Raw genomic sequence first — 144,179 nt, 5'->3', positions numbered from 1 at the left:
GGCATGCTTCACTGCTGGTCTGGCTATGATTGCTGAAAAGAGATGCTCAAAGGTGTAACCCTTAAGTGCACTCAGCTGCTTGGCTGTGTCTGAGACGAGCTCTGGTAAAGGAGAGAACAGCAATTATATTTATTACCAAAGCACCATACGAGGACTGACCATCTCCTAATAAGCAGAAAAAATTAATTGTAAAGCATTTTGGTTTCATCTCCTGGCCAAATAATCCAGATTTTACCAGCTGTCTAGTCATGGTGTGAACCACCTCAGTCCAAGTGATGGTGATGCACTTGCTGCTTGAGGATATCTTTTGTTTAAGGATGTACATGTAGATTTAATTACACCTGAAAGGCTGCTCCTGTCTGGCTGAGCACTCAACCCCACAGAGGATCAGCCAAGCTCGATATGTGACAGGTAGTATACACGTGAAGCACGATCTGATGATTTATTTAAGCCATGGTGTGGTTTAATTCTGAATGGTGTTATGCCGATTTGAAGAATAGCTCTGAAAGACCCATTCACTTTGTTTTAGATGTTTGAAACCCATTCCCCAAGGCCCTGCATTTATAATGAGTTAATCCTTCTGCTGGACTAATAACAGCATCAAATGGCAAAGGGGAGGGCAGGGAAATAGAGCAAACCAGAAAAAATGATACTCACATTCTTATTGCAGACATGTGTCTCTGACATTCCACTGCAGCTATTGAGAGCTGTTCTTCTGGGTGCTGGAGAAGCAGTTGGAGATGTGCTGTAGCACTGGATCACATTTTGGGTGGTAAAAGGGCATTATTATCACTGGTGACAACGCTGAGCTTCAGCAACAGTGAGTACAAGAGGCTGGTGTGCCTGGGAGCTCTGCTGCCCTTGGTGAAGATGTTCCCCAGCAGAGAAAGGAGAGGAATGACCCAGAATGTTTTTCCAACAACTTCGACCCAAGACGAGCCAAAGTCTTTGCTCATCCTGGCTTTTTGGGTAAAATTTCAATGAGGTCACCCCAGGAAGGTTTAAGACAGAGGTGCCTGGAATTGGCAGTGGGTTAATGCATGGGGTGGTCTAAGATGGCATTCAATGGGCTGTTAAGCAAAACACCTGCCAGCATCTTTAAACCTTCTTGCTTTGAGTGACCATCTCTAAACTGCTAGTTTTGAGCCTCAGAAATAATGTAATTCCTGGAAGAAAGCACCGGAGGAGTTTCCCTGAACAGTGGAGCTTTTCAAAGAACTGTTCTCAGCACAGGCATGGTAATGTCTTAAAAAGCACAATACTTTGAAAAGGCCCAAAATTTGATGTTTTGTGTCCAACCCATTCCCAGCTGCTGTTGTCACAAAGTGAGTCAAAGCTGTGTCTCACCTTTCCCCTTCTCCTCAAGCTACTGAAACCACCCCTTTGCCCCTTCTCCTTCATCAAACCACATGATTACAGTGATGTATTATTATAATCTTGCTGTAAATCAGTGTTGAGATCAGTGGAGTGGCTTGAACAGTCCTCCGCGCAATGCTGCTCAAGAGTCGCTGGTGGAAATTCAGAGCCATCAGCAGAGATCTGCTCAGCTGCAGGAGTTACTGGAGCTGAGGGAGGTGGCAGGATATTAATCTGAGGTACTTTTATTGCTGTGTAGCTTTCACCTTCTCTCCAGAGCTGACCAGGGAAAGGTTGCTCACTGGATAACTGTAATTCTCCCCTAGGACCAAGTTCAGGACTTGGAAGCTGTGGACCTAGGTGGGTGAGAAACAGCTTTTCTGTCTCCTTCAGCTCTTGTCCACCTGCAACAGGAGAGAGGGAGAGTCCGATGGCTGTTGGGTAAATCACTGCAATGCGTTTGAACAGTTCTCAGTGCTACCTGGCACCCATGAGGAATTAAATACCTGCCACCCATGAGCAAGCTGGGAATTAAATCCCCATAAGGATGAGAGGGTTAATAACGGAAATGACTGGAGGGAAAAATTTCATGTTTCAAATCCAATGTAGGAAGTGAAAGTTTGGGGTATTGATGGGAAATAGAGTGATGCCAGAACAGTGTTTGCATCTTGGGCTGTGCCTGTGGTGGAGGAATAGCCCCTCTGGAAGTAGAGGGGGGGGTCTGAGCGAGGCCCGGCATGGTCACATTGACATGATACTTGATGTGTGCTGGGGCAGTGTATTTCTCCATCACTGTCAGCTGGCACAGCTTCGTGTTCTGCATGCAACAGGAGAAATCAGAGCCTCAGGAAGTGCATGTTTTATAAAGAAATAACTGACTTCAGTAGTGCTGCAGCTCAGAAAATGAAACTCTTATTCCAGCATCTCTAATTTGGTATTACAAAATATCACTTAAATATCACTTTTAAAAGAAAAATAAAGCAATTTTAACAGTCTAAACTCTACAGTGCAGCTCAGAACAGGCATACAGGTGGCTTGGAGGGGGTTACGGTTTATTTTTGCTTTGTGCTGGTAGCAAAGGCAGCGTTGAAGTTTTCAATGTCACTTGGAATAGTTTAAATACAATTAATCAATACGTTAACAACAAATGCCCATGATGCTGCTGAGGTAATTAGGTTTGAATTCTCCAGCTGCCTGGCACAGATGTTGCTAATGGAGCCTGGCTGAATGGCAGCCACTGGTGTTGGCCCAAGGTGGGGCTGGTGCAAAGCAGAAGAGTGATGCTCAGCTGGTGTTTTCCCAGAGTGTGGGAGCTTATTCCAACATATTGATGTAAAATATATTTGCATTTGCTTGTGTTTTTTATTGCACCTTGGTAAACTTGAACCCTGTTGTTTGTATTTGGTTCCTATTGAATTTCCAATCTCCAACGTTTCTCAGCTGGTTTGGTCACCCAGGAACAGCGGACTCCAGGGATGAATGAATACCCAGGGCAGGCAGGAACCTCCATGGCACCTTGGGGATCTCACCAACAGCCTTCCCTCCGAATGCCTGTTTCCTCCCCAGGGCTTCGTACTCAGCACCCCAAGGACTCTCTGATAACAATATGGCAAGTCGATGCATAATTCTACCTTCAAGATTATTTTTAAGGGTATTGTCTCAAGTGTTGCTGCCTATTTACCACGTGTGTAACACTATAAAATAGATCTCTGTGCTAATTTAAGGGACATGCATTCTGTATTTCCAGAATTCTGCATTTCACAGATGATGTGAAATGATGATTTCGATAATGTGAAAACTGCTTTTGAAATGTTGGTGTGAGAAAGGTCTTCCTGAGGACTCACTGATGGAGGACTCCTCTCTTCTTGCTGTTTTCCTTTTCACCACGGCAGTGAGAAGCAGGAGCGTGGGAAGCGATGACAGGCTGTAAAACACTGATCCCTCTGGCTGTGCCCACTTACTGCTCCTGCGGCTCTCGCTGCAAAGCCTCAGCAGACAGATGATTGCTCTAATCACAGAATCCCAGACTGGTTTGGGTTGGAAGGGACCTTTAAAACTCATCCTGTTCCAAGCCCCTGCCATGGGCAGGGACACCTTCCACTAGAGCAGGTTGCTCAATCCCTGCACCTGCAGGTCTGGACAAATTCAGGCGCAACAGGTATGTGGATCTCTATATTTTTGTTTTAAAGAGTGAACTATCAAAGTGCATATATTATGCACTACTATGCACTATTGTGCACAACTATGTTATGGTTATGGTTGGAAACATCAAATTCAGCCATCTTCAGAGCTGGGATCAAGCAAAGGAACAGTAAATCTGTTCATAACTGTGTAAATGCTCAGCTAAACCCCTGCACTCTGCTGCTGCTGTCTCCCCTTGAAGCACCCTGGCAGTGTTCAAAGCCAGGTTGGATGGGGCTTGGAGCAACCTGCTCTAGTGGAAGGTGTCCCTGCCCGTGGCAGGGGGTTGGAACTGGATGAGCTTTAAGGTCCCTTCAACATAAACCAGGCTGGGATTATATGATAGTGCCACACAGAATTGCACAATCTCTGCTACGAGTAGCAGGGGAGCCCCTCCCTCCCATTTCATGGGGCTGTGCAGTGACAGCAGGGCCAGGAGCTCCACAGCCACTGAGGGAAGAGTTATTTGATGGAGAGTTAACTCCTCCCTACCTTCTTTATGTGCCTCATAAAGACTGAGCTCAATAATCTGTGTGGCTTTAATTTTATATCCACCCACTTCTGGCTGCACTGATCGATACTGGTGATGCCTGTACATAGGGAGATTTTAACATTTCCTTACAGAAATATGAGGATGTGTGACCCTCAGCTGCAAACTAGTGGTGCAATTTTGTGTGGGGATTATATTTAGACTCGAGCTACATAATATTTTGAGAAGCACAGCTCTTCATAGAATTGCTTTTCACTTCGTATTGATTATTATTATGATCTGCAGTCCTGGGGATTGATGTGTACTGGAAATTCCACATCCTTGAGCCAAACTCCTTCTAGAATCCTAGAATGAAAGGGGCCTAAAGCTCATCCAGTCCCAACCCCTGCCATGGGCAGGGCAGGGACACCTTCCACTAGAGCAGGTTGCTCCAAGCCCCTGTGTCCAACCTGGCCTTGAACACTGCCAGGGATGGGGCAGCCACAGCTTCTCTGGGCACCCTGTGCCAGCGCCTCAGCACCCTCACAGGGAAGAGCTGCTGCCTCAGAGCTCATCTAAATTTGTGGAAATAATAAGGATTAGTTCTTATAGCAAGCCTATGTCGTACAATCTCTATAGTACATATAAGTTGGATAATGTTAGAGAAGCTGGTTCAGTAGTTGTTAAATCACAGAACAGAACTGCCTCTTATAAAAGCTGCAGCTATCTCAGAAAAGCACATAGAATCACAATTCAGTTTTAGTCAAAGGAAAACTCTGTCAAATAATGCTTCTATGCTAATGACACAGTGGGAGTGTGGCTGGCCAGCCTGGATCGTACACTGGATCCTAGAGATATAGAAACTGTGCCACTTGCTAAGTGTCTGTCCCAGCCTCTTTATGCTAAAAGTTCACCAAATTTTCTTACATACAAATGACAGCAATTATTACATATATCCACATGTCATCCGGCTGCAGCCATCCAAGCTAATGCCATTAAAATTCAAATGACTGTAAATTAAAATTGCTGTTACAACATGTGGTAAATAGAAATAACGCTTGTGTTAAGTGGCAGCCTCTGCTGGGTTTTAATGGATTTTACAATTACCGAGATGGATGATTTTATAATGGAGGGGTTGGTCTAAAGGCCCATGAAATAACACCACTGATGATAGATGCTGACTGACTAGCTTGCTGGCTCCTTATTGCATCAGCCATCACACCCGTTCCCTGCAAAACTCTTGGCTCTTCCTTCCTTCAGGTACCAGAATGATGGGGAGACAGAGCTCTTTCTTGCTGAACTGGGATTTCTTTCTTTGGCTTGGCCCAGCACACGTTGTGTCAGCCAGCGTTTTGCACCCATGGGCAGCCCCCGGCTCCCCATCCCTGGTTACACCCCTCCCTCACACTGAAAACTCACTTAAAGAGAGTAAACTCCCTGTTGGAGAGAGCTTTCTATAACTAATATATTGTAGAGCTTGAGGATCTCACCCATATAATTTAAGGCTGGGGAATACATTTAAAAGATGAATTTGTTAATATTAACACACACCCCCACACACCCTGTAAACAGGAATAGTGGATAATGTATAGCACAAGGAGAAGGCGCTGTCTTCACCTCCAGCCAGAATTGCCACTATTTATTTATCACCAATATTATCAGCAACGTCTCGAGACTGTGTGAAGCTGCTGCTTGAGAACCACCTAAATGTTTTTAGGTGAAATATAAGATGGATAAAAAGGATCTTTATTCTGTCAGATTGATGAATAACTACAGTATGGTAGCAACTAAAAAGCTGTGCTTGTAACAGGTTTCATGATCAGAGCCTGGTTGAAAAAGAAATGGCTGATTTTTACTATATTAACCAAAGCTGTATTTACAATCAGAGAATTGATTGGATAGCTCCAGTCCCTTATAGCTGGATTAATACATGTTTAATTCAAATATATGGCATTGATTTTGGTAGTGCTGAGTACAATGGTGTTTCCAGCAAGATGAACCTCTCTTAAAGCCTCAGATTCCATTTATGTTCCCAATTCTGCTTTTACAGTAAGTATGTTCTTTGCAATTAATGAAAATAGATGAACTTCAGTGTGAGGTTTGCTAACTAGAAACCACAGTCTGCAATGAAACTGTCACACACCAAGAAAGGTTCCCTTTGAGACTCCATTTTCAGCCTTGTGCCTGTGTTTTTATGTACCTGTGTGGTTGAACACTGCCATAGTAATGATGTGAGAAACGTGCAGAACTTGATTCGCATGCCCAGAGATCATGGTTGCAAACGCAGTCTCAGAAATCAGAGTCTGCTTGCCCATAGTTCAGTTGTGTAAACCAGGGCTCTGGCTTATTCCCATGTGGGGAGTGAAAACTCCACTGTGAGTTATCCCTGTAGCACAGGATGGCATGTAGGGAATAGAAAGATCCAAACCAAGCTTCTGTTGTTGATGTCAGGAATAAAACAAACTGTGTTCCATGGAAATTTAAATGATAAACCCTCTCTATTATTTCACTTATCACGCTGGTAATGTATCAATGTTTGGGCAGTAAATTAATCCCTGCAATATTTTGGCAAACACAAGAAATAAGATTTCAAAATGACAGTGTTGGTATTTTCGATGTAATAGTTGAGTCACAGAATGGTTTGTGTTTGGAAAGGACCTTAAAGCTCATCCAGTTCAAACCCCTGCCACGGGTAGGAACACCTTCCACTAGAGCAGGTTGCTCCAAGCCCCTGTGTCCAACCTGGCCTTGAACACTGCCAGGGATGGGGCAGCCACAGCTTCTCCATTCAGCCCCTTCTAGGGGGAAGAACTTCTAAATCTAGATCTCCAGTTTTGGTGTCTGAGGACCTCACTGTGCTCCTCATTGCTGAGGAACCTGCAAATAACTGGACCTTCACGAATCTTCTAGAAACAGTGAAGTTTGGGGCAGAAAGGAATCTCAATTTAAACCACCTCCAAAAGATTTGCACCAGAAGAGCCAACCCTGGACCAGGCTTTGTTTTCACGAACCAGTAATGCTTTAACAGAACAATGTTTGCTCTTTGCTGAGCTCAGGACTTTGCCCTCAGGGTGCAAAATAATCCATAGTCAGACTGGAAAGAATATGGGTAAAATGGTGTCACCAAAGCCTTCAGAATGAGGTGAACTTAATGTGCCTAATGACAGTGAACACTAAAATATGCTAATGTGCCATGCTAAGTGCTTCCTCACTTTTTGGAGAACATTTAGTTTGGAATTTAGCCCAGAAACTGCATCTGCCCCTGCAATTTACACCTCGTTGGCTGGGGCTGAAGAGGGAGGAAATGAAGATGATTAATTAAGGAAAAGCAAATTGGTCTTACTCTGCATGCAGCAACTGTGGACGATTTCCCTTGTTCAGAGCAGCTATTTGGGAGCTGGCTTGTTTGGCCTTTGCTTCTGCAATAATGATGTTTGTGCCTGTGATGACCTGCCAGGTCTCAGCTCGGGTTAGTCGATCAAGATTTTGCTAAGGAAAGAAGATTTTCAGTGTATCTCAGAAGTGCTTTTTCCCTGTTGTTTCATTTCTGCTTTTCCATGAGGTTTTGTTCTTTGAGCAACCTGCTCTAATGGAAGGTGTCCCTGCCCATGGCAGGGAGTTGGAACTGGATGAGCTTTAAGGTCCCTTCCAACACAAACCAGTCTATGATTCATTCTATGCTAAGGATGACGCTAATATTGATGGGTTTTAAGACATATGATTCTAAATGAAAGTTGCTCCTGAGAGTAGATAACACTTTCTTGAAAATATGTTTATTTGGTAAAAAGCCCTCTGGTGATGTAAAGGCTCCAGATGTGATTCTTTCTTGATGCTGGTATAAATCAAAGGAAGGTCTGGTCCACTCTTGGGAGCTACTGAGGATGATGTTCCTGGAGTGTTTTGTATGAAACCCACTGTTGCTGACTGGGAAATGTACTGGTTTCACCAGAAGGGTGAAATTCAGATCCTGAAGAAGGGTAGCATCCATAGCCAGCCAGGCTGGCTGCTCCAAAAAGGATGGGGAGGAGCTGTAAAACTGATATCTTTCTGGCCTGATGCAGACCTCTGTGCCCTTGAGGGTGCACATTCCTTGCAGCCCCAAAAGAGGGACCAAGGGCTCAGTCAGGAGTGGGGACTTTGGACAACTTGGCTGCTCCCACAGCCCCAGAGTCATGAGTTAAGGTGCACCCACAGCCTTGTCTACGAGCTAGCCAGGGAGCTGTGTGACGCTGAGAATACATGCTCTGGAGTGTAGGAAATGAAGCAGAATAAATGCAGACACAGTAAAAGTTAGATTAAAGTAGGAATAGCACCAGTTCCTTTATTAAATGTAGCAGCTGCAGAATAATGCTCTCGTCGAGTGGGAAATGATAGGCTTGGTTGGGTTTTTATGCTGGCATTGTGATTTTGCTGCTGTTTTGGAGAAGAAATGATTGAAAATTTCTTCTTCTCTGCATGTGAACTCTGTTACCCTGAACAGCGCCTGCGGGGTCTGACTTCAGGGGAAAAGCTGGTGTACCCCAAACCTGAGCCACCACACAGGTCCCTACCCCCATCCCTGTGCAACCAGGCACCTCGCCCTGGGCACCCTGCAGCAGGGTCCTCATCCCGTGGAGTCCTATCTTCCAGGTCCTAGAGAATTTAGGGAATGCAGGGACCTCCAGCTGTCTGGCCAGAACAAGCTTTGATTGAAAAGGGACACAAGTCATGAGGCTATGATATAAAATAAACACTACACCAAGAAGACCCCCTCCAAGATGTCTTGACTGCTACTGAGGTCATAAACTCTCTGTGGTACCTTTACATGTATGAACTTAGATACCAAGACCTCCAAGGCACATCTAAGGGTTGTATGTAGGATGCACTATGCTTATCTGAGGAGGTTCCTGTGTAACTTCTGATTTCCTTTGGCTGTCAGTCAGTGCCTGACTATCCTGAGGCACCAGTCATGATGCTTTATAGGTGAAAGATATATTGATCTTAAGAAAGGACTCACAGTTTTCATTTCTTCTTTTAGTTTTTAACGTAGTTTGATTCTGCTCATGGTTGGTTATTCTCTGCTTCTCATTACAGAGAAAGGGCTTTTCACAGACGCTCCTTTGTGGGCCAGCAAAGGTTTGGGTTCATTTTGATTCATCATAGCTAGACATATGACTGTTTCCTTTGGACTTTGCTCTCTCTTCAGCAGCAGCAGCATCTTGACTGGCTCTAATGGTAGGAGAAAAAAAATTCTCTGAGATAACGAGACTGACAACTTATATCTAAATATTGTGACTTTTGCTTGGAGCGGAGCAGAGAGAACCTCGTGTAAGTGTTGGCAGTTTTCATTGCCTGAACTTCAAATAGCTGACTGTCATAAAAGATGGTCTTCTGTGTGGCTTTCAAGGTCACCCTTAGGCGAGAGAGGGAAGAATGGCCATGTGTGAGAGATGTCCTGAGATGAAGAGGATGAGCAAACTTCAGGCAGATCAAGCTTTCTGAAACGAGTTTTGCTCTAGACCAAAACTTGTTTAAAACTCAGTCAATTAAGTAAGAGGCAGCACATTCCTGTTCTGAGAAAAAAGGACATAAATGAGCAGCACAAAAAATAGTATTTTCTTCCACAAGCCCACAGGCACTTGGATTAAATGGATCAATAATCCACCTGTATCATGGTAAGAACAGGCATAAATCACTCCAGGATTCTGTTTTTGAACAAGTCTTTGGGTATATGGGCAAACACAGAGCTGCTAAGTGCTGTTTCTGGAAGCCATCCTCGCATATTGCAGGTTTAATGATTCTGTCTGCTGTCATTGGCAAGTGAAGGATGGGAGGAAAAACTGGGGCAACAGTGATAAAGCCTTAAGGTAACACGGAATAAATGAAGTAAGTACTTTAAATTATCTGCTGTGTGACGTATTTAAATCCCAGCATTGATTCTGAGTGTGAGCAAAGGCAGAGATTTGTTAAACACCATAAGGGAAGGAAAACTTGTGTTTTCAGGTTTTCTAACGAGCTGCCGCCTACACAGACACTGGGAATCTAGGAATTTTAAGGGCTTCTTTTTTTTGCCCAGAGAAGCTGTGGCTGCCCCATCCCTGGCAGTGTTCAAGGCCAGGCTGGACACAGGGGCTTGGAGCAACCTGCTCTAGTGGAAGGTGTCCCTGCCCATGGCAGGGGATTGGAACTGGATGAGCTTTAAGCTCCCTTCCGACTCAAACCAGTCTGGAATTCTAGGATTTTTCTCCTGATTGCCAGTTTATTGCTATGACTCTGGTGACAGCATTCCAGTGCCTTTGCAGAGTGGGAGCTGCAGGACAGACCAGGAGCCCCTGACCAGCGCTTGCCCTTGGTAAGGCCATCTCCAAGGGAAAGTTAGTGGGTTCCTGCCATTCTTTTCGAGCTTTAAAACTCAGCTAATGATAATTTAAAGCCTTACACTTGGCCCTTCCTCCCAGTGCCAGTTTTTGTGGTTTTATAAGCACATGCTGACAGTTAAAAGTGTTTTCCCCTTTTTGCTGCATTACCCGCTCTGGGGAAATGAACAGGTACAGAGAGGAAACATGATGCTACACAAAATGCTGTTGAAAGCACATGGTGGAAACAGAGATGGGCTTTTTGTCTCTGTTCTCCAGTTCTTGTCACGAAAACGAGAGCTGGTGTTTGCAAAGCAGATAGAAGTGCATGTGCAGATGTGTCCCCTCAGCAGCAAATGGAGACAGACCACTCACTGAATTACCAGTCACCAAGGTCTATCCATCAATCTGAGCGCTTCAGCTCCTGGTTTGGGCTCCCTTTGGAGCTGACAGGGAGCAGCAGCTCTGCTGGGAGTGACTCTTCCCACCCTGAGGTCCCTGGAACAATGAGTGCATGGGGCAGCAGCCAGCCAGCATGGATGCAGGAGCTGATGCTATGGGGCATACAAGGCACAATGAATCCCACTGCTGCAAAGGGTTCTGGCTCCTCGTAGGCCAGCAGCAAGTCCTTCCCTGTGATGCTGCTGAGTGGCAGCCTTCTGGGTCTCTTTTGCTCCCTAAATACCAGGTGAGGAGCCTGAAACATCCCATCCCTGTTCCTGAAGATGATCATTCATTCTACTCTTCAAGCTTGCTTGAGGAGATACAGATATTTTTTTCCCTCTGACTCCTGCTAAATTAAATTTTATGGCAATCCTGCATCAGTAATCTTGGAGAATTTCTGCTGAAGATGCTCTGCAGTGCTGAATGATTCCTTTGGGGGATTGCTCTGCAGTTTGCAGCCCTCTCCATGAATCTCTCCCATGACTCTAAAGGGAGAAGGGGTGAAGGGAAGGGTGGGATTCACCTATCAATGACTTTATCTGCTGCTTCCAAAGTCATATCAACAAAATGTTTCTTAGCCGGCTGTGGTATCTGCTAGTCCATCTTCATATTACATAACATTTCTTAAGAGGATATTTTAATACCACTTTGTCTTTTCTTACCAGAAGATCTCATACCAGGCAAACATGACACATGGCTCATAGCTGCATGCGAGAGTTTATCTGTGGCTCAGAAATGAAGTATAATATCATCCCTTTAATAACGCAGGGCAGGGCTGATCCTTCAGTGTTTAATGCTCTCTCTACACGAACATCACAGGAACGATAGGGCAAGGAGATGCAAAGTTAAAAGAGAGTCACCATTTGTTTCAGCCTGGCTGAGTGTAAATCTGTCTTCCTGTGTCATGGATCTGAGATTTGCTTATGGGCCAAGCAGAACTTCCAGACATAAAATGAAAACAAGTGCTACGAGAAAGAAAACCATTAACAGATGGAGAGCGGGCAGGAAAGTCTGTGCAAAGCAGGTCTGGGTCTATAGAATGTCTGCTCTCTGTGGAGCTGAGTGCCAAGTAGCTTCTCTTGTCCATCCTCCTAAACATTGTCCAGTTTTCATCTCGACATGTGAGAACTTGGTGCCAGTGATTGGGCATTAATGCCAGGATGCCTGGCTGGGACAGGAAAAGACATTTGGGTCTTCTGTGCCTTGTTGGTCTGGACCAAGACCAGCCTTTACAGTCTGTTCACTGTTTGACCCCATCCCAAAATGCTGCCTGTGGCTTCCACCCTGGAAGTTAACCCTCTGGGGTCACAGATTGTGTAAGGGGAGACTTTGAGTATGCAGAGATTTGCTCATGGACCTTCCAAATTAAAACTGGAGGTTTCTTTGAGGGGGGGGGGAAGATGCTTTGGACTAGCTGTAGCCTGGTCCTGTAGGCCAAACCCTGTTAGTAACTGGAGAGCATTAAGTGGCCTGTGGGCTCCAGCCCAAAAGCTCCTGTGACTCGAACAGAGATGCTAAAGTAGACTTGTCCCCAGGTACCATAAAGAGATCTTCCCATCTCTCACTGCTGCTGCCCACCCCAGTCCTACCTCACTCCATCCCCACCATCTATAGGTACAATTTCTCAGTACAATTTTACAGAGCCTGAATCTTCAAAATGTGAGCAGCCAGCTGGGCTTCCATCACTGGATAATATATCATTACAGTGACACTGCTACTAACTAACTCATAACAACTCCAGATGGCAAGGATGCGTTATGGGAGCTCCTGAGCATGAAGTGGCAGTCTTGAAAAATCTTAAATATTATCTTTGAATGTGCCACATTCAGTCTCGTTCAAAAGAAGCAGGTCTAAGTAAGGGGTGAATGGATTAAATGCGATGCGAAGCTTGAGGTTCTCAGGATCTTGGGCTTTGCTGGTTTCCATCTGGAGGGGAAGGAAAGCTGCTATTAGAGATCCATGACAAAGCAGTGGCTGTCTCAGGATTTTCCTCTAATAGTTTTTGAACCACCTTGTGTTATGTTAGGCCCCTTGTACTAGGTAATGAAGGAGGATGTTTGCCAATGTCTTCAGTCTCTGCTGCTGTCAGGATGAGAATCCAACTGTTACAGCCAACAAAAGCACAGCAGGAGATGGCTGAAAACTCTGAACTTTTCAGGGAAAAGAAAGAAATGAAGACATTTTCTATAAATTCCCTTAAAATACATATTATTAATGTTCCCAGAGCTGTTAAGAAGGAGGAGGTTCTTTCCCTTCACTGGAGTGGAAAGGAGCATTGCTGGTAGCTGAATTCACTGATGGGAGGGCAAACAGACCTGTTAAACAGACTGGGAAGGGAACTCTTCACCTGCCTGTTTTCTTTCTTCAGATGAACAAATGGGAAAGAAAACCCATGTTACGGTTTCTTGGTCCATTATTCTCCCTTCATTGTCAAAGCAGATGCTTGTTCAGTTAGAAAAGAAGGAAAGGTCTGTCCTTCGTGCAAAGGGCGTGTTTCCATTGGAGCTTCCACTTTATAAATGATAAGGAAAATTATCTGTTTTTTCCTTGCTGATATCTGTTTATCCTTGTTGCTGTGTCTCTGCTCTGAACTATTGTAATATGGTGGGAGGATTTCTTATCTCTCATCACGGGGTTGTTGCACAACTAAATCACAGCAGAAGGCAGACGGTTCTATCGCAGCCTCTTCCATCTCATGTGTGCCTGTACTCAAAAAGCCTGTGAGGGTCCTGTGGAGGAAACCTCACAGCTGAGCCTCAAATTTGGTTCCTGATCTTCTTTCACAAGTCCTTGGTGGTGGCTCTGCCAGCATTTCCTTCAGCTCACGCCTGCTCCTCTCCCACCTCTCCCTTTCCCAGCCCCAGCCCTCTCTTCTGGTGTCTTTAACACTGGTTTTATGGTGCTTGGTGGGTGTCAGCAGGAGGGGTAATTCTCTTTGCTATGTTGGATTTTACTTTAAATATATGGTTGAGAGTTTTAATCTCTGCAAGCAGGTGCCACTGCAGGTGAACACTGTTTAAAGCATATGTTTACTTATGCTGTCGAAACCCAAAAAAGCTGTTATTTTACAAAACTTCCTTCAATAGTCTGGGCGAGCATTGGCAGCCAAGTATTCTCAGCTGCAGATGTAATCATGTTTTTATTTAACAACAAACTTCAGGCTGGAGAAGGGATTCATTTAAAGCAGTTTCAGTACAAATTAAGAAGTACAGATATGTCATTTAGGGAGCTGGTGTCCGGCCCCTGAGCGCAGCCCCCAATTCCTGGGTGGTTTTTGTGCTAAATTTCTATTGTGTGGGGGCTCACACCAAACACTTCTGTGGCTGAACTAGGATGTTTTGGGGCAGGGAGGACCTGCAGCGCTGCTGCTCCTTGCTCAGTGGTTGCTGGGAGGAGGATTTGGCTCAGAGCCCTTGTGGGGATGACTGGCTGGAAAATGGGTGACAGCACAGGGCCCTGGTGCACTGTCGGGGCAGGAGGCTGGGCAAGCAGCCTCTCCTGAGAGGTATTTGTTGTGAATTGGAAGAGAAACTGTGACGCAAATTCATGGGGAAAGATATCTGCCTTCTCCAGACCAAGTTCCAAAGCTGCCTAGGGCTGGAGCTGCATGCAGGACATGGAAGTGAGAAGGTAAGAATGAAAGGTACTTTCATCATGAAAGAAGCACAAGTGTGTAAGTGGGGGGCAGAGCCATGGAACATCTCAGATTATAGGGGCTCTGGGTACCAGAAAAAGATGTGAGGATTAAGGATGCAAAGCACAAAGGCTGGGCATGTCGGGAGGCAATGGGAGCAGGGTGGTCAGGACATCCCTCTCCAAAATAGAAAGTTCTTATTGTTTTATTGGAAATAACAAGTCACAACAAGTTCTGCACAGTTGGTTCAGTGAAATGCCTCTAGTGCCTCTCCAGGAGCACCCACAGGACCAGGCAACCATCCCACTTGTGAGAATGCTTCTGTGGAATTGCATTTCGGCTGCAGGGAAAGCAGTAATGTGTGGCCATTGTAGACTCCATGACTACAGTGTAATTTTATTTATGGGTAAAAAAAAATACCTACACCGAGCTCCCAAGTGTTCATTTTAAAGTGAGGGCTTTACTTCTACATTTCCTCCTATTGTAAAATTAATAGCAGGTAAGAGGCACTGGTGAATTTAAAGGGCTGTTACACTCAGTGCTTTGGGAAGCATCTGGGTTTGCTTGTTTACACACACAGCTGCATTCCCAGACCTCTCCAGAGGCACATTTCCTGAGAACCTTGGCTACCTCTGAGTTCAAGCAGTAACAGCCAGGTGCAAATCCAAGGTGGTGTTTCAAATGTTTCCTCCTCCACTGAAATAGAGCTCTCTAATGATACAGCACTGAATCTATTCCGGAGGATTCCAGGGAACAGAGTTTCACTGGGAAGTGTTGAATCATTGCACCAGAAAAGTTTTGCTGAACAAAAAAGGTGATTTGCCAACACGGATTTGCCTCTCAGAGTCAGTGATCCTGTTGCTGCCGATGCACATGGCTCAAAATGAATGCTGCCTGCCTGCATGTGAATTCCCTTCCTGCTCCCTTCCTATCCTCATTTCTCATGAGAAAGTGTCTCTTAAAAGGCTTTCGTAGGAGTGAATGTCTCCATTCACCCTCTTCTTGCTCTTGACTTTATGGCTTCTCCTTGACTGCAAAGCCCTCCTTTGATATGCCCTCTTGCAAATGGTACACTTTCATTTCAAAATCCTTATTCATAAATGTCAACACTCTCAGAGATAAGAAAGCAAATGTGGGCTCTCAATCTTTATTTAAACTCACAATGACATCTCCTGATTTCTAAAGTGCCCGGTGTTAAGCAGTTCCCATTGGATTCTCAGCCTAAATCAGCAGTAATAGGATGCCTCCAACCTTATAATGCAGTCTTTCAACCTACCAGTCATGAAAAGTTTGCAACTCATACTTACCCGGGGTTTGCAGCTCTAAGACCTCCCGACCCATATTTCGAGATTTATTGGGCATTAACTCATCTTTAAATGTCTTTTACCTATAAATTTACTCATTTACTTTCGTGATGTGATGTGTCAAGGTAGTGTCGGCATTTGCTTGATGCTGGTGAAATAAGGAAGTCTTTCAAAGATGAATTGAGGGAGTGCTAAATTATTCATATGCAGTGTCTAGAAATCTTTACATTGGTTTACTAAATCAGAGCAACTAGAAAAATTGGAGACCTCAGCTAATACCCTTGTAATAATGTGTCATTCTGAAAGGAATTAGAACTAATACTTTGTCACTTTTCAGCACTTTCTGTGACCGCTGCTACGTATAAATGCTTTGTGCTCTTTGACAGAAAGCTGTGGATGGCATATTTGGACCATTATCGAGATTGCAATCCCAGGGATATTGCAGGCTTGCATCCTAGTGACAATAATGGGAAACGATTACTCAAAGTGCATCTTCATTGTTGGCGTGGTGGGAAAATGAGGCGCTTGTAAGCAGAGAGCGTGAGGTGTTTTGTGAGGTGAATGGAGGCAGTGCTGGAGCAGAGTGTGTGGGGATGCTCTGGCTGCTGGGCGGCTGCTCTGGGTCAGGATGATGGAAAGCCCACACCAAATGAGAGCTGCTGTGTTACCCACTGAAATGAGGTCATTTAGATACAGCTCCTACAGGACGTTACCTGGGGAAGTGGTTTTGACGTTGCTGTTACAAACACAGGGTGAGCTGTAGGCAGCCGCATATTGATATTAAACTGTGATTTTTGCTTTGATGTTCTCTTGCACTGTTTTCTTTTCTTTTAACCTTTCTGGAGACATTAAGAGGATTAAGTCACCCCATTGAGGATATTCTTCAGGGCATGGGGGCACACTGCTTTACCAAGGGTGCAGAATGTAGCTTTAATACTTTGATCTTTCCCCTTGCTCTGTTTTCCTTCAGGCACAGGATTCAGAATGAGTGTATTGGTGTGATTGCCAAAAGCACATTGTACTCAAGGGGTTGAAATATAAGGCTCCACACTTGCTGTACATACCTCTTAATCTTATGTTTTTACAGGAAGCATCTGCATTTACATTAACACACATAAAGTATATTCAACCTGTAGAACTTTTAAGTGATTCAGGCATTTCTCTCAGCTAGCTCTTGTGTGTGTATGTGTGCTATCAGCTGCCTCACACATTATTAATCCTCCCACTATAAAAGCATCTTTGATGTTTAACTCATTTGGATGAACATCAAAGTTCTTTTCTCCTGAACAAAGGTGCTCCCGTGGTCTCAGAATGAAAAAATCCTCATGTGAGATCCCAGCAATGACCTGGGATCAGGCAAGGTTTAGTTTTAAGGGCAGCTGGTGTCCTTAGGCTGTTACCAGCAACAATGTCTTTAGAAGTCCAGCCTCTTACTCCAAACAGGGGTTATTCAGAATAGCCTAAACCAGATAGAATCTACCGAGGTAAACATGAAAATGAAAAGCTCAGAAATGTCTTTAATGTTTACTTTGAAGTAAAGTTATTTTAATGAATTCCAATTAATGGTAAAAAGTATGAAAAAAAAATCACTTCTGCTCAGTGGTCCCTATGGTTAACAAGAGATGCAGATGTTTTTGCACTAATTGTTCTAATTTAAGTGTTTCTCTGCTTTGCATTCAGAGTGCACCAGCTCCCATTGCCCCATGGTATTTCAATCAGAAAAGCTGGTTCCATGATGTTTTATTTTGCCAAAATGGAGAAATAAAACCTGTAATACTTTGCATTTCAAAGTTACCTGACAAATTTTATAAACTTCTGAATTTAAAAAAGAGGAAATGTTTCAAACATCTTTTGCAGCACAGAAATGAAGTCATTCTCATTCATAATTCTGTTTATCATATAGAAAATTTCATTTCACCAAACTTTCACACTGCCCCCCAAAACTGCTCACCTGAATATCTTGTTAAGTAACATAAAATACATTTGAAGAACAGATAAACTCAAGGCCTGTATCTCTTAGTTGTTGAATAGTCAGTGGAAATGGTGAAAATGAGTCAGAAATTAAACTACTGCGCTGCAGAAGAAATATTCTGAGCTTCACTTGACATCTTTAGTTTGCTTTTGACAGGAAAATGTTCCTGGGGAAATGTTTCTCTAGTTAAAAGAAAATTATAACTCTGCAAGAAACACTGAACTTGTCAGAAACTTTGCAGAGATGCTCTTGGAAAAGGAAACAGAGACTGCGGTTTTCTCGTGTTTTTCAGATGCCTGTCAGAAAGGACTACTTCATGGTGGTGAGTCTGCCTTGAAGCCATGCTCTGCTCAGGTCCCCTCAGGCTCCGCGTTCTTCAGCCCATGGCTTTTATTTTAGTTGAGGTACAAAAGGCATTGCTATGGTTCATCTGAATGCAGCGGGACCCTCTTTTAAAGTGTTCACTTACTTAATATCATCAAGCCAGTGTTTCCTCTGGTTCTACTTCCAGTTGTCCATGTAAGCCTGGTAAACTCTAACCTTAACCTTAAATCTGCCCTCTAACAGAGAGTCATACTGTAATGTGCTGCTGGTAATCACAATATCTAACGAAGAGCTCTCTAATCTCAGTCAGACAGACCTTCATACATGCAGAGTTTATCTTAATGAAGCTATTAAAAACCTACTCATCTCTTGTCAAGAAAGCTTCTTAAGAACGGCAGAGTGAGGGCAAAGCTCCTGGGTGCAATGCCTTCAGACCTGGCCTCACTGGGCATCAAAGCCAGTCCTTGGTCCTGCTCTGCCCTCAGCACATGGACTTGCTTCTTGTAACTACCCTAGCTCAAAATACTCATTCCATAGGTATTTCTCAGGAAGCTGCCTCAAAAAAAAGTGAAGCACACACCAAATGGAGGCAGTATGTAAAGAGGATTCATTTAGGTAAGGTAATCTACTGTTGGTGGTTCAACTGCAATAGAAGCTCTGCAAATTAGAGGCTCCTGCAAATGTGTTGTTTGGGAAAAAACAAACCAATCAAAAAAACCCCATCACTCACAGTAAAACCTTCAATGTATGCACATATATATATACACATAAAATTGTAATTGCTGGTAAATAGTAAAAACTATTTTTATGTTAATTAGTTATGCTGGTCTCTACTGTTATATATGGTATAGTATCCTGAGCTAGTTAATAATTCATAGACTTATAGAATCCCACAGTGCTTTGTGTTGGAAGGGACCTTAAAGCTCATCCAGTTCCAACCCCCTGCCACGGGCAGCGACACCTTCCACTAGAGCAGGTTGCTCCAAGCCCCTGTGTCCAACCTGGCCTTGAACACTGCCAGCGATGGGGCAGCCACAGCTTCTCTGGGCACCCTGTGCCAGCGCCTCAGCACCCTCACAGGGAAGAGCTTCTGCCTCAGAGCTCATCTCAATCTCCCCTCTGGCAGGTTAAAGCCATTCCCCCTTGTCTTTGGACAAGGATCAAAAACTGTATGCAATTCCATGCCTTTGATCTGCCACTGACCTTGTGGGGTTACTGCCACATCCAGCATCCTCTCACCTCCTGCAAATGACATTTCAAGGGCAGCAAATGGGATTTTGACACAGAGCACTTAAATATGTCAACCAAGGTCAGTGTAAATTATGTCTATGCTTAATCAGGGGCAATAGGCTATTGATAGTCACCTCAGTGGGACTTAGCAGAAACTTGGGGAAATATGGGGGGAATACCAAGAGACTTTCAGGCACTGAGATGCTTATGCCATGATGAAACAGACATGTAGTACTACAGATAACATTTACAGTAGGGAATGTACATGAAACCAACACACATTCCTGCTTTTCCTACTTGGAAACATACTACAGGTGCATGGAATGTTGCTTGAAGTCAACAGAAAGCTAAAAACATTTTAGACCTCTGCTTGTAAACAGCAAGATTCCTTCTAAGAGATTTTGGCAGGCAAGATGCCAAGCCTGAAACTGCAGCCACTGAGAGAGATCTCGTTTTGCTCCGGCTCATTAGCAAGAGGCAGCTGTTGGTTCATTCAGTATTAATGTCAGCCCTAATGAAAGACACCCACTTGCAGGAAGAGGTGAATTTGGAGAGAACTATAAAGAAGGACTCTGTGCCAAATTGCACGGCACCAGTCAGGGCGGTTGAGTTATAACAAGACTCAATTTCTGTGAAGCCATAAAGGAATAATGATAAAAAGTAGAGAAAATGTACATGCTCCTGACTCAGCAGACTTGAGCCATAATGCACGCACTCATCTCCAAATTAATGCAACATACAAAATTAAGAGGACTTTTGCTGGGATGATTTAAAATGTCAAAACCTGATATATACAGGTATAAATAGAGATACAGAGATAGAGACGTAGAGATATAGAGATATAGATACAGATACAGATATAGATAAATGTATGATACTGTTCATGCTTGATGCAACCTGACTCTGCTGCTGCTGCTTCAAAATTTTGCCCCAGGGAATATCTGACAAAAAAAAACCCAAACCTCTTTTGAAATGACTTTTTTCCACTTCTGAAAATAAAGGATGAGACTTTACAAATACTTAACTGTTTTCTTCCCTTATAAGAATGAAAAAGGAAACAGCAGGTCTGCAGTGAAGGTATTCATTGTGATATAAAACCAGAAAATATAAAGCCAAAGTATTTGACAGAGGAAATGTATTTTTATACAAATCACATGTCTTGCAGAAATGTACAGGGATGGGGCTACTAAACAAGGGGAGGGCAGGAAAGAAAATCATAGAATCACAGCCTGGTTTGGTTTAGAAGAGACCTTAAAGCTTATCCAGTTCCAACCCCCTGCCACGGGGAGGTAGATTCAAGGTTACCTGGATATCTGCTTGTTCCTGTGGCTTTAACAAACTACATATTCCTCTAAACCTGATAGAACTGAGAAGACCCTGTGAGGGAAAATATAATGTGAAGGAAAAACACCTTCCCACACTGCTGAGGTGGGTTTCATCAGTACTTTGCTTGTGAGCTCAATGCACGTCATGAGAGCTGAAGACTGCCTGGTTATTTCTCCCCCTCTGCAGCGGTGTTGATGGGCTCTGTAGCAACTCAGACTTCGTGTTTCCCTGTCTCCTCCATCTTTTCCTGTGCCTTTCAGGTGGGTGGAAGATGGAGTTAAAGGCAGGAGCATGAATGCCACCAGAGCAGCACAACTCAGGCTTTGGCTTTCATGCGCAACAAGCACATCCCAGTGGATGAGAGGCTTTTTACAAGGCAGGTAGGGATGGGACAAGGGGAATGGCTTTAACCTGCCAGAGGGGAGATTGAGATGAGCTCTGAGGCAGAAGCTCTTCCCTGTGAAGGTGCTGAGGCGCTGGCACAGGGTGCCCAGAGAAGCTGTGGCTGCCCCATCCCTGGCAGTGTTCAAGGCCAGGTTGGACACAGGGGCTTGGAGCAACCTGCTCTAGTGGAAGGTGTCCCTGCCCGTGGCAGGGGCTTGGAACTGGATGAGCTTTAAGGTCCAACACAAACCAGTCTGGAATTCTATGAAACCTCATCTCTTTCCCTGCCCTCCCCGCCCTCCCAACCTGCTTTCTTCCCACCTAAATGCATCTTTCTCAAAGGAAACCCTTTTTCTAGGTGGCACCAATCTCATTTGTAAATCATGGGACCAAAGAGGCAGGTTTCTGCAAACATCTTATTCACGGTCTTGCTCTCAGCTATCCCTTCTCTCTGGATGCTTTCAGCAAAACCATGCTGTCATTCAGTCTCTTGCTCTTTTTGTTGCTGTTAAGCCCTGCCTTTGTTAGGTTTTGGAGCGTGGGGAATTTGAGAAGCAGCCCAGGGCAAAGGAGAAAATCTCTGTAGTGATGGGGATTGAGAAGGGGGGAGATGAGAGCAGCATCTCAGAAGGCTTGGTGTGCTGGCACAGGCTCAGGGGGAGGTTGGGTGTCCCTGGGGTCAACACTGTGACAGGGTAAATGTCTTCACTCAGTCCTGTAGAATGACTGTTTTGAGGTGAGGCAAACACAAGTGTGTCAGCCTACTACTGGGATACTTAAAGCTGTTCTATCAGGTGTAGAGGAATGTGTACTTTGTTAAAGTCACAGGAACAAGCAAACATCCAGGTAACTTTTTAAATTTAAGTTACAGAAAGGACCAAACCCAGCACGTATGATCACAGACGTGCGCCATGCTGTGCCCTAAAGCCACGAGGATCAGTGTCACTACAAGCCAGACTTAGCCCTGGTCCCTGCGGCGTTCCCCACCCTCCTGGATGCCGAAGGCTGTCAGACTGTATAAAAGACAAACAAATTGAAGGAACAATTACTCTGCCACTTAAAATCTGTTCTGAACACAAAATGGGCTGGGTTTGGGGTTTTTTGCTCTGTCAGTTCCTGAACTCAAGCAATTAAGCTTCTTTCCCTGCCGAGGAGCTGAGCTGTCAGTAAGGCAGAACGATTTCCATAAGCAAACCTTTCTCCCCCTTTCACAGCTGCAGTGACACCCCAAAAGGTCACATCCAAACAATGGTCTCATGTCTCATTTTGGATTCCCAGCAGGGTGCTGAGCCCGGGCAGCTTCCTCTGAATGTGGCAGGAAATCAGTCCTCGCATGTTAGTGAATAAATGGTGTTGGATGTTGTTTGGGTTTGGAACCTCCCTCCGCTGGGTGATGGTACTCTGCTCTCATCAGAAGGAACGTGCCATTCCCAGCACTGAAATACTAAGAGAAAAGCACTCTGGGGACTTTCACATTTGCAAGATCTCCGGTTTTTCCCAGGTCACTTTACTGCATTTTGATCTCGCTGTCAGCAGAACACTTTCCTATTTGCATGTGTAGCTAGCCAAACACATGGGGTTTAGCAGCAAAAGGAAGGATACTGCAGCCACAGCAGAGACCACGTTATACCCCAGGGCATGAAAATTTCCCTGGTAGAAAAGCCTGACCTAATTACCTGCTGCTCCTGTTGGCTTTATACTCCTGTCACTGCTTTTTGAGTTGAATAGAGAAGCCCAAGTTTCCCGGTAGACAGACGGGTCTTTGCAAAGTGCTGCCCCATGGAGCAACAAGAGGTTTCCATGTCAGTTTGAGCTGGTGGCATCCATTCCCTGGGGTGCAGAAGAAAGAGGCTGGAGGACAGCCTCGGCTCTCCATGGTCCCCCAGCACCGGGGATGAAGGATGCCACCACTGCCTGCTCGGGGTGGAAACCTGTTTACGTGCACCATTTAGCACAATAAACCTCAATGCTGAGCTCGGCTTCTTGGTTCTAACTGTGCCTCCTGGTAATTAAGACAAAGCAGAAAGCTTAAGGGATTGAGGCATGTCATCTATTAAAGTTAATAACAAACACGTAGCTAAGCTCACTGTGCTCCTGCAGAAAACTAAGCCAATTTTTATGCAGGGCAATTTCAGGGAGTTTTATAGATTTAAAGTTAGTGAGATTGTAAGGGTGGGAAAGGAGGAAGCTGGGAGATAAGAAATGGGAAAGCAAACAACTCAGAGCTGGTTGGGGCTGAGGGGAGAGAAATCCAATTCTCATTGCAGCTTTAAAACAAACAGATGAAATCAAATTCAAAGCAAAACAGATGAAATGGCAAATATTAAAACCATATTTTAATGGGAGACAACATGCAGCGTTAGTTCTGCTCCAAAGCCGTGCACAAGGCAAATGTGTGACTTACATGGGGCAGAGAGGGCTTGCACATAAAGAAATGGTGATGCAGGTATTGTAAAGGATTCCTTTCATGTCCCATTCCTGGCAGTGTTCAAACCCAGGTTGGACACAGGGGCTTGGAGCAACCTGCTCTAATGGAAGGTGTCCCTGCCTGTGGCAGGGGTTTGGGACTGGATGAGCTTCAAGGTTCCTTCCAACCTAAACCATTCCATGACTCTATGATTCTATGACTGCTGTGCCAGCCCCATGGCTCCTGTACACACCAGAGCTGCAGCCATCCAGTGCTGAAGTCTGATTTTAATCCTCGTCTTCCTCTGCTTTCTAAAGACAAACATTGGTGTTCTCCAGCAAATTGGCACCTTTCATTATGCTGCCAGCACAGCCCAGGAGTGCAGCAAATGATGTTGCTCCTTAAGTGGCAAATATTAAGATCATGTGCGTAATCTCAATGTCTCTCCCAAAGAGCCTTAAACGTGCTAGAAAAACACCTTTTTCCAGTGGGAGAATGTGCGATGTGCAGAGCAAATACAAGAGTGTGTGTTGGCGAGGGGCTGCCGCTTGCCTAACCATGTTCTGGGAGGAGACGGAGGTGAGCTTGGGCCAGGAGCAGACCTGAGCAGCACTTTGGAAGCTCTGCCGTCAACAGCCATTCACCTGACGCAAGGTAGCAAAGAGTTTAGAGGGTTTGGGGCTAAATCAGCCTCAGGTTCAAGAAGGAAGGGCAAGTTCTCCATTTTACCACCCATGCTAAAGCAGGAGGGAAAGGGCAGGGTGGGTTGTTGCCTTCACTGAACACACCTGATGGCAATCCCACCCCTGAGGCTGAGCACCACAGCCAAGGGGATAAGAGGGACAGGGAGGTTATAGTACTGTTTGCAAGGTAGTGGATGGAAGTTCTGCTCTGTTCTGTTTTGCTTCGTCATGCTGGTGAGTGACTCTTAAGTGCATGGAAGTGTTTGCTTGTGCCCCAGCACACAGCAGCTTGGTTCTTGTTAACCATTTCATTGCTGTTTGGGTGATGGAGGGTTTATCATTATCCTACCACAGTCTGCCTCCTCCTGCAGCTTCCCTGCTCCTTGCCACTGTGTCATGTGCAGGTTGAAATAGTGAGGGGACTGAAAATAACCACTTTTAAGTATGGTATCAGGGTGGTATCAGATTTTCCTCATGACTGGTAAAGAAAAGCCCTTTTTATTCAATGACGTGTGTGGTTTCCCTGTGTCTGTCATTCCTCTCTGAAATGATCTTGCATAAATTCTGGCTAAGGGAATGCCTGGTATATAATTTGCCCGTTGGCAAATAAGCTAATTCTATATACCCCATCCCTGGCAGTGTTCAAGGCTAGGCTGGATGGGGCTTGGAGCAACCTGCTCTAGTGGAAGGTGTCCCTGCCCATGGCAGGGGGTTGGAACTGGAGGAGCTTTAAGGTCCCTTCCAACCCAGGCCATTCTAAGATGATTCTATGCTATTGCTCTGTGCTGGGCAAGCAGTCTGTATGCTCCCATTTCCTGCTGCTCTGGGGATGTTCTGGTTTGCAATGTGATGTCCTGTGTGGCTGCTTATCTTGACGCCACAGTGAGAAGAGTCCTGTCAACACTTTATCTACATGTTCCTTTCAATTTACCTGCTGAATGTGTAACATTTCCTCTGTGACACTTCCAAGCTGCTAAAGAGTGTCTTAACTGTGGTGTCTGCTCACAAGTGCTTCTGCATCTCCACTTGAGGAGAAGCCAAAGCACTGAGGGAGGCTTTGCTGCATTGTTGTTTGCATCGGTCTACAAACTGGTTTTCAGGTGAAAATGGTGATGATAACCATTGCTCGTATTTGGAGTGGGGGGTGTGAGTTTTGGCCACTGAATAACTGCTCTTCCTGAGCTAGGGAAACTGGTTTTTAGGTACAATGATATTATCAACTATATGGCTCTAGCCACATATTTTATGCAAATGTTGGATGCATTTATAAACTTCTTTTCAATTTAGTATGGGATAGTTATAAATACCTACTCCAAAAATAGGCTTGTTACAAATGCTCTGTTTTCATTAGGATATTCAAATGTGCATTGATTTTGCATATACATATATTAAGTTATCTGGTTTCAAGGATTCCTGCAGAGTAACGTTATGCATGTGGCTGGACTATGTGGGTCACAAGTGATGGGGGGAGGGAGAAAAAGCCCAAAGCTCATGTACTAAACTTCTTCTATGTTAGTATTAAATTCAGTGTCAATTTGACTGTGCAATGGGGTTTTCATTTTTACTTTGATTTTACTTTCACCCTTCTTCCAAGTCTCCAAACCCCTCTATTTTCAGTGTCCTTTCTCCAGGTGTGTGTTCAAGCTTTAAAGAAAACAAGAAATTCAGAAAGCCTGAGAATTATCTTTCCACTACTCAAGGTGAAGTACTCACCTCAATGTGCATAACTTCATAGTAAGCAAGGAAAACAGAGTCTGTGAAAGACTATTTTCTTCTGGAGTCTTCCAGAGTGGCTGCCTTCTCCCTGCAGAGCAGATCATTGCCGTGCTGATGATCACCCCACTGCATATATGGGGAAGACCAAGCATGCAAGGAGAAATGTGGGAATGGCAGCATGAGCCATGGAAACCCTTATTGTTGGCCTGCAAAAATGATGTGGTGTTGAGAAACAACAACCCCAGCAACTGGCTGGGGCTTTATTGCTATAACACTGGTGCTGCCATGGCTCTCCTGCAGCAAGGGTGTTTCTGCCCTGGTTATACACAGCTTGGACCCAGCAGCATGGGATGGAAGCAAAAACCATTAAAATATAGTGGAAAGTTAGACTGGGTCTGTCTAGTTGGGTCTCTATGCTCATACAGCAAGGATACAGGAGGTGATCCAAACCATCCAAGTGCTCCTATGAGCATCTGGACTGTTGCAGTAGCATCAATGACTGAAGTCCCTGGCTCACCCCTGTCACATAGCCCTCAAAGGAAGGACTTGGAAGAAAGGAGTAATGCTTCCTGATCTGTGTTATGGATTTTCTGACAAACCCTTCACCCTGGGAGCAAATGGTCCTTCCCCTCATCACCAGGGGAGAGGGGGACCTCTGTCTGTGCAAGGCTGCTGGTCACTGTCTGGATCCCCTGCCTGAGCGTTGTGGAAGAAAGGCAATAGCAGGTTAGATATTGAGTTGGAGGCTTGCTTAAGATGTCTAAATGCTGGAACTAGACACATGCTTGTAGGTCTGTTATTTTGGAAATGTTATGACTCTTCCTTGTGAGCAGACCCCTTGTCTTGCTAGAGATTGCACTTCATCAGTAGCACACCATGGCTGGTGTATTATAAAACATCTTTCTTCTAATGAAGCCACAATCAAATTGGACTATTCCTGAGTGAAGCCCTATATGATGATGTGAGATGCATTCACTTGTAGTTGTCATCCTTAATTACATGTTATCAGGTAATTTTACACAGTGTGATTTATGCAGCCAACTGTGAAACCCTGCATTAAATGCGTTGATTATAGAATGGTTTGTGTTGGAAAGGACCTTAAAGCTCATCCAGTCCCAACCCCCTGCCACGGGCAGGGACACCTTCCACTAGAGCAGGTTGCTCCAAGCCCCTGTGTCCAACCTGGCCTTGAACACTGCCAGGGATGGGGCAGCCACAGCTTCTCTGGGCACCCTGTGCCAGCGCCTCAGCACCCTCACAGGGAAGAACTTCTGCCTAAGAGCTCATCTCAATCTACATTCAGGGGATTGGAACTGGATGATCTTTAAGGTCCCTTCCAACACAAACCATTGTGTGATGATTCCATGATTACTGAGTAGAGACCTAAAGGTGATCTTTATCGAGAGTCATAGTTAGAGGAACTATGGATTTCATGGTGAAATCTCCTTTTACAGTCTGCAACAAAGGTGTACGTGCTCTGCATTTGCTGCATTTCCTAGGTAATGTTCTCTCTTCATTGTGGGGCAAAACCAAGTAAACAAAAATGCTCATTTAGGAATGTCATTGTGCCGTTGAGCTGAAAAATGTGCATGAGCAAGTTCAAGTCTTGGAGAAAAGAACCCATCAACAACAAGAGGTAGCAGTGGTCACTGGCATGCATGAGACAGCATTTGTAATTCTGGAGATTTCTGAACTAGACAAGTTCTAGAAGTGCAAATGCTTTTTTTTTTTTTTTTTAATTGATCCAAGACACTTTTTCCTTATTCCCTGCTGTCTCAATGACAGCATCACTGCAGTTTCTTTTTGTGGCTGACAGGTTTATATCTGCTCTTCCTGCAATCCCCATCTTGATGGCTAAAACGAGTACAGCAGACATGCTCCTGTCAAGTGATGGGGGCAAGCAATGAGACCATTACTTAAGGGAGCCCTGGTGCTGTCTTCCTTGTTTTTAAATCTACATCTATTTCTCTTAACCTTAGTTGGGATATTTTGGTGTGAGTTAAACAGGTAAATGCTTTACTGGTATCCACAGTGGTCCTCAGAGCACCAGTCCTTCAGCAGACCTGGGCATCCCAGGGTAACAGTTTCCTGGTGGTGTTTGCTGTATTGACCTGCCAATGGTTTAAGTGAATGGAAAATGAAAGTGGAGTCAGGGAATGAACCTGCAGAAATCCTGTTGAAACTGCTACCTCACTAGTAAATGACATATATTCCAGTGATCACCAAAGGAAGGAGAGGAAAGCAGTTTCTGAGAGCCTGGTAGGCTGTAGAGCTGAGCTGTGCTGCTCTACATTTGGAAACTGCTCTTTCTTAAATACTTCAGGAATTGGCTATAACAAAGTTGATGTAAACTGAAAATATTACTTCTAATAAGCCATATCTTATTAGTGGTATGAACTCATTTCTAAATCCTTGCTTTTCAGAGAGATATAATGTGCAATCCACCACTATAAAACATTGAACTCAGCAAGTTGTTCTCTGCCTGACAAGCAGGTAGTGATTAACTTAAATGATGCTTTTCTACACAGGGTATTTCAGTGTCTAATGAACTTCGGGATAATACTGATTGCAATCAGTTCTCTGTCCCAAACTCACAAAATGATGGCTTTTTTCTTTCGCAAAGTGATTCAGAGACTTTAAGCATACATCTTCTGCCAACTGCCCAATGAATATTAATCTACTTGTAATAAACTGTCTTATGAATAATTCCAGGTTCACAAAATGAGTGAATTTAAGATATTACAAAGTTAAATGAACCATTAGTGATGTCTCTTGTAAATATTGCCAATTATTAGATGTTGTTTCAGAGTTTTGTCACATATTTTTATTCATTCATTTATGAACATGTTACAAAGAATCTTTAACTTTTGTTCCTTATCTCTTTTTATTGTCTCTAATGAAACATTAGATGGCTTTATGTTGGATCACAATGGTTGTGGACCATTGCTAAGCATGAAAAAGACTGAAATGCCACCATCCAGTGAAGAACAGAAGGCAGCAGGTGAAGTAGGTTGATAAGATGAGGGCTAAGAATGCCTGACTGAAGAGTTTGGCTATTAAATTACCTTATCGAGGGCAAGGATCCCAGCCTACTTCATCTCCCACATTATAAAATAAGGATGACATTGCCTATTTTGCTTAAAACTTCTTTTCATGATGAGAATACTTGGACCCCTTTCTGCATGAGTATGCTGCTTAGCTCAGGGTTCTGAGTTCTGTTACCTAATGTTTAATAACAAAAAGTTGCAAAGCTTAACCAAATTCAGCTTAGATAAGTAGAGAAATAAAATAAATGAAAGCTTTCTCAGCTGTATCCTCGGATTATGAACTTATTGCAATGCCCCTTTCTCTCTGACCTGCATTCCTGCTCTTTTCTTCTTGGGTGCCATTAACTGCTATTTCTGCAAAGCCTCAGGACCCCCCAAAAAGTGGGAGGGGGGTAGAGAAAAGGGGCCCAAACTCACATGGTCTGCATGGTTACTTAACTGTATATTGATTAGTCACTAATTTCTGTGAGGTCTCTGCCTTCGGGAAGCTTCACTGGAATATTGTACTGAACATTGTAGTGGCAAATATCATGAGAAGGCGGCCAATCAGTAGCATGCCAGGAGGTCTCCTCAAAATGAAATATGTTGGTTTTCACATTTACTAGTATATAAACCTTGGCAAAGAACAGTAGTCTAGCAAGTGTTGGCTTCACTGTCTCCTACACCTATGACATCCTTGTGAGCGTGCTGAGGCACTGGCACAAGGTGCCCAGAGAAGCTGTGGTTGCCCCATCCCTGGCAGTGTTCAAGGCCAGGTTGGACACAGGGGCTTGGAGCAACCTGCTCTAGTGGAAGGTGCCCCTGCCCGTGGCAGGGGGTTGGAACTGGAAGAGCTTTAAGGTCCCTTCCAACACAAACCACTCTACGATTCATACAACTGCGGATGAACGGGGATTCCCAGAAACCGAAGGGATTGAGGGAGAGATTGGAAGGAAAAGAGTGCAGGTTTTCTCCTAGAGTAATGGCCCCATCTTACAGGAGCCCTTCTTGAACAGGGCATTAGCACCCTTCCCTTGAACTGCTGAAGGTCTCAGTGGGATGTCCTGATGTGCTCCTGTCCCTGCAGCCTCTTCAGATGCTTCCTGCCCCTGCCCTGGTGAGAAAGCAGCACACATCCAAAGAAGGGCTGGAAATCACTTTACTGATGTTTTCAAAGTCATTCCCTAATTTTAAACCGATAGTATCTTAACAATTTATTTCCCCGTTGTTTTCTTATTTTTGAAATGCGATTAACACATTTCTGCAGGTGAGCATCAGATAGGCAAGATGAAGATTTTTGACATTGCCTTTGGAAATGACAAAAATAGTCAAACCATGTCAGCTTAATTATTAATCAGTAAAACTGCAGTGAAAAACTCCTTAAACTGCTTCCCTTAAAATAAAAGGCCTGGTAAACTGTAGAAAAAGCAGTTCTAAAGGAAATGTTTACAGCAGTTATGTGATTTATTCCCCGGAAACCACTCTCAGCTTGACTTTCTGGAAGCTTTCAGTTAAAAAAAAATGAATTACTCCTTTAAATCATGCAAAAATTTAAAGTAGACAAAGTCATAACAACAGTGGCCTCATTCAATCTGCAATTTAAAGCATATTAAAAACTATGGTCTTTGTAAAGCTTTTAAAGCTGCCGCTCTGCCTGACTAGAGGAAGATCTTCCTCACTGCTGAAATTCCCCCATTTATTCTGTTGGAGGATGTGATCTACGTGTGGGGAAGTGAATGGGGCAGGAAATGCCCTGGCGTGTTTGCATCGTTTAACCTGGTGATGGGAGCGAGCGCTTTCCCTGAGTGAACACAGATCAGAAATGGTGCTTTGTCAGCACATTTCCTCCAGCTTTTCCAAGTCCTGCCTGCGATTCCCACAGTGTCAGTGCTGCGCTCTGTTCACACAACTGGTGGTTCAATACTGGGGGGGGGTTCATCAGACTCATCAAGCTGAAAGCCTCTGACTAATTAGATGTGGGTTCTACAGCAGGCATAAATCCGTTCCCTTTGGGAAATGGCATGAGATAGGGATCTCTCAGCTTCCAAACCTTCAATGGTTAAAGAATTTAGCTATTTATAAAAATATGCAAGCTGTACAGAGACAGATAAGGCCAGCTTATGAATAACATTACCCTATAATTCTCATCTGACGCTCTTATCCTTGCTCTGGCATTGCTGCGAAGATGGCAAAGTCGATAATGGAGCGATTTGTAAACTGAACAAAATGGGGTTTATAAATTATTCTACCATTTCAATTTGTTTCTCTTTTTCCACTTTGGGCTAATTTAGACCTGACCTTTTTCCTTCACTCACAGTGCCCATCTCTCAGTTCTGTGCTCATTTATAGCAGACTCCTGCCTGCTGCACAGCACCCCTGTATCCAATAATCCTGTTTCCATCTCTGTTTGGATGAAAGCTACTCGCCAAGTCAGTTCTCCGTGCACTAACAGGGGATCATACTGCCCCGCTGGTGTTATCCCATTTTAAAGACCTGTAGTGGCCCTTCATCACATAGGGGGATGGTGCTGAAGACATTGCTCCTGCCATGTGATGTGCTGGACGTTCTCTGCATCCCCAGTGAATGTGAATTTACATGATTGCAGCCCCAAGGTGTTGCCTTCTCTATTTCCAATTTGGTGATTTGTAGCTCTGGTCTCTGGAAAGGAGAAATATAACCCCCGTTTTTAAAAGACCCAGGAAATTACAGGCCAGTCAGTCTCACCTCAGTGTCCAGCAAGATCATGGAGCAGATCCTCCTAACAACTAGGCTAAGGCACATGGACAGTAAGGAGTGATTGGTGGTAGCCAACGTGGCTTCACTAAAGCAAAAAAGAAACCCTTTGGACAAGGGCCTGTAGGGACAGGCCAAGGGGAATGGCTTTAACCTGCCAGAGGGGAGGTTGAGATGAGCTCTGAGGCAGAAGCTCTTCCCCGTGAGGGTGCTGAGGCGCTGGCACGGGGTGCCCAGAGAAGCTGTGGCTGCCCCATCCCTGGCAGTGTTCAAGGCCAGGTTGGACACAGGGGCTTGGAGCAACCTGCTCTAGTGGAAGGTGTCCCTGCCCGTGGCAGGGGGTTGGAACTGGATGAGCTTTAAGGTCCCTGCCAATACAAACCAGTCTGGGATGATATGATTTCTCCTGTAACAGGGTACGCATCCATCCTCCCTGCATGGCTGGGAAGCTTGGGAAGGAGCAAGACTGGAGCTGTTTTGTAGAGGTGATCATTAGACTTTGTTCTTCTACAGCAAACTAATGAGGCTGTCACCAGGGGCTCAGCAGCAGCAGGTTCCATGTGGTTCTGGTGTGTGGGTGTAGTCCTGAAGGTTTTCTGAATCTTTTAATTACTAGTCATGAGTGTAGCAAAACCTGTGGAGATAGATGCCTTTGAGGGAGAATATTAATGCTACCTGGATAGGAGGCTGTAGGGAACATTTCCAGCTAGGCGCCTGGAGGCAAACCTGCTTGAAACGCCCTGTGGGAGAAATGAAATCAGAAGGAACAATTCCCTTGGCTTGAATCAGCATTTCAACAGCAGTGGGGAATATACATTATGGTTTTAATTTTAACAAACTTATCAAATCTGGCTACCACAGAGCAGGTTTCAGAGGGCTTTTAGCATTGCCAATGTTGCTTTCTTTTCTTTTTTTTTTTACCCCAACTAAAAGCATCCTTTATGTGTTCCCTTCCAAGGAAAAAATCTTTCTGTTTTCACTTGGCTGATCTGGTTTGCTATAAAGATTTTAAAGGTTTAGTGCATAAGAACAGAAAATGCCTCATTCATACACAAGCTGTGTTGCTTTCCTATACTGTTGCTGAACCCCACCTTTAAATATCCTTGTTGTTAGATGCCTGTATAGCATCACCTGGGACAGGTGACCAAACACTTCAATAGCTCATAGCAAGACAGGTATTTGTGTCCTGCCCCACACCATGCAGCAGATAGTGGTGACAGGGCAGTGTCCAGCTTCACCAGAGGGAACATCATTCTGTTGATGTCCACATTTCATTTATTCAGGGTTGGCAGAAATGGGCATGTAGGACAGCTTGAGAAGGCTGGGCTGGGTCAGCCTGGGGAAGAGAAGGCTCCTGAAGGGGAGGCCTTAGAGCAGCTCCAGTGCCTAAAGGGGCTCCAGGAAACCTGGAGAGGGGCTTTGGACAAGGGCCTGTAGGGACAGGCCAAGGGGAATGGCTTTAACCTGCCAGAGGGGAGATTGAGATGAGCTCTGAGGCAGAAGCTCTTCCCTGTGAGGGTGCTGAGGCGCTGGCACAGGGTGCCCAGAGAAGCTGTGGCTGCCCCATCCCTGGCAGTGTTCAAGGCCAGGTTGGACACAGGGGCTTGGAGCAACCTGCTCTAGTGGAAGGTGTCCCTGCCCATGGCAGGGGTTGGGACTGGACGAGCTTTAAGGTCCCTTCCAACACAAACCATTCCAGGTATTCTATGAAATACGAAGTCCATAAGCACTAGGAGTAAGCCAAACCCTGAGCTCTACAAACATCCCTCTTTATCTGGATTTATCCAGCTTGTCAGAGGAACCTCGGTTTTTATCCCACAGTTGATGTACAGCTCCTGCTCCATTTAGTGGGCAAATAAATTCTCTCATATCATTTGGGGCACTGTATTTCTTCCCAAAATGGCATCTAGGCATTTGAGGTTTCTTTTCATTGATAGCTCAAAAAACTAAACAATTTAAATGCATCTTCTACCACCAGCTCTGTGCTCTGGTGGCCACGTTCTTATTTTAGGCAGACACTCTTAAGAAGTTACTTGTGTAAAGCAGGACGTGAATGAGATGGGAAATGGGGCATGGTTAGCCAAAGGTATTCAACCACTTTTTGTGGGGGGAAAAAAGGGCTAAAAGGAGAAATAGCACCAACAAATGCATTGGGTTTGGACCTTTCAGTACCAGAAGGAAAATCCACCACTCAATTCTGCCCTAATGGGCAGAAATACCCAAAGCGTTATGAGTATTTTGTCTGTAGCTCTGCACAAATACACTGAAAGCACCAGCAAGTAATAACCCTTCCCTATATCTGCAGCAGATTACTGGTTTTAACAGTGTTTATTACCTGCTATGTTACCTGTGATGTTGTTGTGTATTCTCTGGCAAACATTAAATGTCACACAGACTGTTAAAACTGCAGCATTGCTGCCCAAAAAAGCAGCCAACTCGTTTCTTTTGTAACAACCTTTAGATTACATTTGTGCAATTGTGGATAGAAATTCCTGCATGTGATTTTTATTCTGAGGGCAAGCATTAGTTAACAAAAGAAATAAACCCCCCAAATCTAATAGCCTGTAATAACTCATAATGTCAATTCCTAAATTGTGTTTCTGTGGCATTGAGATGGGTACTGAGAGTGCAGAAATGCTTCCTCCAGTTGTGGATCTGAAAGACCTGTATGTTTGATTGTGTTGATGAAGACAAATTCTTGGAGTGTTCAGTTGCATTAGGTTAATGTCTCTGTGTTTCCTCGGGAATATGATGATAAATTAAATTGGTTTGTGTTTGGCATATGTGTGTGCAGTTGTTCAGTGCAAGGTTTCAGGATAAAACATAAAGATATCCTGTGTGTAACTGTTCACATCGTGTGTGGTGCCATCGTATCTGCTGGGGTTTCTCCCCTCCACATTCAGTTGTGGGATTCTGAGCTTTCCCAGAGCTACCTTTGCTTTCACCTCTTCTGTGCAGAAATGGAGCTGACTTTCAACATTCAGCTGGTAAAAATCCAGCTCTCCCTCACCTTGTTTTCATCATGTAACAAACATACATTTGCATAAAGGTTTAAAATTTGGTTTTCTTTTAACTGAGTTTTTGTTTTCTCTCCCTTTTCATTATTTTCTTCATCTTCTCATTTATTTTTAAGTATCCATTTTTCTCTCCCCTTGGCTTTACTCATCCTTCTTTCCATTTCTTACCCTTCTTGATGATCTTTCATGTCTTTCTGCTTTACATTAACATCATTTCCTTTGCATTTCCTTTTGACATTATTTTCTTAGCATTACTTTCAAGATACACATTTTTAAAAGCCCTGATGGGAGGGTGCCAAGGTGGGGGGAGGTAGTTGGGGTGAGATTACATCTGCTCCCTGTTTTCTACCTGTGCAGAAAGCTGACTGCACTCATCAGTCTTGAATTCACATCCTCGCAGTCAAATTCAGATGTTGGCCCTGCATGAAGAAAATGGCTAAATCCATAGAATCATAGAATGGTTGGAGTTGGAAAGGACCTTAAGATCATCTATTAACCTTGCTGGGAATGTGATGACAGCCCATTCAGGCTCTTGTTGGGTTAGTTACAAGAAGGAAAGGTGGACCTGGTCATGCTCATCTGCTGGCTGGATGGTGATGGAAGGTTTTCTGATAATCTCATCTCACGAATTCTGTGCTGCCGTCAAAAGGAGAAAAAGAGAGGGAAAGAGTGATTCAGAATGTATTTGACTCAATATAATGTCTGTTCTGCCTGCAAATACAGCTTGACCATCTATGGAAGAAATATGATCTGTTTAGTTTCACATTTCAGACTACTTCAGTTTCAGCTGGTACAGCATTAATGAATCACTGACCCGGGAAAAATATCACTGATTTGATTAATTAGCACTTAAAAGAACTCTTTAGAAATGAACCTTCCAAAGGTTGGAAATAATGCTGGTATTTGAGTTGTCCTTTCGGTAGCTGGAATGCGCAGAAAAACTCTGACATTATTTTTATGGGGATTACTTTCCAGTTGGTGCCTTGTAACCTCTGATTAGGGCACCATTAGCAGAAACATTACCATACATAGATCAGAAGGAAAATTCAAAGTGAAGTAGATATCGTTTGACTGGGTTGGAATTTCTATTTAAAATTGACTTTTTAAATGTAGAAACATGTTATCTATTCAGGATAGATAACATACTTTATTATGCATAAAGGTAGTATTAAATCATATTTCACTATTTTCAATGCGATGCATCACACTGACACTTCCACTGGTTTCATCCTTCAACAGCACAGCTGCGTGAAAATGAAGCAAAGGCATATTGCTCATGTGGGTATTTGGTGGGGCTCAAAATTCCCAATGAGACAGGTGAGAACCTCCGCTCAGTGACACAGTGCTTGGAGCTGATTATCATCTTTGCTGTGTTGAGGGCCTACCAAGCACCATGTTGGCTCTAGAGACTTGCCAGAGAGTCTTTGTGGTACCCCAATGAACGCTCCATGAGAAGAAAAGTTTAAGCATAACTTTTGCTTTTGCTACAGGGAGCATAAAGCCTTGCATGATCCCAATGAATGGTGGAGAACAGATTGAGTAGGGAAGCTCAGCAGATACCTGGAGGTGTTCTGATTGCGATTAAGGCTCTCCCAACAGAAAGCATGGATGTTGGTGTCTTTAGCAGTGTACAGAGTGTCACTGTCAGATAGTAGTCTGGAGGGGGAGTGGAGAGCTGGTCTGGTGGTCTGGGGCAGAAGAAGCCTTGCTGCAACCTGCGCAGGGACACCCAGAGTAAAGAATGAAGAAAACTGGGCAAACTCCAGTGGAATTAGCTGGGTTGGACAGGGCTTGGAGCAACCTGCTCTAGTGGAAAGTGTCTCTGCCCGTGGCAGAGAGTTGGAACTGGAGGAGCTTTAAGGTCCCTTCCAACACAAACTATTCTATGATTCTATAAATTACAGAAAACATTATTCCAACCTTCTCCTGTTTCTACACTCCCTTTCTCTCCCATCCGCACATTCTGTGACTTGGTTTCCCCTGTCCTTTCCACTGGACCTGGCTTTTGCCATAGCCAATTTTTCACATGTTCACACAGAAAACAGTGTTGACAATGAGACATCTTAGACATCTTTCAAAGGGCTGTGGGCTATTGGCCTTTTATCAAGATTGCTGTTTTGAAAGTGACCTTTCTTCTTTTTTTAATGCTTTTTAGTAGATCAGAGCAGGATTTTAAAGATGCTGGTGTGAAATGCAAGTGAAGGTCTTGCAGCGGAATGGTTTCGCCAAGACCTGGGAAGTGGTTCCCACTTTCCTTTGAGAACTGTGGAGCTGGGTGATGGGCTCCAGATAAGCTCTCAGGTCTGAACAAGAGCTGAAACACCAAGAACAGTGTCAGGAATGCCAGCCTGCTGCTGCTTAATGGGTTGCCCTTCATGAGAGCTGGTGAACCACCAGACTCGAATCAGGTCTGATCATCCAAGTGTAGGAGCCAGGGAAGACCAAGCTGAGCAGCACAGTACCGGGGTGTATTCCCATGTCAAATTCCAAGCCCTTTTATAATTCAAGAAGCACACAAACAGTCTTGGGTTAACTGACACCTATGGATCTCATGAAACCCATACATTCACTGAATGAACTCAGTTTTCCAGAACTTACATCTATGCTTGTTCTTACAAGGTTCTAGGGAGAAAAGGGAGAAAAGCAGCTTTCATGTTCATTTTTATTGCATTTAGGGATAGACGTGTTCTGCAGTAATTTAGAACTTAATCTAAAACGTTACAGTATTTTCTTTGCATGATGTAATATTATTACATGTTAATTAAATTAATTGAAATGTGTTAACTGGTGATTAGTCAAATGCACTTTAATTGGAGAGATGGCATTACAGCACAGGGAATAAAGCAACAGACACATCTTGGATCTCTCCTACCTTTGGGTTGTCTATATGTGCAGTAAATAGGCTTTGCATTTTATGTTGTTGAACTTTACATGAGCTGTTTTCTGTGTATTGTGCCTCTGGGATATTCTTTGATCCATGCTGTTTGTTTTATTGGATTAAAACTACTTTAATAACTGCAGAAAGCTGTGTATGGATTAAGGAGGCAAATTAATGCTACGAGGAAGGAAATAATGAGACTGATCCTTTGCCTTGCTCAGCTGCCTCCAGACTCATCGCACGAACAAAAGCTGTTTGTCAGTGTGGGGCTGCCTAAATGGGTGGTTTGGGTTTCTGTTAAAGACCACATATAGGCAGAAGAAAGCAAATATTTGCTGCATTTTCCTTACTTTTTGCAGAAGTTTGTCATTTGCAGTTGGTCAGGCTGCCTCTTGTTGGAGGTGCTGATGTGCAGGGTGAGATGAGCTGATGCAGCAGAGGTTCCTCTAGCACAGAAGGCTCCAGGGAGGGACAGCGTTAAGAGATATTTGTTCTTTAGCTTAAATAAGTAGGTTTTCCATGGAATGAGTCACTTAGAGTGTCGGTGCTGAGTGTGTCGGGGTGTGTTTGCTCAGCTTCCCTTGCCCGGCAGCAGCAGCCGATCTGCTGAAGCCCAGCCCATGAGCTGTGGCTCTCACCTCGATGTGCTTTTGGCTGGAATAGAGCTGGTGTTCTCAGTGATGTTCCCAGCAGCTGGTACCTGCTGTGCTTTGTCTTTAGGGTGGGAAGAAGGTTGATAGCACAGGGATGGTTTAGCTGTTCCTAAGTCATGTTTATCTGAGGTCTAGGAGGTTTTAGTCTGTGCTCTGCCAACGAGTGGGTGCACAAGAAACACAAACCAGAAGATAAGGAGGCCACAACCCTTGGCAGAAGCTGCAACTCAATAAGAACAGTTACTGGCCTGCATGGAGGTGGAGAAAGAGCCCAATAAGGTGTTACAAGATCCAAACCAAAGATCACCCTTTGACTAAAAGGTGCGTGAAGAGCAGGTGCATAAATCCTGAGGGTAGAGCTGGCCAGGGGTTTCTTTGTCAGGGTCTGTCTCTGGAGGTCCCCACCTCAAGCTGCCCCTTTGGCTGCAACACTCAGTTATTAGATGATTTTTTCCTGGAATTGGATATCTGAGACTCTGCTGTGGGAAACCCAGGGTTGAGCCTGAAGGAGGAGGAAATGCACCTGAGAGTGTGTTTGAATGCGAGCAAAGAGTGGGAAGGGGCACGCATGGGCTCACCAGAGCCACTGCTGCGAAGGGACCCCAGTCCCAGCAGTTACAGTCTCAGGTGGTGGGTGAGCAACTGCTGGCTGAGCTGTGGATGCTGGGGCAGGCTTCTGCCCTAACAGACAGCTTCCACTTCCAGAGGTCACTTCAGAAGTTACCTCATTCCAGCAGCAGATGTGCATTTCTAAGATAAGCGAGGATTTACGATGGATACTGGATAATTTTAAGCTGCAAACTATATAAAACTAAATTTCTCACTGTGCTTTGATGCAGCAGTGCCAAGTCTACGTGCTTCTTGAGACTAATAGAAAACCTCACCACTCTATTGAGGGTTCACATCAATTTGAGACAATTGTATTATCATTATAACTGGTTTAGTGTGAAGATCCAACACTTTTCTTTCTAACGAGGTAAGAGGCTTCACCAATAGAGCCATAACATTAAAATGTCGTATTAGTGCAGAACACTTCCCTGTGGAGGGATGCTTCCACCCATGTGCACCATGCAGCTGAAGAAGCAGCTTGTGGCCGGGGCTCACTCTCACAGCAGCCTTGTCCTGCTTCCCAGGATCAACAGCAAATGATGCTCACCTAAAACTGATGCCAAAAATCTCCTAAAGATACCCTGAGATTTCAGTGCTGGAAATTGAGATGAGCTCTTAGGCAGAAGTTCTTCGCCGTGAGGGTGCTGAGGCGCTGGCACAGGGTGCCCAGAGAAGCTGTGGCTGCCCCATCCCTGGCAGTGTTCAAGGCCAGGTTGGACACAGGGGCTTGGAGCAACCTGCTCTAGTGGAAGGTGTCCCTGCCCGTGGCAGGGCGTTGGGGCTGGTTGAGCTTTAAGCTCCCTTCCAACCCAAACCAGCCTCTCTAATGTGCCTCAAGGTCAGGGCTTGGTAGCAGCCTAGTTTGTCTTTAGAGTAACACAGATAAAAGCCTCACTATTAAAAAGAGCGAAGGCCGAGGTGATTTCCCAGACATCCTTCTCTATGCAGAGCCCCAGAAGGAATAAACATCCATAGGGCTACATAAATATTACTGCTAATACTCTAAGCACTATTACACTCATCAGTAGCCTTCATTTGGACATTAGCTCTGCAGCTGGAGAACAGTGCTCTACCTGAATGCCACAGCTTGGCAATTTTATCTGATTACTGGAGTAAGTGGTGCATAGGAAAGAAAACTGCCTAATGACAAAGCCCTGATATGAGGGATCTAGAGATTAATCAGGCACATCACTTTTTCTGTAGGAAACAGCCAATTTCGTTAAAATTAATGGCTTGGAAGACTTTCAAGTTGGTAAAAAAACCCCAAAACAATGAACTGTGGCAGATTTGCTCAGTGTGTGAAGTGTGTGGAGGCAAGTTTGGAGGAGCAGAGAGAACTGGTGTAAAGCAAATGCTGATGCTGTGGTTTGCTCCCTCATGGGAGACATAAGCCATTTCTCCATGGCTGGACTCTGGTCTCATGTTGGTCCCCACCAGGGTCAGCAGCAGAGCGCTGGTGGTTTGGGAGCTTGTGGGAAATGCTCCTGCTCAGCTTAGACCCGTGGAGAGGGAATTTGCAAGGGCCTGTAGGGACAGGCCAAGGGGAATGGCTTTAACCTGCCAGAGGGGAGACTGAGATGAGCTCTGAGGCAGAAGCTCTTCCCTGTGAGGGTGCTGAGGCGCTGGCACAGACTTTTCCCAGAGAAGCTGTGGCTGCCCCATCCCTGGCAGTGTTCAAGGCCAGGTTGGACACAGGGGCTTGGAGCAACCTGCTCTAGTGGAAGGTGTCCCTGCCCGTGGCAGGGGGTTGGAGCTGGAGGAGCTTTAAGGTCCCTTCCAGGACAAACCAGGCTGGGATTTTGTGACTGGTGGTCACCCAGCCCCGCTTTGGGACATCATGAGCCATGCCACATCGCCCGATGAGAGCCCATCACAGCACAACCTGCTTCTACAAAGCAAGCGGTGCAAAACGAATATGTATTTATTTTTTAAAACCTGCTTTTAGTGATATCCCGCAAACAATAAAAATGTAATCAGAGTGATCAAATCTTCAAGTACTGTCAGCTTGTGTCTGGAAGATGAAAGCATGAAATGTTCTCTGCTGCTGGCAGCTTTTGCTACAGAAGCTGAACAAACCAGAGAGTTTGATAATTCATTAACGTTACCAGCTTTAAGCAGAGCTTAGTGAGATGTTCCGTTTCACTGCCACAGGATGAGTGGGGATTTTTCTTGTTGTTTGACATGTCAGGGGTTTTCTCACCCATATTTGCACAATCATGCTCAGCTCTTACATTGAACCCTGCTCCCAGCAGCGCAGCATCGCAACTGGTCTGCTGGTCCTGCTCAGGGGGAGTCTGAGCTTTGCTTATAGACTGGGGAGTTAAAGAAACTGTGTCTTGCTGGTAAAACCTCAGAGGAGATTTGAGGAATCTTGGTTCTAAGAGCTAATCTTGTAAAAATAAAGTTAGGAAGGTGTCATTATGGATGGATGAAATCATGAAGAACATTATTACTTGAATGAAAGGAACTGATTTGAATGCAGCAGTGATTAAAGATAATGAATAGCTAGAAATACCCAGTTGTTAAGTGTTTAGGTATCTATAAAACTCCCAGAGAATGAAAAAGAGCCAGTGAAAAGACTTTGGTCATTTATTTGTCATTTATAGATCCAAGGCTTTCTATCTTCTCTAAGGTGTATAATGTGGAGTAAAGGAAGGTGACAAAATAAGGACTTAGGGGTGAGGTGTGAACTTGGCTTTGGACTGCACTGCTGAAAGTCAAGATAAGCGGAGAGTCTGAAAGTGGTGGGATCACAGGCAGGGACATCTTTCCTGCTTGTACCAAAGGGAAAATAATGGACAGAGTTCAGGTAAAATCAGGAATTGGCATAAGAGATTAATAGCAAGAATCAAAAGGTTTGCAGAGGAGTGTAAAAGTAGCACTGATATTCTGAGAAGTTTTAGAAGATATGGGTAAGTATTTGAAGTGTGGTTTTTTAAATATCTAGCACTCAGTTCAGACCACTCAGGTATGAGAGACTTGCCTAGGTATAAGTTGCATCACTTAGTGATGCAGGACACAGGACACAGTGTGCCCCACGGATGGAGATGGGAGCCACATCTCTCTCCACTGTGGACTTTGGTGAGGCTTCCGGAAGCCCAGACAAAACCTTTAGTTGCGGCCAGTGACAGCCCTTACTGGAAGCATTACACTTTCCCACATGATGAGAAACTCTTTGATTTCTTCTGGCTCACCACCATAAATATGGAAGTATTTTTAATGGGAGAGCTTAGGAGAGGGCAGGCCACAAAGCCAATTATGTCATTATCTACATGGTTAAATAAGACTTCAGGAATGGCATTAAACTCTTATGGTCTGATAACTGTATTATTGAGAAGGCTGCCCGTGTGGCTTGGAAATGTGTGTATTTGGACTTTTTTTCTTTAGAAAGTTACTGGGGAAACCATTTCAGCTCCTTCTACAGTGTCCACCCCTACCCCTGCATGGTCTTTCTATGGCCATTGGTATACTGTTTTCAATGAAAGACCCTATGAACACAGGAAGGACTTAAAATGTACCAAACCCCAAATGCAAACACAAAAGACTGGGATGAGCTCAGGGACCTTCCCCCTCCCTTTCACGAGGAGTCATGACAAGAGACACCCAGCACTCAATTACCAGGCAGAAATGCTGGGGAAGATGTAATTGTCCTCTACGAGCAGGACCCTCTTGAACTGATTACTTTTCCCTTTAGGAGCTGCTTGTAAATTGAGCTTTGCTTTCATTAAAGTATGACTTTTTCCTTCAATTTGTCTGCCCCAAAATATCCTAAGAAGAAACTTAGGTGGGGTTTTTTTCCCAGCTAAGTTTCTTTTTTCCTTCAGTTCCCCTTCTCCCCACAGCACAGTGCTCTCAGAGCTGCTGAGGCTATTTTTAAATTAAACAGAGCAGAGGAATTAACTAATAAGAGAGGATTTCACTCATTCTTTGTCTCCCTTCAAGCCCAAGCCTGAAGCGGTTTTCCGCACCTCTCTTCTTTTGCAGAAGAAAAGCCCAAGTCTGTCATTGTGCCAGGCACAGGCTGCTTTTTGGTTTATTTTTTAATGCAAGACTTTTTACTCTTGTCTGAAATTTGCAATGCTCAAGGTGTCTTTAAACTGCTTTACAGGGTCAGTCACAAGTCTTCACTGAGTAGTAATAGTGATTTTTTTAAAGTGAGCAATACCAAGGTGGGTAGATGTGTATTCCTCCCAAAAACATGTGTTAAATGACTTTTAAAAGTTGCTTAGAAATTCTCCTCTCTGTCCTGTCTCCATCTTCCCCATCTTATGAAAATTTAAGATCATATCCCTCTGTACATCAAAAATAACCATTCCTTTTCATACGGGAGAAGTAATAATGTGGCATTCTGTCTCAATGACTTTTCAAGATGGATTTCTTTAAAACGTACTTGAATGTTTTCTAAGAGATAATCTTATGAAAATAAAGTCAGGAAAGTGTCATTATTGCTGGGGCCTACAAGAAACCTGGAGAGGGGCTTTGGACAAGGGCCTGTAGGGACAGGCCAAGGGGAATGGCTTTAACCTGCCAGAGGGGAGACTGAGATGAGCTCTGAGGCAGAAGCTCTTCCCTGTGAGGGTGCTGAGGTGCTGGCACAGGGTGCCCAGAGAAGCTGTGGCTGCCCCATCCCTGGCAGTGTTCAAGGCCAGGTTGGACACAGGGGCTTGGAGCAACCTGCTCTAGTGGAAGGTGTCCCTGCCCATGGCAGGGGGTTGGAACTGGAGGAGCTTGAAGGTCCCTTCAACTCAAACCATCCCGTGATTCTGTGATTATGGATGGATGAAATAACAAAGAACATTATTACTTGAATAATAATGTTCAGATTGTTATTCAGATGCAGCAATGATTAGTTTAATGATAATGATTCACTAGAAATACCTTGGGCCCATCAATATTTTTTTTTAGATAAGCTGGATGCATATTTATATTTTAGCAAGTACATCTGGCACAACAGAAGTTAAGTGTTCAGAAGCAAAGTAATAGACTTCTGTGTATTAAGACTTCGGTGGGGGGGGGGGGGGGCGAGGGAAAGCAGATGTGCTCCAAGGGAAGGAGAAAGGACATTACAACAAAACCCAGTTTAGGGCTTTTTTGAGGAATTCTGATCAGATCTAGTAAAGGAAAAACACGTAGATGACTATACGAAACAAGCAAATATCTTTTCTTACTAACAAATGAAGAAGGAATGTCTACTTGTAATCATAACTAGAGCAAAATCATCGTTGGTGTTAGGTTTTGAAATGAGAACCTATGGCATTATTTTTAGAGCAGTGTAATGGATCATTGTTTCCTGAAAGTATTAAGACAGATAAGGAACAATGAATAGAGGGTAAGAGAAATCAAGCTGGTGACTACTGCAGGAGTTTCCATTGGCCATTACAACAAAGCTAGTGAGTATTTATGAGCTCCACAGGTGCCTGATACAGATTCCAGTTCTTTTGGTGACTGTCACCAGCCCAAAACACTGTGTCACTTGGTCCTGCTCAGCCTGTCAGCATCAAGTTAAATGATAGATGAGATTTGTGCCTTTCCATGGCTGGATTTCAGCCACTGAGTCACCGAGCGAGCAGCAGAGGCTGTGTGAAGATGTGGAGCTGGGAGATGTCCCAGCTCTCGTTGTTGGGAGATCTTGCTCGTGTTCAGTTCATCTTACAATGCTACATCTCTGCAGTGGTTTTGCTTTTTTCTGACAGCTGACTTTGGCATCTGCAATGAATTCTTCTGTGAAAGAAGCCGAGTGAAGAAGGTTCTTGATGTCAGCTCATAGCCCGTAGGAAAACTCACTAAAAGATGAGCTGCTCCACGGACAGTTTTGAAAATAGAAGTTCTGGCGTGAGGAAGATTTATTATTCAACAACACGACTTCTTCAAGCAGCAAACAAAGTATGAATCGGGCTTGTGACATGAATGGCATATTGTAAAGAAGCATCAGTTGGGAACATCACCTTCAAATAGTGAGTGCATCAGGCCCATCTGTGGGAACGTGATCTTTATGGAGCCCTCCTTCCTTGGAGCATGCAGGGAAAGAAGAAAGCTGGGATCAGAGGGAGTCCCCTGGTTGTAATGAGAGGAAGAAGGCAGGAGAGAAAATAATGCTTGCTTCTGCCTGCTGATTTTTCCTTTTAACACTGGAGGAGGTGTCCTTTTCAGCTGAGCAACACATGAATAAGTTATGAATGCTGGTAATGCTCAACCCACAGAGAGGCACAGCTTGGAGACATCCCTAGAGAGAAGAAGGTGTGAAGTTACCTCCTGTGGACACAGGTAAGATCAGTCCTTGGAGGGGTTTTTCTTTTCTTTTTCTTTTATGTGTTCTTTTATGTTTTATTGACCAAAGTGTCATGGAAATAAAGAGGGAAGATGGACTGCAAAGGCTGCGCTGAAAAACAGCAGCAACAAACCAACCCAAAAAGGTACTTTAAGCTTTGGAAATCAGTGGGATCAGCCTAACCCTCTGAGAGGAGGAAAAATCAGCCTGAAAACCAAAGTTAAAAAAAGCATGAGCAAACCTGTGAGGTGGGAAGGGGAGGGGATTGTATGGAATGGGGTTTTGTATCCACTACTCAAGTCATAGCATCACAGAATGGTTTGGGTTGGAAGGGACCTTAAAGGTGTTTAGTTCCAATGTCCTGTAGTGGAATAATGCACCATCAGAGACTGCAAGCAAAAGTGTACATGAAGTGAATTTTTTTCCTAATTTGCCTATTTAAAAAAACAGGGGAAAAAGAAACAATAGAACTATTCCATCATTTCCCATATAACCTTTCTCAGTCTTTCCCTTTGGAATGCGTTGAGCAATTTCTCTCCCTAACTAAGGGGCTGTAAAGTTGTGTCCACCTTGCGAGCTGGTGGGAACATCAGTGGCATCTTTGAGCAGGAAATTCACGTTTGGCTGTTTTACAAGGTGATTTAACAGTTTTCAGTAAAAGTTCTTTCTGAGCAGCAAGTTTCTTTCTTACAAAATAAGAAAATGGCCTTTTATGGTGTTTTCTGCGCTAATTGGAATGTCTGACAGCCACAGCTCCATCAGTGTTATTCACCTGCATGAAACAGGTGATCAATAATTCCTGCTCTCCCTGGGAAATGTAAGAAGGTGCTGGTGAGTCCCAACGAGCAGCTCCTCTGCGTCCGTCTCTAGCCTGACCGAATCCTCAGCTCCACCAGTGGTCACTTGCTTTGTGCTGGACCATATCCTGACATGGTGACTGCACTCTGAGCTGGCAGCTGGAGCCTCCAGCTCCCTGGAGAAGGGAAGGAGGCACTGCAGCTCCCCAAGCCTGCTGCTATGCCAGTGGATGGGCAGGTGAGAACCCTGCAGGGATGGATCTGGGACAAGGGCTGGTGTGAGGAGCAAGCAGCACGGCACCCGTGGGGTGGAGGGATGGGGCTGGATGCAGGAGATGTCCTCTTGGTGTGCTGGTGTCCAGAGGCATGGAGCATCACCTGCCTGCCTCCTTGCCTACTCCTGCATCGGGACTGGGAATTGGGTCCAAGACTTGAGTTGGACCCTCACCAGCATCTCCTCCTCCTCCTACTCCCCTCGGCTCCTCACTGGAGGCAATGGAAGCTGCAGGCTGCTGCTGTATGTTGTGCAGTTGCTCAGAGCTGTGCAGCCCAAGTGCTGGTGGGATGCTCTGATCCCTCTGGGGGATGGGGCACAACTGCTCCTCTGAGATGGCTGCTACCTAAGGCAGCAGGACTGAGTTCTACCCCCAAAACCAAACTGTGAGAGAACTGGTATCTGCTCACAGTATTCTGGTGTCTGCTTACCATGTAACAGCTGGGAACTTGGCATTTACTGGAGAAGCTTGGACTGGGTTTTGTTCTTGCCAGAGGACTTCCAGGCATTTGAGGTGTCTGGCAGAGCACAGACCCCACTCCTTCTCTTGGCTTGTGTGTCTCCTATGCACAGCAGCACCCACACAGCTCAGGGGCAGGGATTTTAACACAAGCATTTGTTTTTAGGATGGTTTTGTGTTCTACCTAATTCCAAAGTGAATGGCTGAGTCCTTTAATACGTATGAAATCCAGACATCTTTTATCCAGCCCTAAGCTGCTTACAACGCTTGTGCTGAAGGCAGGAAAGCTCATGGCACAGGGGGAAGTGAAATACGGCACCAAGCCCTGCTTGCAGGCTTGCCAGTCACCATCCCAAATTGCAGGAGAAGGGACTGGGGGTGGAATAAATGGCCTCAGATAGCAGCCAACTGCACAGTGAAATCCTCCTTGAAATGGGCAATTAGGCTGCAAGCAAAAGTAGCTGCAATAAGGAGAGACCGGGAGAGCTCTGTCCTGAAAGCACCATGGAATGCTCTTCTGGGAGCGGAGCAGAACCCATTACAGCTGAGTGACTGAAGGATGATACTGGGGAATTTAATGTTGGAGAAATTAAATCTGAAGGTTTCCAGATGGAATAATTAGTCCTTGGTGCATTTTTCTGTAACCTGACACTGATATTTCCCCATTTGGTTCCCAAAATGGTTTTGGAGAGAAGTACATGACCTGGTATGCTGCCTCCGCCACTGAATCCAGAATAACAGCGATGTTACCTAACTATTCCTCTTCCCAGATTACTGCTCTTAAATAACAAAAGTGTATTAACGTTACTACAAAGACGATAAAGCACATAAAAGTGTAATTGCTTGGCTGATAAAGTGAAGTTTTAAGCTTGCAATGAGCTTTGACATAACTGTGTTAACATGGGGAGGTAAACCACATAATTTAGAAGCCAAAACCCATACAAAGACAGGCTAAGAAAGTTGGGGCTGTTCAGCCTGGAGAAGAGAAGCTGCATGGAAAGCACAGAGCAGCTTCCAGTGTCTGAAGGGGGCCTACAAGGATGCTGGAGAGGGACTCTTCATCAGGGACTGGAGTGATAGGACAAGGGGTGATGGGTTTAAACTGAGACAGGGGAAGTTCAGGTTAGATATAAGGCAGAAGCTCTTCCCTGTGAGGGTGGTGAGGCACTGGCACAGGGTGCCCAGAGAAGCTGTGGCTGCCCCATCCCTGGCAGTGTTCAAGGCCAGGTTGGACACAGGGGCTTGGAGCAACCTGCGCTAGTGGAAGGTGTCCCTGCCTGTGGCAGGGGGTTGGAACTGGATGAGCTTTAGGTCCTTTCCAACACAAACCAATCTGGGATTTGTACCTTGGAATAACATGGATAATTTTCCATCTTGCTGGAGACCAAAGTGCCCACAACTCACCTCCCTCCCCTCATGTATTTTAAATAACCTGAGTTCAGTGGAACCAACTGTCTCCTGATGCTGCCTTTGCAAGAAGCCGTTTGTGTAAATAGCATGTGGGCCGATGGTAATTAGGTGCCTCAGGAAAAGTCTGTCCTTGGCATGAAATGCTGCTGTCTCTTCACCGGCGGATTTGGTTGTTGTGCAATACAGGGGTGAGGTGGGTGGGCGCAGCACCTCTCAAACACTCTCACTTGGCACTCAGAGCGTTGCTGGGGGGCATCATGTCTGCTCCCAGAAGCCTTCTCCTTGTTTGGTGGATGACATGTCCACCCTTTGAGCACCAGCAGTCGCTATACATGCTGCAAACAGCAGCTCCAAGGACAGGACACAATTTTTTGCCATGTCACAAGACATGATGTAATCATAGAATCCCAGACTGGTTTGTGTTGGAAGGGACCTTAAAGCTCATCCAGCTCCAACCCCCTGCCACGGGCAGGGACACCTTCCACTAGAGCAGGTTGCTCCAAGCCCCTGTGTCCAACCTGGCCTTGGACACTGCCAGGGATGGGGCAGCCACAGCTTCTCTGTTCCAATGCCTGTTTGCAGCGCACTGCAAAGCTGACCCATGTTGTCCCATTTCAGGGGTGTTCCTCCTCGTTATTTCCAAGCTTCACTGCTGTATGAACCGAGTGGGTTTCGGAAAGGGCATTGTGACTGAGATGATAAGCTGTCGGGTTGTTTTACTGCCTGATGTCTTATCATTTAATGTAGTGTTGCTCCCAAGCCTTTTCTGGAAAACTGATCTTTTTGAACTGGAGATTAAGCAATAACAAATGTTTGTTTAGGACTGTAAGAACTGATATGAAGACTCCTCTTCTTCTGCTTCCATGCAAACCAATGTTATGACGCTGAGTGTCCTAAAGGAGAGAGAAAAGGACAATTTCTTATCCCTCCAAGATGAAATGCAACTTGCTTTGGAGAGTCAATAAGTTGCTGAGTATGTAGCAGAATGATCTTGACTGTGGTATCTCTCGGCTGTCCTTCTGGTGCTATGGAGTGTGCAGATTTGATTACTGCTCTTTACCTTGTATTGATACACCAGCTACTAGGGGGTACCAAAAAGAAAGAATCTTCATAGTATAAACCCTACTGTTAGTCTTTCATCTGACTATCCATCAAGTATTGATTTTGAGTAGTAGGTAGATGTGAGATGGCACCATCTGTTGTTTGTTGTTTTGGAAACCACAGCTTTTTGACTAGAGATGTTTTGAGCTTATCATCACATACATATTCTGCTGAAATTCATGAAACAGTTAATTTCCCAGCAAGTTATTGTGAGTGAATTCATTGTCCTGATTTCAGTGAGAATCTGGAATGCTCAAAATTTCTTCCTTAGCTACCTCAGGTACCTGAAATGCTTGTGAGACACATGGTGATGCAGAGAACCAGCTCTCCAGGCTCCCAGTGATGGCTGAAAAATGTAAATCAGGAAAGCATCCCTATTCTGAAGAGCTAAAAATAAACCACCCCTACTGATTCTCTTCTGGGGTGTACTAGCTGCAAGCCAACATCTTCTCCTCAACCCCTCGATGCTAAGCATGTGCCTGGGTATTTTGGAGGACTGAGAAGGTGCAAATCTGATTCTGAGAACGTTATGTTTCTGCAATATGTCTCCTGAGATGCACAGATTCCTTCCAGACAATCTGTAGGCTCTGAAAAGACAGGAGGAAATACGGAAATTCATCTCTTTCTGCTAGCGGCCAGCGACGCCTACCAGGAGCATCTCCTACGGATGCGGGATGTGTTGGACCCTAGGACAGCCCCTAAGGCCCTTCTGGGACATGTGGACCAGCACTGGGCCAGCACACTTGCATCAGCAATGCTTGTGCTTAAAAGGAGGTAACTATTTGTGGCTGGGAGGAAGGGAGGGAGCACCTCCCTTGTATCAGTTCCCCTGACTTTATCGCATCCAGAGAGACCTGGACATGCTGGAGAGATGGGACTGCATGAACCTCACGGAGTTTAACAAGGCCAGTGCAAGGTCCTGTCCCTGCTCGGGGCAATCCCAGCACAAACACAGGCTGGGGGAGACTGGATGGAGCAGCCTGAGGAGAAGGACTTGGGGTGTTGCGTGAGGAGCAGCTCCCCATGACCCAGTTTCAGTGTGCGCTTGAGCCCAGAACCCCCCCGTGTGCTGGGCTGCACCCCCAGAGCGTGAGCAGCAGGTCAGGGAGGGGATCCTGCCCCTCTGCTGCGCTCTGGGGAGACCCCCCCTGCAGTCCTGATCCAGCTCTGGGGCAACAGCACCAGAGGGACGTGGAGCTGCTGGAGCGAGGCCAGAGGAGGCCCCGGAGCTGCTGCGAGGGCTGGAGCAGCTCTGCTCTGGAGCCAGGCTGAGAGAGCTGGGCTGGGGCAGCCTGGAGAGCAGAAGGCTTTTAACCCTACCAAAGAGAGTCAAAATCAGACCACAGCTGTATTCTGACTAGTTAAAAAGCAAATCTTGCCTCAAATGATTGTGCTCTTTATTATTCAATTCAAAACCAAAATGTTTGCAGCAACTTAGTCTCTAGTGAGTACATACAAAACAGGCCATTTTTTAAATTTCTTTTGGTTTGAACTGCTTTCTGTTCATTTTCTTAGCTACCTGGACTGATCTTCCCCTATGCAAAACCCTGCAGAACTTTACTCTGGATTATGCATTAGTTGTTCTGTTCTTAAAGAAAAAGATGTGTTTGACTTTGAATCCAACAGGGTTAGAATAAATTCAGGGTTTTAATGAATGGGTTTAGCTGTTCTAGCTGCGCTGGCAGATGTTTGCCTGTCCCCTCCATGCTCCTGCTTCCAGATGACCATGCAACCGGAGGGCAGTGGTTTCTCATTTGTTTTCCCTTCCTAAATAACCAGAGTTGGAGTTTTGGCATCATAACTCCCTCTTTGTATGAAAATAGCTTGAGAGCAGTGTATAACGTATCAGAAAACAAACTGATTGAAGTGCAATGGGAAAGAAATTCATATTTTCCAGCTTAACTTTCTGATTAATCATCTTTGTGCAATCACGTCCTTCTCTGACAACTGCCATTGGGTTAATCCAGCACCCAGCAAGGCAAAGATTAGCCACAATCTCCTTGTGGGACCCCCCAGAAACCTGAAGGCTGCGAGTCTGCAGAGAGTGAAAAGGGAACAAGTGGATCAGTGGGAAATGTAAATGGTGCCAATGGCAGTTTGGGACTCATGTGATACTATGATGACACGTGTTTTTCTGCAGTGGTTTTTATTGCACTGAAGCTACTACTCATTTGACTCTTATTTGTTTGATTTCTTTTAATGGGGTTGAAACAGGGCTCATGGAAATCAACAGAATTTAGCAAACATCAGCCAGAGATTGGGTGTTTCATGTTACAGGAATAGAAACCAAAGGTCATTTTATTTCAGGATTTTTCACTTGACATGTTTGCCTCGGGGCCTCTGCTCAGTGGAGGACTGACTTCTGCTCCAAGGAGCAGTGGAATCTGTTCACCCATCCACTGCTTGCATGTATTGCGTTGTTCCTCTTTGCACAGGCAGTGGTAGATAAATGTCAGGAGAACCTGACTGGTTTAGGCATCAGGGTTTAACCCCTCTATCCAGGTACAGAGGGAATACTGCTCCATAGCCACCGATTCCAACAAGGGGGATGTGTCAAAGCTTCAGATGAGCTGCACAGGAGAATAAAACTAGTATCTGTGATTCTGCTAGCTAGAATAAAAGGCATAAGGACAGTTGATTCTCATGCTAGACTGTAAGTTGATCGCCAGCTGGACTCAGGAGCTCATTTCCCTTTGTAGCGTGGTATTGCACAATGAGGTACAGAGCAGCTTCATCTGATATATGTCTGAAATATTTGCTATTGACCACCGTTGGAAACAAATGTCTAATGCAGCAGATGAGGATTAACCCAGGGGACAGACTGTTACTCTGTGTTGCTACGAGTAAACAGAATAATCACCTTGTCAGGTCATTTGTTTGGCCGGGTGTTTTGACAGCTCTGCTTGGGAAGACATAAGAGCTCCTCAGATGGGGTTCCTGATGGTGCGCTGCTGCTGAGGAGCCATCACACGGGTTAGTGTCTGCAAAGAAAAACCTGTGTGTGCTCACACCTGCTTTAACACACAGTGGAAGATGCCCCAGGATGACCAAGGTGATTCCTACTCTTCGCTCCAGCCCCGGATGAAGTGAGCATTTAACCTGAGAGACAGATGCAGGCAAAGATAGCTATAAGCCTTGTTCCCTGGGACTCTGAGCCTAGAGAGCACATGGAAGCAGGAAGGAATTTATTTATTAGGAATCTGCAAGTATGTAATTCTGCTGAGGTTCTGGTAACTTAAGCACATTCAAATGCACATAGACCCACAGAATCATAGACTTGCTTGAAGGGGCCTTAAAGCTCATCCAGCTCCAACCCCTGCCATGGGCAGGGACACCTTCCACTAGAGCAGGTTGCTCCAAGCCCCTGTGTCCAACCTGGCCTTGAACACTGCCAGGGATGGGGCAGCCACAGCTTCTCTGGGCACCCCGTGCCAGCGCCTCAGCACCCTCACAGGGAAGAGCTTCTGCCTCAGAGCTCATCTCAATCTCCCCTCTGGCAGGTTAAAGCCATTCCCCTTGTCCTGTCCCTACAGACCCTTGTCCAAAGCCCCTCTCCAGGTTTCCTGGAGCCCCTTTAGGCACTGGAGCTGCTCTACGGTCTCCCCAGAGGCCTCTCTTTTCCAGAACATCATGAAGATGCTGCACACCCTGCAAATACGGGCACGGGGAGTGAGTCCAGAATGTGCAAACTTTACCCGAACCCTTTCACTCTGTACAGTCTGGCTTCAGACCAGCGACTGCCGGCGGTCCCCCAGAGCTCTGCAGGGTGACAGGAGCCTGTCCCGGCCTCCAGCCCCGCAGCCGGGCTGTCCCCAGCGATGGCAGCCGCTGCCTGAGCGCTGGCTGCGGGCTGCGCTCATCCCTGCGCTGCTGCTGGGCTCGGCATCACTGCCACTCGCTGGGCTGGCCGGGAAAAGCAGAGCCTGGCAGCGCACATCGCCTGTGTAGGGCGGGTGATGCAGCCCCTCGGTCCTGCCATCACCCCTTGCTCCGACTGTCATTCGTCCTCCCCCTGTCATAACCCCTCATTCCTGCCACCACTCCTCACTCCTGCTGTCACTCCTTCTGTTGTCACCCCTCTCTCATGCAGTCACTCCTCCTGCTGTCACTCTCACTCCTGCTCTCACCCCTTATTCGCGCTATCACCCCTCGCTCCGACTGTCATCCTTCCTGCCCTGCCATAAACCCTTGCTCCTGATGTCACCCTTCTCTCCTGCCGTCACCCCTTGCCTGCATGGCTGCAGCCTGAGAGCACTGAGCTTGTCCCATGGTGACCCTCACAACCTGCCGCACAAACAGCCTGGGAACACCCAAACCCTTCCCCAGCTCCATGAGGAAGGCAACGAGAACTCTGTTACTATTTTTTAAAACATAAGAAATGGAAGCCGAAGCAAAAAGCAGCTGATATATGTGTGGGAATTCCTTTGGACAGGCGGGAACATGTGTCCATGGATGAGAACCGCTCCTCCGAGTCCCATCAACCCAAGTGAGCTGGGATGTTCTGAAGCCACGCTACATACACAGACTTCCCCATCCAACATCAGGGAAGCATTGAGTAAGACTGTCCACTGGTAGGAAATAATAATGGTTTTGATTGATTAATCAGTGGTTTTGATGGTCTAAATAACAACACTGATTTGTGCTTTAAATTATCACCCCAGTGCTGGCACTAACCTGGCCTTGGGTAACTTTAGTGGGCTGGGATAGTCATGGTTTCAAGATGGAATAAAGAGCTGTAAGAAACCACCTTTCTTCTGGGTCTTACATAGAACAAGTAGTCTTCTCACTGTTGTGCACCTCAGGAAAGGCATCTGTGTGTATCCTGCACTAACTGGCCTGGATGCCCGGGTGCAGGGGAGTTGCTGCTGGTTCCTGGAGTCACGGAGCATCCTGCTTTGGGAGACGTCCATAGGAATCATTGAATTTGACTCCCTGCTCCTTGCAGGACAGCCTGCAACTAAACCACAGAGCCAGGAGCATCGTCTGGAGGCTAAGAAGTTGCTGAACTTCAAATTCTCTTTCAACCTTTTTCCTCCCCAAAACAAATGTGAAACCATAATAAAGATAAAATGTTCTACTTTTTGCTGTTATTTTCAGTATTTCACTGATGAGCTATTGCATTTAAACCAGACCTCTTAAGGACTGCTGTATTTCATTGGGGGTTGGACCTAGATGAGCTTTAAGGTCCCTTCCAACCCAAACCAGTCTGGGATTCTATGTCTCCAAATCCAATCCCTCTCAAATAACAGCTTTGATGGTCCTGTGTGCATGTGGTAGCACTGCAGAACCCACACAAAATGCTGCCTTCAAGTTTACCATTAATTGCAGCTCATTTCCATGAGCTGCAAATTCTAAGAAATGACAGCAAGGGGCATTTCCAAGCCGTTAATGATCCTGGGCAGGGCTGGACCTGTCTCCTGACTCTAAGTTGAATATTTAATTAAAGGATAGCAATAACCCATTTATATTAATCAGTTAAGTCTGTCCTTGTCACCTAAATGCCTGGACTTTTTTTCCTTTCTTCTGGGACAGCTGTGATATTTATGGGAGTCTTGCTTTGGAAGTGTTCCCATTGGAGTCCTTCTTGGTGTGTTCTGGGGTTTGGAGCTGATGGGTCAGTGTTTCTGGGAGAACAGAGGTTCATGTAGCTCCAAGGTATGAAGTAGGAAGTCATAAATATACCTAACTGTACCTCATAAAGGTTGGACGGGGCTTGGAGCAACCTGCTCTAGTGGAAGGTGTCCCTGCCCGTGGCCGGGGGTTGGAACTGGATGAGCTTTAAGGTCTCTTCCAACACTAACTCCGCGATCCCATGATTCGGACCCGCTGCCGGCTCCCCCGGCAGCCCTGGCCCGGACCCCCCTCGCCTTGGGCAGGGGCAGGCGGTGCCAGACAGCAGTGAAAAACCTCCACGCTACATGGTGCCAAACACCCCCTTTTTCCCCGTCAAACACAGCGCTCCGAGCGGGGCCGGCCCCGGAGGCGGGTCAGGCCGGTTACCGGTGCCCCCCGGCGGGGGGCGGCCCCATCGCGGCCCCCGCCCCGTCCCCCCCCTCTCCGGGCGGAGCCTGGCTGCAGCGCCCGCCGACGGCTGGAGTTTCACTCGGCGGCGGCGCCGGTGCTGGAGCCGGAGCCGAGCGAGGGGCGGCGGGGCTCCGCCGCGCCCCGTGCCATGTAGGATGCTGCCGGCTCCCGCAGCCAAGCGGCCGCCGCCCCTGCTCTGGCCGCCCCCCGCCGCCGAGCCCCCCGCTCCCCCCTGGGCCTGGGTGCTCCCGGCCGCCGCGGGGCTCGTCCGGGTCGGCGCTGCCGCCACTGGGGCTCCCCCGCACCCGCCGCCGCCGCCGCTGCTGCTCCCGGCGCCGCCGCCGCCCGCTCCCGCCGCCGCCCTGCTGCGGGCAGCCCCGGGCTGGCGCGTCCCCTGCGAGCCGCTCCTGCCGCTGCTGGCCGCCGAGCCCCGCTCCGCCGCGCTCCTCCACGGGCAGGTAAGGGCGGACCGCGCCGGGGTCTGGCGCTGGGGCACAAGTTTCCTGGTGCTGCCGTCCGGATCCCATCGCCAGTCCCTGGGATGGAGCGTCAGCCCGAAGCGGGAGGGTCAGCGGCAGAACAGGACCCCGCGGAGCCGCGGTGCCCCGTGGGCTCGGTGTGCCCCATGTGCTGCGTCCGCTGCGGTGCGCACCTCTTCCCGCAGCGCTGGGCTGGGCGGCGCGGCGTGTGTCGGGGCTTCCCCCGCGCTCAGGGACCGGCCGCGGTCCTTCCCTCGGGCTGGGTTGCGCGGGGGTTGCGGGTCTCCGGCGGGGCCGGTGAAGGCCGATCGCGGGAGGCGTTTTGTGCAGACACAGTGCTGGCAGAAGCGCTCCCGCGGCCGTGCGCGCAGGGAAGGGCTCTTTTTCTGTGGCTATTCACAAAGCCTAAAGTTGTGACTCAAGTCACTGCCTCTCCAGTCCGTATTTCAGTTATGAATTGCTGTCGTATCGCTGCTTGGAACAGAGGAGCGTTCCTGCTGTCCTGGCACAGGGATGTGGCGGGAGCTGCGCTCCTGGTTCTGCCTCGTCTGAATGGTTTTTACTCGGCAGAAGTACAAATGAAGCGGGATGCGAGCGCCGAGGCGTCCGCTGGGGCTCGGGTGACGGTTTTGAGCCTTTCCGAGCACGAGCGTCTCTGGTGGTTTGGGAGCAGAGTGGGAGGAGGGAGAGAATGGGTAGCGCTGGCTCTCATAGAACCGAGCGTCAGTTATTCCCTGGTGTGAGACCACGTAAACTGCAGAGGTGGTTTTACCGTGGGAACCAAACGAATTGAAGTGAAGAGAAAGTACGTTTCTGACGTTTCCTTTGGTTCTTGCTCTCCTCCAGATGAATTGTAAAACCACTTTCTGGTGATGTTTCTGTTCTGTGTGTGAGATTGTGTATGAGCAGAGGAGAACCAGGCTGCCCTGGCGACTAGCAGCCATTGGCCAAGTCCTGCTTTCCTGCCTGGCTGCTGATTTGTGGCTTTCTAAAGCACTTTATCATGTCAGTGCCAGGTATCACACACTGTGCAATGCCTAAAGAAACCCAAATGGTTGTTAGATTGAGGGGACATGCTTGAAATTTTCTGTACTCATCTTTTATGTAGTTAGGAAATCATGAAAAGCATCAATTTATTCAGGGTGAAATCCTTCTGTTAACTTTTCTTTCTGTTTTTTTCTCCCCCCAAGTGGATATTTGGAGCTCATTCCCCGGTCATCGGATTTTCACCTTCTTCGAGCGTGGAATTTGTCCCTGTTTTTCCACCTGTGTACACATCTACAGTTCCACCCCATGCCGGGAAAAACTGGATTGATAAAAGGCTCCCCAGCTGCAAAGTAAGTCTGGATGTGGCGTGTTGAAGTGTTTTAAGGCTGAAGTGCAGCAACTGTCACGGGTTAGGTGACTTGTGAAGGTGTGTGAGAGGGCAGGAGTTGGTCAGGCAAAACTCCACAGAGGAGGAATGTTGTGAGGGATGGGTAATGGAGGAGAGGAGGCTGTTACACATCATTTTTTTTTTCTCAGGTTTTAAAAAGACTGAAGTATCTTTACTATTAGTCTTTATTACATTGGGTAGAATGTTTTAATTTTACTGTGGGATGTGGTTATGGGAGTTTTCCATTTTCCCTTCTTGGTCCTTCCACTGTTTCCCCAAGGGATGCTGCAGTGTGGCAATGGCAGTGGTGGCATCACCATGAGCACTGCCACATCCCCAGGCTGTCACTGCCCTGTGTCCTCATCCCACCCACAGCTACCTACATCTGTACATTTACCTGGCTGAATAATGAAAACATGGCTCTGTGACATTATCCCATGTCCCTCATGCCCATCTCTCTTATTTAGAAGGCGGATGAGGTCTCTGGGTTGGGGATGGGCTTACCCCAGAGTACCTGTGCCTGGGACAGAAGTGCCTTCAGCTATTCCTTTCTCTTTGTGATGCTGATTAGTCATGTTAAACAGCAATTCACTTTTAAATGGTCAGCTCAACTCATGCTGCAGCACTGAGGGAGCCAAAACCAGTTATTTTTGCAAGCTGGTCCCCAACTTGTCTGAATTTTGTATCTCAAACCTTATCATTCTTCTCTTCCTTTACGTTGGGCAGATATACCTGAATAATGCCTTTGCTCTGGATTCAGCATGGCTCCATCCTGAGGACTCAAGACTCTTCCAGGGCAATGAGAAGCCACTGTTAATGAGCAATCAGGTCGCTATGGCTATAGCCAGGCCAGCTGCTGCCTCCAGGCCTCTCCCCACCGTAGTGCTGGCACCCCAGCTGATACCAGGTCAGTAGGACATTAATAATTAAGTACGTTCCTTTTTTATTACATGGATCTCTCAGAGATGCATAAATCATTCTCTAAAGTAAGGGTTTCGTTGCATTCAGCTGAAAACCTCTTGCTTGATCTGAACCTTGATGGCAAAGTGCGTTTCATCCTCTCAATTACTTGTAAAGAAAGAAAAGACCATGTGTAATTATAGAAGATTGTAACAGATTATTCCATAACTGTCTGTTGACTTCTGGAATGAAGGGGCAGCCTTGGTTTGTTTTCAAACAAGAAATTCCTGACACAGTTAGTGTATAATTCTCCTGTTGGCTGCTAGAATTTGGTGCGGTCTGTGTAGGCAGCTCTCAGTAGAGAAGAGCAATTGATCCATCATCTCATTAAGACTCAGTTATACACAATATTATTCCTGAAATAAATTCCATTAATCTGGGTAACTCAGGTATGTCACAGCTGTTAACAGAGGAGCTGAGATTTATGCTTGGGAAAAGAACAGGAAATATGTTGTGGTAAAGCTGAATCTGTTTTGGTGCTGCAGTAGTGATTTAAAATAGTTGTTTCACAGAAAGGGTTACAAAGTAAAGTGCTATTCACGTTTAAACCTATAACATATATCCTTGAGTGGAGAATTAGGATATTGTTAATGGCTCGTGGTCAGTTGTCTCTTAGATTGAAGGTGATGACTGTTGGGTTCACAGCAGAGCCCCCCTTACTTCGGTCTTTGCCGTGTAAAGTCATTTTTGTTTTGCCGCTCCACAGCACACAGGAAGTTTTCCTGCATTTTGCCAGTAACATGGAGATTCACTGAGAGAGTGCTGGAATTGCTCCTCGCTGTCTGGGTTTGTTTGCCAGACTGATTAATTAGCAGTGAATATTGTTCTGTATCGAAACACGTTGAGCCGCTCGTGTCGGTTCCGTGGTTTGATGGGTTAGCAGTAAGCTGCCTCCTCCTCCTGCCAGAATCACCCCATGCTCAAGTGGAGCACTGCTTGGAAATGAGACTGCCGCTGGCGGGATCTTGTTGCATGGATGCATTCCTCTGGGATACCATGGGGAATTGTTGAGCTGCGCTCTCAGACAGGAGGCACCGATTGAAGCGTGTTTTAAGGACAGACGTGATGGAAAGAGAAGTGTTTTGTGCAGGGAAGTGGCAGCCTGTTGTTTGTTTATGTATGCTTAAAATATTCCAATATTCTAACCATGCATAAACATGTTTTATCACACAGTATTTCAGACAGAAGGCGGGAGCGTACCTGGCACAGTGGGTTAGGGAAGTGTGCCTGGCAGACAGGGGCATTCCCAGCCTGATGCCACATCTGTGGTCTGGAAGCAGGACAGAGAAAAGATGATTTTCTTCCCTCTGGACAATGTGCGTGCACATGAACCTGTTTACACAGGAGATGTTCAGGTGGATTCAGTTCTTCCTCCAGCAGTGTGCTCAGTGTTGGCTGCCACCTCTTCAGACCCCCTCTCCCTTAATTGTGCCAGCGCTTCACCACCCTCACAGGGAAGAACTTCTGCCTCAGATCTCATCTCAGTCTCTCCTCTGGCAGGTTAAAGCCATTCCCCTTGTCCTTGTCCAAAGCCCCTCTCCAGGTTTCCTGGAGCCCCTTTAGGCACTGGAGCTGCTCTAAGGTCTCCCCTTCAGGAGCCTTCTCTTCTCCAGGCTGACCCAGCCCAGCTCTCTCAGCCTGTCAAAATCTTCCCATTGCTCTTGAAATCATCTGATCAATGTGGTCAGTGCTAAGCCAGTGACATCCCAGGCTACGTGTGAACTCCAGGGCTTATGCAGGAGCGTGCATGGTGATGGCATCACTGCTGGATGGCAATATTGGTGCCCTACCACCATCATCAGAAGTTGCTTCTAACAAGTGTTATGGTTGTACTCAAAGCATTTCCTATGCAATCTTTACACTTAATATGAAGAGTAATAAAAATATTGAGAGCAAATTGCTTAGTTAAGTGGTTTAAATTGAGGAGTTCATAAGCTTTGTGCAGGCTATGTCTTCATTTTGGAAGCCTGTCTCATGACAGGTTTGCCTTCCACAGTTATCAGTAATGATGCAATTGTTTTCTCAATGTATCAGCAATGTTACAGAGATAAAGGAAGGAGGCATCAGAGTTTGGTGAGTGGTAATGCTCATCATTTAACAGCTGGAGATGCAGCTACTAAAGGTGTTATTTTCTGTAAGAAAAGGAAGCAGCTATTACACTCTCGCATATTGCAAAACATGAATTTGTGTACTTATTTTGTGTGTCTAAAGCCAATAGTGGCATTTTATTTTCCCACCTCGTGATGAGAGCTGCTTTCATGTCTACTGGGTACTGCATTTTTCATGAGCAAGGCAGCGACTAGATATTTTTGCAGAGGAAGATTAATATTTGTGTCTCATGCATTGTGCTCTTTGCATGTGGATGAAGTCAGCGTTGGTTGGGTCCTGAGGCAGACATGCCCTTATGGCATCTATGTGTTCCACACATCCCTGTGGCTGCTGAATGTGGGGCGGGGGACCACTGGCGGGGCTCCTTGGTGGCACCATTAGATGAAAGCTGTAGCCCTCTGGTAATGAAGTTCCATGCTTTTACTGTTATTGATGCTAATTTAAGTGTTTGAAGGTGTGTTCTTGCAGTTTGGCATTTCTGGCTACCAAAAGCATCACGAACAGTGATGCTGTACAAAGGGGGTGTTCTTATGGGTGTGTTTGAAAAGGTTTTCATAGAATTCCGGACTGGTTTGGTTGGAAGGGACCTTAAAGCTCATGCAGTTCCAACCTGCTGCCACGGGCAGGGACACCTTCCACTAGAGCAGGTTGCTCCAAGCCCCTGTGTCCAACCTGGCCTTGAACACTGCCAGGGATGGGGCAGCCACAGCTTCTCTGGGCACCCTGTGCCAGCGCCTCAGCACCCTCACGGGGAAGAGCTTCTGCCTCAGAGCTCATCTCAGTGTGCCCCGTTGACAATGGCTTATAGAATAAATGCCCTCAAGAGTTTCTGAGGGTTGGTTGTGAGCGGTTGCTCAGCAGCCATCTGGAGGCTTGCAGAACCTGCAAAATAGCGTGTTTGTAGAACAGGAGCCTCGGATAGGTTGTTGGGCAAGCGGAGCTGGGATGCTGCCTCCTGTGCTTCTACTCAGAGCAAGGGGAAACCTGGCATTTGAGCATCTGTTTCCATTTTAAAACATTTGTCAGTCCTCAGATGGCTTTTTATTTTATGCACATGTCACCATAAACTGCATTTTCTTGCTGATGCTCAGTGCTGGATTGGCCCTGGTGCTGTGGATGGCCTCAGCAGTAGCTGCTGTAACATATGCAAAAGGATGCCTTAGGGCAAACCCATTGCCTGCTCAGAGGTCTCCTTCGGGGATCCCTGTCTGAGCCATGAGGGCAGGAGGAGATGCTGAAGAGGTGAAAGGTTCTTAATGGTTTTTGTCTCTAACAAAATGCTCAGAGTATTGTATTTTCCTTTATAACAGAGGCAATCTAACCTGGAACAACGACTTGCAAGGCTTTTCGGAGCTGGTTTCCTCGAAGGAAGATAGTCTTTTTAAATCAGATAGTTTATTTCTTCTTGTTTTGGTGTGGAATGATTCTGTAAGAGCAGATATTTTCTGCAAAGTCAAAGCTCTGTTGCTGCCTCTGCATTTCCACAGTGTCTCCTCCCTCAGTAGCAATCCTTCTGCTCTTTCATCCGTTGGTGTTGAAATCACAAATGCAGAGTTGGTGTATAACCTTTCATCAAATTGCTTTAGCATTACTGATCCCATGTGGATTAATATTTTGATCCTTCCAGTTAGTGTCGTTTCTTTTAATCCCAGTAACCTTTGCAGAACTGAGCCCGTATTTGCCATGGCAAGTCTCAGTATTAGAATTTACATGCATATACTTAGGTATGTACAGATACAGACTTCTGGGTGATTTCAGTTTAAATTTCAGACTTTACAAATCTATGAAGAAATGTGGTGGTTGTGTTAAATTTGGCCTTCATTTTCTCATGTTTTTCACAGTTTGAAAATACATGACACAGAACCTCCAACTGTCTGTATTTCCTAATCACAAGTTCTGTATCTGAAGCATGTGTTTTTACAAATACCCTGGGTTTGGGCTTCTCAGGTTGGATTCTCCTGTATTTAATGTGTGTGCGCTGTGGCTCCCTCTTAGTAAAACAAGAATAGCACTGCAGGAACCTGAATATCCCTGAAATGCCATGAAAACCCTCTTTGTTTGTGGAGCTTTCAGGCACTGCGGAGACGAACACTTCATTTAGTCTTTGGGAAAGCTTGTCTTTGGTCACAGCTTTTACAAAGCTTTGGTTTTGCGTAGGAAGTTTCTGCTTTTGGGTGCTTTTTCTGTAATCTACCTAAATCCAGTGCAAACTTCAGCCCAGTTAAGATGTTTTTTACTTACGTTTCGTTTTATTTCTATAATTCAATGTGTTTATGGGAAGGGCTTGTAGGTCTGACCTTTTCCTAATATTGTCCTACCTGGCCCCAAGAACTCATTATAAAGAAACCCAGATCTTTTAGTGACTTGAAGAGCTTGTTCTTATTTGTGAGGAGCCAGGTATATTTATTTATTGCCTATGAGCTGTCAGTGGTGCTCTTACTGGCAGGGTCATACAATAGCTGGAGTTTGCAAATGAAAAAGGCAATAAGCTTTTTTCCTCCCTTCAGGCTACAGAAGATAAGGGATATCAATATGTTTTCGTTTGCATTGGGATAAATATGTTATTTAAGCCAATCCATTGCTTTGTTTTATTGGTGGATTGATGCTGCTGCAGTTGCTCGGCAGCTGGCACCTCAGACCATTGTGCAGTTGAGGTGTTGGGGCCAGAGGGTTCTCTGTGATCTGCCTTCTGTGAGCTTCAGTGCTGCTGTGATCAGTCTGTGGGCTAGACGTCTTCCAGGTATTTGTGCTCCATAAAACAACCAAGTTCCTTGCAAGAGGCATCCCATTAAAATCATGCTGGTGGCAAGCCCTGGGGTGGGAATTGCATGGTGTGGGCTTTGCATGGAGGCAGGAATGGAATTCCAGGTAGATCTTGGGCACTTGAGGGAGAGAACTCAACCACGCTGCAGCCACACCACACATGGTGGGATTGCTGTGCAGTGAAGTAACCGTACAGTGATGTTTGGAGTGTGTAAGAAATGACAGAGGGGGCATTAAGGCAAGAAGGAACCATGTCTTCATCTTCAAAGCTCCAGTCCATCAGGAGAAGGACTTGGGGTGTTGGGTGCCAAGAAATTCTGCCCTGTGAGGGTGCTGAGGCGCTGGCACAGGGTGCCCAGAGAAGCTGTGGCTGCCCCATCCCTGGCAGTGTTCAAGGCCAGGTTGGACACAGGGGCTTGGAGCAACCTGCTCTAGTGGAAGGTGTCCCTGCCTGTGGCAGGGGGTTGGGACTGGATGAGCTTTAAGGTGCCATCACACAGAAACCACTCTGGGATTCTATGGTCATTTCAAGGATACAGTGTGCTGAGGGATAGAGTGATATTTTTGTCCTGATTTGGAGTTCCGTCCTGACCCTGGCCATTGCTCCCCATCAGTGATACCCTGCCTTAGATACTCATTGCGGTGTCTTGCAGGGGTGGGCTCAGTTTAAGTAACACTTTCCATTTTCTCCTCTTTTTGCACATGTGTACATGAGTTTTCTTGCTGGAGCCAAGTCTCCCATTGGTAGTTTGTATGTATCTCTTTTAGAGATGCATTTATTTTATGGAAATATTGGTCTTATTGACTTTACAGCACCAGAAAATAGCTTTTAAGTGGTAGAGAGCCAAGTGGAGCAAACAAGAATAGTGAGTGCTTGATCCCAGGGGCTTGTAGTAAACATCTGTCTGATGCTATTGATGAATAAAACTATGAATTAGAGATTTATTTTTGTGGCTGCTGTTCATTTACGGAGAATTAGCTAATAATAGAAAAGTATCAAATCCTGATGTTCACACAATGTCTGCAGACAGGAAGTTTGCCCCTGACCCACTAAAGCTGGACCTCCCCCTTATAATACATTTTTTAGCTTGGCATGTTACATCTGATCCTCTACCAGCATGAGAGACTGTTCATTGAGAAAGTTGGGAATTGAACCTTTAAGTTCAGGGAGTGTGTGTCCCTACTTGGCATCTTGGAGAGGAAAATCCATATCCCACCAGCATCTCCTGGGTGTCCTGAAGTCAGTATATTTATGTCTGTCTATCACCAGGTTTTGCCCTGTTGTGGGTTTTTTTGCCTTGTGTTTTAATGGATTAACTGGCCAAGGCAGCTTCCTGGACACCACCACTGCTGGTCAAGAGAAGGTGGTAAGAGCAGGGCCTCCCTTTGCGGAGGCTGGGAGGGTGATGGAGGGCGAGGGCAGGAACCGCTGATCTCCACGTGGCTTGTGTTACAGTGTTCGTCCTTTTCCTGGTTCATCTTCAAGGAGGGAGGATCAAGCAGCAACAGCCATTTTAGCCTATTTCAACTACCTTCTCTTTTTTTCCCCTCTTCATCAAAAGACAGTTGTTGTCAGTTTTAGTTCTGATAAAAGCCTAATACAGAACCGTCATCTAACAGACTTCAGCTTACAGACTGCAGATGAAGGGGAAGGGAATAAGGGATAATAAACAATACTTCGCATTTCAATTTTTCTTTTCATTGTCTTGGAGCTGTTTTTTCATACATGGTTGGAAGCAGTGTTAAGTATTTTATGACAGGATTGGGCAGAAACCCAAAAGGAACAGGGATACAGTCGGGATGCTAGTGATCCATTGGGTTATTGCTAAAAATAAGGAGCTTGCATATTGCCTTAAAGCGAGGTGAGGGTACTGTACATCCTTCTGTGGGTGAGGTTGAAGACCTCAGCATTGCTAACTTATTAACTCTAGGGTTAAAGCGTTTGACTCCTATTTAAGCGAATGGTGTTCAAGGCCAGGTTGGACGGGGCTTGGAGCAGCCTGCTGTAGTGGAAGGTGTCCCTGCCTGTGACAGGGGGTTGGAACTGGATGAGCTTTAAGCTCCCTTCCAACACAAACCAGTGTGGGATTCCATGGTATTTGGCCATCAGAGTTGTCCTTTGTCATGGCTCTGACTCCTGGTTCCAGTGCCTCCACCCCATTTCCCCACTGCTGGTGAATTATCTCTAAATAATCTCTTTGCTGCTGCTTCATCTGCTCCCTGCCTTTCCATTGCTTCACATCAAATTCTCTGCCCACCTCAGAAGTTTCCTCTTGATCTGTTTGCCTGAGAAGAGCAGAGCTGAAAGGCTGGGGAAGGACCCTGTAATGGGGCTTGATGTTTCAGCAGATGAGTGTTACCTTCCTGTGCCCAGGAAGCATGATTCGGCAAAAACGGGTTTGGGGAAAATCACCATTGTTAGGGAAAAATGTGCATGTTTTTTTCTCCCTTCAGGGTATATTGATAATGGTTTTTTTGAGCCTTTTGACTCTTGAAAGCTGTGTAAACGTGGGGTGATAAATGATTAACCCTTTCAAGAAGTTTTTGGAAATACAGCAAAATCTGGTTGGTTTCTGGGAAGACCTTCTCCTCTCCAGCTTTGCCAAGTGCAGATGAAAGCCCTTAGCTCTCAACAAACCACATTCTGCACCAGCTTCCAGTTGCTTTGGCAAATGAAATGTTATGTCAGAGGTTGATAAATTGCTGAAGATAATTCTTCAGTTGACAGCAGAGCAAGAGAGTGGGTTTGATGACCCGCAAGCACCCTGTCCATGCTCTCCTCTCCAGTATTAACAATTATAGGGTAGTCCTTTCTTTATGGAATTATTTAGGAGGAGAGGGGGAGAGAGAACTTCATCAAAGGCGGGGAAATCGCCCTCTTTCAACTGACTGATGAAACTTTAATAAGGGGATTGATGAAACTTTAATAAGGAAGCCCTGCTTCAGGAGCTTTACTCATCTGTGCTAGTGGAAGACTTCAGCTACCCAAGCAACTGAGGTTACATTATTTTACTGCTTTCTTGGGCTCTTTGGGGAAATCGTATCCTCTTCTCCAAAATGAAAGAATCCACGAGCAGTAAACAACCTTCCTGCTCATGCACTCTATAGGAAGCCAGGAGGAAAGTCAGTTTTTTCCAGACAACATTTGTTTTCCTGAGAGTTACAGATGATGTTTTGTAGATTTTTTCCCAACTGCTGACAGCTCGAATTAGGAATGAAAGCAGGATATTGGAGGCCAGGGGTTCCGTCTAACCGAATAGTCTGTTCCTGTTCTTGGGTGAATAGACAATAAACTTATTGAACAGTTGGATTGGGTGGACACTGATTATTTCTTATCACAGAATCCCAGAGTGGTTTGTGTTGGAAGGGACCTTAAAGCTCATCCAGCTCCAACCCCTGCCACGGGCAGGGACACCTTCCACTAGAGCAGGTTGCTCCAAGCCCCTGTGTCCAACCTGGCCTTGAACACTGCCAGGGATGGGGCAGCCACAGCTTCTCTGGGCAAATGTACATGGAGTATTTATTTTCATTTCCATTGTGACTCTGGCAGAAGAATCTGGTTTTCATTATCCATGGTTGAATGAACAAAACTTGAATATTTTTAGGGTGGTTTTGCCTGTGTGTCTATTAATTTGTGCATGTGCAGATGTTTGAAGTGAATTGTTCTTGGCATTGACAGATACAGTAGGAATAATAGAAGGTTTTTATGGTGCTTACTGGAAATATTTGACTTCTGTTTTGCTGTTGCAGAGCTTATTTTGTTGGCAAATAATTGTTTATGATATTGTTTATGCCAAAAGCTAACGTAATAGCCTCAGGAGCTCCAATTAGCTGCAATTAAAGCAGGGTCCTTTCCAAAACCCACTGACCCCTCTTTGCCTAATGCTAACTGGGACCAAAACAGCACTTGGCATCTGAAAGTCAAAACTTTTTAAGTGTCTGGAGCCAGAGCAGGATGGAAGAGCCTGGATGAGGCACCCGTGTTATGTCTGTGTGTAGGGGAATAGGATCTTAACCGAGCTTGCTTGGCTGCAGTTGCCTTGCATGGAGCATCAGTGTTGTGGGGCTGCATCACCCACTCCATGGTCACACTTCCCAAGCACCGGTCGTGGTCCCATTCCCTGTTTCCTTGCTGAGCTGTATGTAGGAACAGAAATCCTACAAAATCATGGAATACCTGAAGTGGGGAGCCTGATCAAACAGTGATTTTTCTTCTGCAGAGCTACAGTTGGCTCTGGTTGCCTGAAGGATTTCCACATGAACGAGAGACGTTTGCTGAATGACATAATAAGCTAATGATTGCTTAATTTTTCCTACCCAGCTCAGCGCAGAGTGAGCAACAGCTGGTGTTTGTCAAATTAGCTTTTCTCCTTAAGATTTTGACTATTCATTTTCTTGTTTATTTAACATACTCAGCCGAGATTGAGCTCTGAAGGTCTTCCCTGCATGTTTCTTAGATTTACAGGTAAATATTGCCTACTCTAAAGTACATTGGAGCCTTGATTTAGGTTCTGAGTTCCCATCTAAAACCATTGAAAGTTTCCTGCATCATGTGTTTGCAAGATGAAGGAGATTAGTATGTAGAACTACTGAAACTCAGGTGCTTGTGTGCATAACACAGGAGAACAGTGGGGCAGATAACCCTAATGTTGGGTGATGGTGAATATAGTAGGTAAAAGAAACATTCAGATTTGCAGTCAGACAACTTATATTTAGGAGAATTCAGACTAAGGTGGTCATAGAATGGTTTGGCCTGGAAGGGACCTTAAAGCTTATCCAGTTCTAACCCCCTGCCACAGACAGGGACACCTTCCACTAGAGCAGGTTGCTGATGGATTGTTCTGAAACTGTGGGAGCTGCAGAAAATGCCAACTAACATGTTCAAATATTTGACTTTTTTATTAAGGGTCGTCCCCCCCCCTCCATTTAAACCTAATAACTTTGCACAGTCTCTATATGACTCACTGCTGTCTTGTCCCTCTGGGTTATAATGATATGTTCACATATATGGGGTTTTAATATCAAAAAAATGCAGCAACTGTAGGCTAAGACTTTGAGAATAATGATTAGGCTGCGTGGAGAGCTCAGAGCAGCCTTCTAGGAGCTGAAGGAGGCCTCAGGGGTGCTGGAGAGGGACACTTCATTAGGGGCTGTAGAGACAGGACAAGGGGGAATGGGTTCAAACTGAAACAGGGGAAGTTCAATATAAGGCAGAAGCTCTTCCCTGTGAGGGTGCTGAGGCGCTGGCACAGGGTGCCCAGAGAAGCTGTGGCTGCCCCATCCCTGACAGTGTTCAAGGCCAGGTTGGGCACAGGGGCTTGGAGCAACCTGCTCTAGTGGAAGGTGTCCCTGCCCGTGGCAGGGGGTTGGAGCTGGATGAGCTTTAAGCCCCCCGCCAACCCAAACCAGTCTGGGATTCTATGAATTTAGTAGGAAAGGGGCTTTGAGAGTCTGTAGAAAATGTGTAATATATTAAAAATCTAGTGTCTCACCAAGGGACACATGCGAACAGTGGGGGCCGGGTGGGAATGTCACAGAGTTTTGTTCTATCTTGTGTTGAAATTCAGCCTGCTGAAAGTATGTAAATGCACTGGTTTCCAGTTAAAAATGAAGCCTGTTGTGTCTCACCCTTCTGCAGGTGCTTGCCAGAATAGCCTTAAAGCTGTCGGTGGCAATCAGACCCTGGCGTTGGCCACCGCGGCGATGGTGTCAGGGGAGCCCGAGCCCCCCCAGGGACCTCCGGCGCCGAGTGTCCAGCCCTGCCACGTCCTCACCTTCTCCCCTATCAAAATACCGGTTCTGGCTTCACCTTTTCCAGGTAAGGTCAATCCTGGTGGCTCTGAGGAGCCGCTTTTATGTTTCCTTTGCAACAGAAGGGCTTCCGAGTGTGTTTTGGTGCCTGTTTGGGGGGTATTGGTGGTGTTGCTGCAGTCTGGAATTAAAGCTATTTTCTTACGGGGTTTAGAGGTGTTCTCTGGAACCGTGTGCTGAAAGTGACTTAAATGCTGCAGAAGTACATGGAGTTTTGATGTCATTGTGATGTTTACAGGCAGCAGATGCTGTTTCCTCTGTTATCTCAGTGACTTCTATAAGAAAACATGGTCTTAGTGGCACCAAGGCTTCACAGCAGATCCTGGGTTGCAATGTTGGCAGTCGAAAGGTATCTGCTTGACATATAATATTATTTGATTAAGATTGAAGTAGGTTGTTTGGGTGTTTATAGTTATCAAATACTCTGGAAGAGCGTAGCCCTGGTTTTGTGTGTTTTCTGATGGTTTACAGGGGCTTGCTTACTGGGTAAAATGCTCTTTTCTTAGCATGACTTTGTGTAGCAGCTTTTCGCATGTGGCACTCTGGCACCCCTGACTCGCTGGGGAGGTCTGGCTGCTTTAAAGTCTGCAGGGTAATTTTGGAACCTACTTGGAATGCTGATGGTAGCTAAATATAGAAATGTTATATTCCAATTAAGTTAAAAATTTAGATTAGGGTGCATTTTCCATCTTTTTGGTACTTGAAGTGAAACACAGCAAGATACAGCGAGATTGGATTTCACAGGCAGCATGCAGTTGTGGGGCTTGGTGTTTGGATGAAATCTCTTCAAGAGAAATGTAGCTCAGTAATTATTGTTCCTGTTGAGCACTCATTAAGATCACCCAGTTAAATGCCTGCTGAGGGCATCCCACAGTGTTTTTGTGTTTAGGGAGTCTGAAGAGCAAACAGACCTGTAGCAATAAAGGTACAAGTCTTTCAGACTGTCAAGAAAGGACAGTACCTAAGTAAGAGCAGAAAGCACAGTAATCACTGCTGTAGGGCAGGGAGTTGGTGCTGCTTCCCATGGAGTAATATTTGACTCTCAGAAACCACGTTGCCTGTTTGTAAGTGAGCATCTGTTGGGATCCCAAAGCCCTGTAGGGAGCAGAGGACCAGCCGCTGGGGTGGGCAGAGGGCAGGGATGGGGCAGGGGAGGGATATAAGACTGATTTGTAGGTTAATCCCTGTATGAATTTGGATGGAGCAGGTCCAGGATGGAGCGTGGGGCAGAGCCAGGGATGGGTCCTTGTCCTCACCCCTGCAGAGATCCTGGTTGTCCTTTGGAGGACAAGGATGCTCTGTGGAGCTCCAGGGTCTCTCTTGGAGGTTCAGGCTTGTCTTTTTTTTTTGTTGCTGCTTGAATTCACATGTGGAAATTCAAAGGGGATGAGTTCGGTTGGGAGAAACTGGCAAAAACTGGACTGGTTCAGCCCGGAGAAGAGAAGGCTCCAGGGAGACCTTAGAGCAGCTCCAGTGCCTAAAGGGGCTACAAGAAACCTGGAGAGGGGCTTTGGGCAAGGGCCTGTAGGGACAGGCCAAGGGGAATGGCTTTAACCTGCCAGAGGGGAGATTGAGCTGAGCTCTGAGGCAGAAGCTCTTCCCTGTGAGGGTGCTGAGGCGCTGGCACAGGGTGCCCAGAGAAGCTGTGGCTGCCCCATCCCTGGCAGTGTTCAAGGCCAGGTTGGACACAGGGGCTTGGAGCAACCTGCTCTAGTGGAAGGTGTCCCTGCCCGTGGCAGGGGTTGGAACTGGATGAGCTTTAAGGTCCCTTCCAACACAAACCACTCTGGGATTCTATTCTATGAAAGCATCAAGGAAGCATAATCTAATGCACAGGTAGCCCCAAGTGCTTTGTAACTCTGTCAGCCTCTCTGTTAAAAATATTGTGTGTGGGCATTTATTAACAATGATTTATTGTTCTCAAAGAGGAACACATCTTGGAGAGGAGCATAATCCGTGCACCCTGGGGGTGGCTGCTTTTTTTTGATCCATCTGTGATTTATAAAGTAACATGATAATTAATGAACTTTCCATGTTCTCCTTGTCTATAGTTTATGCAAAGCAATGCTCACCTAATAGGAATGAATTTAGGAAACCAAATATTAAATTATTTCCAATTTAAATCTACATGTATATTGGTGCCCGTGAGGCTGAATGTTGTACACTTACTTATACATTGTTAAATTGCTATCCTGGAGATTGGTATTATAATAGTGCCTTGTGTAGTTCTGTGTTTTTAATCACAGCAGTTTGTTCAATCGATAATCTTATAATTGAATATTTATTTTTAAAGAGGCCTTTTAATATGATTAGTTTTGCAGCCTTATGGCTCTGTTACCTCCTGCCAGCCTCATTAGTGAGCTTGGTGAGCTGGTAAGTAATAGTATGTGAGATAAACAAGGTGGACTGCTATGGAGGTGGGGCTGTGGGTGAGAGTCCAGGCTCTGGCATTTTTCAGCCTCACAGAGGGAATTTCTTGGAGCTTCCTTGAAGCAAATTGCCAGGTCTGGTGAATTAAGGAGAGCTGAGAGGGCGCAGAATGTGCTGGTAATTTTTACAAGTTCATTTTAACAGCATTTATTTAACATTAGATGGGATCTCAGGCAGAAGCTCTTCCCTGTGAGGGTGCTGAGGCGCTGGCACAGGGTGCCCAGAGAAGCTGTGGCTGCCCCATCCCTGGCAGTGTTCAAGGCCAGGTTGGACACAGGGGCTTGGAGCAACCTGCTCTAGTGGAAGGTGTCCCTGCCCGTGGCAGGGGTTGGAGCTGGATGAGCTTTAAGGTCCCTTCCAACACAAACCGGTCTGTGAGTCTATAACTCTATGATACATTTTGTGAAAGAAAATCAGAAGTAGAGCTATAGCAAAGTACAGGATATTTGGGGAATTTAAACCCTTTTGTAGCCTGTCCCTGTGCGGGATGCTGTGAAAGATCCCTGCTGGGTCTCTGGTCCAGGTTATAAGCAGATGAGGATGCGATGTGCTGGTCAAGAGCACATGGCTCTTGGCTGTGATATGGGAGAAGTTTCTGTAGGTGTTTTTATTGTTGCCTATTAGTTTGGCACCGTGCTGATCTTTGAAACTTTTAGCAATGAAATAAATGCATGGAAAAGAAGAAATGTAGAATTCTCTATATCTAAGGTTAAGGAACCTATTTGTCTCTGCATGAGGTGGTCTCTGATCTTCTGGGAGTATATGGCTGCATGTTACAACAGCATAACGCAGAATGAAGATACAAGCAAGGCTTTGACTGCCAGTGAGCAGTCAAAAAGAAAAGGCAGAGGGGCACGCATTTATCTCACCCTTGGAAGTTCATGCTCAGGTGTTGATATATGGGTTTATATGTGGGTTTATGTCTAGGACTCAGTGTCCCTGTACCGAGGCTAAATGCCAGCTTGGAGCACGGCATCACTACCTGGACCAGACATTATCGTAATCAACTATTCTGGGGTCAGTGGCCTGGAATTGTTTCTGATTTTCAGCTGTCAGAGGCTTCCTTTTGCCTGGGAGCCTGCTGCAGCCTCAGTCCCTCCAAGTACAGGACATGAACTTTCTCCTTTTAATGCCTCTGGACTTGACATTTTCCTGGGTAAGCACAATCCTGGAGTGCAGCACAGGCTGGGATCTGCCTGGCTGGGAGCAGCTCTGTGGAAAGGGACCTGGGAATCCTGGTTGACACCAGCTCAGTAGGAGTGAACAGTGTGCAGCTGTGGCAAAGAAAGCCAACAGGATGCTGGAGAACATCAACAAGGGCGTCACCCGCAGTGATCTAGCATCACAGGCTGGACGTCTAGTCTAGGTCATGCTTTGATAAGAAAGGTTGGACCAGATGATCCTTGAGGTGGGATCCTGGGATTGTATGATCAAAATCTGAAACCAAATTGAATATCAATATGATGTGGTCGCTTGTATAAATAGATATTACAAAACCTTGTCTTAGTGCTTTGGGAGTTGACCTTGAATACCAGTGTCCTTCTCGTTTTGTGTTTGGGTTCATTTACTGCTCATACAATTGACAATAGTAATTTCTGATCTATAAGAGATGGTTTCTGCCATTGCCTGGACTGGGAGCTGTGTCGACGTGATGTGCAGTCCGTGTGAGGGTTAGGTAACTGCTGTAGTCGCTTTTTGGAAGTGAGGAGTAGAAGCAATGTTGAAAGCAGGGAAGGAGGGAGCAGAGGTGAGTGTTGTGTGTCTCTTTCCCCAGACTTAGGTGCACTGAAAAATTCCTGACATTGATGAATGTGCATGGGGAGTGTGTGTACTGAAGTTTTTCTATTTATTATTATTTTTATTTGGTAATAATTCCAGATGATAAAGTGTATCTGGTTTTCATATCCACCTGAAAGGCACATTCACTATGAGGGTGCTGAGGTGCTGGCACAGGGTGCCCAGAGAAGCTGTGGCTGCCCCATCCCTGGCAGTGTTCAAGGCCAGGTTGGACACAGGGGCTTGGAGCAACCTGCTCTAGTGGAAGGGGTCCCTGCCCGTGGCAGGGGGTTGGAACGGGAGGAGCTTTAAGGTCCCTTCAATCCAAACCATTCTCTGATTCTGTTTCTCTGAACTGTTTCCACATCAATGAGTTAAAATGGAGAAGGTTCCAGCAATGCTATCGGAGCTCTGTTTTGGGTTGTTCATTCCTTTTTCTTCCTTTCATCTTTTTTCATCTACTGGTGGTTCTGCTCATACATGTACGAGGCAAAATCTTCCCTTAAATATTTAATGCCAGCCTTGCTGTTATCTTAGTTTTTGTGCCAGATTTAACATAAAGGCTAAATAGGAGCTTGTGGAGATGCAGCTACCTACTGTGCTGCATCTTCATGCGTATGTGCTCTGCTGGTAAAGAGAAAACTTAATTTTCCAGCACTATGAAGCCAAGTCTTTGAAGAGGACTATCGTAAAAAAACTACCCAAATGCCATAAACTTTGGGAGTGTCAGCAGTTACATGAAGCAATTCAGGGATGGGATATCTGGTAATCTCTAATCCCACTTTTATGGTACTCTATTAAGAATTGGGGTACTTATTTTCTTACTTTCACATGCAATTTCTGAATTATTAGAGTGAAAAAGGTAAGATTTGAGCCTGTGGTTACGGATTCCGTAAATTAGCAGCGAGTACCAATACTAAAAAAGGCACCATCTGCCATATAAACCATTTGCCACCTGTTCTCCTGCTTTCACAATTATTTAATGGTTTAAATTTAATGTTTTAGGCTGCCACACAACAGCTGGGAAGTGACTAAGTATTTTCCCTATCAGTACCTTAACGGCCAAGCAACATTCTATGTTAAAACCAGCTCTTAATGCCAGCGTTTTCCTACATACTCTTTCATGTGGCTGTCAGCTTGCTTCATTAGCGCATTCTGCTGATATAAAACACGTTTTTGTAACAACAACCACTCAATTATTTTTGGGGTGGTTTTGGGAAGAAGCAGCTTCTCCCCCACTGCAAGCGTAAGCGATGGCTATTTCAGCCTCATGTCTTCCGCCTCCCTGGGTTCTTACTGTTGCCAAAGGTGAGATGGAACAAGTGAGGTGAGGTAAAATTTGTCTGTAAGAAATAGATTTTGTATTTCAGGAATGGAATTTAAGAGATTAAGGAGCAAGGTCAGACGTCTCTGGTGTCTTTCACTTACCTGGAGGCTTGTTCCACTCATCTCCTCCCAACAGGCTTTGGGGATGAGGAAATTGGTCCAACCTCTGCAGAAACTGTGAATGTTTTTTCTTTCTTAATGATACTAATTAAAAAATGTAATCCAGTGAGTAAATACTTGGAAAGCTTGTGCAGTTGTGGGCATTCGGATGGTTTCTCCTGGCTCTGCGCTCTGCAGGGCTCATTTCTGCAGGTACTTATTCCTATCGTTAAGAGGATTCATTCTGTGGTAATTCTCCTTGTGCATCTGTTATTTAAGATAGTCTAGCCATTAAGTATAGCAGAATTCCTAGGTGTTAGGTGAGCAAGAAATAACAATTTGGCAAAATTGATCCTTCCAGTATCTGAAGAGGGCCTAAAAGGATGCTGGAGGAGATGCTTCATCAGGGACTGTAGCGGTAGGACAAGGGGTGATGGATTCAAACTGAAACAGGGGAGATTTAGGTTGGATATAAGGCAGAAGTTCTTCCCTGTGAGGGTGCTGAGGTGCTGGCACAGGGTGCCCAGAGAAGCTGTGGCTGCCCCATCCCTGGCAGTGTTCAAGGCCAGGTTGGACACAGGGGCTTGGAGCAACCTGCTCTAGTGGAAGGTGTCCCTGCCCATGGTAGGGGGATGGAACTGGATGAGCTTTAAGGTCCCTTCCAACACAAACCACTCTGTGATTCTATGAAAATCAAATGAGCAATTCCAACCAGAAACGGGGTGTTTTATCTGCTCAGGAAGCTTTTCCTGGGTGTCCTACGTGCCTCGCAGTAAAACAGGCTTGACTATGAATACCGAGTAGTTCTAACAAGCTTGTTGTAAATGATCTGCCCAGCTTTAATGCTGTGTAACGAAGCAGGCAAATGAATGTTTATAGTTATTAAAGTGATAACTTCCTGCTCGAGCTAATATTCAGCATAAAATTGCTTTTCTGTTGCGTATCTGTGTTGCCACGTGCAGGGGAGGGCACGCACGTACAGTGGGTTTCTGAGCTGAAATAATGCCAGGGATCACATTCAAATGAGTATCAATTTTTTCCTCCCGTTGGACAGTAAATCTCTGCTGGAAGCTGCAAGTGCTCAGCTGCCCAATTAAGACTCTAAGAAACGGGATGATTGTTCCTAAGACAGTTCTTATTATTTGTGTGAAAATTCAGCCCTTTCTTTGGGTTACTAAGGCAAACATATTGCGTGAGGAGGAGAGGCAGAGTGATCTCAGGGAGAACCTCTTCATATTGCACATTTTTTACACCATCCCTGGTGAAAAATAAAGTTCATCACGGACCATTTATTGATGCAAATTATGGATGGGCTAAACTGGCTTTATGGGTCTTGATGCACTTAGTCTGTACAAATAGATGGTGATTTCCAAACATTAAGATGATGTCTTATGTACCTATAGGAAAGAACATCTCCAATCCTCCTTTTCCTGGAATATCATTGACGTGACTAATAGTAGAAGGGAAAATTTTCTGGTGGTGTAAAATACACTTCCAGAGGGAATGTACGGCTGGCGTACTTCATCTTATCTCTTGCAAGAATCCTACAACCAAGCTATTGGGGTATCAGTTACAAACTAGTCCTGCTTCATTCATGCCATGGTCTTAGGTAAAGAGCTATTTTCTCTGGTGTGAACCAGATGTAGTGGTTCAATGTCTTGAATGTAGTATCACGATGTCAACAACAGCAAAAACTTAATTAAACGTTTCACATAGGAGTTAGAAAAGACAAACCACCCAAATCCTTTCATTCAGGCCCAGCTCTTTTGCTTGGTAAATGTCACTAAAGTCAGACTTAATTTACTGTATGTTTAACTGCTTGTTAAAACAAGGAGTAGGGGTTTTTCTTCTTTGAAAAATGCCCTTACACTGCTGTAGAGTGTTTAAATCAGATTTCACGTGTCAGTAATAGCATTTACACTGTTAAAACACCTGAAAAGTGGTTTTTCCCCATTCAAGAGACAAGTAAGTGGTGCAGACCAGGCAGTTATTGCTGCTACACTTGGAAGATTAACACTAATGGGGCAGTTAGCAATTTTCCCTGCAGAAAGCAAAGGCACTTTGAGAAACTTTGTCTGCATTGGTGATGTTTTGCTCTTTCCCCAGCAGGATGGGTCTCCTGGGCTGTGCTGTCAGCTCCCCTTGCTACAGCATGTGGGGAGCAAGCTAAAAGCACACTGTGTATCACTTCTTGCTCTTTCATGCTTGGTGATTATTTGGCCAGCCTCATGATATCTTAATCTCTGTCTCGGGAGTGTGAAATCCTGCCTTGGTGGGACGTGGATGCCCTCACTCTCTTGATCTCATGCTTAAAGAAAGGGGTTGGAATGGGGACAGGACCGGTGGGATATTTCTGGGTCTTGGTCTCTGCCTTAAGGGCTGAATTCCTCCCACCCATGGCACACAGGACTACTGGGGGTCCATAGAATCATATAATACACTGGTTTGGGTTGGAGGGACCTTAAAGCTAACCCAGTTTCAACCCCCTGCCACGGGCAGGGACACCTTCCACTAGAGCAGGTTGCTCCAGGCCGTGGCCTTGAAAGGTCTCCATTCCCACACAGCTCCTGAGGTGCCAACCTGCCCACCAGTGTCCCTGAAGCATTATCGCAAGGCTGGGGCTGTTTCATGTGTCGGGGAGTTCAAACATTTAATTTTGCATCAGTTCAGCTCCTCCTCGTTAGCTATAAGAGACACCATTCCTCCCCCTGGAAGACTTTCCAATAAGGGATTCTCCTGCTTCATGTTTTTTTCTGTTGCAGACTCAAATTTACTTGAGATTTCTGTAGCTTAAAGCAGAGTCTTCACTAAACCTGGTATATTATAAATGGAACAGAAGTCTTAGAAGAAAAAAGCAATTGACTGAAATAAAGAAATAGGTCTTGCAAGAATAGTTTCAAGAAGAGAGTTGTTATTACCCCCTTCTAGGAGAAGATGAATGGAGGGGAATTACTGTTTGTGATTGTGAGTTTTAAATCAGTGCTGAAGGAACACGTTTTTGTGGTGGCTGTTGTTGTTTCCTTAAATTTATCTATGCGATTAAACCATTAGGAACTTTGCATGGATTGCCAAGGCTTAATAAGGTTACGATGTAATGTTGCTGTAGTGCAAAATAATTCAGGGTCCAAGGAGACAAAGCCATACCTCCTGAACTGCTTATTGGTACCCACCAGAAACACTGTTGTGATTTTGAGAGCAGGACAAAAGAACAAATTTTGCTGAGATCTATGTAAAAGGTGGAAAGATGCAACAGGAGAGACATTTGTTTGTCTGCATTTCTCTTGCACTAGGGAAAATTTGAGGTGTATTATCAGTGAGAAGGGAAATGTGGGATTTTTAATATTATAAATATATTTCATAGTATGATCAGCCAGCTTTATTTTTCATATTTGGGGGGCGAAATGGGCTGATTTTGATGTTATGAAATGAAGCTGTAGTGTGGGTTTCATAGACGTAGAATCCCAGAGTGGTTTGGGTTGGAAGGGACCTTAAAGCTCATCCAGTTCCAACCCCCTGCCATGGGCCGGGACATCTTCCACTAGAGCAGGTTGCTCCAAGCCCCTGTGTCCAACCTGGCCTTGAACACTGCCAGGGATGGGGCAGCCACAGCTTCTCTGGGCACCCTGTGCCAGCGCCTCAGCACCCTCACGGGGAAGAGCTTCTGCCTCAGAGCTCATCTCAACCTCCCCTCTGGCAGGTTAAAGCCATTCCCCTTGTCCTGTCCCTACAGGCCCTTGTCCAAAGCCCCTCTCCAGGTTTTTTGTAGGCTCCAGATTTCTTGTAGGCAACATCTTGTTTCAACCAATATGTTCTTAATCTTTGATCTAAATTTGCCGTACTGAATCCCATCTGTGTGTAGTGTAAACTTAATGCAAAACCAGCATCTGATGGAGGAAGAAATTCTGTGGTCTTAGTAGATTGATCTGATCTTGTAGAATTTGCATCTATTGAATCTTGCCCCTTCTGATAGAAAATCCTCAGTGTGATGTGTTAGACAAGGCAATAATTTCACAGCATTCCCCAAAATAGAACAGATTCTCAAAGGCTAATGGGGTGTTAATTTTCTCCTAAACAGTTTCTCTAATGTGATTGCGACCTGAGTAAACCCGTGCCACAAAAGTGTCCTTCAGATAATTTAAGACTGCAATTATATTTAATCTGGGAAATTAAAAATACCATTGAAATACCTCTTTGGAAGCTGATTCTAAGGAAACCTCAATGTAAATACAAATGTCGGGGAACCATGGCAGTTCTGTGCTGATGCCCATGAGCAGCTTGGAGCGGACTGGAAGGTCCCCAAAGGTGGAAGCTCAGGGTGGTTCCTTGGTGAGGACCTGCCAGCCCTTTGGCTGGTAGCTTTGGTCCTTCAGGCCCAGGGATGTGCAGGTGGGTGGCATGTCCCCAGGGAGGACACAGGGAGTGGGAGGGCTTGTGTCGTTATTATTATTAATAATTATTATTACTAATCCAGTGAAGCAGCGATGCCTGTTCAACATTTTTAATCGTGGGAAGCAAGTTTATAGCGATTTTCATGGTATTTTTAGCCAGTTACAATTAGGAGTCAGTGGATGTTTTCTGGTTGACTTCACGTGTTTCTCCATCAGCTCCCACTATATAAGTGTAAATAAACTTAACGAGGTAAAAATGAATCTTGGTTCACTGGCCAGAGTATAAATAAGGAAAATTAATTAAATTCCCCAGTTTGAAGCGTGCCATAGATCCTTCCCTGGAGTAGCTAAGTAGAATTGCATTGATTTTTATTACAAATTTAGTTCAGCCTACCGCATGCAAAACGGGGTGATGAAGTTTCTGTAGCTGAGGGGAGAGCTTGTTTTGGAGAATGGATGAAGCAGCACAGAAAAGTCCAAACAGAGCCCCACGGCTCCAGGAAACAAAACCACTCCACCAGGCCTCATATTGTGTTGACTTCCCACTGATTTCAAGAACTCAGGCTCAGACACCAGCATAAAAATTCATAGAATGGTTTGTGTTGGAAGGGACCTTAAAGCTCTCTCAGTTCCAACCCCCTGCCATGGGCAGAGATACCTTCCACTAGAGCAGGTTGCTCCAAGCCCCTGTGTCCAACCTGGCCTCGAACACTGCCAGGGATGAGGCAAGAGAATCGCGTTTCTAGTTTCTACTTTATTGGTTTCAAGATTCCACATCTAATTTATAACTGAAATCCTTGTAGAAATAAGTGTTTAAAGATTTTACCCTGAAACACAAAGAATTAGTTCATGCGGAAATAATTACTCTGATACAGCAGAGAGAAAGTGGAATTTCTGAAGGTTTGATAGTGCATAATTTAGTGTATTCTCTCAGAATTACATCCTGTTAAGTGAAGAGATTGAAATTTTATGCTGGAGTTATTTTTCATAAGGCTGGAAATAAATCATAGAAATTTTGCAAATGGGACCATGTTATGGAGCAGGGAGAAGTGTTATGGGAGACGAAAGGGGTGATCATCATTGTTCCCTGCCCATCCCTGGGCATGTGCTTCTTGGTCCCATGGGCACAGGATGGGCACACTGCAGCCCTCATCTGTGTTGGCTAATGCATCTCAGTGCACTCTCTACTCTGAGAGCCACTGCATTAACACCCTTAGAGTCTCAGTTCCAAGTGAAATGTGCTGTGCCACACTCAGCATAAATCACTGCTGTTGGGTTTGGGGACCTATATCCTTATTTTCCGATTTCATAAGATGGATCATGTGAATAATTCAAAAGGAGCCTTTCATCTTATACCGGCTGTCACATTCCTGGGTTCAGGAGGTCCCCAGCATGGGGAGTTCACCCAGGTTGAGTGCTGCTGCACTAGAAACTTGCCAAAATCTAATCTGATATTAACTTTTCTTTCCATTTGAGGGGGCTGCGGTACACTCTAATGCAACAGGAGCCAGTGGTGCCTAAAGTGATCACGGTGGAATTTTAGATGTGTGTCCCTAGAAACACATGCGAACCACTGCTAGAAAAACACAGCAGCTCCTGGGCTGCTCCTCAGAGCTATTGGTTACATCTCATTTGTGCTTTACTGAAGGGTGAAATAGTAATGTCACAGCTTGCCCTTTACAAGAGGGAATTGGGAGGAAGTAATACTTAAAATGAGAATCCAGAAAAAAGTAGATTATTGATACTTTAATACCAATATTAATAATTACATTATTTTAAATATCAATAAATCATATGTTGAGAACATGCTGCTTAGTTCTGGATCTCTAAGCTGTGTTCCTCTAGCATCACGCAGATGAGATCAGGGACCTCATTTTACAAGGGCCTGAAGGGACAGGCCAAGGGGAATGGTTTTAACCTGCCAGAGGGGAGATTGAGATGAGCTCTTAGGCAGAAGTTCTTCCCTGTGAGGGTGCTGAGGCGCTGGCACAGACTTTTCCCAGAGAAGCTGTGGCTGCCCCATCCCTGGCAGTGTTCAAGGCCGGGTTGGACACAGGGGCTTGGAGCAACCTGCTCTAGTGGAAGGTGTCCCTGCCCGTGGCAGGGGGTTGGAGCTGGATGAATTTAAGGTTCTTTCTGACCCAGACCAGGCTGGGATTCTCTCCTTTGCCCAGTGTCCATCAGCCAGGCTGATTCCTGGTCCCTTGCCAGCTCTTGTGGGAAGGGGGGCTATGGGCAGGAGGCAGCACATCCATAGGCAGCTACCTGCACATCCTTTGTGCTAAGCCTTGCTTGAGAGGGACTCCTGGCTGCGAAGAAGGTTGAGCAGTGACCATCCACCTTCAGTAGCTGTAAAGCTGGGGTTGGAGATTGACCATGAGCATGGTGACTGGTTCATACATTCAATAAGTCCCTTCAGCAGTGACAGCCTACATGGTGTCATCTTCTGTTGGATGGCATTGGCTTTGCTATTAAAATGATGCACAGAGAGAAAAATAATTTTAAACCAGAAGGATAAAAAATTATTTTTCCCCCTAATCTAACAGAGGAGCTTGGTTTCACTTCACACAGTGCTTATTTTGAAGGTAAACCTGGAGGATGATTTAATTCCTTGGGCTTTGTCAGTCACACCAGTTTAGCACCCAGATTTCATTCACTTTTAACAGCAAACTATCATTTTCTGTGCACCAGTATGCAAATCCAGCCCCAGCTTTGTTAAGCCTGGCTGGCGCGCTCTGTTTAGTGTAGGCAAAGGTGATTTTGCTGAGAGCATAGTAATATCTGAGTTTTTTTCCCTTGTTTTACCATAATTTTGCTTTCCAGAGGATTATATTCAGGGGCTGCCTGGGTCTAGAAGGCTGTAGTCACTTTGGAAAGGATAAAGATCCTTTCGCTTTTTGCTGTAGAACTCTCTACCATTGTGTGCTTCCTCTGCAAACATACATATTGGCCAAATGTTCCCAAGGTGTGTTACAGGAATTAATTTAATTCCCATGTCGTGGTGAGCTTATTCTTAAGAAGAACTTCTGCCTAAGAGCTCATCTCAGTCTCCCCTCTGGCAGGTTAAAGCCATTCCCCTTGTCCTGTCCCTCCATCCCTTGTCCAAAGCCCCTCTCCAGGTTTCCTGGAGCCCCTTTAGGCACTGGAGCTGCTCTAAGGGCTCCCCTTCAGGAGCCTTCTCTTCTCCAGGCTGCCCCAGCCCAGCTCTCTCAGCCTGGCTCCAGAGCAGAGCTGCTCCAGCCCTCGCAGCAGCTCCGGGGCCTCCTCTGGCCTCGCTCCAGCAGCTCCACGTCCCTCTGGTGCTGTTGCCCCAGAGCTGGATCAGGACTGCAGGGGGGGTCTCCCCAGAGCGCAGCAGAGGGGCAGGATCCCCTCCCTCAATAAATTGATGAGGTGGGGGCCAGGGCAGCCCAGGCAGTGGTGTGGGGCTGAAGGGGGTCTGTTGGTCACAAAAGCCTCCTTGCTGAGAGGAAGACGAGGAGGGACACCCAGGAGGGGGGGGAGCTGGAGCTCCAGCCCTGGCTGTTGCACTGCTGTGATTACTGAGGTGGATTCCAGGAGTTAATTAATGGGAGCTAAAGCAGGGAATCTAATTTCACACTTGGTGTAAGCAGCTGTTCAGGAGCTCGCTGTAAATGGTGCTGAAGATCTGTGCTATGAAATACATCAAGTTCCTTCCTGGGTTGAAATCTTTGGGGCATCTCTTGGTTCCCCTCCGTGGCCTCTCAACCTATAACAATGCAGGAAAATGTGAAATAGTAGAGATGGGAAACTCCATCTTTATGACTTCAGGTGGGGAGTTGGTGTTCAATGGCTCTGAAGCTGGGTGTCTTGTGGGTTGTAATATTCATCTTTAAAAATAAATAGGAAGAGAAAAAACTTCTGGACAGAATTTGTGTTTTCAATCTTCTGAATCTGTGGATTTTGGAGAGGCGCTTTTCACAAGGGCCTGTAGAGACAGGACAAGGGAATGGCTTTAACCTGCCGGAGTGGAGATTGAGATGAGCTCTTGGGCAGAAGTTGTTCCCTGTGAGGGTGCTGAGGTGCTGGCACAGACTTTTCCCAGAGAAGCTGTGGCTGCCCCATCCCTGGCAGTGTTCAAGGCCAGGTTGGACACAGGGGCTTGGAGCAACCTGCTCTAGTGGAAGGTGTCCCTGCCCGTGGCAGGGGATTGGAATTGGAGGAGCTTTAAGGTCCCTTCCAACCCAAACCAGTCTGGGATTCTATGAATCTGACCCCAACCTGAGTGGATCCAACATCAGGTTAGCAGCCATCCAGGGAGCCGAGAAGTTACATGGGGACACTGGTTGAGACACTGGGGATTTGCATCATTTGCTTTTCTAACTGTGGGGCTTAAAGTGGTGTTTAATAGTCATCTTGGTTTTGTTATTAAATATGTCATTTTTAATACCATTATTATGATTCTTGCTTTTATGGCTCTTGTGATGAGAAATCTCATTAAAGTTGGGAAATGGTTTGTCTCATCTGCTGCTGGTCACACAGATCTCCTTTCAATTGAGATTCTTTAATGATTTTTTTTCCATTAAACGCCAGCGACAAGAGATCACTGATGCCATTCACAGAGGGGTTTCATTCCTGGCAGAGACCACAGACCATAGAATCCCAAACTGGTTTGTGTTGGAAGGGACCTTAAAGCTCCCCCAGTTCCAACCCCTGACACGGGCAGGGATACCTTCCACTAGAGCAGGTTGCTCCAAGCCCCATCCAAGCTTGTCTTGAACACTGCCAGGGGTGGGGCAGCCACAGCTAAAGGCGGTATCAGGGGTGAGGAGTGTGGTTGGGTCTGGGCAAGGTATGTGTCGGGGCTGCTGTGTGGACTTGAGGAACCATTTCTCCTGAAAAGGGAGGAAATGAGGATGCTAAAAACCCATCTAAATATAGTTCCTGTGGGAAATCTTGTAAAGTGAGAAGCTTCAGCTATCCCAAGTGTGCCACCAAGGCTTTTGGAAAGCAATCAAAGTTGTAACTGCCTGTGGTAGATGCCTGTTGAATGGCAAAACCAGAGTGGAGAGGGAAGCAGGGACGTTTGTACATGGTTTTTCTTTTGGGGGGTATTTTGTGCTTGGTAAAACTAGCTGGTTGGTGGTGCAGGAGATGCTCCCTCACATCCTCCCCCCTGGGATGGGGCAGCGAGGAGGACAGCTGGTACCATCACTTACCCCTGCTGTGGGTCAGGGAAAGGTTCTTTGGTTGTTTTCTAAGAGATGGTATTTAGAAGCATCAATAATAGCTTCTAAAAAAGGATAAATGTGGCCCTTCAGCTGTTGGTTTTAAAGGTGTTGACTAGTTTTGAGTTCACGATGGTTTTGAAGCCACTTTGACTTTACATGTTTCTCTGCTCATCTGCTGGAATTTGCAAAACCAGGTTGTTAAAAGAAGAGAAAGTGGATAGAAAAGTCTTACCCAGCTTGGCTGGTTGGCAGGAGATGCTCACTGACACTTGGTACTTACTCTGCACATTCACAGGAGTAGTTGCTGGCTTTCTATCAGCACATCTTCATTTCCCAGTCCAATGAGCAATTTACTTCAGCATTTGCTTGTTCTTAAAGTGGTTGTGCCAAGGCATGTTGAAATGAAAGCTTAAAATTATCCTGCAGAAACCAAAGTGCAGCTATTGTTTGTGCTGGGGGATGGCAGGAGGGTGCGGGACACATCCCTGACAGTGTTCAAGGCCAGGTTGGACAGGGCTTGGAGCAACCTGGTCTAGTGGAAGGTGTCCCTGCCCGTGGCAGGGGGTTGGAGCTGGATTTTAGTTGCATAAATTGATATAAATGGATAGTTAACAAAGTTCAGAAAACTTCCTGCTTCAATTTTCCTGAAAAGCCAGATTCTGCCTTGAGCTGTCCGGTTACTGCACTGGGATTCCCGTGGGAATTTTGGTATTTGACTGAATTAGCATCACTTGGGTTAGCGGTCGCTGCTGTGGCCTTAGTTAGGTGTGAAGGATGAGGAGATGCAGTGGTGAGCCCTGGTTAGGGGTTTGGAGTTGGCTGTGAGTGTGTGGATTGTGGACTGATGCATCTACTCTGTCATCTTGCTGCTCTTCAGTATTTTCACATCAACACGGTGTATTTGCACTGTCAGGTGTTCCCTGCAGTGCCCTCGTTTGAACTGGAGATCCTTTTAATGCTCTAACTACCGTTTGTGGTGATGCTGAGAGTGCCTGGTGTCTGCAGAGGAAAAGCCCAGGAGCTGCCCAGATTTTATATGTATCTATCTGCAACACAGACTTGATATCAACACAGATAATTTTGTAGGAGAAATTTTCCGGGCTAAGCTGTAGCAGAAGCGAAGTAATTGCAAACCATGTCAGTCTAGCACAGGTTGTAATCTGGTAGTTGTAGCCATGTCATCTTTATGATTTGTATCTTGTAAATATCCGCTTGCATGAAAGGAGATGAAATCATGTTTTCCCTTGGTCCCTAAAAATCAATTGTCCTTTTAAGATCATAGCGGATGAAAACTGCATTGCAGAGCAGTATCGCAACGTGCAATCATGTAGTAGGGCAGTCTGAGCATTCTTCTAGGCTGTTTGTGGTTATGAAAAGTCATCTCCATCCTCCCTTTTTAAAGGGCGGGGGATATTGAATGCAGTTAAGGACACATGGGCACGTCCTTGTACCACGGTGGGATTGGGAGATGCACACACATCCCAGCTCGGCACATCTCCAGCTGCCCGCTCCACTGAGCAGGGATCCAGAGCTTATTCCTATAGCACATATTGGAGCCCAAATACGTCTTCAGAGGCCAGCTTGAAGCTTTCTGCCACTCAGAACATGGTTCCGGTGGCTACTTGTGGAATTACAGTTTGTACAAATCTGGCAGTGAAGAACCTGCTGTTGGAGCACAGGAAGAAATGCAATGCCAGGACTTTGGAAGTGGGAACCCAGACTGAGATTTTGGAACTTCTCCTGGTCCCTGATGTGGCTTCTGCAGAACTAGCAAGCGTTTTAAAGGGAGGAAGTTTAGGAGGGATAAGTGGTACCAAACCCATCTGTGCATCAATGCCTGCGGGCTCAGAGCATCCCAAGGTGGAAGACTTTGTCTGGGAGCCTCCTGCACAGGAAGGGCTGTTGGTCCATTCACCTCCACAGTCTGGGGTGGTTGGCCCATACTGGCGTCTTGCACTGAAGCCATCCAAAAATGCCACTTGAATTCAGAAGGATGGCACCGTGTCTGCCGTTATGAAGCAGCAATGGGAAAGCAGTTTCCTTCTTTCAGCTTTTTTTCAGACACAAGGGTGGAGAACAAAGTTGAATTCAGGATGGGATGTACAAGCCGAGCAGGCTGGGGGAACAGAAGATACAGATGGTGGAGGTGGTGACAGTGATGAGTTGCTGTGGTGTGTCCAGCGCAACCAGAGAAGAGAGTTGAGGCTGCAGAGCAGTCTTGATGCGTGCCTACTGTCCATGCTTGCTGCCTCCCAGAGCTTTAAATCAGTCTGCCACATGATTTAGCCATACTAGCCCATGCCTTAGCTACTTGTGTTAGTGGGCAATGTCAGTTGTAAAAGCACAAAGAGCAATTCTGCACCCAAACTCTGAAATCCTGTCCATTTCTGATGCACGGAGCACTGCTGAAGGTACAGTCCTGCCTTTACTGTGAAGACGGGTTTGCATTTTGTTTCTCCCTTTGGTTTTGAAAACAACCCCCGCAGAAAACCAGTGTTGCTTCTACTTTTGGCATTGAAGTTATGGATTTAGTGGCAAATATTCAAGTTCCCAAAATGTCTGTAAATCTCTGGTTGAGTTGTGCATGGGTTGCTCCCACCAGATCAGTTATCAAACCCATTCTTTTCTGGAGACTAGTCTAATGTTCACTGTAGCTGATTTACAGAGGAGGGCACCTTATGCAATGAAATTGTGACCTGGGAAAATGACATGAGTGAGAACCCCACGTTGTGCCCTTTGAATAGGGAAAGGGAGTTTTCCAGCATTTCTAAACCTCCATACCTTTGGGAGAGGGTGTTCATCAACAGTGATTTCATCCTTCGTTTCCATTTTGATATCAGGTGCAACATGCTTTGTTTTAATTTGTCTTTGCAGTTGTAACTAGCCCGTGTTCTGATTTCTGTGCTTAGCCACAGAAATTTGGATCCCTAATTTCTCTTTAATGAACTGTAACACCATTCATGGCTGTCAGCACATGGTTTGCATATTTTTAAATGGAATTTTGCAGGAGAAGGCTGTAGCTGCTGCCCCCCGCTCCCAGCTGGGCTGGATCTGGTGCAGTGTTCTGGTTCCTTTAAAATTTCATGATTAAAACAAGGATGTTTCTAGCCCAGAGCAGCTATTGTTTGTGTAGCTGGCAGAAAATGAGGCGCGAAACACTCCACTAAGTCTGCATTACTATGGATGGCTTTGGCTCCAGAAGGCTCCCTTTTTTTTAATCCTTCTTGGCACTTTAGAAGGTGCCCTGTTTCATTTGTTTTCTGTTGCTGATTTGTTTCTTCAAACAGATCTTAGGCAGAAGTTGTTCCCTGTGAGGGTGCTGAGGCACTGGCACAGGGTGCCCAGAGAAGCTGTGGCTGCCCCATCCCTGGCAGTGTTCAAGGCCAGGTTGGACACAGGGGCTTGGAGCAACCTGCTCTAGTGGAAGGTGTCCCTGCCCGTGGCAGGGGGTTGGAACTGGGTGAGCTTTAAGGTCCCTTCCAACACAAACCAGTCTGTGATTCCACATTAAGAAGCAATGACTTCAGGCTGCAGAGAGTGGCTGCCGCACATTAGTGTGGAAGCCAACACTTTTCCACAGGCATTGCAAATTAATCTATCTATTCCAAACCCCAAAAGATTTCCAGTATTTCCAAATATGGAAACATCTTACTGTCTCTTTCCCATATTTGACCATACCAAAGCTGAAGTCAGAATAATTCAGTGAGAATTCCCACTGTACGTTTCCACAGATATACCCTGGAGAAGGAATTGGGTGCACAGGTAGGTAAGCTGCTGGGTGGCCTCCACGGATACTTGTGTCAAGTCATGCAATGAGCCAATGTTTTCCCATTATTTTTTTTTTAATATCCTTTTCCCAAAAGGAAGAGGTGGAGGGAAAAGAAGATCAAAGAATTTGTACTTTGCAAAGCGTGTCTGAAAATGCTACAGGTCCTTAAACCTTAGTCCAGGTAGTAGATTGATGTCTAAGGGAGATTGTATCATGAGCAACTTTTGCACACGTAAGGTGAAATCTGAAATGATAGTCCTGTCTCAAAATCCCATGAGACAGTAAGTTTTTCAGGGGAGTCTAAATTAGCATGTAGAGGGATGTGGGAGCTGCAGTGTCGATCTTGGCTTTAAGCAGAGGGGTGCTATGGGCCAGCTCTGTTTTAAGACGACAGTGGGCTGCTTTTTTATTGTGCTGAAGTACTCCACCTCTATGGAATTACTGAGAGAGTAGCTGATATGAGAGTATTTTCTGATCTTGGGAAGTCTGAAGATTTAGAGACCCCAGCAGGTCACCATCCTGCCAATGGATCTACTGTACACATGCCCGGGTCTCCTTTAGGTGGCTTTTGCCCATCAAAGACACCCAAACATCTTCCCTTGAAAACGCAAATATGAAAACTGTTCCTGAAGTTCCTTGTGAGATGCAGGGAGGAAGCATAGCGTGTGTTAGAGCTGCTGCCTGGTGTTGGAACACGGTGGGGGACTTGGCATGTTCCTGTGTTGAAACGCTGCCACAGGCACAGCACTGAGTAGTGAAAGTGAGACAAAGAGAACTATTGATTTGTGAGCCACCATAGTGAACGTACACATTTGTACTCATCCTAAGTAAGGAGATTCTCCTTCAGAACACACAGATATCGATTTTCTCTGCTTTGAGAGCTGAATCTATCTTCTCAAGCACCTTTTTTCAGGCATCCCAGCTGTTTGCTATGTAGATTATAATGAATATTCCCCCTGGGGCATTAGGCAGAGGCTGGACTGTGCTGCCTGTGCTGCTGCTCTCCTCTCCCACTGCTCAAGGGCACAGCTGCTGTGCATGGGATGCCTCAAATCCTCTCATTACATCCAGATTACTAATAACAGAGAGGGAAACATTTCCCAGTAATCTGTTTTTCATGAAGGATTCTCTCACCCAGCCAGCATTTGCCAGTGTAGCGGAGGATCATTGTAATGAAGAGTAAATATTTGCCTGTAACTCCTCGGGTATGAAGGACGCTAAGACAAGGCTTTCAGAGGAGGGCAGCCCAGTGGCAGTCAGAGGAGATGACTTGTGCTTGATGGGTGAGATGGACATGTCCACTGGCCAGTAAGTGTGCAAGGAGATGGGCAGAGAATTACTCCTGAAGTAATTCTCTGACCTAATGAGGGTGAGTTCCTACAGATTTATGCCTCTTGGTATTTAAATAAGGCAAATGTCACTTGAAGCTTTTTTTGACATTCAGCCGCTGTTTTCTTGTGAATGCTCAGGCACTTATGGAAAGGTAAGGTTTCGCCATCATCTTCTCTCAGTTTGAGCACTTACAGCATCTCTCTCCTCCTCCTCCCTGCTGTTTATGAGTACAGAGGGATTCATCCAGTCTTTGAAAGCTCAACCTTTCTTTTCAGATTTGTACTAAAGTGGTTTACAGTGTATTTGTGGAGGAATACAGAGGCAAACGCCCCCTGAAACAGAAGGTATGAAGAAAAAGCTTTGGTTCTGTAGGAGCCTGGAGCTGTGCTGGGGCAGCTCTAGGGAGATGAGAGCTCCTCACCACAAACAGCTCATTACTGACCTTCCAACAGTGTAGTGATGAGCCAAGGATGAAGGGCTTTGGGCTGATGCTGGTGGTGGCTGTCATGTTTCTGTGCCTGCTTTTTACAAGGGATCTTCAGACTGGCTTTCTGTTCAAAACTGTGTGTACTGTCTGTAAAATACCTAAGGAGGACTGTGAAAGCCACCAGAGGGGTCTTGTGTGTGCATGTTTCAGGAGGTGCTGCTGGGGGAGAGCTTTCAGCCACATCGACCTTCTGAAGGTGTTCCGAGTCAAACAGTTGTAATCATGAAATAGCAATTTATTTCATATTAAATGGTTGTTCTTAGTACCATTTCACTGAATTCCAGGGCAAAGGTGGAAAATGGATGGACTAGGTGACCTTCGAAGGTCTCTTCCAACCCAAACTATTTTATGATTCTATGATTGGTTCTATTTGTCTTTAGAATAGACTTTTGGTAGTTCTCCACAGTGTCTTTCAGCTGTACAGATAAATATGTGTCTGTGTATGTGTATGTATATCTATCTATCTATCCATCTGTAGTTATGTGTGTCATGCCACCATTTTTCATTTAACCAGAGAGAGAAAGGGCTATACTAATTTTCTGACCTCCTTATAGGACAATTTATTAATCTGATGGAATAGCAATGAGGTGACTGATCCTCCACGCTATCCAATTTTAACTAAAAACATTAAGAATTCTGTGTCAAAATCAATAAGTCACCTAATGCTTTTCCAGTTTGCTGGGATGCCCCCGACTTCCTTGTGTCTGTGCCAGGAGGTACCATAACCTGCTGAGAGCTCTTCCTTTCTAGAAACTCATATTCATTTCGGTATCACCCTTCACCCTTCCATCTCATTGCCATTCTTCTATTTTGCATCCCAGGTCATTGAATATATTACTTTTGTAACTCACCAGTACAGCAGCAAAACAGATCTTCAATAGCAATTTCATATTTTATTTTGTTTTAATTTAAAAATAGGAGAAGTCGAACAGAAATAAACCCACAAGAAACCTGGATGAAGAACTGCAAAGCAATGAGGGTGGTTCTGCCAACAGCAGTGGTGCTGCCAAAATTTAAAGTGTTGTTTCTATTTGGATACAGAACAATTAAAGTCTGGGTTTACAAAATCCTCCCCCTGTCTTCTCCCTGCTGACACAGATGGTCCATGGGCCTTGGGCAGGGCTGGGCCTCAGGTGGGGCATGGCACGTGCAGGAGTCAGGTACCTTAGTGATGTGCTGTGTCCCCTCCCACCCTGTGCGTGGATGTGCAGTGCTGGTTGTGAGTGCTGCTGGGCTTCAGGGGTGGTTTTACAGAGAGAATGCTTAGGCATCCATATAAAGGATCCATAAGAGTCACAGACTGGTTTGGGTTGGAAGGGACCTTAAAGCTCACCCAGTCCCAACCCCCTGCCACGGGCAGGGACACCTTCCACTAGAGCAGGTTGCTCCAAGCCCCTGTGTCCAACCTGGCCTTGAACACTGCCAGGGATGGGGCAGCCACAGCTTCTCTGGGAAAAGTCTGTGCCAGCGCCTCAGCACCCTCACAGGGAAGAGCTTCTGCCTCAGAGCTCATCTCAATCTCCCCTCTGGCAGGTTAAAGCCATTCCCCTTGTCCAGTCCCTCCAGGCCCTTGTCCAAAGCCCCTCTGCAGATATCCTGTAGCCCCTTTAGGCACTGGAGCTCCCGTTAAGGAGCCTTCTCTTCTCCAGGCTGTCCCAGCCCATCTCTCTCAGCCTGGCTCCAGAGCAGAGCTGCTCCAGCCCTCTGATCTTGATCACCATGGAGAATGTGGAATGCTGTCTGCTGGGACTTGAGCGGTGATCCCTCAGATTCCTTCAGTATGTACAGTTTGTCTCTCCTAAAGCGTGTCATGGAAATCATCCCTTTTAATGACAGATCTGTATGCATTTGCTGCTGAAAAAATGACTGTTTGAGGCAGTTTTATGGTCCATGCTCAGAAAGGTCTTTGCTGCGCTTGCCTGGAAAGTTGTTTCCAGGCATTTCTCTGTACCTCCAGCCCTTCCTTTGTGGGTTAGTTATGAACCAGTAGATGTTTGGCTTTGCTTTGGCATCTACTTCAGTCCCATTCACTGGAAAAAGCAAAACCTGCTTCTACTGCATGAAGAGGACGGGAAATACGAGGGCAAACCCTGTACCATTTCACCTAGTGAGCCTCGCTGGGCTTATGTGGGGTCTGGGAACAAAGAGCTGCTACCTTCCTGGTGTACCTGTGGTTCAGGTATGGCTTGTGGTTCTCTATAAGCAAGCAAACAGATCCTGTCCCCATCGCATTGGGACATTTGCTTCAGTTTCTGGTTTCTAACACACAATTCAAGGGGCTGTTGGCACATTGCAGGTGAGGGAGCGCTCAGTGCAGAGGTGTGCACCATAAATTGTCATTAACCTGTGTAGCCACTTTCATGGTAGATACCAGGGAAGATTATAAACAAGGATTGCCATTTCCACACACCCTCCCCAGCTCTTGGGGGTATTTTTTGGGGTGGCTGTGGCTTTCCTATGTAGCATCACAGTGCGTGGCAGTGTGATGGAGATTTCCTTCAGTCACCCGGTGCTGGAGGTGAGGAAGGGAGAGCAGAGAGGCTTGGTTTGAGTCTGGGTTGGGAGGGAGGACAGGGCTTTGGAAGCCCTTCAGCAGCTGGGCAGCAGCTGGAGATGTTTATTGCAAGGGTTCACCCAGCAGCAACTTTACAGACCAGTGAAGGCAAGATGCTGCTCTGAAAATGCAGCACGTTTTGCAGCCTGAAGAAGAGAATCAGATTCAGGAAGCGTTGAGTATTTCAGTGACTGTATCCGGGCCTGTTAAAGAAAGAGAGTAAGGAAAGAGAATTCTGCAAGGCGGCTTCCAGGCCGCCTCTGAAAACGGCCATGAGGAAAAGCATGGTGTGACCTTGAGGAGAAGGTAGAAGGAGAGCTGAGGGGCTGGATGTAGCTGGAGGAGTCTGCATGGCTTGTAAAAATTGATTTTCTTTTTCGTTGCTGTTCAATTCCTCCTTTGTTCAAGCAAAGAGACTTCTCTCATCCTTTGCAGATAAACAGTATTGCCCCAAATTACCTTATCATAGTAGACGTAGCTTCTAAATGAAGCAAGTCCCTGGGCCCTGATCTTCACTAACTTCTGGGGTCATAAAATAATAACAGCAATAATAAAAATAAATCAGCGTGTTTCTGTGTCTGACTGTTCCTGGCTATTAGACACAGTGATTGAAATTATGTATTTCATTGCTCTTCTCCTTCCAATGCCCCATCCCTGGCAGTGTTCAAGGCCAGGTTGGACACAGGGGCTTGGAGCAACCTGCTCTAGTGGAAGGTGTCCCTGCCCGTGGCAGGGGGTTGGAACTGGATGAGCTTTAAAAATGTCCCTTCCAACCCAAACCATCCCATGATTCTATGAAACTACGTGCCTAGATTTCAGGGATTTTCACAAACTAATCCTCCCTGCTGTCACCCAGACCAAGGTGATCAATGGAGGTCCTCACGGGGAAGCAGGATGACAAGTGTTCCCATCACCTTGTCCTGGTGTGGCTGGTGCCAGTGTCATTCATCGGGGTGAGTGCCCTCGGGCTGGGAACAGGCACATCCCTCCCAAGTAAATTTTCAGTAATGAAAAAATAGAACTGGGTACCTATGGATTCTGTTTCCTTATTGCTGAACCATCCTTTATCAGGCTCTTCTGCATGTGACTTTCCTTGCCAGCAGAAAGACTGCTTTTCTCTGCTGGGCTGGATTTAAATCGGGTGGTAGGTTTGTGCTGATGCTTCTTGCCTGACCTGCTTAATCCCAATTACACATTTCTTTAGGTTATTCTTTCCCTGATTCTTTCTCTCAGTTCAAGTCCAAATCCCACAGGAGATATTAGAGAGACAACAGAAATGAGTTAAATGTGAAATGCTGTCAATGATTTTTATGAGTAAGCTGTGGTTTCCCTGCAGCATCACGTGCTGGATTTTCATTCCTAGTACTTAGCTCCAAACTACCAAGCTGCCCGCAGCAGCCATTGGGTATTACATGTGTTCCTCACATTGGAGAAGGGCTGGGTTTAGTGCCCACCATCAAATCCCTCTCAGATGTAATGCCTCAAGTGCTGACAGTGAGGAGGATTTTGCAGAACTGGTCAGCCACCACAGTGACAAGAGGATGTAGGTGCTGACAAGGTGCTGTAGATGCTGTGTTGGGCCCAGAGACGTTTCACTCTCACCTTTCACAGTCTCTGTGTTGTGATGGTGGTGTCTACAGGGTAGGGCAGCATCCTCCAGGTATGGGATGATGCTGTTTGTGCCTGCCCTGCAGCACAGATATGTTTGTTAGCTGCTGCTGTGGGATTAATTAGTGCATGGCTTCTCTTACCTGCTCATCAATTTTTATAGAATCCCAGACCGGTTTAGATTGGAAGAGACCTTAAGAAGACAAGGGAGGGTTTGATGTGTTCAATGCTAGAGTTTCTCCTCTCGTCTCTGAAACAGGTTTTACAGCACCATGTTCATCTGCTCCATGGGTTTGTGGGCATTCAGGATTATGGTCCATAAGAAATAAGGAATTGATGGCAAGTTTGTGAGTAGTGTGCTTTGGTCCCCAAACTGTTGCTTCCTGTAGTTACTCGCCACAAAGGAAATAGCAACTCTATCTGCCACTGTAAGGAAAGCTCTTCTGAGTGTTTAGATCCAATATTAGCCTTTTATTTCATGTTCCTAGTTTGTCTCCTGCTTTAGGCTTTTCTGGAATTGGTTGGTTGGTTGGGTTTTGTTTGATTTTTCCCCTGCAGAAGTGGAATTCCTCTAAATGGTAACAAAAGGGCAAAGCCCAAAGCCTGCCTTGCATCAGCATTGCTCCGTGGGTCCCTCTGGAAGGATTAAGGTAAAACCTTTCCGCAGCACAGTCAGACCATTGAATATTTAATACTCTTTTTTAATACATTCTCATTATGTTTCAATTTGGATGTAAAAAAGAATCATTGCTGCTCACGTTTGACTTAGAAATAAGCATATCTTGCAGTGCCTTATTGAGGAGGGGTATTTTCCGTGTTGCATCAGTGACTTGAAAGTCAACAAAATTATATCGTAAATGGGTTTTCTGCTCTTTGGTCATGGGCACACTTTTGAAAATTACATTCTTGGCCTTTACACCACTGGAAATTTCCACTGCCTTTAGAAACCAAAGGTGAGTCTGTCCATATACAGCGGAATGTAATGAATATTGTGGAATCCTGGAATGGTTTGTGTTGGAAGGGACTTTAAAGCTCATTCAGCTCCAACCCCCTGCCACGGGCAGGGACACCTTCCACTAGAGCAGGTTGCTCCAAGCCCCTGTGTCCAACCTGGCCTTGAACACTGCCAGGGATGGGGCAGCCACAGCTTCTCTGGGCAGCCTGTGCCAGCGCCTCAGCACCCTCACAGGGAAGAGCTTCTGCCTAAGAGCTCATCTCAGTCTCCCCTTTGGCAGCTTAGAGCTGAAAGCTTAATTTTATATGACTTCCATAGCGTAGACATTTAAATGAAAACCCTTACAAATGTATTTTTCTTTAATTTTAAATATACGTGGAAAACATTTCAGATCCCTTAGGCAACTGCTCAGTACTTGGTGTGATTTTTCCTAATAGCATTGAGTTCTGGTGTCCTTTTCCCACACTAAACTACCGCAGATGAGCATGGGAAGCGGCACTGAAACAGGAGGTTTGGTGGTTGGAAAGCTTTGGTAGAAATCAAGCGCTGTGTGGTTCCATGTGCTTGGTGTGTGTTCACCTGGATAGAGACAGATCAGCACACTGCAGTGGAATTCCGTTTGTGTTATGATTGTGTCTTTCAGCTATTCCAGGCCAAAAAGAGGAGCAGCCAGGTCAGTGTTGGTGTCCAGCTCTCTGGTCAGCCCCTTTAGGTGTTCCCTGTAACTGGTAAGGTGTGTAAACTGGTAGATGAGCAGGCAAAGACTTGGGTTTGTAATGTTTTGACAAAACTATTCGTGGCTGAATTATTTCAGGCAAACCAGGATTAATATTCACAAAAATGCCTTTGGTTTGTATTCCTCTTTAACCATCTAATCCCAGTGGTATAGAAAGTGCTTCTGTTAAATGTGCTTTTCATATTTTGGAAACAAACGTGTAACTGCAGGCAAATATGAAATATGTCATAAAAGGTGTGCAAAGAGGAAGAAGGTGAATGGAATAGGGGTGGGTTTAGGTGTATTAACAGCATCCAGTTTTTGAAATGAGAACATGCCCTGCAGTGCTCTATCTCCCCAGCCCCTTTTCTCCAGGAAACCCAATTTCCTATTTGTTGTGGGTTTCTCACCAAACGAATATTTCCATGGTGTATTTTAGGAATCCTTGCAGACTTTTTCCTAGTCGACTCCTGCCTGGTCTGAGCCCCACCACTGTCACGCCAGCACGCTGTGCTCTTCCCATTGCTGCCATTCATGAGGCAGTCTTACAAAGCCATTAGTGAGAACAAGTCCTGAGATATATTTAGCTAAAATAAATACAAATGGCAAATGCTGCTCTTCAATAATGCATTAAGAGCTTTTGTCCCACGGCATAAAGAGTGGCTTTGCAAGAGGCAATTTGCAGGAAGAAAAGCTTTGGTTTTGGGAGTGTGTTTACTGCCCATAAAGCTCAATAGAGAGAATTGTGCTGACTTCACTGGGGTAAGATTAGGCTCATGCTGTGGACATTTTCAATATGAATAGTTAGAATAAATAATGCGGCCCCTATTCTTTTGGGTTCAGTGCTGTTAAAGGCTCATTGAATCACAACGAGGAAAATTAAGCTTAAACCCTTGCCAAACTGCCAACATAGGCTAAGAGAAAGTTGGAAGTGCCGCCTTTTAATTGGAAAAGGTAAGAATTAACCCTTAACAGCAGGAGCAGACCTCCACTGCCATGGCCAGCTGCAGTGTCATCCAGGACCAGCATCATATTATTCTGCCATGGGCATGTTAGTGCAGGTCATTGTCGTCCATGTTCCATGTAACGTAGTGATGAGAGGCGATGGATCTGCTGAGGCATGGAGTAAACCTTTATAAGAACAGTTTTGCCCTGAAAACCTGTCTGATCCCTTGCAACCAGGCCATGAGTGTCAGTAATGTATCCGTTCCATCTCTCAGGTCTTGTTTGGCCGCAAGCAAGTAGAGGAGGGAAGTAGCAACAGTGATCCGTCTGGGTGGTGTGGGGTTAAAAAAGGGAGAGACTTTAAATACTGTTTGCTAGAAATACCAGAGGTGGAAATGTTAGCTCTCTGTTCTGGGGAAAATCTGCTCTCTGATTTGATTTGGCTCCTGATGCACGCCTGGGGATGATGGTTTCTGCTGTATCCATCGGTCAGTTAAAAGGCCAGGTTGGACACAGGGGCTTGGAGCAACCTGCTCTAGTGGAAGGTGTGCCTGCCCGTGGCAGGGGGTTGGAACTGAATGAGCTTTAAGGACCCTTCCAACACAAACTATTCAAAGATTCTATAATTCTGTAATGGGGAATTTCACATTCTTATCTTCAGGTGCTTATGTGACAGTATAAAAATGCCAATTCAGACATGCCAGGTCCATTATAACCATTCCCAGTTCAGCCACTGTGGCTGTAACCATTCCCAGTTTGGCCAGAGCTGCTGTAGGAACTGGCCTCCCCGAGCTACCCTTGCCTGGGAGCAGAGGAGACAGAAAACATCCCTGGGTGATGCCCAGGTCCTGGCCCAAGGCTGCTCGCATGGAGGGTTTTTGCTGCAGGAGGGTTTGCTGGGTTGGGGGAGTGACCCCAGTGCTGGAGCTCTTCCTGGCACAGTCCTTCTGCTCCCCTCGTGGTGATGCTCAGCCACTCCCGAGGTGGGGCTCAGCAGCATGGCTGTGGGATCAGCAAGCTGGAGGTGGGTACATGGAGCCCCTGCGCAGGGGCAGGGCACCTCAAGCACCCAGCCCTCCCCTCAGGTTTCCATCATCAGACATGCAAATCAGTGTCTGCTCATTAGCTATGTAAATCAGGGCAGAGAATCACTTGCAAAAGGATCTTCAGGTTTTTGAACCTTTCACTCATCTGCTTTCATCCTCTTTTGTCCTTGTACCATCCTGGTTGCAGTTGAGACCAAGGTTGCTTGTGATTGTAAGCGATGTTCAGTAAAATGCACTGAAATAATCTTAAGCAGGGACAGATGTTCTCCAAACGCACAACTTGCTGGTCAGGCCTCCTTGGCTCTAATAATCATCAGAAACTTCATAGAAAACATCACTTTCCTCCTCCCCCTCCTCAGCATTCATTGGTTTACAGTAAAAATTGAATAAATTCAATCATAAAACACACAGAGCATCTGTAGGTGGGTGCCAGATTCTTCATGGTTCACCTTTAGGTGTTGTTCCAGCCCAGGTTATGTTCAGTTCAGGCTGAAAGCTTATATTTCATCATGACATTAAACCCAATCCACAGAGTTTATTTGTATTCCAAATCCATCTATGCTCTTTATGAGCATGAAAAACTAGAAAGCATAAATATTTATTCCTCAAAGGTTAAGATTGCCTTAAATCATTCGAGCTTGTTTGGTGAGCATTCAGATATAATTAAACTGAGCAGTTGAACTTGATCTGCATGTATGAAATAATATATATATATATGTATATGCTTGACTTCAGTGTGGACAGAAGGTGTGAGCTAATTGCTTCCATCACACCAAAAGATGCACTGATAATTTTATTGTTCCTGGGTGTGATAATAAATCAACATAAAGCAGCAACTCAAATTGTATAATGCAAGTCATGTTTGAACATGCAGCATGCACTGCAGTAACAAAATGAGCAGAGTCATCTCCTGTGTCCAACTAGAAGGAGATAATTAAGCACGTTATGAAACTTGTTCCAGTTTTGGGTGTAGACAATTGCCTGTGCACCAGAATTCATGTGCACACCTTAATGTAGGCCTACAGCAACCTGATGTCCCTATAAACCTCAGCATTGGGTTGTGAACCTCCAAGTGTCTGCATGTGTGGCCCACGTGTTTTTTGGGTGCCGTGTGGCCAGGGAGAGCTTCAGCAGCAGGAGGGGACCGGGTCCAAGCCTGTTCCAGGGCAGGGGTATGCATCTGGAGACATGGACCTTAAAGGGCAAACTGGAGATTCCCAGTCGTGCTCATCTCCAGGATGTTTTGGATTTGTTGCTGTCTTTATGATCATCTTTAAGATTAATATCTTAGACATTAATGACTAAGATGATGATGATGAAGATGACTATCTTTAAGGTGATGACCTTAAGATGATGACCATCATTAAGAGGATCATTTTGGATAAATTCAAAGTTGTTGCATAGCCCTTTCCAAGGATATTGTTGTAGATAGCACATGCACATACCTCACTTGGGACTCTGATTTTAACCAGACTCTAAAAGCAATAGGGTGAAAGTATCCTTTTTGCTGTCATTAAAATTATATGATCACAGAATGGTTTGGGTTGAAAGGACCTTAAATATCATCTAGTTCCAACCCCCAGTTAATTTGAGAAACCAAAGAAAACTAAACAACACTTGCTCTGTGAAATATTACTCATGGAATTAATTGTGTAGTTAATGTAACCTAAATTACAGATGGAAATCCTAGCTTAAGAAATGGTCTCCAAGGATATGGAAACCAGCATTTCAGTCTGTTCACGTGTGCATCCTGCCGGGCATCTCTGTAAAGCTGGAGTGACTGTTGTGAGTCTGCTGTTGTGTGGGTTGCTCCATATAATTAGAGGCACCTTAGACTTCATTGTAGGGATTGATGGTTCCTCAGCATTTCTTTATATCCAGAGAGCTCATCAAAGGTAATAGTTTTGCCAGGGGCTTTGACAGGAGCAGAAAAAAAGAAGCTGTCATTGCCTGAGGTCTGAACAGCAGCTTGGGCAGGAGAATGGCTCACTGTCTTGTTAGAGCTGGCCAAGTTACAAGTGCCTCCCGTGACGTTATTGTGCTGCAGATAGCACAACAAACATCACACTGACCTGTTCCTCTTCTGTACATGCTTCATTTGTCATTCTTTCTTCAAAGCAAGTATGGATTAAACTTAGTACCTTGCAGGGTATTTTCTTTATCATGCTCCTGATCATGTCTTGCAGGAATTTCTCTTATCCTGATGATGGCAGGGAAAAAAGGAGAAATAATCAAATCTTTCTTTCACTTTTCTGTTGTTTTCCTGCAGCTGCTTGTAGCTCACCTTCCCCGTGCCCCCAGGCAGCCTGTGCTGCTGCTGTTGCAGGGTCATTGTCAGCAGCCAGTTATGCTATCGCAGGGAGCATAGCAGAAGAATGGCATTGGGCTGCTTTGTTGGGACAGTCAGTGCATCACAGAGGTTTTGCTGTTGTCTCCTCTCTCCCCCTGCTCCATCGATGTTAACTATCTAGGAGCCTCTTTTGGTACCTGTTTTGCTTGTTCTAGACTGTCACCAGTATGTGGAGGCTTCTCACTCACCAGGTGAGATTTGGCATCATGCCTGGGCATACATGTACACATTAAGGGTAAAGAAAATCTGTGCTTTGTGTATGTATTTTTACAGGCCCTTGTCCAAAGCCCCTCTCCAGATTTCCTGTAGCCCCTTTAGGCACTGGAGCTGCTCTAAGGTCTCCCTGGGGCCTTCTCTCCAGGCTGAACAAGCCCAGCTGTCTCTTGCCAGTTCAGTTTTCAGATGATTGTACCGAGCATATGGAGACTGCTAATGGGGCACTGGAATGTATATCTGAAATGAGATGATACGTGCTATGGGTTGTTCAGGTTCTGAGAAATGGTTTTGAGAACAGTTAATGGGAAACTGATGCTCAAGGTTTGACCTCAAATTTGGTGATAGCCATGAATTCCCAAGGATTAAGTAGCTTGTTTTAATTGGCATAGTTCTAGCAGCAGACCTGGATTACTGATTTAGCATGAATGACATATAGTAGCAATTTAGCGATTTTCTGTTTTATGCATTGTCTGAGCAGACTGTGATTACCAGGGATAAAGCTGCTGGTTTATGTTAGCAGCAAAATGATTTTCTATGGATAGAGTGAAACACAAAGAGTTTGTGATGAGTAACAGTAGAAACTGGAGGGCTGTTATTTAACCTTAAATAAGAAAACTAATCTTGCTGTGACCTATTCTGAAAGCGTTAATATATCCTTGAAGTTCTTATTTTAAGGCCATGTTTTATTAATTTAAGATTTCCACCAATGCTTATTTTGTGGGGATTGATGGACATCATGTAGAGTAGACCAGTAATTCAAGTAACAAAACCCTCTTGTTTGACCATGCAGACCGGCATGGGAAGAGATGTTCAGCAAGAGGTTTAAAGAGCATCTGTGAAATATAGCTGGGAAAAGTGAGTTTTTTAAAGGCATTTTTGTTTACTGGAAAAAACCCAAATGTTTCCTTGTGGTTTGAATGCAGGTTCCACCTCCAGAATGGATGCTCATATGGGTCCCTTGATGCCGACGCAAGTCACCCGTGTAACGGCTGTGTCTGCGCCGACGGTGACGTTCATGGCAACCAATTTGATGGATCAGGCCTTAGCAGGTGTGTTTATGGTTCTATACACTGATTATATTACTGAAGCATATGTTGTGTATTTGCATACTTCCAAACTGTCTTTCCATACAGCATAGAAATGGGGCAACCTTAAAAAATCAGCTCAAATTGTATGACATTTGCTTTAGCTCATTATGACTGTGTTCAGAGGGGTTTGGATCCTGTGTGCTCAGTCTGGCAGTTGGCAATTGCTTTGCATTTGATGATACAAAAGGCAAGTTTCTGAAACGTCCTTGGGCTTTTCATGTCCCATGCCAGTGGTATTCACAAGCATTACAGTGATAATGTGGTTATGTTTTGGATAGTTGCTCCATGAAGCCTCGTTGGCTGGAGCCTCTGAGGATGCTTTGTGCTGTGCTGTGCTGTGTGATAAAGCTGGTTCATTTACTGTCACGTAAATGTGTGTGTGTGATGTTGTGAGAGAAGGGGCAGTGCTGTTCCCAAAGGCTGGGGGAAGTCTTGTGGCTTTGTTCAGATTCACTTATGTGCATTGCAAATCACAATCAAAATCAGATTTTGATAGGAAATTGGGAACATCACTAATCTCCCCTGCAGTCCTGATCCAGCTCTGGGGCAACAGCACAGGAGGGACATGGAGCTGTTGGAGCGAGGCCAGAGGAGGCCACAGAGCTGCTGCGAGGGCTGGAGCAGCTCTGCTCTGGAGGCAGGCTGAGAGAGCTGGGCTGGGGCAGCCTGGAGAAGAGAAGGCTCCTGAAGGGGAGACCTTAGAGCAGCTCCAGTGCCTAAAGGGGCTCCAGGAAACCTGGAGAGGGGCTTTGGGCAAGGGCCTGTAGGGACAGGCCAAGGGGAATGGCTTTAACCTGCCAGAGGGGAGACTGAGATGAGCTCTGAGGCAGAAGCTCTTCCCTGTGAGGGTGCTGAGGCGCTGGCACAGGGTGCCCAGAGAAGCTGTGGCTGCCCCATCCCTGGCAGTGTTCAAGGCCAGGTTGGACACAGGGGCTTGGAGCAACCTGCTCTAATGGAAGGTGTCCCTGCCCGTGGCAGGGGACTGAAGCTGGATGACCTTTAAGGTCCCTTCCCACCCAAACCAGTCTGGGATTCAATGATCTTTCCTAATAACATGAAATTCTTTGTACTGTTGGTATGAAGTCAGGAGCTCTGTTAATGGAGGTGCTGGACAGGTTGTTCTCTGCCTGACCAGGGTGCTCAGATCCATGGTGGGGGGTGGTGCCAGCCCTGGCTGCCTGTGTGGACCCTGAATGCACCCACCCAGCCATGTTCTACGGGAAAACCTGGCATTTATCAGGAATTACTGGGTACCAGTTCATCCGATCCTTCACACCCAGGGATTAGCACGGTTGTGGAGGTGTTGAAGAGTTAGAAATTAATGTACTTGGTCTGTCCTTGTTCATGGAGATGGATTTGGTGTAGAAGCTCTCACCTGTCCAGTTAAGCTGTTCCCTTCATGGATACCCCAGGCTCACCGGCTCTACCCGCAGCTAAGACTAAAACTTCTTAAAACACTTTGTGCTCAGCTCTGCTGGGCAAATCTCTAAGTGGAGCTGGAGGGTCCCATTGAAGCAGGTCCACTTGCTGCTCAGTGAGATCCTCTGGCTGAATTGTGTTGCTGAGTATTCCAGCTCCATCTGGAAATTGCTGAAAATTTAATGACACAGACACTTTAAAACTGCAGAAACACTCGTGCACATCTCTTGACATTCTTCAGTTTAAAGTTTCTTGTCTGGCTTGGTTTGCTTCTAGTAAACACCTACCTCCTTTATTGCCCATAGTTATTGCGTTTCAAGAACTGCATACTTCTCCTTAAAGTCCTCAAGAGTTGTATTGACTTGCCTCCTTGTCAGAAGCAAGTGAGATGGAGGAGCTCCTAAACCTCTTCAAAGAATGCAGGGATGAAGATTCGTGGAAGGGTCAGGCTGCTTTGCAGCTGGTTGAAAACTGAAATCCTGGCTTCTAATATATCCCACATCAAATATACTTTATAATCTCCTTGCTGTCAGACTTGAAAACACAAAAGCTCCTGATCTTACCCAGCATGCTGAATAAGGATGTGTCTGTGTGGAAAGCCTTTTGATGACTGGGTGACATCTGATGACAAGGCCAGCATGACTTTTGATCCATAGATTGCCTAAGCCATGTGGCCCCATGCTGTTGGGAGGCCATCACTTTGGAAGAGCAGCTGTTAAGTTTTTATACGCATAGAAGTAATGTAAATAAGACAAACATTATATTTTCATTCCCAGCTCTCTCTTGAAAGTACAAAAGACCTTTTTTTATTCCTTTTGTCACCTTTGCTTTGCTGCCAAATACATTTAAGAGAAAAGTGGTAATTTCACTCAAGTACAGGATGGATTTTGCTTTAGCATTGTGGAGGAGATCACGCTGTTTTCTCTAGGTTGCTGCAAACTGTCCTTACCTCCAGTGGAACAATAATCAAAGCAGGAATCATAATTGAGAGCAAATGACAGTAATAAAGGTGTTTTCACACCTTTCACAGCCTCATAGTGCTGCAGAAAAGCAAATGTGTGCTGGAGGAGGCTGTGAGGAGATGTTGGAAACCTGACAGAGCCCCATGGGTGGCCTGTCCCTGGTTGGCGGGCGCTGGGGGCCAGAGCTGGGCAGGACCCTGTACGAAGACCTTCTGGTGCCTTTGGGGGCAAGTGCAGGAACATCAGCCTGCTCCGGGTCACCAGCATCTGCCGGGTGGGCAGTTATGGTGGAGAAGTGAGGTCAGAACCATTCAACTGGTTTTGAGGGGTTTCTCTTATTTAAAAACTCTGGACCTTTAAAAATTCACTGAGTGTCTCCAGCCCAGGAGCACTGAAGCACAGTTGTACCCAAGAGAGCACTGGGGCACACAACTGGAATACTAACACATTCAGCCATGTATCTAGCATCTGGTATGTAAGGCTCTGGGGAGACCTTAGAGCACCTCCCAGTGCCTAAAGGGGCTACAAGAAACCTGGAGAGGGGCTTTGGACAAGGGCCTGTAGGGACAGGACAAGGGGAATGACTTTAACCTGCCAGAGGGGAGATTGAGATGAGCTCTGAGGCAGAAGCTCTTCCCTGTGAGGGTGCTGAGGCGCTGGCACAGGGTGCCCAGAGAAGCTGTGGCTGCCCCATCGCTGGCAGTGTTCAAGGCCAGGTTGGACACAGGGGCTTGGAGCAACCTGCTCTAGTGGAAGGTGTCCCTGCCCATGGCAGGGGCTTGGAACTGGATGAGCTTTAATGACCCTTCCAACCTAAACTGTTCTAGGATTCTATAGTTATCTATGTGTGCACTTTAAGTAAATCCAGTTCATGGAAACATTTAGAATCAAAATTTTAAACTTCTTTTGAGATTAATGGATGTTTTGCCTCTAAATACCTTTGCAAAACATTTGATTTAATCTCTTGTCCATAGCTTCTTGTGGCATGAATCAATCTTCCCTCTTTCCTCTCCCTATTTCTGCTTTTAATAAGATGTTTATGATCACACACCTACATCCTCTGTGATATACCCAAGACAGTTTTGCTACTCCACCTTTATTTTTCATACTGTGAATTATTCATTGCTCTCTACCTGCCATGCAGCCTCAGAGAAGTGTCTTTAATCAGATATCTTTATCCTTCCATCTCCAGCGCATCCTTCGACGGTGTTACAGCAAGTGCGGGAACACATCGTCAGTAATTACACTGCTAAGTTTAGGGGCAAGAAAGGTGTGTGATTATGTTGGAAATGTGTCACAGTAGCTTAATTGTCAGGCTGCGGGTTTTCTATGCGCTGAAGTTAAAGAGGGGGAGGGGAAAGGTTAATTAATGAGAAAAGTGTGATCCTGAGCAAAGACATGCACCGGTTGCTGCTGGAGGGTAAACACGCATCTTGCTGGCTGTTCCCAGTGTGTGCAGAGGAGAAATCTATAAGGATCTAGGGGAGGCCATGGGGATGCTGCGAGGGCTGGAGCAGCTCTGCTCTGGAGCCAGGCTGAGAGAGCTGGGCTGGGGCAGCCTGGAGAAGAGAAGGCTCCTGAAGGGGAGAAGTTAGAGCAGCTCCAGTGCCTAAAGGGGCTCCAGGAAACCTGGAGAGGGGCTTTGGACAAGGGCCTGTAGGGACAGGCCAAGGGGAATGGCTTTAACCTGCCAGAGGGGAGATTGAGATGAGCTCTGAGGCAGAAGCTCTTCCCTGTGAGGGTGCTGAGGCGCTGGCACAGGGTGCCCAGAGAAGCTGTGGCTGCCCCATCCCTGGCAGTGTTCAAGGCCAGGTTGGACACAGGGGCTTGGAGCAACCTGCTCTAGTGGAAGGTGTCCCTGCCCGTGGCAGGGGTTGGAACTGGATGAGCTTTAAGGTCCCTTCCAACCCAAACCACTCTGGGATTCTATGATCTAAGGAAGTTCTGCCAGTCTTCTGCTTGATACCCTCCTTTGGAAGCAGAGCGGGGCTGCGGGTCAGCAGCATGGGCTCTGCCTCCCCCATTGCAGTTGCAGCTTTGACACCTCACTTTTTAGGAGCTTGGTGTCCCTCCATAGCAAAGTGAACCTGAACTGAGGTGTGCTCCCTGCCCTGCGATGTGCTTCCTGCTCCAGGGACAGTAACTGACTGCTGAGCTTGAGGGCAGAATACAAGATTGAATTATTTTTCTTTACATTGCACAGAAACCAGGCTTAGTGTTCAACTATAGATATAAAGATAAATGACTCCTGATGTGTACAGGGACATTCAGGACTTTCTGTTTTTTTAGGGTTTTTTTATTTCCATCTTATTTCCTATATGCTGACCGTCCAAAATGTTGTGGAAGTATATTGCACATGTGAATGCCTAATGCACTGCTTGCTGCAGAAGTTCACCACCATATGCTGCACCAGTGATGCTGTATTTCGAGCAAAAGCTACAGCACCCCGTCTCCTCTCTGGGGCTTCTGCTTTCCTGTTTGGATCCTGTGAGGGAGCTTTTCAAAGGAGGAAAGAAAAGGGGTTGTCTCAGGCCTTGGCAGCACAGTGTCTCCACGCTGAAGATGTGTAAGGTTCAAACAGGAGTGAGAATGGCTGCAGTGCGTGAGACCCGCGTCCCTGCTCCGTGCTTCAACCCAATCTTCATGTATGAAAGAGCAGGGGAAGAGCAGCAGTAATAAAAGTACTCACTCCATATGTGATACCTTCCTTTGCATCAAGCTGGAGCTCCCAGTGCTGCGCCTGTCTGGTTGAAGTTCTCTCTCCTATTTCATTTCTTCAGCGTGAGCTGTGGCAAAATCCTCTGCTGAATTTCACATGTGCAAAGGTTTGTTTAAATCTGCCAACTGACATTTCTATATTTGCATTAGCGCTTCCAAAGCTAGGCAGATGTGTTTTCGTGTTCCTCATCCATGTGTGCGTATGCATATACATGAATGAAACATCTTGGCTCCTTCTTAAACCAATGTGATAATGAAGACTACAAAGGAAGCAAAATTCTAATAATAAGGAAAGGCTTTTTTTCCCAGTGAAATAGAGAGAGAAAGAAGCAGAGCTGGGAGGGGGGCTGGTGGGATTTCCCTTCAAATCAAAACTAAAATCCCAGGTCTGTTAAGGATCGTTTCCGAAGTGCTGCTGCTCCCTGTCCGGCTGCTCCATGTCTGAGTGACAGAATCCAAATAGCAATGTGTTTGTGTCTCTTTCATCAGCCAATGAGCCTCCCAGACTTGTTGCTCCAGGGATTGTTTCATGGCAAAAGCAGAAGAGTTGAGAGCTGGAAATGCTGAGACATACCGTGCCACTCAGCAGCGTTGCCCTCAAAGGCTCCTAGCACACAGTCAGCCGTGATGCCTTGTGCCAGATGTGTGCCTGCTGAACATGGCCAGCACCAGATGTGCACCTGCAAAGGGATCCCAACCTTGGCCCATTCTGGATGCCTTTAAATTGCTGCAAAATCAGTGATGTGCAAAGGAACCTTTGCTGTGGAGGGGGATGTGAAAGGATTCCTTTCATCCTCTACACATGTATTTTGGTTCAAACCCCTCATCAGGGGTGAAAGGTGGCTGTACAGGACCTGTTGCACCAGTTGTGCTGAGGGCTGGCTCGTTGCACACCATGGGAATGAAGAACAAGCCACCAAGGATATCCCTAGGGGAAAGCAGTTGGAGTGACAGGAAAGCACAGGGCAAGATGATGAAGTACCTCCATGAAATGGCTCGGAAACTGGACGTTGTCTTCTGTTTTAGAGATGGAGAATGTATTAGCACAGTTTAATTGGAGCGAGGTGCCCTGATTGTGGCTCCAGATCTCTCAGGGCAGTGCATGCAGGAAGCATCCTTGGTCCTTGGCTCTCCTTCCGCTCTGTGGAAGTGGGTGCTCAGGGGCTGGCTGAAGCCGGGTGTGACAGTTCCATGTTCAAAGATGCACGTACCCCTTATCACTTTGATTCCCGATTACTAGATGTCTAGGGATGAAAGATAAATTTAGAGACCCTTTAGGTATGTATTAGCTGCTCCCTTCTCCTAGCTCCTTTAATGTGGAAATTAATTGCTATGATTTGTAAAGCTTCTTTTTCGCTGCCCATAAAAATTAAGTCATTTTCTAAGAAAAATGACATTTGTTTAAATATTTATCATTATGATATATTCCACAGTGAAGCAAATGGCTCAGGCTCTGCCTTTCCCTTGGTGCAGCTGCTGTTACGTGTTGCCTATACTGTAGTCTGAGTAATTTTGAAATTAATTGAATAGTATTTTGCCATATGAATCTGCTGTATAATATGCAGTCCTACAATAGCAGTGCTTGCAAAGAGTTTCTTGAAGCTACTACACCAAAGCTTTGTCTGTTTGGCAGGCAGAAAGTGCTCCATAACTGGAGTAGGGTAAGCATAGATAAGTATGGATAAGGGGTACGGTATGTCATGGCTTGTTCTCATTATGGCATACTAATACTGGTGATAGCAGCCTGTATTTGCAGTGCAAGGCTGCATCTGAGCTCTGCAAAGAACCTGTGCAGTGTATATGGCTTGGTGTAGTGTGGATGCAGAGCTGGTGGGGAGGGATCACCATGCTCCTGACTCCTGAGATGCTGGAGCCTCCTTTGGCAATATAACTGCTGTGCTGGAACTCCTCAGACACAGAAAGGTTTTGGTGGTGGTCATACATCATGTGTGGGGTTTTTGTCGTATGTGAGTTGAAATAACATCATTATTTGGTAGGTTGAGATGAGCTCTGAGGCAGCAGCTCTTCCCTGTGAGGGTGCTGAGGCGCTGGCACAGGGTGCCCAGAGAAGCTGTGGCTGCCCCATCCCTGGCAGTGTTCAAGGCCAGGTTGGACACAGGGGCTTGGAGCAACCTGCTCTAGTGGAAGGTGTCCCTGCCCGTGGCAGGGGTTGGAGCTGGATGAGCTTTAAGGTCCCTTCCAGCACAAACCAGTCTGGGATTTTGTGAATAAACAGAAGTTAGACATGTGCATGGCTGCAGGGCTATGACCTTATTGGCATCATTTAGATATGGTGGGATGGCTTCGGTGCCTGGAGTGTTGGAATGGAAGGGAACAGGCTCTTTGGGAAGGACAGGCAGGGAAGACAAAGAGGAAGTGTCACCTCCTGTGGCAGTGACTGGCTGAAGGGTATGGGGATGGATGAGGAGCCAACCGACAGCTCATGGGTCAGGATTCTGCTCTGTTCCAGGTTCAGGGAAAGCAGGATAAAAATCTCAGAGCAACAAACTCCTCACTCTGAAGCGTATGAGTGTGTCCCATTAAAACACAGGACGATATTTAGAAAGGCAATGTGGTCCTCAGCACACATGTATGTGTGTAAATAAAGGACTGAGTGTGGAGGAAGAGAGGGAGACCCAGAGCCACAGGGAAGGGTTGGGTTTAGTTCACCAGTTGTGGCTTGTTACGAATGTATTTATTGCCCATTAAAAAGAAATCCTTTCCCCTCACAGATAATGGCAAAGAATCAAGTCGATCCTCCTGCCCACCGACCTTGATTTTACACACGGAGAGGAAGAGCACCCCTCTGCACAGCGCTGGCGAGAAGGTCTGGCGGGTTCTTCTCTTGAAAACCTCTTTAAACTACTGAACTGCACAAATCTGAGTCAGGATAAAGCACTGCCTCTGTCTGGAGCTGTGCTGCTGATACGGGATGGTTTCCTAGGGTCGATTTTAAAGAGCTATCTGTATAGTTTATCTTGGTTTATAGGAGCTCTGTCACCGTAGCGTCGGGGTATCGGAGGAGGGATGCTCATGGCTGGGTATTCTCCCCGTACTGGAGGAGAAGTTAGACTACGGGTGAGGGTGTCTGTGCATATGTGGAGCTGTGACACAGCCCACGAAACAATTCATGTGCTGAGGAGCTGAAGCACAAAAAAACAGTGTCTGTGATTTGCTGTCTCACTGCGGTGGCAGGGACCTGTGGAGGCAGCTCAGCCCCTGCTTAGGGCAGGATCATCCCCTTGGTGGGTGTTGTGCTGCTTATTGCAATATCAGCCCCAGAGGCAAGAAAGAATTTATTCCTGACCCCTTTTGGTGTTACTGATTTAGATTGCTGTGCATTTCCATAGCCCTCCTTTACAGATAATTGCACAGTCCTTAAATAAAACCTCCTTATTAAAGGGGGCCTACAAGAAACCTGGAGAGGGGCTTTGGGCAAGGGCCTTTAGGGACAGGACAAGGGGGAATGGCTTTAACCTGCCAGAGGGGAGACTGAGATGAGCTCTGAGGCAGAAGCTCTTCCCTGTGAGGGTGCTGAGGCGCTGGCACAGGGTGCCCGGAGAAGCTGTGGCTGCCCCATCCCTGGCAGTGTTCAAGGCCAGGTTGGACACAGGGGCTTGGAGCAACGTGCTCTAGTGGAAGGTGTCCCTGCCTGTGGCAGGGGTTGAGACTGGACGAGCTTTAAGGTCCCTTCCAACACAAACCACTCTGTGATCCTGTTCTACGATTCTTGTGTTTTGATACTGCACTGAGCTACATCACTGCCTTCCTCCCAAACCTCCCCTTGCAGTTCATTTCCATAAGCTACTACAATAAACAGCTGCTCTTCAACTGGTAAAATACTGCCTGGACTTGCTGGCTGCACCATACAACTTCCTGCTTTGCCTGTTACTCCATCCAAACAAGCCTGGCCCTGTCATGGGGAGATCCCTGCATCTCAGGCTGCAATATGCAGTTATATCCGCCCTCCCCGGTGAGCTCTTGGCATGGATAAAAGCATGTCTGCTGGTTTTTCATTTCTATTGCTGTAAGTCAGGTGATGTTTTTATGATTCCCTGTTTATCTGGGCTATTCTCGAGGTAACTGGTTGTTCATAAAGCCCCTTGTGGAATATGAGGCAATGAGGCAATGAGGGTGATCCACTTCAAGTTAAAGGGAGTGATTTGTGTAGCAATAACAGCCTTCTGCATCGGCTTTATTTGCTGACTAATCTCTATCTGTCTTTCAAGGAGCATTCTTTTAAGCTAGTAAATGAGGATGACAGCACATCCAACGGCAACAAGCCCGTGGCATCCACTCCAGTGCCGGGATCACCGTGGTAAGCAGTTGCTAAAAGCCATTCAGCAGTGGTGTTTCCCTTGCCAGAAGTGCATTAGTGTTCTGTTACTTGAGGAAGACACACTGCCCTGGGTGTTAAGTAGCAATGCTGGATTCCTGTCTGAGCTTCCACTGGAACTTCTCCTCATTAATCATGTGTCTCATGATCCAAGTTTCCTGACCATGTTCCCATTCAGGTAACTACGTACTAGGTAACTGCAGCTCATAATAATTAGTTATACTTAGTGGCTGGTATAGAAACTCAGACTGGTTTGGGTTGGAGGGACCTTAAAGCTCATCCAGTTCCAACCCCCTGCCATGGGCAGGGACACCTTCCACTAGAGCAGGTTGCTCCAAGCCCCTGTGTCCAACCTGGCCTTGAACACTGCCAGGGATGGGGCAGCCACAGCTTCTCTGGGCACCCTGTGCCAGCGCCTCAGCACCCTCACAGGGAAGAGCTTCTGCCTAAGAGCTCATCTGAATCTACCCTCTTCCAGTTTAAAGCCATTCCCCCCTTGTCCTATCTGTGGGATCTTTGGGTAAGGCACTCCGTGTGGGTATCAGCTATTATTTGTTATTATTGTCGTGCCATTTTATAAACCAGTGTTATAAGCACAGTCCAACATCCTGCTTAGTCTCAACATCATAAGTATGTAACATACATCAATCATTTCTCTTCTTGAAGTTGCTACTACGTAGTGTAGTGCAGAGGAACCATTTCAGTCCAGCAGTGTCATAAGCAGGTTATGGTTCCTCCTTCTTACAGGGAAGAGCAGTAGCTGGTGGTACCCACAGTGGGATCTCACAGCACCCCCTTCTCCAGCAGCATCTGCTGGGAGGGGAATGGGCATCCAGGACCTCTGCTCAAGTGCACGCCTCTCGGATCTAAACTTGTGATATTTTAATCTCTTAAGGAGAGCCAAACATTTCTGGGTTTCCAGAGGACTGGTTAGTTTGTAGAGGCCATTGGTTGATGTGATGTCTCCTGTCACGTAGCTAGACCATAATTTTTGATGGCAAAAAGTTTTCAGGCATGTTAGCAAACCTTGCCAACCTTATGGAATGAAAAACCCCACTAGCATCATTATCTTGTGCCCTTACTCATTCTTAAAATACAGTTTACAAAGGGGAACATGAACATAACAATGTCTGCAATTCCAGCTTATGCTCTGTGACTGAAACAAAATACCACGTGTCCACTGTGGATAACTGAAACGTTATTATACCAAAGGGGAAGAAGTCACGTGTTACCGGGGGAAAGGGACTTTAATCTTAAATTAAATGTCAAATTATATTAGTTGTGGAAAGTGAAGAGGTGTCAACAAAGGACCCCAGAGTTTCTAACCTGCGGTGATGGCACATGAGACATCGTGATACTCGAAGGTTAGGGAGTGCCATCAGTATCTGTGTGCAAGGCCAGAGGAGCACTGAGAACAGCAGCGTGCCCCCGGAGACAGGACATGTGTTTCCATGCCCCATCCTTGCCAGTGTTCAAGGCCAGGTTGGATGGGGCTTGGAGCCACCTGCTCTAGTGGAAGGTGCCCCTGCTCATGGCAGGGGTTTGGAACTGGATGAGATTTAAGGTCCCTTCCAGCACAAAACATTCTGGGATTCTATGATAATCATCCCCTAAAAGAGGATTAGAGCATCTGTCTTGTGGAGCTGTTTGTGATCCAAAACATTTATGCATCAAAATAAAGTTATTAAAATATTTGTCACATCCGTATGGCTGCATCCAGGATGCCAGAACCTCCATGGGGTGTGCCTGAAGTCCACAGCTGGGTTTGTACAACCAGTTTTGTGCTCCTGTTTATTGGGAGATCATTTAACTCCACTGAACATAATGACAGGGAGTTTCAGGCTCGGTAACACACTTATACCAAGTTGCTCCCAGCACCCTGCAGCTTCCTCCATGGCTTCTTCCAGGGGTTGTGCATCTTTCATTGCATGTTTGGGCAAGATCAGTGGTGATGTCTTACCATGGAACACAGGGTATCTTGGGTTATCTTATTATAGCGCTCCACAGTGATGGAGCATTTTCATTTTTACAATCTTATACCCAGACCAGACTTTTTTAACCAGTTTTGTTCTTGCTTTTAATAACAATAAAGCATCAGAGCTTCTAATGATAAGATTTGTTCCTTCCAGGTTATGCTTTAGAGAGACCAATATTTTCCTATTATAAGTGTTTGTGTGCATGAGGAAGTCAAAGTGTGTGAATGATATTTGTTACTTTTCATTATGATTCAGAGTGTGTGGGTTTGAGATTGATATTCTGGTTGTTTATTTACATATAGATTTAGTATATTTAATATATCGATTTAGTGAAGTACAACTTGAGGGGTTTGAATGTCTATTAAGGATGGTGTGATGCTTATTTTCATGTTACTTTACCTGATTTAAAATTAATGCCAGGACCAAAACTTGAACTGCTGCTGTGCATATTTAAACTGACCGAGCCAAGGAGCTGCAGTTTGCTCAGCAGCACTTGGTTGTGGTTTTCATACTTGAAAGACCCCATAAAAACCAACCTAATCCTTTGTGGCAGATTTCTGCGGTGCCTGGTGGTACCTGCCCAGTGAGAGCATGGTGGGAGCCAGCGGGGATGCCATGGGGATGCCATTGGGATGCTATGGGGATGCCACAGGGATACTGTGGTCGCACCTTCTCCCTGCTAGTAGCAGGCAGAGCACCAGCCCGTGGTCATCAAGGCCATCGAGGTGATGGGCACCCAGCCCCGGTGCTGAGGCTTCTGCACTTGCTGCTCTCAAGCTGTGTCTTTAGAACATGAAATGTATTTTCCTTTGGCTTCTCTTGCTGTGAGCACCACAGCGCTCCTCTTCATCTGGTTCTTTTTCCCTTCTGTGATAGAATATTCCCCCTCCTGCTTTTTTGAGGGTGTTTAGACCATTTCTATGACATTTTATCCTACCTGAGGTGACTGGCGTGGGCTGGCACGGAGCAGGCTGTCAATCCAAGAGGAGCATCAACCCACATTCTGCAAACAGGGGTGCAATAAGTCAGCTGTGGGTTAACTGCTTGTTCGTGGGTGTACCTGACGTTATCTAAGCATAGTCTATCACTTGGAATAGGTGTGTAGTCTGGACTGGAGATGACCGGGTCTTCTTCTTCAACCCTACAATGCAGCTGTCAGTCTGGGAGAAGCCAGTGGACCTGAAGCACCGCGGCGACATAAACCGGATCATCGAGGATCCTCCTCACAAGCGCAAGCTGGAAGCTGCAGCAAGTAACTAAAGCCCTGTGATTATTTGCCTCTATTTAAACTCAAATATGGAATGAAGCGTGGTCACTAAATGCGTTCAGAGAAAGTTTGATAACTGTAATTAGAGTGGGTTTCCTTTGGGGATTTCATATAAAGTATTGCATTAAAATTGATGTTTATTGCAAAATCCTTATTTTCACCGAAATGCTGAGCAGGGGGATAGAGTGTTCTCATTATTGGCAATGAAGAACCAGGTGCCGCCTTATACTGGATCAATCTTTGATGTAGACAATACATCTCGGAAGATGCTGTCTTTATGTTTTATTACACTTATTTCCAAGATGTACATTAGGAATGCATTACCAATGCATTATTCAGCTGTTACGCAGAGGGAGATGCTCCATAGCTAATGATTATCCAACCAAGTTATGAGGGGGGAGGAAAAGCCCTGTAGTAAATCTCTGATGAGTACTGAATGGTTTGGTGGAAACGTGGATGCTTCCATCTAAACGTGACCCTTCAGTCACCTTCTAAATGCTGAATTCCCATTCTTTAGTCATGCTAAAGAACAACATGCTGATCTGCAGGACTGTGTGCTCAGTGCTTGAAAATACAGTTTAAATACACCCTTTGCCTGATCAGTGATCAGGGTATTTGCTATCCAGTCATTCCTAACACAGCCAGTTCATGAAGGCAGTTTTTCCAGCTTGCCTCTCCCATCCCATGCTCCATATTTTTCCCTGCTCTCCTTACCAGAGTTGTTCAGGCCAGACTTTGTCCGTGCTGGTGAGCAGTCCAGGAGCAGCCCAGCATGGCAGCCCGTGCAGTACTGGCTCCATAGTTTGTTCCACCACACTGCTCTCCAAAGATTATGCTTCACCAGTTTTTGTGGACTCCATGGTACTGGGAGCTGCTCCATGCCATAGAATCCCAGACTGGTTTGGGCTGGAGGGACCTTGAAGCTCATCCAGTTCCAACCCCCTGCCCCGGGCAGGGACACCTTCCACTAGAGCAGGTTGCTCCAAGCCCCTGTGTCCAACCTGGCCTTGGACACTGCCAGGGATGGGGTGTCAGTGATCATTTTGTTTCCTGATGCCTTATGTTGGCTTTCATGTGGGAGCAGTGCCAGTAAGACCTGTTGTTACTGGCAGGACATCTAGATGCGTCTAGACCGCACGCTTTGATCCACAGGCACAGCTCCCAGTTAATGGCTATGAGCGTGTGTATGTGGACTTGAAACACTGCGTGCAGGTAGATAAAAGTGAATGATAATCAGGATTTATGTTATCAGTGTTAGCAGAAGTGTGCTGATAAAAAAGCTACAAAGAGTGGTTTTCTGTTAGTCCTTATCCCCATATAATGTCATAACGTTTTTCAGTATAAGTTTCAATCATCAGGTGCTCTTTTATGTATCATTTATGTCTGTGGTTTGAAGAACTTTAGCTGTATGTCTCATAATTCCAAAGCCTGAAGTTCATTCTTCAGGAGAAAAATATGGCACATGTTTGTTAGTACAGGATATATTGAAAGACCAATTAATTGCTGACCAGGGGAATGATGGCCAAGGACAAAACTGAGGGTCATTGTTCATGGTCTGTAATTAAAGAGAAGAGTCTAAAGTCATTGTTGATATGTGCTGCTTCAAAATCTATTTTTTGCTGTGTGTTCCATCCTTTCTATTTATTACCTATACGTACCACCCAGATTTGATTCATGCACCAGTTGCTTTGTGACCATGATTTTCATCATTGCTAATAGTCTTAATCTGCCCTGATATAGCTGGGAATTGCGGTTGCTTGGTATTTGAGAGAGTCAGCTTATAATTAGTATATACGAGCTGCTGAGGTGAAAGGAATTATTTGTTACCATTTCTCTTAGCTCAGAATCTGGAGTAAATATATAACACATGAGCTGTGTGCTTCCAACAATGGTTGCCAAATTTATTTAGTTTAGCTGGTGCTGCTGAGTTTTAATTGGAATTCTTAAATCACAGGCACGAAAAGAAGTTGCCAAGAGGAGTTCTTCATGGGGTGCTGGAGGTTGTCTGCGCATCCCTCTGCTGAAAGATCAACTGCAGTTATAATTTAGGCATAAATGCAAAATGACTCATTTATCAATTACTCCACTTCCACTAAGTATTAGTTCTTAGGGAGATGTGTGAGGTGTGGAGGTTTATGTTGTATACTCATTCCTGATGCATTCCCATCAGGCCATCCCTCAGCTGGCACCCCCATCCCCTCCATGGGGACATCACCAGGGTGACAGACTGACCATAATATCCCTATTTTCCCTCAAAGATTCCTTGAAATATCTGTCTTACTGCAATGGAAAAACCCCATTTTTATCTATTCCTATTCCTTCTTCTGCTCAAATGGTTTCTCTGGGTGTTCAGGCTGAGGAAGTTAGTTATTCAGCTAATTGAAAGAAAACTGACATTCTGGCCTCAGATAATGGCATGGTGATTCATAATTGGTGTGATCCCTGTTCAAAACCAGTTATGATTTAGTTTAGTCTGTTCCCACAAATATTTAGGACCCTCTAGCATTCAGACACAAGTATGAAACACGGTTCCTACAAATAGTGTAGGTAAGCTCCCACGCTTACATGCAATACATACTCTACAGCATTGCTGATCAGATCTTTGCATGTGGCCAATGGCTTGATAATGCCTTAACTCACCTGGGAAATGCTGGTATTCCCTCTTTGTTCTGGAAATTGAACCGGAATTCATGACTCGGCTGGGATTAGCTGTATGATTTCATTAATAAGCTCTAAACTTGATAGACCATCAGATTGAGGCAGTGATTTCATGGAAAGATTACTGTCAGGTAATATTCTTCCTCAAAGCTTTAAATCAATTATTAGATTTTGTGCTTGGCTGACTCTCTTCCCTTTCAAAGTCAGTTTATAATCTTAGCAGAGGTCCAGCAGTGCAACGTGAATCAGTAGGTTCCTGAGTGAGAGTGTAGATACCATTTGTCATGTTTTACTGAGCTTTCCATTGCGCTGAAATTTGAAGTGATGATGCTGATTCTAATCTTGTTCCATTTATCCAAGGCAGTATAACCACAGCAGTCAGTCATGCAGGGAAAGTGAGAAGGATTTGGGAGGCTGTCATTGCTCTCTGGGAGAACTTGACATGTGTCAGGAACCAGCAGATGGAAGTAAACTCTGAAATCATAGAATCCCAGACTGGTTTGGATTGGAAGAGACCTTAAAGCTCGTCCAGCTCCAACCCCCTGCCATGGGCAGGGACACCTTCCACTAGAGCAGGTTGCTCCAAGCCCCTGTGTCCAACCTGGCCTTGAACACTGCCAGGGATGGGGCAGCCACAGCTTCTCTGGGCACTCTGTGCCAGCGCCTCAGCACCCTCACAGGGAAGAGCTTCTGCCTCAGAGCTCATCTCAATCTCCCCTCTGGCAGGTTAAAGCCATTCCCCTTGTTCTGTCCCTACAGGCCCTTGTCCAAAGCCCCTCTCCAGGTTTCTTGTAGCCCCCTTTGTATCAGAGTTCTTTTATCTGAAGGCTATACGGTGGCTAAGTTGTGGTTGTATAAATGCAGAGTTGACCTATTTTTTCACAGCAAAATTTAGAAATTCTATGCCCTTTTCAGAAACCTGTGAAAGATTTTGTCATAATATGACTTCAAATTCGTGTTTTTCAAGTAGCTGTAGAACTTCATATAATTGTCATCACCAGTGCGTTTGCTCTTGTCCTGTTGAAAAGCTGAATGAGAAAGACTCACTGCCCTGTCCAGGCTTCTCACCACTCACATGCTTTAGTAAAGGAACATCCCATCAGGTTTCATAATGTACAAGCGTACATCCTCTATCCAGCTCTGGATAAACTGGCTGTGATGTGACAAATGGCTTCTCCTTTTCTTTATCAGTGGTGAAATTTGGTAGGAGCAGGACTGTGCTTGCCCAGTCACCTTCAGCTCTCTTGGAAAACACTATCAAGTACTCTGTCATATTTTTACCTTCAGATATGTTATATTTTTACCTTCAAAATATGACTTGTCATATTTTTACCTTCAGAATTCCTTCAGGTTCAGACCACTGCTGCCTCCGCATGTTGTTTCTCTCCTGATAAATAGCTTTATAATATCTCTGTTGAATTTCACTCCATTGCAGGCTGTTTTTCCTTTCTTTGTATTTTTAGTCAGTATCCCAAAGAACAGTTTATAAGAAGAGGTAATACCTCCAATGAACTTGTGTTTATTTAAAACATTATCGAATTCATTTATGTATCCATAATGCTCGTATATTGTCAGGAATGTTGAGATCAAACTCTCCTTATTTTGGAATGCCATTCATCTCTGTATTAACATTTTATGTCCTAGTTTGTACATTGTCCCTTTGTATTCCTCCTTACGTGGTCTCTGTTCCTGGTCTTCCCTCACTGCAACATTGCAGCTGCCATTTGGGTTTTGTTGTTCCTTGTGCCGTGATTTAGTGTATGCTTTGTTCAAGCACTTAAAATAAAAAGGTAACATTTGCTGGAAGCACACTAATAAACATGTCATTTACCTAAAATAGGGAAACAAAATGAGCTAAGAACAAGATTCTTAAATTGAAACTTGAAATAAATGGACAATTTTCTATTATCTTCAGTGATGCGGAGATTGGACCCATTTTGTAGCAGATGTCTTGGAGTTTCATCTGATTCCAGTGAGATCAGATCTCACCATAGCAAGTTATTGAAACCTTTTAACTCCATAACCTAAGTTCAATTTAAGCTTTATTTTTGATTTATTTTTTCATAATTTCCTCCATAGCAAGACGTGTTTTCATTACCAGGCTAATACAGAAAGGCTGAGGTTTAGTGTTTCTGATATGCCCAAGCTAACCACGTACAGCTTGATTATTATGTTTCTCAACTGATTCATGGTGAACTACTGGCGTCCCCAACACAAACCAAGCACTGGGTGGATGTGGCTTCTGGTGGTCTGTCTGTTTGATTTGTGATGAAAACTGCAGTTTGTATACCTGAAGAAAAAGTATTTCCAGAAATAAATATCTGTTCCATAGGCTTCACATTTATTATATGACAGTGCAACCTCAGAGTCCTCCAAGGGCGATTGTCCAGGCCAAGCCAGGAGCGTAACATTGCCTTGGAGTTATCTGTGACATAAGGAGCATGGAGGTTGTTGCTGTCTCCGTAACCTTGCTACACTGGTGGTGGGATTCCAGAATAGCAGCATTATATTTGCTTATAAGAAAGAGGAATGAGCTGAGGAGGGAAGTTCTGGTATAAGATGCTGCTATTGAATCCTTCAGGTTGCAAGGACTGAAATAATTTTGCAGAAATGCCTTTGTAGTTGCATTTTTAAGGGAAGGGAAGAGGGAGGATCAGGTGAAACCATAACAAGATTTAAACCAGTCATGTCACAAATGAAAAATGAGGAGCTTTTCAGAATGGAAATGGTCGGGTTTATTGCTATCACTTTCATTTGGATGAAGGCAATTGTGAGGATCTGATGAAAGATGTGTTATTTTTAAAGCACTCTGTGGAGAGGGAAGAATAGCAAATACCTCAACAGCAGCCAAAGGCAGGGAAGGAAAGGTTAATTTGAGGAGTCTGTATTCCCATTTATCTAGTTCAAATCTAATAACTATTTATTTCTTTTTAGCAGACAAATGTGTTAGTTCTTGCCCAGGGGATGAAACTGATGATCTTAGCATCAAAACTAAGAGAAATAAGTAAGTTCTAAAGTTTACTTATCTATATGTAATGTTGGGAAGCTAATATCTGGTACAAATAAATGTAAAGAGAAATACAGTTCTACTCTTATGTGTGGATAACTACTTATGAAAGTCACTCTTAAGGTAGCCAGTCTTCATCAAACCCCATGATTCTCTATAATCTCTGTTTCCCATGAAATCCATCGATTTTTGTCTAACTCATGCTTATTTTGAAATGGTTAAAAGATTATAAAGATATATGTGGTTATTTCAAAAACATTGGATAAAAGCTTTGTCTTCATTGAAGTGAAACAGATGATTGTTTTCCACTGATGTCAGGGTTTCTAGGCTGCCGGCTCAGAAATATCCGGAGGTATTTCTGTTATTGTGCTTTCATTTGACCTTTATTTCCATGTGCATTTCAAATTCTGATGAAGGAACAGGCAAAAAACTCATGTGCCAAATAAGCAACTGCCTCACCCTTTGCCAGAACAGCAAGAAAAGGAAGAAAACAGTTTGTGTTTTAAGGAGTACCTTAGAGACATTTCATTCCAGTTAACCAAACTACAGCTAGCATTGGCTGCTATGGTTAAGATACTGGTTTGGGCCATTAAAAAATAAACCTGTAAAATAACTGCATAGATAGTGTGTTACATTTTGAGGGCATTGTGATGAGTGAGCACAACAAATGTCTTGTGTTTTCCAAGTGAATATATTGAAGATATTTCTATTTTCTTATTGCTGTTCTTATCTTGATACATTGAGTGGTTCCTCTGACCTCGTGAAGACTTTCTGTGGTTTTGTGTTGTTATGAGGGAAGGATCAGATATTCCCAGATGGAATGCTCAGGCTATTTAAGCATTTAATGCTTGGTATAAGAGAGACTACTTATACTATATATATACTAAATATGTACTTTTCCTATTTACATAGTGTTTAGTATTCATAAACAGTATAAAAGTTTATATTTAGTATAAAATACTTAAGAATACATCTTCTAATGTCAGTGGGTGTGATAGTAATGGGCCAGCATTATGACCTGTGTGTAGAGGTGGATATTTTCCATGTGCTATTAAGGAGATTCTCTTTTAGTGACTGGCTGAGAAAATGTGAAAACATCTTTCCATTAATGTGCCTAAGTAGATTTCTAAAACTTGAGAAACTTGTTCATAGAACTCCACAAAAATGTAGATTATTGTATCAAAGGTGCCTTTTTCACTGGCCATTTGTGAGTAAGGAGTGTTATCTCATCTTCAGTGGGTTTCCATGACTTATTTCCTTGGAAGACTAACTTTGGGTTGTTTAGTCTCTTATTTTCTTTATACTCAAAGGAACATTATCAAAATTAAGAGCCCCAAATATGGACCATCCTTTTAGATATTTGCAGAATTTATCTTGTATTTACTTGCAGAAATACATGTCCATATACATATCTTTTCCCCAAAGCAAATAGGCAAATGCAGCTCAAGCTGGGCAGTCTCAGCCCACTGCAGAGATGCTGCATGACTCTCCTGCCTTAATGCACTGTAGCATCATTCTTGTGGTATATATTTATAGATACATATATATACATATATAAGCATAAATCATACAGCAATCAAGCTACAAGCACAATCACATCAGAAATGCAGCAGGATGGTGGCCAGCACCTTGGATTGCCAGCAACATTTACTGGGCACAGGCAGCAGAACAGCACTGCAAAGCAACCCTCAGTTGTGACTGTATGCTAACAGAAGTTGAATAGCATGTGATAATGAATTTATATCACCTGCTGTTTATGCTATCTTTTGTCTTTATATTATGTTATATTTATGTGTGGAATAACAAATAATACAACCTTTATTGTACTTGAGATTTGTGGCAAGATATTCATTGAGAGGATATTTAAAGCTCTGAGAACCTTATCATAAGTTCATAGAATCACAGAATCCTATAACGGTTTGGGATGGAAGGGACCTTAAATCTCACCCAATTACAACCCCCTGCCATGGGCAGGGACACCTTCCACTAGACCAGGGAGTGGAAATAAAGTTTTACTTTACAAAGAGTAAAACAATCTTCGGAGAAACTTAGGTCTTCTGGGGTTTCTTCACAGTGACAGCAGGGCTGCGGATGTCTCTGTCTCCCTGCTCTCAGCAGGTCCAGGGGGTTGAGCATCTTTAAGGCTGGAGCCCCGCAGCCTCCCTGGGCAGCCTGCCCCAGTGCCCATCGGCCTCACAGTAAAAAAGCTTTTTCTTATGCTTAGATAGATTTCCCTGTTTGTGCCCATTGCCTCTTCTTTTGGGTACCACAGTTACATAAAAACACCTCACTGCCCTATCCATGTTAAGATTTCCAGGCTTCCAAGATTGTGCTAGTAGGCTGCCCATGTGTGTCTATCTGAGAGAGGACTCACACAGTTGTTTGTGCAGATTATTGTATTATATCCTAAAGAAAATTCTTTATTGTATTTTATTCTCTATTGTGTTGTATTCCTTATTGTCATTTTTGCCACAAGAAAAAAAGTCAGTGTGATTTGCAGCATAGTTTTCAATTGCATAAGGAGGACTGAAGGAAAGAGGGGCTCTTCTGGTGCTTGGCTGGTGGAGCAGGATGCTGTATTTCTCCCAGTTTGGGCTTGAAAAAGCACTTTATGTCTACTAGAGATTGGATTGGGCCTTTCATGGATCATGTCACAGACTAAAATTTGCTGTTACAATATAAAAGTCACTGTCAATCTGTGAAGAAAACCAATTTGGTATCTCTCAAATCACTAGTAATACAGCATCATTTTAGGATAAATGTGAGTGTAAATGTAATTATTTGCAGAAGGAAGATAACCCACCAGAGCTCACATTCCAGACTAATTAATTCATTTGCTTGGAAACAAAATAATGTTTTCCTGTTGAAATTTCAAACTAACTATTATTCTGTAGTGGTGAAAATTGCTTCAGTAGAAAATGCAGTCATGCCAGTAGGAGGCTAGAAATGAAATCACCTGATTTCCATTATCCTCACTTGAACTTAGTGAAGACTCCAGATCTTTCCAGAAAGAGCCTTAATTTGTATGGAATTCATTCATAGTATCCCAGACTGGTTTGTGTTGGAAGAGACCTTAAAGCTGATCCAGTTCCAACCCCCTGCCACGGGCAGGGACACCTTCCACTAGAGCAGGTTGCTCCAAGCCCTGTCCAACCTGGCATCGCTGAACACTGCCAGCGATGGGGCACAGCAATGCTATGCACATGCCTTTATCCAGGGGGTTCTTGCAGGCAGGCAGACTCAGGCAATACATAGTATTTTGTCAGAAACACCTATTTATCCTAATCAGATGCAATCTTGGAAAAGGCCTGTCAGGATAAATACGGACAAAGGGCAGATTCTTCACTGATGCTTTATTGGCAGGTTTGTGCATTGCTGGATTTCTTCCCTTAGGTGCAAGCTCGTGGCATGCATGGGAACATAAAATAAAGATTAGTGTTGACTTTCAAGTTTTGGGGCACAAAAACAGAGGAAGGGAAAATAAACCAAGATGAGTCTCTTGAGTCACTGCTTTCAAGTCTCCACTCCTTGACGAATTTCATATGAAGCTGTAACGTTTCTGTAGCTTGAAATAGATCCTAGCATTGTGGTGCTGAGTTCCTCTGTGATCACACCAATGGAGCATCCTTCCATATAATGAGCTGTCGGAGGTCCCTTGGCAGGGCCCGGGAGCCCCATGGTTTAATAACAAAGTGCAGGGCTGGGTAACTTCTCAGCTGTCAACCTCTGCTTGTGAGCAAAGGAGTCCCACATCCTGGAGGGATTTCTTGGGAGGGTTGAAAGTCCCCTCCCCAGCTGGCAATTACTGAACTATTGTCTATCTTACCTTGTTAAAGAACAGAAGATTCCCAAGCTGCTGACCAGGGAAAGGCTGAAACAGAAGAGAAAAATGAGGAGACATCAGCACCTCAGGTCACGCCTCCCCTAGAAGAGCGCATCACTCATTTCCGAGACATGCTTCTGGAGAGAGGGGTAAGAAACATGCTTGCTTTCTCTGACATACTCCATTTATTAAGATAAAGCAGCATCTAGGACCACTACAGGAATCGTTTCATAACTATGGCTTAGCAGTCAAATGAAGAATTATTGAGGGTTTTTCTGTGTTAACCATGCTGGGTTTGTGATACTCTACTGTGGCTGTTCTTCCAATGCCATCCAGTCAAATGTCGTCATTTGGAACTGAGAGCCCTTTGCAGGTGCAGTTCCAGGTAAATTCCTGTAGACAGACCCAAAGATAACCAGACGTGGTAGCTTTTCCCATACAGACCAGTGGCTCAGCAGGGCATGGGGACCACAGTCACACAGCAGCCCTGGGGTCCCACATGAACCTCAGAAACTATGAACAAAGAACAAGAGATATGTTGTGTACATCACTTGAAAGACAGCGTCAGGCTCAGGAATGGTCCTATCAAGCTCTTTGCTGTGTTTACCATGGGAGAGGTTTTGTCACCACAAACTCTTATGATCCCAAATTCACTTACTGGCCATCGAGAACCATAGAATCCCAGACTGGTTTGTGTTGGAAGGGACCTTAAAGCTCATCCAGTTCCAACCCCCTGCCATGGGCAGGGACACCTTCCACTAGAGCAGGTTGCTCCAAGCCCCTGTGTCCAACCTGGCCTTGAACACTCCCAGAGAACTGATCATTTTGAGCCTGAATGGAGTAGTAAGCACAGCAGGTTCAGGTCCTAATCCTGCCAATGTAAATGGGTGTGTAGTGGAGCAGTGCGCAGACTTTTTACCTCCTTCCAACTCTCTGCAAATACATATTGTATAGAAGTTCATGTAATTTCTACAAAGAATAAATATCCAAGGTGTCTGTTGTTAGGCAGCAAAGCCTGTGATATTTATCACTAGTAATCAGCAGGCTTTAAAGGTAGATAATTAGTGCTCCAGAAGCTCAACAGTAAATTTTCTCCACGCCAGACCTGCTTTATTAACACATTTTGTTATTTATGCTTAAAAAATGCAGAAGTGCCATAAATGAATACTGGTTAAAGACATCTGCTGGCATCGTTTAAGTCAGGGGACAGTAAGTCAAAATTGAAAGCATTAGGGATGTTCTATAATAGGATTCCTCAAGTGTTTCCAGTGTGAGTCAGACTTGCTTATAAAAACAAGAAAATCAGGAAATTTACTGCTTGGTTTTGCTACTGTTTAAGATGCAGAGATAATAGCTTACTTTCTGTTTGCCCTGTGCGCTTTTTAAAGGTCCAGAGAAGCCACTGGTTAGCACCAGCTGCTTGGAATTGCTTGACATAAAATGAGGCTATCAGTGTTATTTTAAACTGGTTATTTAATGAACATCTCTTGCCATTTTCTCGTGATGTTGTTATTTCTCAAGAAGTTCCTTGGTGACATTACAAAGAGCTTGAACTGAGTGGGAAGATCTTCAGCGTGGTTCTGAATCTTACATCAGTTATAGCAACAGAAGAGTATTTCGTGTGACATTTTATGAGATTTTTGGTGTAGCTCCAAGACAATGGCACTATAAAGTCTGTGGCAAGTTTTCCTATGGAAAAAATGGAATCTCTGATATCCTCCTGGAATTTCATTCCATGATTTTATGATTCTCTGAATTCTTACATGATAAATTAGCCCAAGCTTAACTAGCTTTGAGCTCTAACTGGCGTTTGTTCTGGGAACAAAGCTGATGTGCAGGTGTATAAAAGATAGATACCCTAAAGAAAAGGATTCCTGCTTGATCCTTCTGAAGGGGGGAAGTTCGTCAGTGTGGTTCTGAATCCAAGAAGCTTTCTAAGAGGAAACCCCAAACCTCAGGACTTGGCCACCCATGTGGGCATGGAGAGTGATCCATAAACCCACTTTGCTTCATCAGGTCTTTCCTGCTAGAGCATTAAATTTCCATGCTCTATTTTAATTATACTTCACATACTTAATTTTTTCAGTGAATTTATTCTTCTTTGTAATTAGACGAGTGATTAGAATATTTTACGTTACTCCAGAGTTTTCTGTAACAAACTAATTAACAGTCATGTTGTACAAAGCACAGACACCAGGCTGGGGATCTCAGTCCTACACTCCGAGACTCTTGTGTTGTAGAAGTCTTTGGCACAGGGGACTGAGCATGAAAGGGACCTGCTCGGGTCCACAGTGGTCCTTACAGCCCATACATCCTAAAGCGGTTTAGGAGAACGTGGAAAAGGCTCTGTAGGAGTGTGATATTCTCATTCCATGTGTCTGCAGGAATGTGAGCCATGCAGGGGGCTTGGGTGGACTCCCAGGGTCCTGCTCTGGAGAGCTGGGTTCATTGGGAAAGGGGAGAAGCCTCGAAATGGAGGAGATGTGACAGCCGTGCTGCTGGAGGGAAGCGGCACATTTCCCATAAAACCTGGTATTTGAATCACAGAATCACAGAATCCTGGAATGGCTTGTGTGGGAAGGGACCTTAAAGCTCACCCAGTCCCAACCCCCTGCCACGGGCAGGGACACCTTCCACTAGAGCAGGTTGCTCCAAGCCCCTGTGTCCAACCTGGCCTTGAACACTGCCAGGGATGGGGCAGCCACAGCTTCTCTGGGCACCCTGTGCCAGCGCCTCAGCACCCTCACAGGGAAAAGCTTTTGCCTCAGAGTTCTTCATCTCAATCTCCTCTTTTCTAGTATCTTGAAGATGCTCACACCTAGTTGCTCAGTGTGTGCATGCACTGACAGCTCATTTGGGTTATAATTTCAGTTGTGGAGAGGAGGGGAGTTAAAGCTGAGATAATTGCTTAACTGGAAATTGATGCTTCTGTTGTACAAAGGGGATAATAAAATGGCATTTTCCTTTCTGCTACGGATTGTTTCCATCAAAAATGTGGAGTCACCCTCTCCCAGCTACTCCCTGAGATGTCCTAGAGCAAGTCAATAATGATGGTGTGGTGGCGACCAGAGCATTGCCAGAAACAGATTAAAATTCAACTTCCAACTGCTCTGAAGCATCCTTTAGGGGGTTTATTAGCTTTCTGAACTACTCTTTTGCTTCACCTTGGAACATTTTCTTCTTTCACATCCTGATTAAAATTCCTTAATGCAACCGTGTTTGTGTATTTCACAGGTTTCAGCTTTTTCTACGTGGGAAAAAGAGTTGCACAAAATAGTGTTTGATCCGCGCTACCTTCTGCTAAATTCAGAGGAACGTAAGCAGGTGAGTGTTGCCTCCAGCACAGCTCCTGATTGGTGACAAATGTCTCCCAAATGAAACGTAATAAAAGAGGAATTATCTTGGCAGGATGAAGGGAATTGCATAAAATTAAAATGTCTTTTTGAGTTCTTCAGTGAGACTCATAACTTAGTCTTTGCTCATAGGGAAGTGCTGTCTCTTTAGGAAAGCAAGTAGTAATGAGTGAGTTTGCACATAGAGATGAGCCACGGGCTCTTGGATCGTAGGACCAACAACTACTGAGGCTGGGAAACTGGGCTGTAGAAAGGGAAGTGGCCATAAAACAGTGTTTCCACTCTGAATTATTTAAATACTGTAGAGAGACTACTTCATTTTTATTACTTAGAATATTTTCTGGGAGTTTGCTGTTATTTACTGCTGTATCTTGCAATAACTAAGCTTGCTAGAGAGAAATGGAGGACATCATTGATGCTGTGTCGGTGTCTGAGAGGGTTTAGCTTTCCTGGCAGGTTGCAAAGGGAAGTAGGCTCCTTGCTGCCTTGGTTATTTGGGCATTAATCATCACTGGGGATCTAAAACGACCCGAGGGCTGCAGATTAGTCTAAAAAATTTAGGGGAGATGCAAGGATGTTGCAGAGAAGGTGAACGCTTCTATTCCGTGAGTATTTCTCTTCCTTACAGTCTTTTGTTATCCTGGAGAGGGAAGAATTTTGAATATGGAATTGTCCATCTTTTAAATCAACACAATGAAAAATGTTCTTATTCCTATTCCATTGCGCTGGGGGCTGTGTTGTCTCATGATTCACCAGAGAGCTTCCTGTGGGGATTTACCGAGGCACTGGGCACATACATCTTCATTTCTTTCCTGAGTATTTTCTTTCCTAAGAAAAAAAAGTGAAATAAAATAATAAGGAAATACGGGAATGAAAATGTAAGAGAAACTGCTAGAATGGAGAATACTGCTAGAATGGAAAATGCTGCTAGGCAAGAGAACAAGCAGGGAGTTTTGTACTGATTTCAGGGAATCAGCAAGGACAAAACCTAGACCTTGCTGAGTCAATCAAGATTTATGACTTCTTTCTTTTTATCAGCCTTGGAGATGGTATAATAAAAATACATCATGAATACACATAGTGTGCTTGAAACACTGCTGAGGGGGACCTCGTTTTTGGGGTGGGCTTTATACTCAAGGAAAGGGCTATGGAGAGGAAGTCATTGGCAATCCTGGAGGTAGAAACCTGCCACCAGGTAGAGGCTGGCTCAGAGCTAAGGTGGAAGAGGGTGATCGTTGGTTGCTCTTCTGCCAAACAGGGCTAAAAAAGCAGTGTGGGGGAGCACGTGTCAGCTGTGTAATATATTGTAGGTGCTAAGCTCCAAGTTAAGATTTCCAGATGTTCATTATGAGTAGTGCCGTTTAATTAGACCCCATTTTCCTCCAAGAAGTAGTTTAAGGATAAAGACTCTGGCAGAGTAGATGCCTAATTTAATGAAAGTATTTCTTGAAGCGCAACTCCAATTAGTAGAAGACATTATTTAGGTTTATGGAAACATTTACCTTCACGGCTGCTGGTATGTGGCCTGAAGAGCGAGTGCCTGAGAACTCTCTAAATTATGCAGATTAATTGATATTGGAGAGTGTTGGAGGTGAAAAGTGGCTCACAATGGAAGTGAGGAAGGAAGGAATGAAGAAGGGAAGAGGAAGGAAAGGGAAGGAAGGGAGGAAAGTGGGGAAGGAGGGAGGGAGGGATAGGGGAAGGGAGGAAGGAAAGAAGGGAGGGAAAGACGAAGGGAAAAGGAAAGAAAGGAAAGGGAAAGGCAAGGGGAAAAGCAAGGAAAGGGGAAGGGAAAGGAAAAAGGAAAGGAGAAAGAAAAGGAAAGGGGAAAGAAAAGGAAAGGGAAAAAGGAAGAAAGGCAAGAGAAAATGAAAGGAAAGGAGAAAGGAAAGGAGAGGGGAAAGGAGAATGAGCATGGCTGGCTGTACTGCAGTTTCCTTCTTTCCATGGTAAGGTAGGAAAGGGCAGGGAAAGTGTTTTGACTGTGATCTGCAAGTGTCCTCTTGACTTGAACTTGTGTTGAGGTGGGTTTGACATCCAGGAGTGGAAGCTCTGCTCTCAGTGGGTGTCCTCACACGGCCTGAGGGATGTAACGATCCATTATTGTACACCTGTGCACTCACCAGTGGTTTCCAAGAGGTTATTAGCAGTTGAAAGATGCTCCTATGTATAAGCAAGGAACAGTGAAGGGTAAAGGAGCAACTGTAGTAAAATAATGAGCTATCTGCTAATTTTGATTTATTACCTTTATGATAACTTCACTCATAGCAGAAGGGCCAAGCAATAGTGTCACCTACTCTGTTTGTTCCATTTTTGTGTCTCCCCTTACACTCAACTTACACAATTACATTCAGTATTATAAATTTAGATTTCCTGGGGTTTTCATAGTACTAATTTCATGGCCACTTTCAATGTTTACTTTTCCAGTGCTATTTCTTCCCTTTTCCACGTACCATGCTACCAGTACCAGTTGTAAGTTGGCTACTTTAGCTTTCATGACATGTAGATTCACACCTGTACATCCTCATGGCTGATGAGGAAGCAACTGGGGTAGTAACTGTAGTAATCACGTTTAACGTATGTGATTTGTGATGAGAAGGGTGGTGAGTATGGAAAGCTAATAGCGCTTTGAGGCTTTTATTCAGCAACTTAGTGTGCCACTTCTCAGAGTGTGAAACCAGCAGGGCCTGATTTTTGGTATTAAAATGTCATTAAAGCAGTTGGCAGAATTTTGTGCCATAGTGAACTCCTTAGTTCCTTTTCCAGACATCAAAAATCTCAATGCTGAGGTCCTGCTGCATATTTAGCTGCCAAATACTGTTAGAGGAAGGTCATCGACCATTGCAAACACGTTAAAGCTTTCAGGTGTATGTGTACAGAGAATCATGCGTAAGCTCGTGGGGTTTGACACTGATTTGAAAGGTCTTCAGGCTATTTTGGGGGTAAACTACAGAATATTGATGTTTAGACTTATAGACATTTTCAGGAATTCCAGCAAGTTGCACAATCCAAAGTAAATAATGGCAGTCAGCTGTACAGATGCACAAAAATAAGGCTATAGGCATGAAAACGTGAACAAGACACTGAAGTCAGGAAACCGTGATTTATGTTGCTCTCTATGTTTGGATGAAGATGCCATCTATCCACATTGTACCTTTTCCTATCTACTTGTTTTGTGGGAACACGCAGTTGGTGCTGCATGAAGCGGGTTCAGCTGCACGTTGAGTCAGTGAGAGCGGATAAGAACTGCAGGTCTGGAGATTGACAGCCCTTTGATGAAGTATAAATACCAAAAGGCTTTGTTAATAAACACTGTATCTTGTTTCCCTTTCTTGGAAAGATATTTGAACAGTTTGTCAAGACCAGGATCAGAGAAGAGTACAAAGAGAAGAAAAACAAGTTATTGTTAGCCAAAGAAGAGTTTAAAAAGCTCCTTGAAGAATCCAAGGTATCACCAAGGTATGGCATTGCCTTATGAAGAGTTGTTGAGATAAGTTTTCTCATTTAGCCTGTGCTTATCAGCCCCAGAAAGCCATAACACTGAGCAGACTTCATATCCAGCTTGTACGTCGTTCCAGTGTTGGGTTGACATTTCTTCCCTAATATTTTACGATATTTTGTTATACTATTGGGAGAGGGAACATTCTATCCGTCTTTATTCCTTTTTCTCCCTCTTATTCACAGTATGTAGTATTTTGCATAACATTTTTATTTGATCTGCATATGTATGCTATAATTATAGAACACACACATATCAATTATATAAAATCAATACATATTAAACCTCATTTACATTAGGCATACAGGTGTAACTAGTGAAAACCCAGTTAGATTTGCCGTTTGATGGAGGACAAATATAATTCAGCGAAGTTAATATTAATGGCACATCACTAAATTAAAATAAAGCGTGCAGTGAAATAATCTATTTTTCTACATTACTTTTTAAGTAATGGACCCCAAACTGCACCATCGAGAATGCAGGGCTGAGGATGCTGCTTTCTCATTTGTAAATGATATGGAAATAAAGGTTTATATGTTAGAAATCCAATTAAATTGTTGGAACTGAGAAATTAGTTTTCTCTGCTCAAATATGCAGGTAATTGTACAGCACTACCTGCCCAGACACGTGGATTCAAACAGCACATCGGGCTGTGTGGAAGTCGTAATTATAACAGGCTTTTTACAACAAAACTGAGAATATTCTGGGCTAATGTACAGCTGAACACTGGTACCAGCAATGTGCTGGCCTCAAGGACAGAGAACATTTTACCTGTTAATGTTCCTGTTGAGCTGACTGCGAGACCACAGCAGCAAAGAAACTCATGTACCAGCAGCAGTCTCTGGCTTGATTTTGATATGCAATGAGATAAATAAATCAAAAATGTTCCCAATAAGAAGAAAACAGGCCTTTTCCCAAGTGACTCTTACAAATCTGCACAGTATTCAGAGCTCTGATTTAGCCAAGAATAAGAATTGCACAGTCTATGGGGCAGAGCACAGGGACTGAGCAAGGTCATTGATAGGAAAAGCAGGCAGCAGCATGGTGCAGAGGTGTCCCAGCACAGCATCCCTGGCAGTGGCTGTGTGACCAGCCAGAGCACCAAGCAGCTGGGCTTGGCATTGCCAAGAGAAAACCCATCAGCCCGGAGCATCTCCAGTGTCCCTGTGTTTTTCCCTGGTTTGACAGGGATCATAGAACCACAGATTCCCAGACTGGTTTGGGTTGGAAGGGACCTTAAAACTCATCCAGTTCCAACCCCCTGCCACGGGCAGGGACACCTTCCACTAGAGCAGGTTGCTCCAAGCCCCTGTGTCCAACCTGGCCTTGAACACTGCCAGGGATGGGGCAGCCACAGCTTCTCTGGGCACCCTGTGCCAGCACCTCAGCACCCTCACAGGGAAGAACTTCTGCCTAAGAGCTCATCTCAATCTCCCATCTGGCAGGTTAAAACCATTCTCCCTTGTCCTATACATATAAATATATAAATATATAAAAATATATGAAGTCCAGGCATTTAAATAAAAACCCTTGGTGGTGGTCTGTGAATTATGATGCCAGTTCATTATAGTGCCCACTATGCTGCTCTCAGACCGGGACCTATGGACCTTTGCTGGGGTTAGCAGAAGCATCTGAGCAAAGACACCAGTGAATGTTTCTGTTCTCAGATACCATGTTTGCAGTGGAAAATGCTGGACCTGATGACGAAATCCTCCTGCAAAGCTCCCTCTGGGTTTTAATTACATTGTGCCCATCACTCGGAGCTACAATTAATTTTTTGCTATTTTTAGGAAAGATGGAACTAGTGGGTGTTTCATCAGGTGTGGTGCAGTCAAAGTGCATTTGTTTGCAATTAGCCACAGACCTGGTTTTCTGCTCTATTGTAAGCTAATTATTGAAATACTGGCCAGAAGTACAGGCAGGCATGGATTAAAGCTGCAGTAACCTGGGGTACAGCGAATACTGTGTTAGTGATTCAAAAATGTCCTGTCAACTATCACTTAGATTTTTTTAGATCAGAAAGTGGAACTTAACTGTTGCAGGCTGATCCATGAGTGCAAAGCCTGGGCAGTTCTGGCATTGTCTTGCCTCCTTCGTCCCAGGTTTACCATTATGTTTCTGTCAAATATCAGAGTATCCAGAAGGAGTCTTAATTTGTATGGAATTCATTCACAGACTCATAGAATGGTTTAGGTTGGAAGGGACCTTAAAGCTCATCCAGCTCCAACCCCCTGCCACAGGCAGGGACACCTTCCACTAGAGCAGGTTGCTCCAAGCCCCTGTGTCCAACCTGGCCTTGAATACTGCCAGGGATGGGGCAGCCACAGCTTCTCTGGGCACCCTGTGCCAGCGCCTCAGCACCCTCACAGGGAAGAGCTTCTGCGTAAGATCCAGTCTAATCTCTTCCAGTTTAAAACCTCCTAAATTAATTTTTTTAAAGCCTCTCTAACTTCTGAGGCTTTTAAAACAGCTATTTTTAAAACTTATTTCTGTTAATTAACAAAACATCAGGCAAATTGAGTTAGGGCAGGTCCCCCAGAACATCCTTGGGTTTAGTGTCTGTATGAAAAGTTAAGTGAGATCCAGGTCAAAGAGTCTGAGAGTGGATTGGCCAAGTGACAGCTTTAAAATGTGTCTCTCTTCTGCAGAACAACGTTCAAAGAATTTGCAGAGAAATACGGAAGAGACCAACGGTTCCGGCTTGTGCAGAAGAAGAAGGACCAGGAGCACTTTTTCAATCAGTTCATACTTATTCTTAAAAAGAGGGACAAAGAAAACAGGATAAGGCTGCGGAAAATGAGATAAAAACTCTTGTAACTGGCAATAAAGACACAGGTCCAGGCTGTGACTGCAGTAAGGAACTCATGTGAAGGCTAAAGCATTCAGGGTTAAGCTTGGGACAGCTTGATGAAGAAGAGGAGATCCCTGAGGAAACCTTCCTCTAAGCGGAGTTTGTTGGACATATATTGAATTTGGGAAGGCTGTTCTGCAGGAATCTGAAGGATATTTTGTTCTCAAAGAATTAATGTTTCATATTGAAGCTCTCTTTTGTACAACATCCAGAGTTTGATGCATTTCTAATTGCCATGATATGTCAATCCCTTAATTGTTTTAATTATGCAAATTACTTGTAATATACACAAATTATGAATCCAATGCAGATTTATAATTAAGCAGAAGCAGATGCCATCCATAACTATCTCAAGATATTTCCATCATTTAGGGGAATTAGCTAAAGCAATCTTTTGGCAACTTTACGCATTACCCTAAAGTGTTTGGAGGCACGGTGGTATGCAGGAATCCATTACCCAGTGTTCATACATCTCTGTCCAGTTCTCTGAATAGTAGTAATAAGATATTAATTGTTAATCTTAGTGAAGAGTGTGGAAATCTTGGCATATGTTCCATGAAAACTCTAAGTTTCAGAACTAGCTTTCAACTTACCGTGGATGGTGCTTTTGGGCACACGGGTGGTAGCAACACTTCACTGTCAGCAGTCTGAAAAGAAGTTAATTTGTAAAACCATCACAGTATGAGTTATGTTGCTGTATGTGAAAAGTCTGCATGAGATTTTTCTCATCATATTTGTATACATAAATATTTAACTTTTTTAATTAATAAATATTTTAAGCCAATTTTCAGGGGGGTTTAAGTTTCTGAACTGTTGGAAATGTTGGGTGAAATAGCGCAGGTCTGATGGGTTTTACTCCAGAGAGAGAAAATCAGGCAGAGTTCCCACCACTCGTGATTTGTGTGCAAATTCCACTACTATCAATTGGAGTTTGGAGCATATTGAAAGCAAAATAGTTCTTCTGGCTGTGAAGGTAGGACACCATGGCTAGAGTAAATCAGCACGGCAGTAAATCCCTTCCTTTATGCTGCATGAAAGACACACTCTTTTCTGTCTGTGGTCATAATTTTCTCAGTTGACCTGATTTTTAAGTTATTACTCAAAAGATTTATAGATTTCTATTTTCTAAGTTGTTGATATTTTCTCCAGCTGATGGCAATTTTTCTTTAGCTGTAAACTGGATATTTTTTATAATCAAGGAAATAAAGGGTGTTTTCTAATGCTTTGGAAAAATGAACTCAGAATAATTCAAAGAAGAGTATTTAATGTAAGATATGTATAATCATAGAATCATAGAATGGTTTGGGTTGGAAAGGACCTGCAATGAGCAGGAACATCTTCATCTAGATCAGGTTGCCCAGAACCACATCGAGTCTGTCCTTGAATGTCTCCAGGGATGCCACATATAGAATCATGGTTAGAGTTGGAAGGGACCTTAAAGCTCATCCAGCTCCAGCCCCCTGCCACGGGCAGGGACACCTTCCACTAGAGCAGGTTGCGCCAAGCCCCAGTGTCCAACCTGGCCTTGAACACTGCCAGGGATGGGGCAGCCACAGCTTCTCTGGGAAAAGTCTGTGCCAGCGCCTCAGCACCCTCACAGGGAAGAGCTTCTGCCTTATATCTAACCTGAACTTCCCCTATTTAAGTTTGAACCCATCACCCCTTGCCCTATCACACCAGTATATACCACCTCTCTGGGCAACCTGTTCCAGTATGAAGTATGTAGAGTTTCAAACTTCTACATGAAAAAAAGAAATCATTTATTTCTGTGACAGCAAGATCTGACTGAAGCTGCTGGTGGTGTGAGTGAGGAAACGTGTTGCTATGTCGGCATTATCAGGTTTAACAGATGCTGCCCATTTTTCTCACCTCTACAAGTGAGGGTGATGCTTCGGGACCGAGCAAGCTGGAGTGCAAGCTGGTAGATGCCATTTGGTTTTAATGGCTTGCAAGATGTGTAATAACCACTCAGCTTTATTTCACAATTATTTTTACATCCCTGGAGGAGCCTGGTTGACTCCCACCCCTGTGTGACTCAGGAGTTCTACAGGAATGATGTAGAGACAAGTGCTATTCACTTCAAGCGTGGTAGGAGCAGGCAGCAGTGGCCCGGGAAAAAGACGTAGGTCTTTCAGTAGGCTGAGGACAGACTTCATAGGGACTTTCAGAAGGTTTTGAAGATCTTCCTTTTGGAGAAGAAGTAAGCTGCAGAAGACCAATGAGATGTGGCTTTTATGACTAAAGCATTTCTGTTTCAGTGGCTTGTAGCCCTTGTGTTGTTTTCTGGTTTAAATGTATGTGTGTATCTGGACCTTCTACTGCCACCCCCTATTTTGAGTATGAATAAAATGGGATATTAATATTTTGAGGATTCTCCGTGATCTTAGCATTTCCTGACAACATCAGAAATCCTCATTACGATGTAAATATGATAGTGAATGAATAATGCTTCATACCTGGCAGTGTTCAAGGCCAGGTTGGACACAGGGGCTTGGAGCAACCTGCTCTAGTGGAAGATGTCCCTGCCTGTGGCAGGGGGTTGGGACTGGATGAGCTTTAAGGTCTCTTCCAACCCAAACCAATCCGGGATTCTATGACTGCTTTTCGTTATCAGAAGTCTCCTCAGACGATGGCAGAGCAGATGGCCACAAATGTGTCACCATTACACATTAATGGCATATATTGAGTGCCAAGACATTAGAGCTGTGTAAGTCCAGGGGAGATCACCTGTAGAGTTGTACCTAATACCTGCCTGTGTGTTGGGTGCAGCTTTGGAGGCAGCATCAATCCACATAACTCGCATGAAAAGCACACACAGATCTTGGAGCTTCTTCAGTGATCTCTGAAAAGCATTAGGCTCCATGAAATGCTCAGAGTTCATGATTTTTCTCAGGAAATGTAATTTTTCCCAAATTAGTCATTTCTTTTCTGCAAGATATCTAAATTTTCACATGCTGGTGCACACTTCAAAATGTCTAAGTCAAGATATAGCAAGGACGGACAAACGGGGCTGCCTGCCCTTGGTCATTGGCAAGACCATATTGACAATAGTTTCAGATGGAGCTTACCAGTGTGCCATGCTGTGATGTCAGCCCTATCAATACAGGACACCAAGGAGAAAAGGAGATGCTCATGTAAGAGAAGACTTAAAAAAAAACCCTAACCCCCTCAGCCTTTATTTCACTGGTGCAGTTAGGTCTGGAAAGGGAGGTCATTATCTCCATGATCACACTAGGAAAGGGTAGCACAGAGGAAGATGATTTTTGCCGAACCTGAACAACTCCACAAGAATAAATCAAAGGACACTGATTTTCGTGAGTTAGTTAATTTTCAGGACTCTCTTTTTACCTTCTAAAATGAGGGCACTCTTATGTGGGTAACCAAGAGGAAAATCTAATTATTTGTGACTCGAGCAACCCGTTGCAGTTTTTTCTGGTGTGGTTTGAAAAGAGCAGCACCCGGGGGGATTGTGATTAGATTGTTCAAATTAATGTTACAAATTTTGTTCATCTTTAGTATTCCAGGAATGCAATGTTTCCTAATACCTGACACATTAAAACAAGGGTGATCCATCTTTTAAGCCCTGGGCTCACCAGGATCACCGGACATGGGTGGGTTGATGAGGGGGATTTGTTTACCCCAGGTCATTGCGCTGATGCAGGGGTGGGAGACTGCTGGGGACGCGCTCCTTCCCGTCTTCCTCCAATGCAGATTTTCTAACCCTGGTCTATTGATAACAGCCTGATCGCCTCCAAGCCCCTGTACCAAGGGTTCTCCAACTCAATCATGGGGGATTTTTGAGCCAAGAAATGAATCACCCAACCTTTCTCAGCTACACCCATCTGTTAAACTGGAGGTCAGTACCCAGCCTGGTCTCATGAAAGCTTATGCTTCCTTGCAGGCATTTCATAGAATCCCAGCCTGGTTTGGGTTGGAAGGGACCTTAAAGCTCACCCAGCTCCAACCCCCTGCCATGGGCAGGGACACCTTCCAGTTGGGCAGGTTGCTCCAAGCCCCTGTGTCCAACCTGGCCTTGAACACTGCCAGGGATGGGGCAGCCACAGCTTCTCTGGGCACCCTGTGCCAGCGCCTCAGCACCCTCACAGGGAAGAGCTTCTGCCTCAGAGCTCATCTCAATCTCCCCTCGGGCAGGTTAAAGCCATTCCCCTTGGCCTGTCCCTACAGGCCCTTGTCCAAAGCCCCTCTCCAGGTTTCCTGGAGCCCCTTTAGGCCCTGGAGCTGCTCTAAGGTCTCCCCTTCAGGAGCCTTCTCTTCTCCAGGCTGCCCCAGCCCAGCTCTCTCAGCCTGGCTCCAGAGCAGAGCTGCTCCATTTCTCAGCTTGCGGGTGCAAGTGGGTCCAACCTGCCCTACCCTCATCACAGGGCCAGCTCAGAGTTGCCTCGGTAGGAGGTGACAACTTGGGGGTTCTGGTGTGGGGGTGCTTGGCCCATTTCTCCTGTGGAACAATGATAATCTGGCTGTTGAGAGTACAAAAAGGTCATTTTTTACTGGATTTCAGAAAATGAACAAAAGAAAAGGTGTGTGTGGGGGGGATGTTTGTGAGGTTTTCCTTTTTTTATGTAAAGTTAGAAAACAAATATTCTATAATGAGTCTAAGTGATCCTAAAGGAGCCAGTAAAAGTGTGTAACGACATCGAATTTGCTATTTCTACAGGGGAAATAAAATGGAAGCAGAATCTTCAACAATATTTTTAATAACTATAGTCTTTCTTTGTTGTGAAAGGATTAAAACCTTTGCTGAAAATGAGTTTGGGAATACAGGGAGCAAGAATGAGTTAACACACCTTCAGAAAGAAGCTGCTAGTGTTGGTGAAACCTTCAGCATATTGGATTTCTTAGGACCAGAAAAACTTCTACCAAAATGAAAAGACTTTCATCCTATAGCATTTATTTAACACCACTGTATTTCAGTAAACCAAATCCTGGTCTGCTTTGTTGGGATAGATATGGAAATTATACTTGGAATATAGGGGGGAATAGAACAAACAACACCATCCTGTTCCTTTAAGCTGTTTCCTGTGTTCAGGATCCTCAGCTGTGGATAATCCCACCTGACAGAGATTGGGCTATTTTAGTTCTCTAAACCTGCAGGAACAGGTTTCAGAGATCTCCAGGTGGTTCATTCCCTTGTCTAACTGCTCTTAGCAGGAAAGCTTTTCCCTTTCTAGTATGAACTTCTACTGCAACTGAAGTCCATCATGGCTTGACCCATGTGGACATGGGAAGCAATGTATATACTTTTCATTTTGCCTGGAAACCTAGCATGTTTGAAATAGTTGGCTCTTCTGTCTAAGCAATACCCAGTTTTGGCATAGGACAAGGAAAGGGGCTAGAGTAATACTATGGAGCTGCCCTATGCATGGACTGGACGTGCGTAGTACCTGATGTCTGCTCATGTGGTGATGCTTATCAAGGTACTGGGTTCCTTGCTGCTTGTTGGAATCTTCAGTTGCTCCACATCTTCCTTTGGTTGCTCCATGATTTCCTGTCTGTGATGGACTTGGTGTTTTTCTCAGGTAAGCGTCTCGGAGGCTTGGGATATCTGCTCTTTCTTAATTTTCAAGTTGGAAAAGCAGACCATTTCAAAGCGTGTAAAGGTGTCCTGGGTTCAGCTACAGCTTTCCAGTTCAACAGCGTAGAGAGAACAACCCTGAAACCCCCCAAAAAAACAGAACAGGACATGCATAGAAGATATAAGTTGGTTGGGTCATTGGGAAACGAAACGAATTTGAGCTGCGCACAGGGTGTGTATCCAGGTGGAGCTCTGGTTTTGCCTCCCTTAGGAACAAAAGCACTAAAGGAATTTGTAATTTAAAACTAAGTTGAGGTGAAACAGACTGCCAAAGGCTTGAGCTGGTTGCGTGTTAGCTTCACGTGTTGATAGAATACTAATAATTAACTTGAATAATGCTGTTTCAAGAGTAATTTGTTTGTTTACAACCTGAGCAGAATGAGAATTGACTAAAAATGAGATCAATAGGAGGAAAAAGCAAAGGTGATAATCCTATGGGGGTTTTTCATTTAGGAAAAATGAAAAATGCTTAGAGAATAAATTCTAAACAATATGAGCAATGTGAAAATATTCAGGAGTGTTGGTGGTGGTTCTTCATGGGTTTTGGCTTGAGGGTTCTCTCTGCTTTTTGGCTTCCTAACAAGGCTGCAGATTTTGGGGTAGATGTTAAGTGGTTCAGCAACAGTTAAAGTCATTCTGTTCCCCTTTCCTAAGTAGTTTCTGGCTCTCTTTTTATAAACTTAGTTTTTCCTATTGTGTTTTCTTCACTTGGGTTTACTTCGGCAAGTATTACTTTCAACCCGTTCTTCTGGGAGCACATTTTGATATTGCTGTGATCATTGTTGGGAGAGCTAATCTCTAGCATAAATGAAGAGAAGTCAAAGAAATGAAAACAAATGATAGCAATGTTCCCAAGAGACCACAAATTTACTTTTCTAGATTCACAGCGAGATGCTTTGGGTTTGCTTCTGTGAGCAATTTAACTTGATTTATCCTTCCAACCGTCAATGAAATATCTATATATTGTATTTCTTCAGCAGTGGCTGTGACATCCAGAATTGTTGCCTCTCCACACACTTTTCATAATGAATACACTTCTGGCAAGTTTGCTTCTGTCGGAGGTGTTCTGTATCCAGGCAGTTTTTTGTGGTTTTCTTCCACTTACTTGTCTTGAGGTTGTTGTATTTAATCATGTTTTCACATTGAGAAAGGAAAGAGGGCAGTAACTAGAAACACAGAAGAAATGCTTCCTCTTGGACAGGGAACTGAATTTCATGACTGGCTGCAGAGAGAGACCCAAAGCTGATTTGCTTTTGAAAAGTTTGTGAGAAGTTGCCTTGAGAGAGTGAGCTGGATGCTCTGTCTACCCCTGACTGAATGCTTTATACTTGGTAAAAATTGCTACGAATTGGACTTTTTTTTCCTCAAGCATCCTATACTGGGTAGGGGGAAATATTGATGCAGAACCCTGCGGATGTCTATCTGTAGTTTTGGGGTGTGTTAACCTGGTTTTTCAAGATAGAAGGTGAAATATGTAACTGTGGAGATGTAATAGGTGGATGTATGAAAACGTGTTGGGAACCCAACTGCTGAGCGTCAGCACATGGGCTGCTGCAGTTGCTGGTTTGGCTGAATGTACATGACATTGAGAACAGTAGGTTTAAATTTTTCTAAGCATCCAAATCTCCTAAAAACTGATAACCTTAAATTAAAGTTCAGATAAAGGGTTTTGCTTTATCAGAAGCTCCTACTGACATCAGCAGAGCGAGGCTTCACCTTTTGGGTCATAAATGCTTAAATTTGGAAAATAGCAAAGAAAGCAGGGGCTTTGGTCTTTACTCCTCAGCTCTGTCCTGTTCTCCTACATCTCTGGAGAGATGCCTGGTGCCTTCCCAAACTTTAGTCCTTTCACCCTGACAATAGTATTTTTTAATCTAATTTCCAGTCCAACCCTAGAAAATGCATAACAATTGTTCTTTCCCTTCCTTAGTGGTCCTCTGCCTGGTGTGCTGGTAGAAAGTGCCCCTGTCCTGCCATCACTCACCCCAAGTAAGGCAGATTTCTTCCAGCCTCTCAGGTTAGCCACTCATTTTTGCAATTACCTCATAGCTTTTCTTTGTACCTACCACAGTTCATATTTATGAAGGATTTTTTCAGTAATCAGCAAAGCATGATAATTGGATGCAGTTACCATAAAGGTACAAGGTAAATTTAAGTCTTTCATGTTTCTGCTTGACAATCACCTTTGTTTTAGCATAAATTAATCCACAGGTGCCTGATCTCACAGTTCTTATTGGTAATCATTTCCCACTGCTATTCATCCTACCTCCTGTGCTGGGTTCATTAACACCTTGCCTAGCAGCCCTTGTGTGGCATCCTTCTTGAAAGCTCTTTGGAAGCCCAAGTGCATCACAAAGACCGAGTTTGCCTAAAAAGTGCTTAAAAAATCAGTACTCAGACACATGAGTCGTGAGCTGTGGTCTGTTCAAGCCAGGTTGGATGGGGCTTGGAGCAACCTGCTCTAGTGGAAGGTGTCCCTGCCCATGGCAGGGGGTTGGAACTGGATGAGCTTTGAGGTCCCTTCCAACACAAACCACTCTGTGATTCTCCACCCTTCTCTGCCTCTTGTTTCCTGCAGTTTCTGCTAATTAAAGATGTTTGGACTGTGATCATAGCCAAAATGTTTGTCTTTGCTTACAGCTCATTACTCATCCACTGTATTTGCATGCCCAGGTTTAGCTTTGGGGAGAAAAATGAAAGATATTTTTTGTTAGTTTAGGCTGCAGCTAGTTGTTCCTGTCACCTCTCTTCACTGAAAACCACAACACATCCCCTTTTCTTCTCTTTCTGTTTATATACCTGAATAAGTTGTCAGTATGTAACTCTGAAAGTTTTCAGTATATACCTCAATGTCTTCTGTAGTTGATTTTTTAGAGTTAGCTGTACCTTTTTGTTATGAGAAGCTTTCTTTGCCAATTCAGCCTTTTCTTATTTGCAGGCTCCCACACTCCCCCTTCTTTGTGAGCCTGTTATTTAGAAGGAAAAAAGCCTGTCTTGTAAGTCCTCAGCAGAGATGCAGTCCTCATGAGATGCAGATTTCGGGCAGCTTTTCAATTGAATTGAAGAGTCTCCAGTTCTGCATATATGTTGCTGTTGCTCTAAGATTAGTCTGTATCTTTCTACATTAGTTTTCCCATATTTGCCTCTTGGAATCTCTTTTTCTTCAGCCATCACTGACTTTGAACAAAACCACTTTGGGATTAACAAGTCAACATGATTTTTTTTTCCTTATGTTTTCCTAACTAGCTCTTTTATGCAATTCCCAGCATTTACCAAACCTGTTCTTAAGACAGGATCATCTTTTGTCAATGATTTTTCTATTATGTGTTCAGCTAGAGCAGCTCTCCTGTTAATTCCTCACCCTTGGTGCTTTCACGGCAGAGTGCAATTGCATTGAGATTTCAGTTCCAGTATTGTCCTTCCTGATACAAGAACCTCCACTGACTCTTCCTCAAACTTCTGCAGAGTTGTTTTCCTGAAATATATAAAAGCAAATAAAACACCTTCAAGGGGCACTTGTTGGAGGTTATGCATCATCCCAACTTTGTGAGCAGTGTGAACAGGCTTTACGTGATGAAACAAAACGTCCATTTTAATATATTCCTCCTTTTCCTACTTTGAAAAGTTTCTCCCTGGCATGCAGGAAAGCAGCGTTTCTGCCTGGAACAAGCCCTGCATGAAAAACAAGAATGTATTTAACTTTAGAGAGCATTTTTAATATAGTCCTTCTACATCTGAAAAGTCAGTGACCATAAGCACAGTTGATGAAGACTTCCAAGGCTCGTGTTGTGTTTGGATTAAAAGTAACTTTCCATAAGATGTGATATTTTTTCCTTCTAAAAGAATAAAATATTGATTTAATAATTCAAACATAGTCAGCTGGAGGTTGCCGTGTCTCACCTGCCTCCCTCCTCTTACAAATCACAATGGTATGTTTTTATTCTTTAACAAAAGCTGTTTGTTTTTCTCACTGATATTCAGAGTAGCTGTAATGTTAAAGCGGGGGGAAATCCTCTTCCCTGCAGCACCCAATGGTGCCTCTCAGAGTGAAGACTGTTACAGAGACAGAGAGACTGAGGGGGCTACAGCAAAACCTCTCTGTGGTCAAAGGAAATCTGTTTGGTTATTTAGTCTGGGAAGGTCATAAAATGGGAAAAATAAGAACTTTAGGAGAACTTGAGCAATGCAGATGAGCTGGCTTTGGTGGCACAAACGTGTGATATTTCTTCACTCAGTTAACATTTAATACTTGGAATTCTAAAGGAGATTAAAGGCATTTAATTCATTCATAAGTTTTTGTAAGTGGCTTAAGGTGAAATTCAGGCCTTAATTAAAATGTATTATTTACAGACCTTGGAGAACTCTCTCTTCTCTTCTATTTCCTCATTTAGTGCCTTTCTGGAGGGACACATCTCAATATCTGTTGGATTTGTGATCCAGCATCTATTGGATATTTGAACACCGCTGTGAGGGTGCTGAGGTGCTGGCACAGGGTGCCCAGAGAAGCTGTGGCTGCCCCATTCCTGGTAGCGTTCAAGGCCAGGTTGGACACAGGGGCTTGGAGCAACCTGCTCTAGTGGAAGGTGTCCCTGCCCGTGGCAGGGGTTGGAACTGGATGAGCATTAAGGTGCCTTCCAAAACCCAAACCATTCCGTGATGATGATGATTTCAGTCCCAGTCCTGCTCAGCTCTGAGAAGCAGCACGACACATGGTGCTGACGCACATGTTGCAGCTAAAACCAGCCGGAAGTGATGATGGGTGATAACCAGGAGGAAGCGTCTCTGGTTTTGAATGGTCTGTGGCTGGCTGCTGGGGGGGGCAGTGTCAACGTGGTGTGACTGCATTAAGGGAGGCACAGCCCATCAATGCCAGTTGCTGTCCAACCTACCACTTCCAGCAGACAGCCAATCCTTCAGGATGAGCTGTTCAGGGAAGTCCCTCCTGTTCTCCTTGGACCAGTGAGAAGCCAAAAGCTACCTGAACTCCTTCTGTTGCATCTCATTCTTTTTTTCTTGAGTGCATTACTGCATCTTTGAAACCTGGCCATGCTTCATCCCCCACTGAGAAGCAGGAGAGAGGGGAAAAATGGAAGTCCTGAAAAAAATATGTTCTCTAGGTGATTTACTCTGTGTTTAATTAGGTTGAAGTCATGGAGAGGGCAGTTATTGCTTGTCATCTGCAGCACCAGTCTCCTGGGGTGGGATCCTGGCTTATAAGAGATCTTCATGGTGTTTAATTCTTGCTAGTTATAAATTCTCCTTTTCCTCTATCAGAAAAGCCACAGGGTTTGGGAGTGTTTGGCCTCCTTACAGGAAAAATTAAATAACTTTCAACACCAAAACACACTCATTCTTCAAGACCAAATATATAATCACCTGGTATCTTCTAACATGCACAGCTGAATACAACACAGACAGACAGATGATGTATTCATCTCCAGGATAAATACATACCTGTATTTGGAGAACATACCCCCAGGCAGTCTGCATGGGTCATGCCGGATGGGGGAATGGCTCCAAAGGAGCCTCACAAGCCTTTAGCTGACATATGGGCAACACAACTGCCTGCAGTGATGATGGGGCTGGCATGTTTGCTGCTTTGGATCACTGAATATCTGTGTGGTGTCTGCAAAAATGGTGCAAAGCAAGCCCTCACCCTCTGCTGCTTTTCAAGGGGGAGGTTTGGATTAAATATTAAGAACAGTTTCTTGGCTAAAAGGATGTCAATCACTGGAACAGGCTGCCCAGGCAGTGGTGGAGTCACTATCTCTGGAGGTATTTAAAAGCTGTGTAGATGTGGCACTTGGGGACATGGGTTAGTGGTGGCCTTGGCAGTGTTGGGTTAATGGTTGGACTTGATCTTAAAGGTTTTTCCCAACCTAAACCATTCTGTGAATCTAAGCAGATGTTGTTCTTGGCCCTGGCAATC

General features: G+C 45.1%; 1 protein-coding gene across 2 annotated transcripts; it reads left to right on the top strand.

Annotated features, from left to right (window-relative positions):
- The first annotated feature begins 55,080 nt into the window (after nt 1–55,080).
- Nucleotides 55,081–133,850, top strand: TCERG1L (transcription elongation regulator 1 like). 2 transcript variants are annotated; one of them, XM_030488509.1, is made up of 13 exons: nt 55,081–55,473; nt 56,685–56,831; nt 57,596–57,776; nt 68,340–68,519; nt 100,624–100,749; nt 108,620–108,714; nt 110,117–110,205; nt 113,297–113,451; nt 119,062–119,128; nt 122,968–123,103; nt 126,189–126,278; nt 129,648–129,766; nt 132,455–133,850. In XM_030488509.1, the coding sequence occupies exons 1-13, from the start codon at nt 55,171–55,173 to the stop codon at nt 132,609–132,611; spliced, it is 1,845 nt and encodes a 614-aa protein (XP_030344369.1). In that variant the 5' UTR covers nt 55,081–55,170; the 3' UTR covers nt 132,612–133,850. The 2 variants fall into 2 exon arrangements, with proteins under 2 accessions (XP_030344369.1, XP_030344368.1); XM_030488508.1 differs by having other exon boundaries at nt 119,059–119,128.
- Nucleotides 133,851–144,179: the final 10,329 nt, after the last annotated feature.

The sequence above is a fragment of the Strigops habroptila genome, chromosome 5, assembly GCF_004027225.2.
Source record: "Strigops habroptila isolate Jane chromosome 5, bStrHab1.2.pri, whole genome shotgun sequence".
NCBI classification, from domain to species: Eukaryota; Metazoa; Chordata; class Aves; order Psittaciformes; family Psittacidae; genus Strigops; species Strigops habroptila.
This window is presented reverse-complemented; position numbering and strand designations above follow the sequence as displayed.

What these genes read in the sequence shown, in the direction of transcription:
- TCERG1L (XM_030488508.1), top strand. Translation starts at nt 55,171, where the DNA reads ATGCTGCCGGCTCCCGCAGCCAAGCGGCCGCCGCCCCTGCTCTGGCCG. An exon ending in GGCACCCCAGCTGATACCAG is followed by an intron (nt 57,777 to 68,339) that starts GTCAGTAGGACA and finishes ACCCTTCTGCAG; the next exon opens with GTGCTTGCCAGAATAGCCTT. An exon ending in ATTCAGAGGAACGTAAGCAG is followed by an intron (nt 126,279 to 129,647) that starts GTGAGTGTTGCC and finishes TTTCTTGGAAAG; the next exon opens with ATATTTGAACAGTTTGTCAA.